This window comes from Sceloporus occidentalis, unplaced genomic scaffold, assembly GCF_023333645.1.
Source record: "Sceloporus occidentalis isolate IW3139 unplaced genomic scaffold, rSceOcc1.0.p SCAF_77, whole genome shotgun sequence".
Lineage (NCBI taxonomy): Eukaryota > Metazoa > Chordata > Lepidosauria > Squamata > Phrynosomatidae > Sceloporus > Sceloporus occidentalis.
In genome coordinates, this window is record NW_028317057.1 from 4,585,570 (window position 1) to 4,729,748 (window position 144,179).

The 144,179-nt window shown below is 37.5% G+C and overlaps 2 protein-coding genes across 2 annotated transcripts; one reads left to right on the plus strand and one right to left on the minus strand.

The window, feature by feature from the left end:
* Positions 1 to 13,797: 13,797 nt before the first annotated feature.
* Positions 13,798 to 79,616, minus strand: LOC149285600 (calcium uptake protein 3, mitochondrial-like). The gene is made up of 14 exons (XM_089495188.1): positions 79,287 to 79,616; positions 55,740 to 55,893; positions 54,786 to 54,817; positions 51,505 to 51,583; positions 42,370 to 42,417; positions 41,238 to 41,320; positions 35,360 to 35,431; positions 30,785 to 30,823; positions 26,532 to 26,627; positions 25,113 to 25,213; positions 24,780 to 24,951; positions 19,729 to 19,837; positions 17,096 to 17,253; positions 13,798 to 13,866 (listed from the first exon to the last, which is right to left on the minus strand). The coding sequence occupies exons 1-14, from the start codon at positions 79,614 to 79,616 to the stop codon at positions 13,798 to 13,800; spliced, it is 1,542 nt and encodes a 513-aa protein (XP_089351314.1).
* An 11,718-nt stretch (positions 79,617 to 91,334) lies between these two features.
* LOC149285601 (fibroblast growth factor 20-like) lies at positions 91,335 to 94,196 on the plus strand. Its single transcript, XM_089495189.1, has 3 exons — positions 91,335 to 91,611; positions 93,504 to 93,607; positions 93,951 to 94,196. Exons 1-3 carry the CDS (start codon positions 91,335 to 91,337, stop codon positions 94,194 to 94,196), a joined length of 627 nt encoding a protein of 208 aa, XP_089351315.1.
* The last annotated feature ends 49,983 nt before the right edge of the window (positions 94,197 to 144,179 follow it).

Below are 144,179 nucleotides of genomic sequence, written 5' to 3' on the forward strand. Positions count from 1 at the left end.
TAGCTCATCGTGAGCTCATGGTGAAAACATTACTTGTGAGGAGGTAAAGAGGAGGTATTCTGAATGGTCACCTGTGCTCAAGCAGGAATTTCAGTTGCAATATACGATTGAGTGAAACACCAGGAATGTTTATCATCATTATGAAGGCTTCATCTATACCATAAGCATTTGCCCTTTCATCCTGGCATTATTATATTATAGTGCGGCAACCTCCCGTGACCCCTCTCAGGAGCTCATAATGTGTAAGTGGTGAGTGATAGGAGTGTTGTGTTGTCCGGTTACACTAACACACAATAGTAATATCAGTTTGATGAAAAATAGTGTTTTTACTGGATATTTTGGAGAATTCAAACTGATGTAAGCAGATGTTATGTTTTATTGTATTAAATGTATTTTCATACATTTACTGATTGCCACGTTGTATCTGTCTCTTTCTGAGGATACTTTGAGTCCTGACTACCAATAAGCCTAGCGGGGCTCTCCCTGTGTAACGGAGTAACGGTGGGCAGACGGGCCAATCTTCTAAAATGTTAGTCTATAGGGACCTGAGAAACATCTGATTTTTATACAGTTTTATGCTATGATATTGTGTTTTACGTTCTTCTTTTGAAGTCACAAAGGAGTTTGATTACTCACAGCATTAAATATAGTATTTCTTCAAATTCTCTGTTATAGTAATATAAGTAATATTAGCCCCTGCTGTAGTCTTACAGTACCGCGTCCTGCTTTTTAATTTAAGGCAGTAATAGTTACTTCTCACGGACTAAAGAATCCCCAAGAATCGAGTATCAACTTGCTCATCATGACCACCTTCCCATTCCTTCCTCTTGTACGCTGCTAGCCATTATGAAGCCCAGCTTTCACTTAAATACCATCTTTGTCGTTATATGGAGGTGGCCATCGGTGGGTTGCCACTTTGAACCCCCCCTGAGATTTTTCTGCATTGCTAGTGTTCCGTTAGATGATGATTTTGTGCCCCACACGTTGGGGATTTCCCCCATTTTTACATCCCATACCTTCCTGTCTCAGAGGTGTCTCAAAACCAAACTTTGTGTCTTCACAACATCCCGTTTGGTTCCTTATGGCTTCTGTTGATGAGCCTTCTTTGGACCGACTTTTTATTTTCTCGCTCTGCACTTGTCTTTGAAGGGTAGGTCATCGTCTTGATCAATAATTAATGTATTAATCAGTCAACTTATGCCGTAAAACTGTGACCAGAATATAATTTACACCGTTTATTTTGGCATTAGGAGCTGGGAACCCAAACAACATACAAAAGCGCTGCTCATAGCTGTACTGGGCTATCCATTTTCCAACCTCTAATGAGCAGCACCAGATGACAGACCCAATGCTCATATCATTTTTACTTGACTGCAGGAGACAAAAGCTAGACAGAGTATTAAAACACATACCGGTATAACCAGACCTGAAATACTAATATGGTGACTTCATAACCGTAATAGTTTACTTTTACTACTATTATTGTTCAGGTAAGCCCACATTGCGATAGAATGGTTAAAAAAAGGCTTCAGCCAGTATTATATATAAAATGTTCCTTCCAGAATACTTTGTTGCACTCACTCTTTTTTTAAAAGGGAAATAACACTTTTCCTCCTCCCCATTCTGCTTGTATAAAAATACATAATGTTCTTAACCACTCTGCCGCGCATGCACAGTGAGCTCAACTTATCACTTTACTTAAGCTCCCGTTGGTGTTGCATTGATTTACTTAGGAGCTCAACTCAAGAACTTGGGAGCTGAACTGACGTATTACTATGGTACACGTGATTTAAAAAGAGTTACATGAATAAATGAGGCATTCCCTCATTCTTTCTACTCGTTATTTTGATCTATAAAAAATAGTCAAATTCAGGTTTTTCATCAGCCTGACATTGTTAAATTGAAATCACGAGCTGATATATTTTTTAGCTCCTTCAGAACAATGCTTTTGAGGGCATCCATATATACCGGTATGTAGTTGGATGTTTTGGGTTGTTGTGTACTGGTGGTAGGCATTTTTTCAAAAACATTCTAAAAATAAAGAAAATTGAGAAATTTGTATTATGTAGGCAAACCTGGTATTCAGCATGGTCAGGCAGGGTCATTGAGCTGTGTATCTAAAAGAAACAACTGTGATGAGTGCCTGCATTAGCTACAATTTAGACTACAGAATTGCACAAAACATACAATTCTACAAAAAGTAAAAAACCCCAAAAAAACAAAGAAAGTGTTGCCCTGTGCTAAAATGTTAAAATGTTAGGGAATAAACACCAAATAGCTAATCCCTCTATGCATTTACAGCACCATAAATATATAAATATTTTAAGTGTCCTGTGCTAAATATTTAAAATGTACAGTGCTGAATATAAAGTGCCCTGTGCTGCAAATACAGAGGTGATTAGCAATTAATTGATATGGATTCCTCAACCTATCCACAAAAACATTTCATTCATAAATCTACCATAAATATAGGTGAAATAATATATGGATGAATAAATATATATATATATATATATATATATATATATATATATATATAATGGTTCATCAATAATCAATGAATAAATAAAAAAGTCCCAAATGTATAAAAGTCATTGAACTGGGCAGATGGAGTAAGAGAAGAATTACATTTCTGTACTGTGTACTGTGTCTTCTCATACATGGGACATCATCGACATGGCTCGCATTTTACAGCCAGGGAACAGAAGACAAGCCTAGATTAGGCTTGGGATCATAATTACTGCACATCTTACTTTATGTAAATTATTTTCTGCACTATATTTTTGCTTAAGGCCCTTAAAAATCAAGAACCACCCCTGTCCACGATACCTAAATCACACTAAGTGAGGGGCCGAAAAGGACTGAACAGAATAGAAATTAACCATTAACTCTTGAATGGGCAATGAGAGCCTCAAATAATTGATATTAGTCCTAGATATGCATATGAATAAACATTCTACTGCATACAACAACGGCATACTGAAGAATATGTTTGCATACAATAAGCAGCCGCTGGAAATTCTCGTGGTATCCATAAACTGGATTTAAATTTTCAATGCATTTTGGAGTCTAGTTTGCATGCAGATTGGCGCATGTATTCTTTAGTTATTAGAGATACGTGGTTGCATTTAGCTCCTCCCCCGGTTGCCTCTACTGAGAACAGGAAGCATTCGTTTGTACAGTTCTTGCACATGCTCAGTGCCGCTCTCATTCTAGTTCATTGGAGCTGCACACAATATGCACAGGTATGCTTTATAAACACTATTTTTGTTACCGTACATAAAATTGGCTGCTTAAAACTGTTAGATTTAAGGGTTTAACTGTGTAGGGTCTAATTTTTTCTATCTTTTTGAGAAAGAAAATGGGCTTGTGGCTTTTTTTATACAGATCTTAAAAGCTGTAGTAAATGGACCAGAAACCATTAAGCCTTTCCATAAATAGGCTTTCCTCTCTTCCGATAACACCATCGCTCTGTAGGAGACGTATTGACTCTCTAGAACCATGTCACCTGTTCTGTTTCCTTAGAGACGGGTTTATGGAGTTTATCCATGGTGTTCCTGGACACATTTAGCTAAACATGACATAAATAACACTTTCAGATTCAGTGTAATCAGATTTTCATACGGTAGTTTACTTAACAGTTCATGGTGCATGAATTCATTCCTGAAGTAGTAACTGTTAGAATAAGCTTCAACAATCATCACTAATGTGGGTTTAAATTGCTGCTTTTATGGATAAACATTGACAATTAAAGTCACATGGTGAGAATTACAATTAAAAGAATTACAGTAAATCCCCCCTTGCATACACGTCAATTGAGGTCCCCTTGATTCAAATGGGAGGAGAGAGAGAGAGAGAGAGAGAGAGAGAGTAAACTCCTACATCTATTTTGTTGAAATGTGTTTAAATCTTGAAGGACTGCACCGGAGTGCTGTAGAGTATCCTGGCACCTTCTACATGATACATGATGAGAAATAATGGAATTATAACAATTATCCTGTTCATATCTTGGTATGAGAGGATGATAAACTATACAGTTGTACAGAGTTATGGATCTTGCATGAAATCTGTCAATAATTCATGTGATAATAAAGAAAATGTTTTTGCTCTCAATCAAGCATCATATGCCGCCATCTAGTGGACAATCATCAATACAGCACCATGTCAGTTTTAATACACCTGGTACATTTCTTGTGTCTGCCTCCTGTTTGTGCCTTGACTGCTGGCCACAGTCCCTGAACAGAAATTCAATAGTGTCTGTCTAATTCTATATGTGATTGAGACAGGAATGAGCAATACTAAAATGAAAATCAGGGACATCTTTAATGTCATTCATTGTGTTATTACAATTTGTATTGCAGATTTAATATTTAATGTTGATAAAACAAAACAACTAGTGCAGAATTTTGTAACAACATTGACCGTGCTAAACACATATTACAGCAATTTAATGTAGTTTAATGCAAGCTAAAACAGACCATGGCAAAGCTAATTGAAAATACACTTTTCCTTTATGCTTAGGTGGGGTTTAGGAGATACGATGTGGGGTCCCTGGTTAATGAAGCCCTGAAATTCAATGATGTGCGCTGCTCACGGTAGGGCCTTATAATGTGGCTAATGTACCAAGGCTTACCCACTGAAATGTGGTGCTTTTTTGGTCCAAGGGGTAAGTACAACCACATCACCCTTCACCTCCCAAGCTACATCAGCCCCCTATTGCCCAGTGACTGTCTATTACAACTTACCTTGTTTGATGCATGGCTTCACTCCTAGTACCCAGGGCCATATTTAGCATGCCCCAGAATGCCATGTTCCGGCTCTCCACCTTTTGATGTTGATTCAAATATTTGATTTGCTTAAAAAAACAAAAGCAAGCTGTGGTACTCACATTCGACTAAAGCACAGCGAAGAACACCATGAAGGCCATGTGCAAATATACAATGATTTGTCACAGTACATGAAATGATTTGTCACAGTAAAAAAGCAGTATGTGCAGCCTGTGGCTAAATCGAAAAATAGGACATATAATGTAATGTAAGGGGTAAGAAACTGTGAAATAAGTCGCTTACTTTGTAAACAAGCTTGGTGTCTTTGAAACCGCTAAATCTGGACGAATCACAGTGTTGTACAAACTACTGATCTCTACTAATTTATATAAAAAAGAAACTGCCTTATAGATAAAAAATAATAAAAAAACACTATATAGACCAGTGGTACATGAATAGCCTTAATCAGAACACTAGGGAGGGAGCATACTATCTCTAGGAGATCCTAGGAGGTAAATCCAGGCAGTGGAGGCTCCTCCATAGGAGCACATGCGCACGTGAACCCCCTAAGCGCAAAAGGAAAAAAGAAATTGCAAAATTCATCAAAAATCCATTTTTATCTAAATTAAATAGAAATAGTAAGTGTATTATAATAAACATATATTTAATATGACGCCTCCTGTCCCCTGATGTAGCCTGCCTGCCTATGCAAGAAAGAGCAGCCTGTTCATAGTTCTTTCTTCTATCGCACTGCTGCAGCACACGTGCCATAGAAGAAAGATCCTATTTGCTGCCAGAACCTTGCTTACATTACAAAGCGCCGGCTGAGCCGCCCATTTGAGCCCCGTTAGCACAGTAAAGGCTGGAGGAGCTCCCAGCCGTCAGCTCCCAGCCAACACACTCCCCGTCCAGCCCGGAGTCTCCCCGCCCTCCGCAAGCGGGGAGGCGGGGCTAATAACACAAGGCGCGAACCCCCATTGGACATTGGAATTACCCACCAGCCGCCACTGAATCCAGGATCTTAGTAGTGAGAAGAAAGCACCAATGATGCATAAAATTATGTGTTTGAAGATCAAATATATGTACGGGAAGATTACAGTTACTATGTGGCAAGATCTGGAGACATCAGTTTCGCGCCATCTCTAAAAAGACTTATTGTCTTTTATGTTTTTCTTCACCAAATAAAAACGGTTTCTTCCTTACAGGTATCTGAAGCATTATATGATTCTGACTAGTTTGGTGAACTTTATTAAAGCAGGTAAACAGGAGCAAAACAGGCTTTTCATGGGAACTATTTGGAGTGAGGAGACTCACTCTAATATAAGCCAATAATTTAACTGATTACTAATAACAGATTGTAATAAATATTTTTTACAATTATTAGATTTAAAATCTAATGCAGTCATGTAACCTTCTATTACCTGAATCACACATGCCAGAGATCAGTGATGAGATGGTCAATGCACTCCAACAATGGCACCAGTTTGGTTTTATTTCCAATACTACAGTGCAGTGCCACGTAATCATTGATAAAGAGAGAGCGATGGCCAAAACCGATTCACTTTATGACTCTTTAATGAGACACGTGCGGGTCTTGACACAATATATGGCTCTATAACTTTCTCCTGCCTGTGTAGGGCTGTGGAACATTTCTTTCTTTTGTTTTTTGTGGATTGTACGGCAGAATGAAGAAAATAACAATACCCAGGCCTTAAATTAAGTGTCATCTTTTCTTATCTTACATCATTTCTTATTACTCTATGCAAACTGTAAATACTGTGTACTGTGGTTATGCCTACTGAAGATGTCCTGCAAGCAAAATAGGGGGCGGTAAAAGGGCAAAGGAACATTAGGGAATTCTGCAGAATTACCCCATGTAATGATGCCATGCGTTCTTTGACAAAGATCACATTTTTACATCTGTTAAATTCATCTACATCCGTAATATATTTCTCACATTTAACATTTAAAGGTTTCTGAACGCAAAACATATCGAGCCTTGCAAATCTCCTGGCGATGAGCATGACACAAGCAGGCCAGCAGGTCTTGTATAATTGATACTGAACAACACAAGATTAAAATACCTTTCTTTGGATTGGCTTTTCTTCACATTTTTCCTGATGTATCTCCACCAGAGAGGAATTTATCAGTTTCTATTGCTGTTACAGCATCTTTGTCCTGTCCATGTCATTTGAGCTACCATACTTTGTGTCAACATACCGAGGTAAAAGAATTGACCTGACAAGTGCAGGCATTCACATTTGCTGCCGTTTGAATGAGCTTGTCAAATGAAAGCATTCTCCCTTCCAAATATGACATGGAATCTCAATGCCAGCGTTACAAGAAACTGATGCCAGATAAGGATCACTTGGCCCACCTAGTCTGCCCATTACTGTTGACAAATGTGATGTTTAGTCGTCATAAAAACATTAACTAAATTGAGAGGTCTGTCTGGCTTAGGCCTAATTAGACATCAAGCTATGTGCTACTATTGCTAAAGCATCACTACATTCCAAAAATAACTTTAAAGGATAAATATTTATGAAGGAAAAATGGATAAACCATACTTTACTTACATATTTACTTATTACGACAGAGCTCTTCCAATTTCTCAAAATATAGTGGCTGAATGAATCTCCAAATCTTGGAAAAGAAATGTTTTTAAAAAAGAAGCCTTTTAATATTTTATTGATAAGACTTACTTAAATACTATACTTGAAACTGTCAGGTCCTTCAAGATGTTTCTATGAGAGAAATGGACTTTTATAGAACCTCCCCTAATAAGATCATCACCAGTACACAAAAATAATGTAGTGAATTAAATGACAATGCAGAGGTTGTCCCTTAGCGCCTTTATTATATGCTTATCAATTGAACCATTAGCACAATCAATAAGAAATTCTACTGAGATAATAGGTATTAAAATGAGACACAATGAATATAAAATAACACTTTTTGCAGATGACATTATATTAACACTTCCACATCCAGATAAATCTATAAAATATGTGTTAGATAAGATAGAGGAATATGGTAAATTCTCTAATTACAAATTAAATGTGAATAAAACTCAGATTATTGCTGTTAATCAAACCGAAGAGCAAGCTGTATTGATGAAATCATACATAAATGTAGACTGGAATATGGATACCCTTGACTATTTAGGCATAAAAATTAAATATAATTTAAAAGAAATGATTAGAGATAATTATATTACATTAATAAAGAAAATGGAAAAAAAAATTAATGAATGGAAAGGACTTGAGATTTCATGGTTGGGGAGGATAAATGCATTTAACGCATATTATCTACCTAAAATACTATACTTCTTAAGAGCAATCCCTTTAAGAGTCCCCTATTCTTTTCTCTCCAAAATTCAAAAGTAAATTTTAAGATATATATGGCAAAATAAGACTCCAAGAATTTCCTTTAAAAACGTAGCTAAAAGTACACATAGAGGAGGCCTATCGGTACCTAATATAAAAGATTTACATGAAACCTGCATGATCACTCATTTATTATTGTTAGACAGACCAGTGAATGATAACACTCCATGGTTTGTCATTGGAAAAAGAGACCATTAATTATTTTCGATTGACAGATATTATTTGGATGCAGTAGCGTACCTAGCAGGGGGGGGGGGCGGTCCGCACCGGGTGCCTCTCATCAGGGGGGTGCCAACTTGCCGGCACCCGGCACCCCTCCAGAGACGGACAGTAATGTCCGCCGCCGGAGGAGAAGGCTCGCAAGGGAGCGGTATTGGAGGTCTTTAACAGACCTCCGATACCGCTCCCTCGCGATCCGCGCGGCAACTGCTGCTGTGCGCCGGGGTCTGTTGTCAGATCCCGGCGCACAACACCGAAGCCGCGCCCACCGCCGTCCGTGCCCTCTGAACCCGGAAGAAGACAGAAGAAGATGAGCGAAGAGGAAGAAAAGGAGCTGACTGCTGTTAGAAGAAAAGAGGAAAGGTAGGAAATCATTCAGTGAGAGTGGATTGGTATGTGTGGAATCTGTGGATTGGTATGTGTGGAATCTGTGGATTGGTAAGTGTGGATTGGTAAGTGTGGATTGGTTAAGTGTGGAATCTGTGGATTGGTATGTGTGGATTGGTAAGTGTGGATTGGTATGTGTGGAATCTGTGGATTGGTAAGTGTGGATTGGTAAATGTGTGAGAGTGATGGGTGTTATGCTGTACCATTTCCAATGTCTTTTTCATTATGCTCTAAAGTACATCATAACTCCCATCACTCTATACTGTTCCACACAGTGGCAGAGCTGGAGAGTTGCACCCCCACCGCAGGACTCCTGAAAGATAAGTGAACTTCAAAGGGGGGAGAGGGTAGATAGTTAGAAGGGGTAGATAGGGAGAAGGGAGTGAGACGGGGGGGTAGGGGGTAAATAGGGAGAAGGGAGTAAGAAGGGGTAGATAGGGCAGAAGGGGTGAGAATAGTTAGATAGGGAGAAAGGAGGGTAGCAAGAATATTGAAATAAAGAGTCAGAATGAGAGAGCGAAAATGAATGGATTAATGTGTGGATGAATTGTGTGAATGAGAGAGAATTAATGAATTTGTGAGAATGCATCAATGAATATGTGTAAATAATTTGTGTGAAAGAATAAATGATTGTGTGAATGAATTGTGTGAATGAAAGTGAATTAGTGAGTGACTGTAAAAGTGTTTGTGTTAATCATAGGTGTATAGTTGATTGTCAAAAAGGCAAAGATGGTATGAGCAGGGTGTTTATGGGACAAAAATGGCACAGGCAGGGTGTTTATGGGACAAAGATGGCACAGCTAGCGTGTTTATGGGACAAAGATGGCGTACACTCAGCTGTTTGGGAACAATGCTGACTCATGCTGGGCTGTTTGGGGGCAAAGATGGCACGTCCTATGTGTGTGTAATTTGGGTGCTGGTCAGGTTCTATGTGGGCAATGTGGACGCTGTTTTTTTTGGAGGGTTATTAAAGAAGGCACTATTATATGTTCAGTAAATGTTATTTAAACGTATTTATTTTACTTATAAGTTATTAATTTATTTTTTCAGATTTCTTTTTGTTTACAGTTGACATACAGTTTACAAATTGGTGCAATAAATATTCTTGCCAACATAATTTTGTAGATGCCTTTACATTTGGGGGGGGTGCCCCGGGATCCGCCCCGGGTGCCAAATACTCTAGGTACGCCCCTGTTTGGATGACCTATGAAATACATAAGTACGCTAAATGCGATGATATAGTGATTAACGACCTAATTATAACTGCAGATAAATGGAAAAAATATGAATATAGATAGAGGCCTCCTCTCTGCAACCCCAGTTGAAGTATTAACAAATTATATAAGAGACTTAGATTTGAATAAATGGAGACATACTAACATAAAATGCTTATCAGACCTATATAATATGGAGACGTTACTACCCTGGCCTTTATTAAAAGAGAAGGGGGATCTACCAAACTCAGAATGATTTAACTACATGAGAATAAAACACTTTTTACGAACAGTGGACGTTATAACTTTCCCAAGATTTGAAGAGTTCCTTAATAAACATTACAAAACAAGATTAATTAATCAAGTAGGTTTATTAAAGGGAAGCTTAGAAATAGATGACCTCTTACCAGACAAAGGAAAATGGGAAAAAGATATTGGCGAAACATACTTCAAAGAAGAATGGATGCAGGCTTATAATGAAATTAAGAAACACTCACTCTTTGGGGATGCATGAACTCTATTATAAAATTATAAAATCTATTATAAAATCTATACCATAGATGGTATAGAGCACCTGTCCAAATCTCCAAATATAATAAAAACATCTCTAAATTGTGTTGGAGGTGTGGAAAGGAGGAAGGCACAATTTATCATATGTGGTGGAAATGCGAGGAAATAAAGAGAATATAAAAAATTCTCTTTACGGTTATTAATGAGATATTTGGATGTAATATTAAACCATCTCCCCAACTATTTATTTTTCACATGGGGCTCTTTAAATACCATAAGCTACAGAGAACTTTGATAGTCCAATTAATATTAGCCTGCAAACTTGTAATTGCAAGAAACTGGAAAAAGATGGCCATAATATCCTGGGACGAGATATATGCTCAAACTCAATTCCAATGTAAAATGGAAGAAGGATATTAATGATATCTGGAAACTGAGACTGAGAGAGATAAGGAATAAATAGATAAAGTACCCCTAATAACCAAGGAGACGCCTAATTTATTATTATTATAGAGAGGATGACTGTATGAGGCTAAGAAATGGTAAATTTTACTATGACTTTATTTAAATTTGAAATTTGGAAGCATATGCAGAATAGGAATGGTATTAATATAAATAAGATACCATTTCTTGGAATGTTTGTTTGTTTGTATTGTATATGTATTTACATGTATTTTATATACGTATTTATGTATGTAAATTTGTCATGTGTTTATTCATATATGTAATTTTTGGACGTTTATAATAAAATTAAAATAAATAAATAAATGACAATGCAGTTTCATTTTTAAAGATTTTATTATTAAGTTAAATCACAATTAATGCTTCCACATGCAATATATTGGAAAAATAAACTCAGCAGTGCGCTGGATGCCTTCCGTACCAAACATAGTAATTCTTTGGTTAACAAGCACTCAAATGAGTAGAAAACACAATATGTTTGGGTGTGAATCTGGAATCTTTCTATTTGTTCTATTTTTTTAGATAAAGATCAGAATATTTGGGTGATTTATTCTGGAATCGACATAAACTTTCTTTCGAGTGAATACCAAGACTTAATGTCAATTTTTAACAGTACTCTTGAAACTGTCATAATGTAATTTCCCGCAAATAGTACATAACTACAGATAAACCCATAAATATTAACAGAAAGGAGTAAAAGTTATTTTTCTTCACTGCTGGAATTTTTTACATTATGCTTGCTGAGGAAACTGCATTAGTGGTCTTCTTGATTGCCCTGGGGAAGAAGAGGCTTCTTTCCATGCAAGATATGTTTAGGGGATCTAGTGTAGATTTCCTCTATTGAGTTGCTCTTTGCAGCTCCAGATCATCAACGGCAAGCAGTGTTCCTCTCCCAGAGAAAAGCTGCCTGTTATTCTCAAGCACAGCCTCCTTAGATCTCCAAATCCCAAGAATAAATTTGCACTGAAGTTGTTTTATAAGCTTTCCAAGTTGGAAGGATACAGATATTTTAGTGTAGTAAGACTATCCAAGTTAAAACTAGAAATATCCCTCACTTAAGACTATGCTATCTGAGAAACAAACTTGAACAAGTAGTAAGTAAGGAAAAAGATATTGTATGAATACTCGCAAACTGAGTAATGAGAAGACACGTGTTATTCTTCTATAGAATCATAGAACACGCAAAACACTAGATGATTTAATTACTACAACGGATTCTGCCGAAAAGCAAGTAGGTATGAATATAGTTAGTGGAATAATATTTATATTATTATTATTATTATTATTATTAGTAGTAGTAGTAGTATTATTCTACTGGGCCACACTGAACTACAAATATGGTCATTGATGGATACTGTATGAAAGATATCATGGAATAATATACCAAAAACCATTAGTAGCATATAAAGCATGTATAAATTACTGTTATTTGTGCAAAGATGTGTCTTCTTCTGGATGTTTCACTAATAGGTGCACTTGCCTATACGTTTTTCCACCAAATAATATGCTGTATTGGTAAACGATCTAGATTATAGAAAATGTTCCTTTTTACATGAAATTGATTTATCCCTCTGAGCAGGTATATAGAAAAGGAGGATTTTTGCTTATAACGCAGAGCTTTTCCAACACGACATTCCAAGAGGGTTCTTTTACCCTGACTGGTATGGACAGGCTATTACGCCATGTACTATGCAGCCTTTAAAACAAAACACACAGGATTTCTTTATTTACACAGAACGAAATCCCTTGGAGGTACAGACAGTCTCCCCAGTAGCTCCAGAACATGATGTGGATAGAGAATGCCTTTCCTTACAAAATCTCATATATATAGGCTAATATACTATGTAAATATACATAATATAAATAATATGTAAAAATATGTTGCATTACAAATTCATGCTGTTCATTAAGTATATGAACTCTAAGAATCAAGATATTAAAAAGTGCATTCAGATAAATAAATAGGGTGACTGTAACACAGTGGTGCTGCTACGTCATCTGTCTGTGCTCATGCCTGCAGTTACTTTTCATACACGTTTATCTCAGCATGTCCCGGCTATGAAAACTCCTGAAGAACTCTTTGACGTGCTTCCTTGTGACCGATTTAACACATCCATAGTAGCCAATCAAGCCGTGCTTCCGGGGTTCCTGTGGGTAACCACAGCGACCGATTAGAAATATATGGATTCAATCCAATGGCAAACAATAGCTTTGATATACATTTATACACCCAATGGGGTGTACATTCACCACATCACTTAACAAAAGGTTAAAGCGAGGGATTTGGTTTGCAGTAAAAACACCCAACGATAAAATAGCTGGTTAAAAAAATATCACATTTTTATTGCATTATTCCAGTTCCCACAGCGATCTGGGTAATCTATAACTAGGGGGCCCCCAACGGAATGATATTAGCGGAATGTACACCTCACCCTCTCAACTGTACAAAACCATCCCCACCAGTAGAACGTCAAGGATAATTCTTTATATATTAAGGCAGTAGTTTCCTTCAACAGCGTAAAAGGGGCAGTTCAGTCTTTGCTCGGCTGCCCAAAATATTTCTGCAGGTTCTTGCATTCATTAGTTATTGGCGTTAGAAAATGAGTCTTATAGTAGAACTCCTCCCCAAGTCACCTCATCTGAAAGCAGGAAGCGGTCATCAGTACACTCCTTGCATGTGTTCAGTAGGACAGCCAATCTATATGTATCAAATTGGGGAAAGTATAGTTTGAAGAACAAGCAGAAATTCTGCTTTCCATTCAGACTGGACACAGCCTTAACCGTAAAATCAGAAAAGTAGAGAGAGTTCCACGCATGCAAGCAAATTCTATAAAACCCGTGAGGATCACATACTTATCTCTTATGGAGCTGCTTCTTCAGGCATGATCTGAAAGTAGTGTATCTCTGCACAGTATTGTAGCCCTGTGGAGCAGAAGATAGAGGTGTACAAAGGCAGAGAATGTGAAGCAGCCAAGGAAAGGTGTCAAGCCACAGAAGTCAAGAAGCCAAGCTATGTGACTATATCTTAACATTTAATTCGCACATGCAATATTCTTAGATGTGTGCTTACTGCAAGCATGGAAACGTAGTCATCAGCAACAAGACAATACTAGCAATAAAAAAACAGTAAAATAAAAACGAGAGACATTTGGTGGTAAGTGTACTTAAAATTGCACAATGCTCTTATTTTTAGGTTTTCATCAGTGGTACGATGTTCCCTATTATGCTGAAATTTTCAGTTGATAACTAAATGTTATCACAGACCCATTGATTTTGAAACTGGATGAAGGTGACATAGCCTCTGACCTTGTAGTAAATACACCATGGGAAATGTCAAGTGGTGCCAGAGTGCGTCTAAATAACTGTGATTCTATCTATTTAAAGAAAAGAACAAAATTAAGCTACGCCAAAATCCTTATTTCTTATTTTCTTTCAGTGTTTAGTGGCATTAAATCATTTTGGCAAGAAATAAGAAATAAGATTTAAGAAGAAATAAGATTTTTTGTGGTGTAATTACATAGTTATAATCTGTACCTGTGTAGATTCTTTGGAAATCATTCAACAACCCCTTTTAAAAATGAGGCTTTCTGGAGCCAAGACTACAGAAGAACGCAGATATCTCACTGGTAAACTCTACTAAAGAGATTATTGTTATTCTGAAGAAAGGCAGTAAAATGTATAACAAATTGTACAGGAGGTGTTATAAAATAAATTATGCACGCTCTTGGATAAACAATAAAGGGATAAAACGTTAATGCGGCTAGTAAAAAACTAAAGTGAAGAATAGAAATGAGTTACAGTTGTAACTGTAGTAGTAGGTAGGTTACACTAATTAGTGTGTGAATGTGGGATTATACATGGATTTTATCTTAAAAACGATAGCGTTTACTAGTATGGATAGTTATGAAACCACATTACAGTAAATTAATATATATATCTATGCGTGTTGATGATATCAGGAGAAGGAGTTAGAATTACGGAAGTGGATCAGAGGACTAAGACAGTGTCTCTTTGTGGTAGCGCTGCAACGAAGTTTGAAGCCTGGACTCTGTAACATCCGAAACGGAGGACAACAAGTTTGCCTTTCTTTTATACATTAAATTACCGTTTTTCTCTACTCACCTCGTCTGCCTACCTTCTTTATCTACAAGATAAAGAAACTCCTAAGGAGATCATCATACTCTATATATGGGTATATTTATTCCCTTTAAATTGTAAGGGTCTGCTTTGCTTAATAGCGTTTTTTTTAGACCTACTTTGATACACCATACTTTTGTCCCTTTTTTTATATACAGTATCTCATAAAAGTGAGTACACCCCTCACATTGTTGTAAATATTTTATTATATCTTTTCATGTGACAACACTGAAGAAATGACACTCTGCTACAATGTAAAGTAGTGAGTGTACAGCCTTTATAACAGTGTAAATTTGCTGTCCCCTTAAAATAACTCAACACAAAAGTGAGTACACCCCTAAGTGGAAATGTCCAAATTGGGCCCAAAGTGTCAATATTTTGTGTGGCCACCAATATTTTCCTGCACTGCCTTAACCCTCTTGGGCATGGAGTTCACGAGAGCTTCACAGGTTGCCACTGGAGTCCTCTTCCACTCCTCCATGACGACATCACGGAGATGGTGGATGTTAGAGACCTTGCGCTCCCCCACCTTCCGTTTGAGGATGCCCCACAGATGCTCAATAGGGTTTAGGTCTGGAGACATGCTTGGCCACTCCATCACCTTTACCCTCAGCTTCTTTAGCAAGGCAGTGGTCGTCTTGGAGGTGTGTTTGGGGTCGTTATCATGTTGGAATACTGCCCTGCGGCCCAGTCTCCGAAGGGAGGGGATCATGCTCTGCTTCAGTATGTCACATTACATGATGGCATTCATGGTACCCTCAATGAACTGTAGCTCCCCAGTGCCGGCAGCACTCATGCAGGCCCAGACCATGACACTCCCACCACCATGCTTGACTGTAGGCAAGACACACTTGTCACGTGAAAAGATAATAAAATATTTGCAAAAATGTGAGATACTGTATGAGCCTTTTGGATACTGTGTGTGGGAACTCTCGATGGAAGGGTAACTTTGTACGTTTTATTTTTGTGTTACACACATCATTTATTCACTTATTATTTAGGTGCGCAGACACTTGTGTGGTTTTGATTGTGTTTAATTTGGAACATTTTGGGGAGTTTGTTCCTGTGTCTTTGCGGCACCACCTCACCAGAAAGTGAAATATTTATATTTAATTAGAATATTGCGCCTCACTTTTTTGTATTTTAATATATATACATTTATATATATATAGGCAGGATAGGTATATACACACATATATTATTTAAAATCATGTATATGATATACTGACATTGTGTAGCAATGAAAATATATAACAGACACCTGTTTAAGTCACAGTTCGAACAGCAGGTGGCAGTTTAACACACCTGGTATTAACATCCCAACCCCTTCTTACATAAGGTACGGTCCCATGTTTCCTAGAACACTTTTTATCATTACATACAAAATGTAATGTTCTAAACAAAGAAATAGGAGAATGCGTAGTAAAACAGTATTCAAATCAAGACAAACTTTTGGAATGTGTCACTTGACCCACCATTACTTATGTCTTGAACTTAAAAAATAACCCTTGCAATAGGAATCTGATCCCTCTCCCCAACTGGCTGCTAATGCTTTATCTATGTGAATCCGTTGAGTCCTAAAATGTCTCTATTATTTGCCTATAGCCTAATAAAAAAAACATTATTAACATAAACCATTTTACATGCTATAGAAAACAATAAATAATAAAACTTTTATTTAGGGTCACAGGTCAATTCAGCAACAACTCTGTTAATAGATAATTATAAAAGCTAATGATAGATGTATTGCATTCCTATTGTAATAATCAAATTTATGGTTTACTTTGTTTCTAATCTTATACCTTTTTGCAAGTTTGTCTTGCTCTAGTAAAGCATGATAAAATGTGATAAAAAGGATGTAATACCCTCCTAACATTTCCAAAGATCTTGAAGGCAACAAAGCATGACTCCTGGGGCTAGTGCCGCAGTTCTACACATTGCTGTACACATTAATTGTAGTTTTGCAGTGTTGACAGTTTCAATGAACAATTATTTTACGGTGTGTGCTTCTTACCCTAAAGCCCCTGTGCAGCCGGTCTTTCATAATGCCAATAAATTCTTTATAGCTTAATTGATCATCTTTGTCAACATCAAAGATCTTGAAGACTGTGTTCACCAAATGTGGAGACAATTTCAGACCTGTAGCTACATACACAGCACGCTTGAACTCATCTGTGGAGAAACAACAGATCAAAAGCGTAAAACCAGTCATTATGGGGCATAATCTGTGCTCAGGTTAAACCCCTTTGGTTTTCCGATGGATTGGTTATGGAGAGCTACTGGATTGTTGAAGACTCAGAGATCCTTTTAAAGTCTAACTTGACTACAATAAGTCAAATACCGCGCACAACATTCACATTTCACAGATCTTCCACGTCGTAAGAAAATTCTGTGTGGGAATTTGTATTACTTTAAAATCATGTTTTCTTTAAAAACAAACCTTAAGTTAACCAAATTCTGGATAATTTGATCATTCTATGAGAAGATGAGCGCATTGAGGTCCTGAAATGCTATGAAACTCTTGTGCAAGGTAATAAAATACAATCTCCTCTAATGTCCGAATCACATATCCAAATCCATCTTAACCATTTTATTTCCTTATCTCCTGCTTCCCATTATGCACGAGTGCGATATTCTTCCCTTTCCTCAGAAAATCTTCCCAACGGAGCACGCTCCTGCTAGCCAAAAAAACCTGACGGGTAGCGTAGCAACTTCTAATAAAAGAGCATTTCTTAACAAATTTCAGCAAAATGATGCATATGAAAGTACTTACCAGGCATCTTTTGTTGGTGGGGCTGCATGGGGCACTGGGATGTCCCTTTACTCAAATAACATGTTTTATGCAAAATAATGTTTTTTATGGTATCACTACTTCTGTTCTACACTTAAACAAAACAACTTTTTTAACTGTAGAAAATACTAAAAAGGACAATTTGGATCTAATGCCATTCAGATTTGATTATTTCCTGGCATACAAGCTGGAGACCCCCAGAGTAGCTTTTCTGGGAAACATTACTAAAACCAAAATCTCCATCACCATTGGTGAGAAGAGCAAATAGACCATTAGTGTCATAAATGACAAAGACTCACAGATATTTGTGATTTCTCCACCGTTTTCCATTAGACAGTATGTTCTCTTAGGGAGTGAGTTTTTTTTTTTTTTTTACAACACATTCCTTGTTGATTCCTGGCGGCTCAATAAATCCAGGAAATGGGAGATATCACTTTTGCTACTTTTTATCTCTCAACTGATGGTGGAGGACCTGCTACCATTCCTAGATTATTTTAGCCCCCACAGCATGTCACTTTATCGTTCATTATCCTTCTGACTTTCTATACGTTTTAGAACTATAATGTGGTTCTCCAGTAAACACATTTTATCATTGAAATTTATATAAAGTGCACCAACTAATCTACATCCATGTATCAACGTTAGAAACATTGTAAAAACACAAATACAGGGATAAATTTGACAGTATATTATTGATTATAATTTTATTTTTGTACAAAAATATTACCAGAAATAGAATCACTTTTACTATAAGATCTGAAAACTTTTGAGATGCCTATATTTGAGTCTGCTCATGAGATGGATGATGGTATGAAGTCTATCACACCTGTGAAAGATCCACATGCAAATACCGTATTTGCTCGATTATAAGACGAGGTTTTTTTCAGAGCAAATGCTCTGAAAAATACCCCTCGTCTTCTAATCGGGGTCGTCTTCTAATCAGACCTCAAATAGAGGTCTGATTATGAGACTAAGATCCAGATCCCCCGCGCCGCTGCAGGGGACCTGGATCCTCCTGTCTCCCGCCCCCCCCCCATATAACACCCCCCCACACACACTTACCGGTGCTTCCTGCTGTATAGACAACGTCCGCTGCAGCCGGAAGGAGGTGTGGCTAGCAGGGGGGTTGTCTGCATCCGTCGCGTATACCTTCCCCGACTGTCAGAGATCAGAGTTCCCCACACTGGTGCCGCACCGGTGCGGGGAACTCTGATCTCTGACAGCCGGGGAAGGTATGCGCGACGGACAAATCCCCGCTGCCAACTCCACCTCCTGGCTGCAGCGAAAGGAGACGTCAACCCGCTGCCGTGTGTGTGTGTTAAATGGGGGCATAGGGCATTTCTGGAATGCCTTATACCCCTATATGCCACTCTGGCACTTAGGGGGTTAAAAGGCATATTATGGGGCAGAGTGGCATATAGGGAGTTATAAGGCATTTCAGGAGGCAGAGTTGCGTTAAGGGGGCATTTAATAGAGCACTCTGCCTCCTGAAATGCCTTATACCTCCCTATATGCCACTCTGCCCCATAATATGCCTTTTAACCTATATCTGGGGGCAGATGTGTGTAACTGGGGGACAGGTTGGAAAATACAAGGAAATAAAAACAAAAAAAATATTTTTCTCAATCATAGCTTTTATTTAAAAAAAAGTTTACATGAATTAACATTTACTGGTAAAACTTTTTTCCTTTAGGGTCGTCTTATATTCAGGCTTTTTCTTTTTTTCCTAAGTTAATATTCAGATTTTGGGGGGTCGTCTTACAATCGAGCAAATACGGTACTTAGAAAACATCTTAATATAACTCTAGGTCAAACCTTATTAAGACATTTCATAACATATTTTTTTTATTACTCACCTTGGCCAATAGACCGACTAGCAAAGTTGTACATTTGCATTGCAATAGCAAAATCTTCTAGATTATTCAGAAACTGGAAGAAACATCGAAATTCATCAAATGAGATTCCCTGGGAAAGAAACCAAAAAACACACTAGTATTAGTTCCTCTATGATGATTTATCAAGATAAGTAGATGAAAGTATCAGTGGGCAAAGAATAAAAGTCATTTAGAAGGTTATAGTATGTAACATGATATTTCCTGTAGTGCTCTGAGCCTCCGCGTTCCTCTGTGCCCCGGCCAGCAGAAAAGGCTTAACGCAGATCTAATATAGTTACAGAGTCTAAGAAACCCCAGCGGCTTATAGCTGCCAACTCCCAGACTTATCTTCAGGGTAGACCTTTCTCTAGAACACCCAGTAATAGCACATTGCAGCCGTTTTCCTTTGATCATGTCATATTTCCTAGTAAAACAGTAATAGTGAGAATGTTGGGACCTGGAGACCAGGACAACTGTAGGGAGGTTAAAGGGACTGCCATTTTTACATGCCTGATTGTTTCAAATAAAAATTGGAGTTTATGCAGCCTGTGTCCTGATGAATGTGAAACATGATTCCATGTGAAACACTCTGCAGGATAACACATCGTTTTTTAGGGGGCACCACAGTATACAGGACGCCTTGATACCAAAGTTGGTCAAAATAGGCAGATTTACTCAGAATACCAGCCAACTAGCCACTTATCCACCAACAATAGTCAACAACCTATCTACATGCTTAATAGGGGATAAAAGTCCAATAACGGTACAGATGTATTATTAGAATTTATGTTTTTTTCCTAATACATCACAACAGATGCCATGCACATGCCCAGCAAGTCCGTTTTACATTACCATGATGGTTATGGGCAAAATATCCAGCCCTGTTCGCCCCAAGAGATGCTCCAGTCACAAGATCCAAAATCCTACTGGAATTTTGTGGAGATTGTGTATTTATCTAATTCACAATTCCGGTTTAGCTTGCCTATGTTATATCTAACAGGACCCCAAAAAATTACATTGTTGCTAAGGAACTGCAGTATTATATTTGTATCTTGAGGTTTCTATGCTTTTCACTATGTTTCTCCTACTGGAAAGAAGTAGAGAAGGGGTTAACCTTTGAAGAATGAGTAGATGTTAAGATGTTAGCCAAGCAGGCATTTTCTTCCTTTACGAGCCAGGAAAAAAAGAAAACTTGAAAGTTTGCTTCAAAATAGTGTTTGCTTACATGAAAGACACACTGGGTAAACATGTAAGCAAACACATACCTTTAACATTTTAACACTATTAAAAGAGGCCGGCTTGACAAAAGATTCTACGATAGCATATAAATCATCCGGTATAAATGATAACATTATATTTCATTGATGTAAGCACAAATATAGTATTCGTTCACACGGTTAATTCTGCATCCAAAGATACATTAAACCACATATTTACGCACAGCTAGATAGGAGCGCTGGAGTCAATAAATATATGTTTACTCTACAGTGATTTGAGATATTTGACATGCAAATAAAATGGGTTTCTAATTTCTCATGCATTGAGCCCTTTTGTGTGTGGGGGTAATGTCTGATTTGGCCCAACAAATCTCCTGCAAGCCAAGTCTGCCAATTCCCTCCATGCATTTGCAAGGGGGTAAAAACATTTTATTAAGCTAAAAAAATCATTACCCAGACTATACTATCAACTGTTCATAGTTACAAGTATTCCTATTTATGTGTAAGCTAAGTTTTACGTAATTATGAGAAATGTTTTATTATACAGTATACTGCACCTCACTTTACCAATAGACTTGTCCTTTCATATTCATTCAGATTCTTACATTTTGTTAATTTGTATGAATGTCCAAAAATGAGGAGGGATCCCCAACCAAAACAAAGCAGAGAACATTTTTGATTGCATTTCATTTTTTTTACTCTCTCTCACCCATTCTCTTATCCACTCTCTCTTATGTTCTCTCACACTCTCTCTCTCAATGTCTCAACTTCTCCAAAAATGGCTTCCATGGCCCCATCTCGTTTTCCACAGCTCCGCTTCTTGTCATAGAAACACAGAAGGTGATGGAAGATAAGAACCATTCGGCCCATCTAGTCTACCAAACCTCTGCCCAGTACATGTCTTGCCTCTTCTTGTTCTTCTATCTTTTGTATTCTTTCTTCAGTCTTCTTTCTTTGTCTGCTTCTCCCTGCTGTCCGCTCGGGTTGTCCAGGTTTCCCTGGAGTTCTTCAGCAAAAGGACAGAGCCTCTACGCACACCTTCTACCTCAATTGGACGACTGAGGGAAAGGCTCTCCCTGTGGTCCGCGTTGTGGCTCTGCCAGAATATTGCAGACAGATTTGCAGAGAAAGAGAAGCGTTTCGTGCCTCTATTTCTCCATGAATCTGACTGCAATATTCTGCCCTTTTGCAAAAATGCTCCAGGAAACCTGGACAACCGGAGCAGACAGCAGGGAGAAGCGGACAAAGAAAGAAGGACAAGACAAAGAGGCCAGACAAGATGTGGAACTGTGGAAAAGAGACAGGCACACAGAAATGGTCATCAGAGAAGGTAGGGAGTAGACTTGGGCGCCGGCAGAAAATTAATGCTTGTGTAACTTCGTCCATCGCCGTCTTTGTATTACACCAAATGGGATTTTCGTTTTCGGAAATCCCATTTGTCTGTCTGGGTTCAAATGGAAAGAAGAAATAAACACATAGAAGAAGCTTTATTAAAATGGCGAGATTCTCTTTTTCTTTATATGCGGACGAATGGAAGGAATGGCAATTTGGGACAAAAAAAACGCATTCATACGAAAACTAATGTGCAAATCTAGTAGGGAGACATTGACAGACTATGAGGGAGAAAGTGTGAGAGTGTAAGATGAAAGTGTGAGAGAATGCAAGAGAACATGACAGAAAGTGAGTGTATGGGGGGAGTGGATGAGGTTGAGTAAAAACAAATTTTGTTTACGAATTGAAAAAGCCCTCTGAATGACATCCAAGCTGAAAGGAAAGGAAACCAAATGAAAAATTTGTCCGGAAATGTTTTTTGTCCATGTGCACAAGTCTGGTAGACAGTTTGTTCTATACATTTCTATACTGTTTGCGCACATCATCATTGTTACCCAAGTCCTGATCTACGTATACAGGAGCTACGTAAGTTTGGGTCTGCCTGTCTTTATTATCCTACATTGGGTTTGTTGGCCATTAGTTTTTGTATCATGTCATTTATGATTGTATACCGCAATATACAAAACATCTCTCCTTTGTGCATCAGTGTTAATAGGCTCATCTCTGCAGCTTCGTGTGTAAAGTGTTGGTCTTCTTAAGCATTTCACATAACAATGAAGTACAAAGGCCACCATGTCTACAGTACTTCTAAATACAAGTGGGCACCTTTCAACCCTCTAGTCATTAACATTTCAAACCACACTTTAGTGCTTACCTGAAAACAGTTAAGTTAAACAATAGGTTTTAGAAACGGGGTGAAAGCTAATAAACAGTATGTTTCACATACTTCCTTAAATTATACAGAAATGCCTGTTTTTACGTGTTGAGAAGCAATACAAAACCATTTGCACACATCTCAATTAAAGGGCATTGAACGTTTGACCAAGAAGGAGGATGAAAGCACCTCAAACAATAGGCCTTGCACTAAGTACACTTTAAGTTTTCTAGTTCCACAAGCAGAACTGTCAACACTGCCAACGTGTAGCCATTTCAAGCAAAGACAAACTGTTTGTGAGTTTTCCTTAGAATGGATTATCCTGATCCCATCGCAAATACAAACAGGAGACTATATCCAAAACATCCCACGCCTCAAGGGCTAATTATAACACCGGACCTATTCGATTGCATCGATGCATCTTGTTGCCAATAGCTCGTTTTAGATTGCCCGGGTACCAGAAAATCAACGCACAAGAAGTGAACACAATGCTTTAAACAATCATTCTTCTTGGATTTGTATTCTTTGGACTCTACATTGTACATAACTCATCAATGAAAGCCACCCAATAATATGTCATTGGATTACATCCTTATAGTACAAGAGGGATATTTTTACTTATAAATATGTCTAAACATTCCTGAAGCTGTGACTCCAGAACTTTTATTGCAGATGCTTAACTTTTTGTGTTGCTATATATATATATATATATATATATATATATATATATATATACATATATACATATATGTCTATGGATACATGCATCCCCTTGAAGCAAATAAGTATCTCTATGGCATCTGAAATTGTCTTGCTTCTAAATGCTACAAAAAGTTGTCCTACTTGCCTACAAAAAGAAAAGGTTTACAATTAGTTTATAGGCAATTATAAATACGTGCTAATCGCTTACTTAATTTATTATATTTTTTTGATGAAATGTACTTTCAAATTTGTAATCAGCCTTCAAAACAAATAATTGCTGCTTCAAATGGAATGCTCTACTGACAGCATTACTAACATTATTAACAACAGCAGGGTCATCCACTCCTTGTGCATGCGTTGAAATAAGTGTGTAAGTCATTCGAAACAGGTTTTGAAGCATTTATTGTGGGCATGATTTGTGTTCAACAAAACATGCTTGTGGTGGGTCATGGATGTACTAATATGTTATGGGTGAAAGGCAAATCGAGTGCATCTTATTTACATATAAACTCAGGATATAAAAGAAAAAGGGTTGGGTTCTTTTTCCAGAGCTGAAATATAATTTTATACTGAGTTACTGGTATTATGTTTAGAAGAGTAAATTAATTAATCTGTTCAATTGTTTAGGAGATGATAGCTTAACCATCTAAGTGCCAGTGGTTGGGATGCATTTTTCTCCAATTTTTGTACTTTGGTATAGTTAGGCATAGGAAAAGGAAAGCCTTATAAACAGTATTGGGAATCTATATTTTTTAAGACCAATCACTACCTTCCGCGACTTTCAACAATAATGTACATTTAAATACATGTAATTAATGCTTATTTTAAATAATTTAATGTACTATCCTGTGTCATGCAAAGGTTTAGATCCCTTCTCCATACACCATTTAAACATCATAACCCTTTACCTTTTCTTCTGGAAGTCGGACGCGCACGTTTTCGAGGTAGCTGGATGTGTTTTCCACATTAGTGTATCGCAAAAGAATGTGAGCAAAGTCTTCCTCGCTTATCGTATTCATGCCTTTCGAGTAGGACAGGAACTCAATTTCAAGGACCTCAGTTTGGAGGTTATCCATAAACCTGATGATAAATAAAAGAGAAAAACAAAACCAGGAAAATTAAAAACTCCTGTTTTTGCACAACTCGAGGTCTGAATAAAAGCTGCAGACCCAAATTCATATCTTAATTTCTTACAAACAAGGACACCAGGGCATTATATTTTAAGTAGGAAATACACTCACCTATAGAAGTCTTCAAAGTTCAATTCAACTTTTCCTTTCTTCCCGAAAAAGTGCACAAGTAGCGTGGTATGTATCATTGTGCTGCTGAGTTCATCAGCGCCCTTTTGAAATAGGTAAAGTTAATAACGTTCTTTTTTTGCAAAAATAATGACATTTTAGGAATATTACTTTTGCCCATAACATTAGAAAGACATTCGTTGCCCTGATTGATACTTTTTGTATATAAATTACATTTTCATGAAATCATTTCTTATGTTAAAAAGACAAAGCTTTGTGTTTATCCGTATTCAGTGGCACGTTGGTCACATCATCTTGGGCTTTGGAAAGTCAAAAAGTAATTCAGCATTATGATGAGAGAGTATCTTGTGTGTATATTTATGCCAAATAATGCTGGATTACTGACAATGGCTATCACTCTATATTAACTGGTGCTTCTGCCATCAGCTTTCTGTACTTTTTTTGCCACGAATATAGTTGACTAAGTTAAGACTATGGTTAGGGCTTTGATGAGAACTAGCAATGGAATTGGTTGGTTGACACAAATGACTTTTAAAGGTGCTGTTCCACCTACTCTGCTGAAGTAAACACTTTTGTAACTAGATACAGTAGTAGAAACATAATTCCTCGTATTACTGAATTCTCAGATTCTCAGGATCTTAAGGACATGCGACATCAGCATTAATAAACTAGTCAACATAGGCCAGAATATGCCATTGGTCATGTGACACAAACGTAGGCACTAATAGGCTGTTGCCATAAAAGCTACAAAAAAACCTTCATAAAGGTTACTGTGTGTTGTTTTTATGCGACTAAACCATCAGAGGAAAAATAAAATGACAGAACTGACTAACATACTAGAGGAAATGAGTGGAGCAGCACCTTTAAGGGTAATTTCAAGTTTGGCAGAAATGGTGGGAAATCCAGGATGGTGGGCAGTATTTGTTTTTTGGAGACGTATTCGATCTGTTGAAGGTGCATGAAAGTTGTAATTTTATATAAAGCTTTGCCTCCTTAAATGAAGATTAAACAAATGGGAAATCTTAAAACATAACACATACATCTATATCCATATCATATGTATCATATGTATATATATATATATGTATATATATGTATATAAAGTGACACACATACAGACACATTATATACACATAATGTTTAAAATTTTTCTACGTATAGTAAATTTTAACAGCTGTGCAGAAAATGAAAGTGAGTAAAAAAACAGGTAATCCATGAAAAACACACAATGATGTAAGAAAATGCAATAGAAAAAAAAGCAAGCAAAACAAAAAGCTACATGCTGGGAAAAAAAATGGAGGGAATTGAAGGTGCTAAATCGCAGTGATGAGATATGTTAACCAGAACGTAATGAGATGTAACATGACGAATGCTTCTTGGACCCCAGAGGTTTTGTTATACCTCGGCAAGGTCCGAAAAGAGAGCTTGGCTCGTGCTACGCCTCAGTGTGTCCCAATAGCTTCTGGAGACATGCTCCTGTGCATCTGTTTTAAGTACCTGCAGGAGTTTTAAAAAGCAAAAATACTTGAAAATACATACAATGAAAACACAACAGTACACGTGGGGTAACGGTCACAAAATACAAGAGAAAAACTGTAACAAGAAAAACTGTTGGCCTGGGGAAAGTATTTTCATTAGGTTTGCTGGTTTGCTGATTTTATAGGTGATTAAATGAATTTATCGGTAAACAGTATAGCTGATGATTTGTTACTTTATGAACTTGACTATTATTGCAATTCTCAGATTTGTATCTGAATATAAAGTATCATTCAATTTGAAATCTTGATTGTAAGCTTGTTTGAGCAGGGCCCTCCTTACCTCTTGTTTTAGTAAGTTTAATTATATAATAATACTACTTATTATTCCTGTTTACCCATTGTACAATATGATGGCGCTATATAAAGCAATAATAATAATGCTGCATTTGTTGACAAGTATATATGATTTATTTCCTTCTCAAAGGAATGAATATTCTTCTTCTCCGGAACAGGGAAATGGGGTACAAAAGATGTTTTAAGTACAATGTCCTATAGCAGCTACAGTGGATACACACAGCCGGAACTGTATCTAGAACTATAATGCTGGAATTTTGTTTTTAAAGTTTTTCTGTTGCACATCAGGTGTCTTATTGGAACTCTAAAAAATTAATACAAGTTTTTATTTGACAAAAGGGGTAGTTATGCCCATTATTATTATTATTTAATATTATCATTATTATTATTATTTTTTATTAGTATTATTATAAGTGTTATTGTTATTATTATATCTGGCTGGCGGTATCTGTAAATTCTGTTGATTCCCATAGTGAGTCACGTATTGACAGCCTTTATCCTGCCTCTCAACTAATTTGTTCTCTTCTGATTATATTATTATCATAAAACGAAGGCTGTTTCTATTGAAAAATAGAAATGGAGGACAATCCCCCCCCCCCCGCTTTCAACATATTTTTATTAAAATCTTTAAAACTGTAGGACTATAAGTTATTTACTTATGCTTGTCATGAAACTTCTCCGGAATGACAGATATTTCAAACCTTTTCTTTTTTATACGGTTATTACCCTAAATATTGGACTGGGAAGATTGTGTCTTTACAGAAACCCATCAGCACATGAGGTTGTGCTATCAACGAATCTAACATGTAAAAATGTAATGATGGATACGTAGTAACATGAAGCACTCTTTTGTTCTATCAGATATTTGTATAGGTATCCTGAACATAGGACCAACTGTGAAAAATGCATCAAAAGTCTGTATTGTTCTGTGTTCCCTACCATGAAAAAAAAAGAAGAGAAACATGCGTGTTATTCAAAAAGATTAGAGCCTTAAAGCTAAAGAATGTTAATATATGTTGACAAATCGGATGCAATTTCATTTAGCAGCATTGGTAAGGACATGGTATCAAATATATATATATATATAAATAACACTACATATACTGTCCTAAAATTAGTGTTATCATGGAAACGTGATCCTGCTTTTGACTTGTAAACCTGATTTATTCCAATATTTTAAAGAAGTATATGCTAATGCAATTAGATGGGGTAAACTCTCATTTCATTTTTGTGCATATTTTTTTGCTAAATAATAATTTTCGAGTTGTATAATATTGTTTTACGCTTATTGTGCCCAATACTACACAGTCACATGTTTCAACATGGACAAATATAATGTAATGCATATCTATCAGGGCTGGCCCTACAATGGAGCCGATTGGGGCAGAGAGGGGCGCCGAGTGGTTTTCGCTTACCTGCTCGGCGTCCCTCTCTCTCCTCTGCGAGCCCTCTAGCTCGGTCTCGGTGCCGGCTTGCAATGCTGAGCGCCGGAAGTGACGTCAATTTCCGGCGCTCAGCATTACAAGCCGGCATCGAGACCGAGCAGGAAGACTCACCACAGGACTGCTGAAAGGTAAGTCCAAAGGGAGGGGAGAGGGTAGATAATGGCGTCTGCAAAGTTTAAAATGCCGCCCCCCCCCCCCGGCGTCAGCAGGGGGGGGGGGGGGCGGCATTTTAAACTTCGCCCCAGGCGGCATTAAGTCTTGGGCCGGCCCTGATATCTATTATTCTGTGGAAAGAAGGAAAGGTTGCAAGGGGTATACATAACTGAAAAAAGATCCATATGCTGCCAGAGATAATTCACATGAAAAGGATGAATAGGGGTCACACACTATAGTAAAAGGGTGCGATATATAGCAAAAGTTGGAAATATATTGGAAATTTACCTATTTGTGATGCACTGTTTGGAACTTACTTTTTTATACAACGAATGAACTTAAGAAAGCTTGGGATGTGCATGAAGCTACCTTAAATAATGAATTAATATAAAGTGATTAAAAGGGAAAACCAGATGGGCCGCTTGATTTATAGATGGTTAAACAGAAAAGCCTACAGATGACATGATTATTTTTTTAGCTGAATACTCCATGTAGTAACTAATGATAACAGATCGCGTAGGGATGGTTCTCCTTGGGAGGGCCACGTATCTGACTTTCTTTTTAAAAAGGAAGGCTTTTCAAGGCTTCTAGTTTTAGTCTGCTGGAGAAACCTTTGTTGCTTTGCTTGCATTAGAATTTTGGGAGACAAAGCAAGAAATCCAAAAACACAACCAAAGCTCTGAAAGGTAATGAAGAATTCTGGAGAGAAAAAAAAATCCAGACTTTAAACCAAGACTTTACACAAGGAATTTATATTTACAAAACTGTACGAGCCTCTTGTATTTTGACGCTCTATTATTCTGGCGTACAACCATTTAATAGAACAGTAGGGTTTGATTTCAGGGAGGCGTACTATGCAGAACTAAAACTGCAGCTTGGATTAAATATGTGACATCAATCAGAAAAAAAACCCCCATGAGCAAGTTTTACGGAAACAAAAGGCATTCATTCGCATTACGGCTTTGGCACCCGGACAACAACATGATCCTGTGGCTACTTACAAGCACTGGGAAAGTCGAAGTGTGTAATGAAACCAGATCACAAAGAGGATTATTGAATGTGAAATATAAAGGATTCCTTATTAACGAAATCGGAACAAGTTTTTCCTTGGTTTGTAGCTAAACTAATGTGACTTTTCACTGCAACGTACTACTGCGTCAGGATATCAGTAACTGCCCACACATGTAAATATATCAAACTGTTTGGATTTATTGTACCTAAGCACACTGCCCTCTGGACATCTACACTATTCATTCTTATGAATTCAACTAGATTGAATATGAATCCCTAAAAAAAGCTTACCAGTTAGGGAAAACGCTTGAATCACTGTTGCACAAATTTGTAAATAGCATAGAGAAACATGGTGAAGCTGGTGTAGTAATTCCCAAATTAGAACGGTATGGAGAACGGTATAAAAAAACCAAGAGATACAATTGGGATAAAACCGTCTTTTTTACAATCAAATACAAAGACAGCAGAGTAAATTTGAATGAAAAAGAAAAATGTTTTTGGAATATATGATGAACTTCCTTGAATTGTGCTTTTAAAAAATAAATAAATTGCAAATACAAAAGACTTCTCTTTACAACTGTGTAATCAGAACATCAATAACGATTCCTGTGGGAAAACGATACGGCAGACGTGCCCTATTATCTCTATGACGTTTTTCAGCGAAGAAGCGCCCCGCTGTTTAAAAATAACAGGTAATTAGCGGCAGTAAAAATATTGACATATGTTCATTATATTCAGCTTTCAAAAACACTTAAAAGTGGACTGTAAAGAACGCTTCAGTGAAAAGAAATGGGGGAAAAGACAACACTAACTTTTGACATCTGTAAAACATGCAGCTGCAAAACAGCCTATAAGAACAAGCTGTTCTTATAACGTTGCATTCCCAGTGCTTTCAACCAAGAGAATGCTTACAACGCGCTCTTAACTGGATATTACTACATTTTATAGAATAAAAGAAGCCATCGAAATCTAGTTTTCCTGACTTTACTGTATTTTTTTTAATTACGTTTAATATGTTAACTAATTTTTTCATATTCTAAGATTCCAACTATTTATTATGTATCGAAAAAAGAGCTATTTTTTATTTTTTTTACTAGTGCTAGAAGCTTTTACAAGTGGTGGCAAGATAAAGGAAAACCCAAGCGTTTTAGTATTTTAAAAATAAGTTGTTTTTTTTACACACGTTACACAAGTGCAGAGGTAAAGTACATACACCGTTAGTTGTTGCAAGGTATCCATAAAGTTGAAGACGCTTACATACACCAAGGCCAAGTGAAGAGTCAAGTTTCAGAGTCATGTCGTGAAACAGCAGGACGAGAAGAAAGAAGACAAACAGAATAGGTTAAGACATGCACATACTTCAGTATTTACACACGAGGAATTGAACACATTGTGAACACTTTACATAGCAAACAAAACATACTGATGCATCGTCTTTTTGCCAATTGCTGTCTACAAGAACAGATGTCTGCCATTCTGTGTCTACCTGGCTTCCTTCAAAGAACCCTTCCGCAATCTACATACTGACAAACACCCGCTATACAGAATTATCTGGGCTTACGTGCCATGAAGAAACTTTCAGGGGGCGGCTTCATGTTTTATTAAGCCAAGGATGACTATGTGGATTTTATTGAGCCACGGATGACCACTCAACATTTTAGGAAATAGACCCTAAGGTGTATAACATAAACGATACAAAAGAATTAACACATAGCTGTGCATACATACACGGATCAGAGTGTCTACAGGGTGTGCAAACGTACAGCAGTGAATGAAGAGTGACCGCATGCTTTTCATCCAAAAGATCGTATTGACTTGTGCAAATTCTTACAAAGCATAGAGAAATATTTGGATCGATTCAATTAATATTTCGAAAATGCCCCACACTCTGATATAAAATGCTGCTTGTATGCAGACATAAATGTTCCAATTATGATATTCAGTAGTATGGAAGGCTGCAACCCCCAATGAGTCTTGGTGAATAATTTCGCCATGAACATAGCAATGATGGTTCCCTTTATTATGATGATCTAGATAAAGTTCACTGCATCTATGCTTACCATGGGTAATGTTTTAACTGCCACGGCTATCAGGGATTAGCTAATTGCTGTAATGCTCTGCTGCCTGGTAACATTAAAGCCTGCTGGGTGGTCCCAAATACAAAGCTTCAATGAACCCCCTTGTCAAACTTGCTTGTGCAGGTCTTTTTTTATGGAGTTCAGTGACACATTTCTATGTCTACATAAGTATTCAATGTATATGCACATTTAAAGACACAGTATCTTTAAGGCATGTTCAGGTTATCTGAAAAAGCCAAAAACTGAGAATCTGTCTATTTTTTTTTTGCAAGTTATGCTCACAGGTGGTGCCCACCATTCTTCCTAAGAAGTATGAAAGTACCATAAGGTTTGACTTTTAACTCCTGTTGTATCTGTATGCCTGAGTGCATTTTTTTGTTACATGCTTGTTAACCTGTTGTACAGCGCTGCAGAATATGTTAGCGCTTAATAAACAAGTGCTAATAATAATACTAAATAATGTATTTTATGTCAATGAGAGTGATTTTAATCGTAACTCTACACATGTAGCAAAACACCATGCATCTTTGAAATGTATAGGATGTTTTTTTTTTTTGCAAAAACTGGATACCTATATACCTGGTTGCAGTTCTTGGTGTTTTTGTCACAATTTGTTTTATGTGTAAAGAAAGCCCAGAGGCCATACAAAAAAAACCCTGTAACCAATCAGTTATTGATTCAATTATAAAAACCTTGCACCCTGTCCAGAGGTGTAGTTAGCGTGAGAGTCAGTATGACATCTTGAGTATTTATGGTGAAGATACTCCACCAACCTGCTATCCTACGCCTAGGCCAGAACATGCCATTGGCAATCCTACAACTCAGTCCAGCAAGCCAATACTGTGCTACAGTCCTCCAGGTAAATGTCATATGACAAAATGGTATTTCTAAAAGTTGAATATGAGCATATGTAACTATTAGCCTGTCCAATCTAATAGCCTATCCACATTTACACCTCCAAACAATCCAAAAGCATATTTTTTGCTTTTTTGTATTTGTAACCATACCGGACAAATGTAACACGGTAGATATCATGTGAAAATTTTAACTTTAAATTCAAGCACTTTCATCAATTAGAAGAGGTTGTTCCACATTCAATTTTAGGATAGCCTAGCTTGAGCATTGGCAGTAGCGTACCTAGCGGGGGGCGGGGGGGGGCGGTCCGCACCGGGTGCCGCTCATCAGGGGGGTGCCAACTTGCCGGCACCCCTCCAGAGACGGACAGCAATGTCGTCAACCCTTGAACCCGGCTTAAAACCACTCAAGGGAGCCGGAGGTCTGTTAAAGACCTCCGATATCGCTCCCTTGCGATCCGCGCGGCAACAGCTGCTGTGCGCCGGGATTTGTTGTCAGATCCCGGCGCACAACACTGAAGCCGCACCCACTGCCGTCCGTGCCCTCTGACCCGGAAGAAGACAGAAGACAGAAGAACTGAAGAAGAGGAGCGAAGAGGAGGAAAAGAAGCTGTAAGGAGAAAAGAGGAAAGGTAGGAAAGCATTCAGTGAGTGAGAGTTGATTGGTATATGTGTGTGGATTGGTATGTGTGTGGATTGGTATGTGTGTGGATTGGTATGTGTGTGGATTGGTATGTATGTGTGGATTGGTATGTGTGGATTGGTGTATGTGTGGATTGGTATATGTGTGGATTGGAATATATGTGGATTGGTATGTGTGGATTAGTATGTCTGGATTGGTATATGTGTGGATTGGTATATGTGTGGATTGGTATATGTGTGGATTGGTATATGTGTGGATTGGTATGCGTGTGGATTGGTATGCGTGTGGGTTGGTATGTGTGTGGATTGGTATATGTGTGGATTGGTATATGTGTGGATTGGTATATGTGTGGATTGGTGTGTGTGGATTGGTGTGTGTGTGTGGATTGGTATATGTGTGGATTGGTATATGTGTGGATTGGTATATGTGTGGATTGGTATATATGTGGATTGGTATGTCTGGATTGGTATATGTGTGGATTGGTATGTGTGTGGGTTGGTATGTGTGTGGGTTGGTATATGTGTGGATTGGTATGTGTGTGGATTGGTATGCGTGTGGGTTGGTATGTGTGTGGATTGGTATGTGTGTAGATTGGTATGTGTGTGGATTGGTATATGTGTGGATTGGTGTGTGTGGATTGGTATATGTGTGGATTGGTATGCGTGTGGATTGGTGTGTGTGTGGATTGGTGTGTGTGTGGATTGGTGTGTGTGGATTGGTATATGTGTGGATTGGTATATGTGTGGATTGGTATGTATGTGTGGATTGGTATGTGTGTGGATTGGTGTGTGTGTGGATTGGTGTGTGTGTGGATTGGTGTGTGTGGATTGGTGTGTGTGTGGATTGGTGTGTGTGTGGATTGGTATATGTGCGGATTGGTAAGTGTGTGAGAGTGATGGGTGTTATGCTGTACCATTTCCAATGTATTTTTCATTATATAATTATGCTCTAGTACATCATAACTCCCATCACTCTATACTGTTCCATACAGTGGCAGAGCTGGGAGACAGAGGCCTTGCACCCCCACCGCAGGACTCCTGAAAGGTAAGTGAACTTCAAAGTGGGAGAGGGTAGATAGTTAGGAGGGGGTAGATAGGGAGAAGGAAGTGAGACGGGGGGATAGGGGGTAGATAGGGAGAAGGGAGTGAGAAGGGGTAGGTAGGACAAAAGGGAGTGAGAAGGGGTAGATAGGGCAATCATACTCCTATCATGCCAAGTCTGCGAGTACATCCTGGAATCTGGGTATGCCTGGGCATGATAGAAATGTGATTGCTGTTAACAATCATATATATATATATATATATATATATATATATATATATTAATATTGTTATTTAATTGTTTTGTCCTATTTTGGTGTTTTACTTACTTTAAAGAAAAGTGTTAGAATTTTTTTTATGGTGTGGGGGGTAAATGCTGCATTTTCGGTTTCAGTCCAGAATTCGTTTCGGTGCATCCCTACTACTAATGAAGTGGTAGGCCTACACCACATCAATGTTTGGCTTAGTATATAGTGATAGGAGTTATGCTGAACTATTGTCAATGTCTGGCTCAATGTATAGTGATAGGGATTACGCTGTACCACCGTCAATGTGTGCCTCAGTATATAGTGATAGGTGTTATGTTGTACCACCGTCATTGTCTGCCTCAGTATATAGTGGTAGGTGTTATGCTGTACAACCATCAATGTCTGCCTCAGTATATAGTGATAAGTGTTATGCTGTACCACCGTCAATGTCTGCCTCAGTATATAATGATAACAGTAAGTGTTATGCTGTACCACCTTCAGTGTCTGCGCCGGTATATAACAGTAGAAGCTATGCAGTTTTAAAGTGGGGGGGGTGCCACATACAGGATCCGCCCCAGGTGCCAAATACTCTAGGTACGCCCCTGAGCATTGGCATCTTAATAAAAATGGTTGAAACTGATTGAATCTGGATTTACCAAAATCATTTAACAACCCTGGTATAGGTGGACACAATAAAGACAACCATATAAACAGATGTCTGAATGATGAACGGACCAATTTGACACCCTCATGGCTTAAACAATAGCTTTACCCTTTTTTTTTCCCAAATGAAGAATGGATGTTTACCCCTACATCACCATATAGTAACTTGTAAGGTTCTGATTGGACAGCCCATAACCATTAGATGACACAACTTGGGGGAATGGACACTTGCAAGAATTAAATGTAAAATAAGATCTGTTACCAGTTGGGCACACTTCTCTTCTTCTCCTTTCCTTTCCTTCTTTTCATTTTTCTTCCTGAAAATCTCTTGTAACTGGAAAACATCAATCAATAATAAACCATAATATTACAAAGACCGTTGCAAATATTTATAAAAAGCATGGATTTTATCATGTTTCTCTTAATAAAACAAAGCATGAGGTTGGTCAACATGGCCATACTTGATTTCTTCTACCATGTTCACCACCGGTATAGCTTGGTTTTCCATAATGGAGCAAAACTGGCTACCAAACTAAAATCAAACGGCTCAGTAACCTCATTCAGCAATTTTGTCCCTCCTTTGCCAAATGCCTACTCAATTGTTCCTTAATAACACTTTCTGAACACCACATAGAACTGTAGCAGTTCTGTTATGGGCTTACCTGGAAACTTTCTGGGTTTATCGTGAAATGCTGCTTCTCTGAGTATCTGAGTGCTCCAGGTAGGGGCACAGTGTTTGAGCATGCATACTGCTTTCCCACTAAAGTCTGTCTGGGGCATACCCTGGGCTAATTCAGAGATATAATTATGTGCCTTTAATGTATTTTAGTAAAGCCATTTGATAAAAGTGAAGAAAATTCCAATTTTCATATGCAAACATTTTTTTTCTGTGGTGAACTTGTGTCTTCTTAACGGATCCAGCTCTTCATTCTATCCAAGTCCATCTGGACGGAACATTCAATCCTGCTTTTACCACCAGTGTGGATTTGAATAATTTTTAATTTTTAGAAGCAATTCAGTGTTCTCAATAGAAAGCTCAATACCAATGGCCAAACTTTGCTGTACAGTAACAACTTCATCCAGTTTGGGTAGGACACATAAAAAAACCAAAAGGAACGCATGAGAAAGCTGGTTTTAGATGGGTGGGATGTTACACCTATCATATTTCAAAAGGTTATTCTACATACTGTCATAAAACAGTGAATTGGACACATTTAACATCAAATCACATTTTCCGGAAAAGGGACTTCATCCAGCTTAAGTGTTGGTTTTACATCCTAAGCAATCTTCTTTAGAAGGGACAGTCAATCTTCAGGATCTAGGGCTCTCCTTTTTTTCCTCCTTTGATATACCTCTTTTCCTGGAGCTCTGAAAATGTTCTGGGTACGAGTGTATTATAATGCTCTACAGCCAGGGTAATACCTTACTCAATTACATCAACTTCTGACATCACAAAGTCTCATCAAAGGTCTTGCAAAAGCCCTGCTCCCTGTCCAGCCCCCTAACCACACGACATAAAACAAAAGGGTCCTTTGGCTGTTTGAAATGTTGGGAGCTGTGGGTTTATCCAATATGGTATGGATTATTCAATGATGGAACCATATAGCTACATGACAACATTCCATGTGACGCCTCGCTTCCTAGCTGTAATCTCCCCTAAACCGGAATTATTTTAGTATTCACTAAGCATACTCTTAATCTTGCTAAATATTTTACACCGATTCAGCAGTTCTTAGCTATCATCTCTCCACACAGAGTCATTTGTCTGCTTAAAAGTCACCAAACACATCTACAGATCCCTTTTCATACTGTCAGCACAATTCAATTAAATGCTTAGGATTTGTTTGTGTAAAGAGGGTTCCTGCACAAAAAAATATTCATCTGATTGAAAATCATGGAAAAAAAAGATACTCTTGTCAACAATATATACACACATAATGCAAGTCTTCGCAAGAAACTACAATGCTTTACAATCAGACAAATGTTTTTTTTAACTACATAGATCACTCCTTGTTATTACTTTTGTTACATTTAAGGATAACCTAAATTTTAGCTAATTTTAGATGTATTTTTTAATAAATTGCTTGTGTATAGAGCTCCAAAAAGTACAAAGGCTACATATACTCACAAATGCAATACATTATAAGGGTATGAGTTCTTCTGTACACTCAATGACCTCTAGGTATTACCACGTGCCATGTGACTACTGGCATGAATTCAGCTTTAACCAAGAAGCTATAAATAAAGGAAATATTTGAGAACAATTCTTTCTGGGCATGGTTAGATCATTGAATGGCTAAAATTATATTTTCCCTCTGATGCGATATGTTGTTATAATAAAGCCATATTGAGTTGAGAAGGAATTGCAGTGGAAATCTCTTTCATGCAAGAATACATTTCAAGTATTTCATTTTGAATAGAAAAAGTATTACTTCATCTACACGTTATGGCAATTTTAGTTTATACATAGTTTTGGTATTGGATAGGTCTTTATGCAGGCTTCTATGCTTTGAAATGCATTGTCAGCTGTGTTATCCGTGTATAATGTACAGATCGTGTGGACTAAAATACAATCACTAGAATAATGAGCATGGAATTGGATGGCTCAGATTCACATACTCATTGGGTACAGCATTATATGTGAAGTTGTTACTGTGTGTCTGGTACTTGTATTTCTTTAAAAGCCACACATATTGAGTATGGGTCCATCTTCCTTCCGCTATAATGTTACAGGAGCACATCTCAAAACTGACATGGTAGCCCATAGTGGAGGAGACCCAGTGGTCCTTCTAACCTGAAATGTCGTTTGGTCCATGAATCTAAATTCATGAATGGCCTAAAGTATCTCTCCACTGCTGATTTCAGGGTCATGCACTGCTGACAACCCAATTATTTTTGGGATGGATAGGCAAGGAAGCAGCTAACAGACATTATTTTCTTTCCTACAACCCATACAAAGATTCATATGTGTCTCCCAGCTTAAACTGTCCCCTGCCTGACACATCAATAGTGATTACGGCTAAAAATCAACATAGTATCACTTAAATGTTCTTACTGAACAGACCTGATTCTGTTGGTTTCTATGGTGCAAAAAACAAAATACTGTCTGCGCTTCTCACCCTAATAAAGTTGGCAACAAATATATAAACATAATATAAATGAGAGGTTTTGGTTATATGAATTGGCCAAAGCATAATTAAGCTCACCCGCCACGTCAAGGCACACTCTCAATAGGGTGAGATCCTACTCTCACCTCCTACATAATGGGCACACAAAGCAGTTTATACGGCTACCAAAACCTTATTAATGTGTTGGGGGAGGTACAATTAAACCTCCTCCCATTTAACCCCTGGACAGCAAGCTGCAACCAGACTGATGAGGAGCCAACAACCTCAAATATGTGCAAACAGGGAAAAGAAAAAATGTCGGTGCGCTAAGCTAGTCTCAGGCTCAAATAATACAAATGTATAATAGGAGGCCTACCAAACAGTGTGAGCATGCTGCAAATACAGTGTGTTGGCTGTACAATGTATACAAAAAACAAAATACTGTCTGCGCTTCTCACCTTAATAAAGTTGGCAACAAATATATAAACACATATATGGTGGTAAGACTATTTTTCAAACTTTTACCAAGGGAAAATTGTAAATACTAGTTTTACTAAATATTTTTCAAAACAATTACACCTATAGAAAAAGAAGACATAAAAGCTAAAGGTAATTGTGATTAATTAACTACGCTAAAAGCTGTGATGGTGATAGTTCCCTTTAAAGTCACTTGGAGCCGGTGTCACATACAGAGGGACAGCGCTGCTCAAAGTATTTAAACATGTTATCAGTGCAGCTTAGTTTCCTAGGAGTTTGCTTATTTACTATTAATTCAAGGATATCAGCCTAGCACTGTTTATCTGCTTAACTAATGGTAACTTTATAATTACTATAGAAACGCTGGAAAACAACCATCCATTATTAAAGTCATATACAGTGGATGTACAGTATTTGCTTACACAGGTTTGTAGACTAACATGGATTTATGCCTTTCTGGTTACTAAAAATTGATCTAGATCACATATTCTCTACACACATGCGTTATATATATATATATATATATATATATATATTATATATAGACATGCACACACGCACTATATACTTATTGGGATAGACAAATGCCTATGCTAACAGTTTATGCTTGGGGATCCAATGTACACAACAATTCTTAATATATATATATATATTAAATCATCTCATTATAACCGTATTGGTTATTGCTAGTATCCAGACATACTATTTTAGGAGTCTCTTGTTTTTGTCATTTTAGTATATAGGTAGGGTTATGTTCACACACATTGATGGAACACAATTCTGTGATGAATACCATTTCAGATGAAGACTTTCAAAGTACTTTACACATTAACTTCTGTTCTTTAACTAATGGAATAACAATTCTCTATTGCTAACTTCAGAATCCTTCTGCTTGCAATATATATTAAAGGATTTATGGCTGATAGAACTATACTGTGCAGCTGTACATTAAACTGATGGTGAGTGACTACATTCTGAAAGTAAAGCGAAGAGGATGTTTCTGGTTGAGTTTTCTTCAGTTTGTAAGCTGCGGATGTGATTAGTGTCTGTATTTAATATTTAAGTATCCGCCTGTACACCAACATGTCTTTGGGGCCCCCTAGGACCTCTATGTTACACCCCTGGTTTTCTGTACAGTTGTTGACCAGTATGAGGGATCTTTACGAAATGAAGCCAGTGAAGCCAGTGATTTTGCTTGATTCGTTGAAATTTCTTCAAACACACGTCTAGAATAAGATCAACTTCTACTTATTCTATCATCTTGTAAGGGTCCTTATCGCCTTTGCCTAAATCGCTCTCTTCCTTAAAACCATCAAGAATGTTTCTTTTTCACATTCCACACAACGTTGTTATCCATCAATCCCAAACAAATGATCCTTTTATTTTTCTTTTGCAGTTCATTACCCAACACAGAACATTTTTGGGATGTCAGCTTCCATCTCTCATGTTTGCTATGAGTCATTTTAGTTTTACCTGCCTATCTTTCCTTGAACTTTTGAAACTTCTTGTATTACAAACAGACATCAATGACAGCACTTGGTCACACTGACATGGTTTAGATGGAGTTAATTTAGTTCCACTCAGACGTGCTCGTCTTATTTTAAACATCCCTCTAATGCACCTGAGCTCTAAAAGAAACAAGTAGAAAGAAGAAGCTAGCTTCAGGCAAAAAATGTATTACACTGCCTTTTGTTCCCCCCCCGTTATGGTATGTACCATCTCTTTGTCCCACTTCTAGTGATGGGCTACAGCGGTGCAGAGGGGCCATTGCTCTCTGGCAGGGGCATAACGTAGGCCATTGTAGTCCCTGAGTATATTGACCAGAAATCTTTACAATATAATGGCCAAACATAGGATATATAGAAACTAATATATCTGTATGTTCTTAATCATGTTACATATATTTCTGCCCATGTACAGCCCATCTACCACTTATACACCACCTACAAGGCCTTTACATTTTTTGTCGACGTGGAGACACATGTAATATGTTAATAAAATAATGGATCAATGCTTCATCAGGGAAATCTACTACAGCAAGTAAAATAGTAGGACAATTAATAGATAAATTCTATTCTAAATAGATATACACTCATTCTGAGTTTGAAATACATTTAGAGCTGCTTTGCCTTTTATAGTTTAAGCGCTGGAAGTTCTGTTTTCACATCTGTACGTTTGAAACTGCCCCAGCTCCTGGCATAAAACGTGAAAGCTGGTTTTAATTCTGAATGTAAAAAAAAATCTGGCATGTGGTTTTTGTTAACAGGGATATGGTAAAAATCATCAAATCTGGCCTATACTGGCCATTTGGCACACTGTTTGGCCCCAGGTACTGCGTTGTGCCCCTATAAAACGGGGCACGTTGCCACACATGGAGTATAAAAGTACGACGCACATATGCAGCCTGCGGCCGTGCATTCATCATTTAACGGCCGCTGGCTTAAAGCTCCATGATGGATAAGTCATCCCCAGCACGGCTTCGAATCAAATAGTTTTCATATCATGACACAAATCCAACAATATGTCTGCCTTCAAGTTAATGAGGGCTACACTTACCACCAAGAATTCCTCCCTGTCCACCATTTGATTCCCATCTGTGTCAAACATGTTGAATGCTATTTTAAATCCTGCATGAGGTTCTGCAAAATATATGGATGACACTTGATTGAAACATACAAGAATAGCCGAGAAATTTATATAAGAACATCACTGGGCTGGTTAAAGATGATTTACCACTTAGACAAAACATTAACTCTAGTATGTTAAGCAAATAAACCTTAGCAGATCTGTCATTTTATTCCTTTCTCTGAAGGTTTAATCATATAAAAAAACAACACAGACATTTAAAATGCTTTTTTAGTTTTTATGGAGGCAACAAGACATGATTGCTTTTGTGCCACATGACGAGTGTACTTGGTAAAAATGATAAATTAGGCAAATTTGACTCCATCATAGAACGGGTCTGGACAGTCAACAGTACTAGGAATGATGCGTCTAATGCTGTATTTAGTTACAAAAGAATTAAATACTGCAGAGCAAGTGGAGACATGGTGACTACGATGTGGGGTCAAATACACAGATACAGAATAGTCACTGATAATAAAATAAATTCCATTGAATTTGTGTGATAAAATATATATTTTTGTGCCATAGTACTGGTGAGCAAAATGCTGAAAAATGCTATTAACCGTTCACCTTCTTTTTCAAGTAACCAACTCAGGGAGGACCTTGCACAATCTTAGTTGGCTGATTTGGTGTCTTGGAGTTGATTTGGACTGGCTTGTGATCATGATTCATTAGTGTCTCTAGTGTCCTCGTAAAGACCTGGCTTGAACATTTTGTCCTGAAATATTCCTGTCCTTACAGTTACAGCCACTGAGTTCTTTACTGCTGACCACTGTACGGCTGTGGTCCGCCTAAGGTGGAGAGGAGTTGACCTTAAGGCATAACATAGATATTTGATGCATCTCCTTGGCACATATATATAAACAGTATGCTTTATTTTATTTATTTTACATTTTGTGGCAATGTTGTGGCCCCTCATTGGTCTTCCTAAAATCATATACTGCTTAGAAATGTAATTGTGCTTAGGATTTTGCAAATACATTCCAAATGCTACTTTTGTTTAATTGTGGTCTGCATGGTGGAGCAATAAATGCAAATACAAGATTTGTACAGAAATACTTACTTGTCAAAATACACAAGAGAAACAGGTACTCTGTGTAGGAAATCAACCCTGAAATATAAAACCATTTTTTAATCGTATGCTTGCTATATCAATTCTTTATTACTCATATGGTTATATATATATATATATATATATATATATATATATATATATATATATATATATATACATATCTCACATTTAGAGGAGCAGCAAAAGAATAGTACTGCTTATTACATGAAAGCAATGACTATACCAGACGGCTTCTGTTAAGAAATTAAGTTTCTTCTTTTTATGGCATAATCATTATCATCACAACATAGTAGCCCATATAGTATTGATTGAAAGAATTTGCCTAACATACAATTTCAGCCACTGGAGGCACTTTGAGCAATTTGCAGGAGAGCGTTGAGAAATTACATTATTATTATTTATTGTTTTATACATTACATCTGTCTGTATATTACCAGCAGATTCCCTAGCACTGTTACAAGAGGGGCCAGTTGTCATGTTAAAGCACACTGATACAGAAGAGAAGAGGGCTCTTGCCTATGAAGGAACAGGAGAATGGGGCAGCAGATGAAGAGCAGTGGGACAGGAAAATTAGTGTGGATGCAGTGTTCAGGATGGATTGAAGTGGTGAAAGTCGCGAGAAGGGGAGACCAGTTAGTAGCTGCAATAACCCAGGCGAGAAATCATTAGTAGTGTGACTTGGTCACCTCTTTGCTCTTCTTTCATGGTCCTGTTTGGGCATGACAGGCCACCACACTGAACGTGAAGAAACCAGATGGACAGATGCACCATTGGGGTGTTATAGCTGACCTCCCATCTACTGTACTGATTTATTATTCCCTCAAGAAGCTTGTAAACCTGCGGGAAGTGCTCTCTCCACCTAATGTATCGGTTTGTCTACTATTGTCATACCCCTTGAATATATGTATTGTAGTAAGCTCTGTGTAAATTTTTGGCGTTTTATAAATAAAAGATAATAATAATAATAATATATACTTCTGCTGGACAGACACCCATGACCAGTTGGCGGGATGCATTGCTTTACCTATACATTTACTCTAACCAAATGTTTATATTTTTTTTTTATTTTTTTTTTTACAAATGAGTACCTCTTATAAGAATTTCTGTCAACAACATATCCCAGTATTAACCTTTTAACTCATAATAATACCTTCCAAGTGTCCCTTTTTTAGAAGGACAGTTCATCTGTCCCTCTTTCCTCGCTTGAAACGCTACTCATACTTTTGACTGCCCATTAATGCATCTGAGAAATATTAGTATATTTCTTAATGTTTTACTTAGTAATATAAACAGCGGCAAATGGATCATGGAGTCACAATAAACGTTTGAGTATGGTCATCTATCTACCAACACCCTCTAAAACAAAAGCACCCCCTGCGACATATCATTATTGTTTAAAATTAGAAAGTACCCCCTGAAACCCTCCACAAGGGATTCAGAAAGAAGACTGAAAAGTTATGCCCTAAAAATGAGTAAGAACACGTTATATTCACCTACATTTACAATTGTAAAACTAGATTGTAAGTTCCTGCAGGAACAGGGCCCTTCATTCCTCTTATATCTGTATGCCAATTGCTGTAGTGTACTTGTCGTTATCTGTAAAATGTTTCATCTTGTACAGCGCTGCTGAATCTGGCGGCGCTTTATAAATAAAGTATAATAATAATAACTATTAAATAACAAATGCCTTTATTCAGCAATTCTGTACAGACTGAAAGAGCAACATCATTCATAGCTTTCGGAGTGAGAAGAAATCTCAACTTATACACAACTCCTTCAACCCAGGTATATGAACCACACTAGATACACTGTTTCTACAAAGGGATTTACACCTTAAAGGGAGGGATTGTTTTGTAGCAAACACAAACATACCTACTAGGCTGTGAACTCTTGTTTTTGAGTATCACCTTGCAGAAACAGGGCATTAACCACATAATTGACCTTCTAAGTACTTAAAAAAAAACAAAACAATAAAAAAAAACCTGTGGGCAAGATATCAGATACAGGAGTGTTTTGATAAAGTGGCTTAAACCAAACTTTACTATATATGCAAAGCTCCCATTTATTTTATTATTTGGTTGTCTTTGTTTGATGCTCCTCTCTTTGTTGGGAAACAAAGACATGTATGGCAAACTGTCAGGTGTCATGTCATCAGAAGTGAAGGGGGCTATCTAAGGGTCCCTGAAAGCATTCCCTTCTTTTGTTTGCACTACTAGATTGTGGTCAAAGAGGGAGATAGTTCTGCTTGACTGCTCTGAGTGTTATGGGAGAAAGATCCTGGAATGGCAGTGGCTCAGCTATCACGTCCTCGCCATAGAAGAAGCCGGGTCACTCAGAGGCAAAAGCGCAACATGGCTACACTTCAAAAAGCTATTTGTGTTTTTGCAACATGCAAATAAATAGATTTGATGTTTCTAAACATTGTGTAATGAGTTTGACAATATATTTAACATGGTCTGCGTGAAGCGATGATAATTAAGTAGCTAAGATGATGGGTACGTTCAGGGCCGGCCTTAGGGGTGTGCGACCTGTGCGACCGCACAGGGCGCCATGGTTGCAGGGGCGCCTGACCGGGACTTAGATTAAAGCATCGTTTTTTTTTTTTTAAACTTTATTTAACATCATTCATGTTAAATAAAGTTTTAAAGAAAAAAACGATGCTTTAATCCAAGTCCTGGTCAGGGGCTCCGAGCGGTTGCTCGTGAAGTTCTCAGCAACCGCTCGGCGCCCCTTACTCTCCGTGACTCCGTCACTGTGCCGGCGCTCAACATGAAATGCCGGCAGAGCGAGAAGACGGATGCCTCCCGCTCTCACCGCAGGACTCCGGCAACAAGGTAAGTGTGGGGGGGGGGTAGTTTGAAGGGGGAAAGGGGGGGGGAGTAGTTTGAAGGGGGGGTGTAGTTTGAAGTGGCGGGGGGGTGTAGTTTGAAGGGACAGAGGGGGGGTGTAGTTTGAAGGGACAGGGGGGGTGTAGTTTGAAGGGGCAGAGGTAGTTTGAAGGGGTAGAGAGGGGGAGTAGTTTGAAGGGGCAGAGGGGGGGGGCGCCAGAGGAGTAGTCCGCACAGGGCGCCACAACGCCTAAGGCCGGCTCTGGGTACGTTCTGCAGGTTAATGAAGGATGGAAATAAATGATTACTGTTATTATGGAAAACATCCGTGCCAGTGTTACCTATCTTAATAATAATTTGAGAGGGACAGTGATGTCCCAAAAGGATAGGTCATGAGGTGCAGACAATGCGTTACACATGACGAATATGTTTCCCAGAAGTATTAGAGGCTAAAATAGTAAGAGAATTTAAAAATCCATGGGGTAGGCATATGGCTGTCCTTTATCTAAAGGAAGATCAAGGACTGATTAATTAATTAACAGAATGTATGGGTCCAACGGTCTACGGTCAAATTTAATGTTTCTATATTTCACTAAAATAACTTGTTTTAACTATGCTAAAAACAAGCAGATGTTGGTTTCAATAAATGCCAGTTTCAATACAAATGAAAAGGCAGCATCTTATTTGCACAGAACTCGATTAATACAATAAAGAAATGATGTCTGGTACATGTAGACGCTTTTAGTTTGCCCAGTCTCCGATAGTGGATAGTCTCAAGTACTATTGAGAAACAAGCTTGGATCTTGTATCAGCAAACAAAAAGACCTGGTAAGGTTACTTAATCGAAACAAACTTAGCCAATACCATAGCAGTTCATGATGAAAGTCGATTTCTGCATGTTAACGATATCTTTACAGTTTGCTAACAGGAGAGAAATGCACAGTAACAATTAACAAAACTGAAACAATGTAAATCCGGTATTGGATTAATGGAAAGGTTAACAGAAACAGAAAGCAATAATATATTATAAAATAATATAAAATACAATAAACTAGCAGCACAAGTTATATGGCAAACTGCATTCTAATGAAACAATTAGCAAATGAAAAGATGAAGAGAGGAAGGCATAAATGACAAATTATTTTCAAGTATATGAATGCCAAAAAATGTAAAAGTAGAATGATGGAGTTTAAAACCCATGGGGTGGGTACATTGCTTAGTATAAAATATTATAAACATATCATAAGACTATGGCTGACGGGTAAAAGACAAAGATTACGTAGGTGACATGCGCTTAAAGCCCCCATTTTTTCGGGGTACCATGCAGTGAATAAGGAGCTGATAAGTGTTACCCCCACCTCCCTCCCAATTACACTTATACTGTTTTAAAAATAATATGGTTTTCATATGTGTTCTTCCTACATTCTCCCTCTTCATGCTGAATATGTAACAGGCGTTTAAGACATTGATTCCATGAAAAGAATGTTCGGAATTAATCAAAGCAAAGTTACATTTTAGTTTAACAGGAAGAAAAAAAGCGTTTACGTTCATTAAACCATAGTTTTATTTGTTGGAACCTGGGTGTACTCCAGATTAATTTGGGAGACAGAGGTATGTGAATTTACTTATTGCCAGCCCACTTCGCTGGGTCAAAAATAAATTCAATAGGAACATCCATGTACAGATGGAAATACTGGGAACTCTTCACAATACTAGTTAGACTGAGCTCACAAAAACCCTGTAAGTTCTAGCTTCTGAGTAACCACATCTTGTCTGCCCAGGTTGCATCCTAGACATAATGGTTATATGGCTAGAATCTTGAGTGAGCTTGGGACAATAAGATACCCTAAGTGAAGGATATTGTTATTGCAAAAAACTTTCTGAAGATCTCTTCACCACCGTGATTTCATAGAGAGCACAAGATCGCATTGTGGCATTAAGAAGCAGAGATAAATATTTCTAGTAAAAGTGCATAAATATGAACCTTCTCTATCTTCCTAATACTGCACTGCAAAATAAAAAGTATAAAGTCAATCATGGACTGGATGTAAAATGTTAACGTTTACCTTCAAAAAAATATTGCCAAAAATGATATTTAACACATATGTCTCCTTTGTCAAACATCATTAGGAACCGGCTCACAGAAGAAACATATAGCCTATGTGGAAATTAAGTTTAGTCAGTATAGTATAACTCAGAGAAAGGGATTTTCTATTGTTAATTATTGTCAGTTTTTTGTAAAAACACTTAGATTCTTACCATACAGCTTCGATCATAGCATTATTCAGGAAACATAGAAAAAGAGGTAGAATCTCAGAATCTTTTGGGACATAAGAAGTCTCTTTGTCAGAGAAGAGACTATTTTTCACATCAAAAATGAAGGTACAAAAGTTACAATTTGACAGCTAGCGTGTATCACAAATGAATAAACATTTTATTAAAACTTTAATGGTCACAGAAGGCGATATTTTTTCATTTTTATAACACTTATATGTACAAAAATAATTTCAAAGGTAAGGGTCCAACATGATGCTGGGTTGTACAGCATTTAACGCTATGCATCTGCTAAATACCTTGAAGAATAAATTGCATCTCCTTGGGACCTATCTCCTATGTCTTCGTGTTACTTGCTTATGGTTTATAGTGTTATGTATCTTTTTTTTCAATTATAGAATACATAATTGCACAAGTTTACTGTTTGCAGGAGCAGAAAAAATGTGGAATTGAGTACGGCCAAGATCAAACGGTGTATTGATTTATAGTTTCTGCACTTTTAGGTATTCCTTTATTTTAACCAATTCTCTCTTTTATTAGATTGTACCCCTTACTTACTTTCAATTCGGACCAAATGGTTTCCTGAAGTACTTTCCTTATAACTGCCCCGGATTGATGTCTCAGTATTTCAAAATGGGCAATTCATTGGGCAAACTTCTAAGGAGGCAAGGCCTCCTTGTTGCCCCAACCTGCAGATGTCCATGACTATTTATATGCCATTGGCCAGCTGTGTTGGTGTTTGAAGTAAATGGATTATGATTCCGTCACTTTAAGAAAGATACATCTGGATGGGACCAATACTTTACACGGCAAAGGTTGCTTTAATGGAAACCATTTTATAAGAATGGCATGAACCCAGTTCTAAAGGGGCATCGGAGGACCATAGAGGTTCCACTGCTGAAGTGACTTTCAAGATGCATTTTGTACTAAAATGTTGTGAAAACAGGCATCAAGCTTGCTCATCCAGAAGTGTGATTAGTATCTTGAAACAAGAACAGAAAGGTCACAGGTAGTCACAGAGCAGTGTTGGTTTTTTTCAGTGGTTTAATGCCATGCAAAGGATAGCTCTGCACTGACAGAGCTTAGGGCCTTCATGAATGCAGTTAGGCTTAAGAATCCAGAGGAAAAATACTTTAGAAAAAAGGTTTTTTTCCATCTCATGAAACACAATGCCGTTCTTTGACTTAAAGCTGTCCGTGATAATCAGAGGAATCGCATACAACTGTCTATCTGTGTCCAAGAGGCTAAGGAGGATGTCAGCGTTTTTTCATACCTTTGTAAAGGTGCTTTGTTTTTGGGGGAGCCTTCTTTGCTATTTTGTGGAGACTTGCTCTGGTTTGAAACTCAACACCAGGATTAACAGTTTTCATCCCGGCGCAGGTATTTGGCCAGAGTACAGAAAAATACCTATTGGCTAAATACGCAGAGCACACGGGCTTTGTATCTTCAAAGATCTGCAGTAAGAGGAATCTGGATACACCAAATAAAGTAAAGCATGTTAATCACCCGCGATGCATGGTAAGCAAATTGTTCTGTTTGAACTCAAGCTTGTAATGGTTTCATGGATGAATTTGTTGGCACGTTTGTTATGGCTTTGCTGGCTGACAGCAAGCCAGTAAATAGGGGCCATTTAACCCTCTATTTTCCAAGATACCATTTAGTCAGAATTTATTTCAAGGAAAATGTAGTTTAAGAAAACTAAAAATAAAATATACATGATTATTTCCCTCTGAGATCAGTAAGCAAACAGTGATGTCCTAATTGGTAGACAGCACAACAAGTGCATGCGCAAAGCTTACTGTGCATGTACACAGACACTGAGCGCTTCCATGCAAGGGGCAGATCCCAAAACAGCAGGTCATTTGATTTCTGTCCATCTCTCTTCATTATGTTGCATTACATTTTTTGTTTGTTCCCTTAACAATCTCAGTTCCGACCACATATGGTCGGCAAAATGGGGCAATGCAGTGGCACGGTAGGGATGCCTTTCCATGTTTACTTTTAGTCTTTCTGTAGTGCAGCCATGTCCCCTACCTGCCTGTTGAAGCGTCCATGCAAGAATTCTATTAAAGGGGAAAGTCCTGCATTTAAAATGGAAAAAACAGCTGATTGTCCAGATCAGTTGTCAGTGTGTGTGTATCTATATGTATGTGTGAAAAACTAAAAGTCAGATCTGATCGCTGCTTTTTGCCCCATGGGGGAGACAGCCCAATATGGCTGCTTACTACCAAGGTAAACCATTGTGCATGACGAGAGCAGTGGTTGTGATCTCACACCTCCTATCCTATGGGTCGTTGGCATGGTGTCCATACAGGGACACCAATTCTGCCACCACCAGTTTTGTGGCCATCACTTTGCCGGATCCCAAGATGACTAAAGGAGCAGCGTCAGGGAGCACTGAAACAGAGGTCTATAGGAAAAGATCTCATGCTCCCTTTACTTTGGACCGGTTAGGAGATCAAAAAAACATCAGCCTGAAAGTAGAAGAGAGCAAAGAGTATAGGAAAGTAAAGTAAGCCTGAGGTCTTTTCCTATAGTCATCTGTTTCAGTTCTCCGTCACACTGTGTGCCGGCTACCGATGATGAGCACCTGAAGCTGCTCCCACCACGAAGGAGAACTGAAAAAGAAGTCTGTAGGATTAGACCTCGAGCTTCCACCACAAGATCACCAAGCTACATTAATTTCCGCACAATCCGAGTCTCTGCTTTATATGTAGGTGTGAGGCTTCCAAACCAGGTTGTCAATGCTAATCTACATTACTGCCCCGTATTGCTCAAGTTAAAAATATTTATTTTCCATGGGACTTCCTCTTAAAGCCCACTATAGTCATGATGGCATGGTACATCATGAAAAAAAGATGCAACTCTTTTTGCATCCTTCAATGTCTGGAGGTTGACCACACCTGTTTAGAAATAAACCCTTAAACGTAAAACGTAGGAAATGAAAAGAGACAGATTCGGAGTGGATTCTCTGTCTTCGGTCGGCTAACAGATCTTCGCACACATTCAGATGAGTAACAAAATCAAAAAGTATTTCTCAGCTCTTTAAGGCAGCTGGATCCTTAAATGCATCATTTGTATCAGACAATACTTTATAATATAATAATATAATACAATATTTTACATCACTGAGGATCATTTCAGCATGCTATTCAACAGTAGTTAGATAAGTATAGATTGAGCTAAATAACTTTTAGATAAATGGGAAAAAAAGAAAATGGATTTATAAATTGAGGGCCATCATATTCTTGGCAGGAAAATACAGATATCAAACAGACATTTTTTTAACAAATTAAGGTGTTTCTAGCACTGCCAAGGAATGACAGATTAGAAGCAAAAGTGCATGTTATCACATCTGCATGGCAAAGTCTGCCAGAAATAAAAGGGAATGCTAAAAGCTATCTGAGATTATTTATGACAAGGATGTCATTTTTAGAGGTAAAATGACACAATACTGTATCCTTTAATAACAGGTATTCTACCAATTCCTCTTATGTAGCTAATTCACTGTTATGAAAACAAAACGGTACTACAAACACGTAGACCGACACCAGGAAACTTCAAAGACCACTCATGCTTTAAGTTGTTATTCCTATAATATGCTTAGTACAGCTGGTCTTACATCAATAGAACATGAATATTGTATGGATAGAGAAAGAATAAAGCAACAAAATTAAGGGGACCGTAACGGTTTGTAATAAGTGCTACAAAACGGAGACTTATGTGGATAACCTAATCATTTGTGGTACCTGTGACAAAACCTGTCCAAAATGTTCTTATACTCTATTACAATCTGCTGGTCTTAATGGAGATGGTATTTATTTACAGAGTGATGCTTAAAGGCACAGAAAGCCTGTCTCCGCTGTTTGGAACACTGGAAACCTGAATGATCGGTGATGCCAAGGTGGGTCGGTCTTATGTGAGACCTTATAGTCCTTTTAAAAGTGTTGCATGAGAGAAGTTCCACTCAAGAACATTAAAGCAAAGAAACAGGACTGCGTCTTTTCATTTAATATAGTACCTTTATCTCCAAGGGTTCGGAAAAATCTTGATGATCCTTTCCACACTGGTGGTGTGTCTGACAGCATCTGTGTCAATTCCTATAAAAATACATTAACATTTAGTAACAAAGAAAAGTTCAATACTGCAATACTGATTTAGAGTTTATATGAGACAGTGCCTGTGATTTATATTTCAAACTTAAAGGATTAAGAAACAGTTGATCCAATAAGTCATACTAAGAGAGGACATGAGGCAATATGTGCATACTTCTCTCCCCATTGTGGTATTAGCCTCTGTAGGCGATCCTTGTCAGTTCAGCTAAATAAGATCTTCATAATGACAGCTTATATAACAAAATGGTCTTATGGCTGTTACAGTTTTGATTCTGGTATAGAAAGAGACTAGTCTTTGAAGTAATCCTGCTAACCCAACCCCCCTGGTCAGAACAGAAGATATGTTCTATAAAGTATCTGAGATGTTATCAAGCATCTCACACAATATCAACACTATATCAAGTATATCTCACATGCAGAAACAGACATGGTGGTCTTGGCAGCCCGCTGCCCAAGTATGCATTCAAAAAAAGAGAAGAAAATGTAACAGTGGTGCTGTGAATAAACCATAAAGACTATCCACAGAACAGCAGTAGAGTTTAAAATTACACCAAGATCTGTAGAAGCGTTTGGAGACATGTGATGTCCATATGCAGCCCTAGGTCTGTATCTAGGTACGCTAAACTAGAGGAGGTGTATATTTACTGACTCATATCGTAACAGAACTATTTTTTACCATTAAGACCCACTCATCATCACTGCTTCTTTAGACAGAGTCCCCTCCATTAAACATGCATTATATCTCTAGCTCACCTCAAACAGTTGAGGCAACTCAAAAAAGACCAAGTTTGGGTTGTATTGTCCATGGAACGCTATAGACAGTTATAAGAATACATTTTGGAAAAACAATAGAAACCACAAATAAACAAAGACAAGAACAGAAGTGGTATAGATATTTTAATGAAAATCCTATTCTATAAGAGAAAATTCAATTATTGATAGAATGAACTGTAGATAATGTAGACATATCTTAAATGGGGCCGTTTATTTGACGAGCTAATGCATTCCACATTGATTTTCGTTATTGGAAAAAAAAAATCAGAAAATCCGAGGTTCATACCTCCTGCATCCTTTTTAACCGTCATTTAATAATTTGGAACTTAATCAGAGCCTAATTTCTAAACCTAGATTCATAAACTGGACATCAATATATCCAAAAAATACAGAAATCTGGTAAAAGAAGTTTAGAAGAGATGTTACTGTAGTTACTTAACCTGCTTCTGTGAAAGCTCCTAGTGCATCCTTAGAGCACCAACATGTAGTATTAGTTTTACATGGTAGAAAAAAATTGTTAATTTAACATGAAATTCAACAGCATACTATTATCTCAAACAGCCCAATATCGGCTAGCCCAGTATTTATACAATATATATACTTTCATACAAAGCAACTTTTTGTTCCCCAAAAAACTGCATGAAACAGCCACATTTTAAGTTCAACTAATAAGCTTTACCAATGCACATTTTGCACAGTGCATGTTTGTTTGTGAGAGATTTTGTAAAGAGACAGTATTACACTATTTTTGTCCTTTTTGTCCTTTCTTGCATATGTCCACCCGTGTCCCCGAGGGGGTCATCCAGTCCGGCTTTACTAAGAGAGTATTCTAAGAGATATTTTGTTTTTTACTGGTTATATTTCTTGGGATTTGAGGAGTCCTTGCAGATATCCACTTTAAGGAGAATATTTTGGTCTATTTTTTTGTATATAATAAGCTTTACACTGAAAAAGACACTCCCGGAGAGGACTGTGTCATTACTTTGAAATGTGTTAACCAGTATAAATATTTAATTAATTATAAATATTAACACTTCTTGTATGATGGAACGATTCAGCAAGCAGCAGCTCATTGCAGTAAAAAACCAGGTCGTCGTCCATGTAATGCAATCTTTGCTAGACTTCCCAGTTTGTACATTCAGTTTATCTCTGTTACATTGCAAGCTACTGTACTGCAGCGGACACAAAGTCAGTACAGATTATCTTATGACCATGTGCCAGAGAATAATATATAATAAATATTAATGCCGTACTATAAGCAGTCTATTCTACTGCTTTTAATAATAATATTTATAAGCATTCTATAAATTCCCTTGTGTTTTTATACATTACGCTCAATTAGAAGTTAAAAAACTTTCGAGGGACTGATGTAACCCCAGTTTTGTCAGTGAAGACTCAGGTATACATGGTATTAGAAGAGTTAATAAGACATCCATGGACATGACAACTCACTCATCTCCTCCTCTGCTCGTATTGTTTATTGTGAAAGCACCTGCCAACTTCAAATACCAGGTGCAATTTGATGAAAGGTGTGGAATCCCCGAGGTTTAACATGAATATGAATGTGTTGGAATTACAAAGATATGCTACACAGTACAGTACATTTCTGAAGCATTAATGGAAAATATGAGAAGCGCAGACCATCCAAGATGCTACCACACTGGAAGCACGTTACAAGTGTTTCCAAGTTTTCAACAGCTTACAACTTTGTTTGCCAAATATGGTAAAATGATCGCAACCATCATAAACTGGTCTGAAATCATGGAAAGTCCCTCACACCACAAAAGCAAGCATATAGCCCCATCACGCGCGGATGAGCGTAGGACATAATCCTGGTAACATAGAACTTCACAAGACAACTTGTACAACGTGGACTTCAAATCTAACTCATGAAATGTATTAAACCTCTTATTTAACTACTTATTGAAGCTGTCAAACTTACACCAGTCCATATTCAAAGGAAGAAGGAATATGACTTGAACAAGTGTTCTCTGAAGACACAGGAAACATTGGGGTTATGTGTAAAAAGTGATTCTGGCACAAAGTTTGAAAAGCGGTCAAACCAATGGAATGACCAAATCAGTAGAAGTGTTCCATTGGTTGCTATATATGGTTTTCACGCATCCCACGGGAGCAGATGGTCTGATGCAGAGAAGTAGATATTCTACATCTTTCCTTGGTTTACTTGGGACTAAATACATGATGATTATCTACTGTAAAAGGATCTATGAATCAGATGGGTAAACACTAACAATTCTGACACAATGAACATCCCTAAGCTGCAAAAAATGATATTGTGAGTGTTCCCAAAACAACCTCTTCTTAGACCATATAACACTATACATACGTTTTTTATAATTATGCTATTTTTGTACTTTAATGGACATACCGATATCACATTAATGGCACTTACTTGTTTTGAAATTGTGCTCCAATTTTTAGCACCTGGCAAAAGAAAAAATGGGTTATATAAAGAATTTGGATCAAATATTTTTGGAGTGCGTAGAATATTCTGTAACTTTTAGCACGTTTGCGAATGACCTCTAAGATATCTAACTGAACAACACTGCAAACCTAAAAACTTACTGAAATTATCTCCTGCTCTGTTATAATACTTATATGAAATAAAAATAGATAACATATGTAAAAGTATTGCTGTGCGCAATAGTGATATTTGTCCTGGACCTAAAACACTAAACACTAAACAGAACATCAGCGTAAAAAGCCATTAGCACATATAGGCCCAGGCAATGTTCATGTACTTGGGCAGCGTAGTAAGCCATTAGCACATATAGGCCCAGGCAGTGTTCATGTACTTGGGCAGAGAGCATTGGGGGCCTGATGACTTGATCCCCCATCACAGCACCGCACATGCACAATACACCCGCAGATGCTGACAGTTTGTAGACAGCAGCCACCAATAAATCAAACAAGCTACATCTTTTTTAGGTGACTTAAGTGCATAGGACAAAATCTGGGTACGACTGTCCTTATAACCATTTTTGGTGGTCAGGATACCTTGTTCCAAATGTCATTGCTTTGCTATGGTTAGATGTGGGCTAACAACTTTATACACAGATTACACTTTACCTAGGGAGCAAAGTTAAGATATTCCTCAATGCCTAGTTTAAGACAACCCCATAACATAACATAATAGCAAAATAAAACTTGTATTCACCGTTATTTGTCAACTCAAACCATAAAGGTAACAAAAAAAACCCAAAATTATGTCGTTAAGTAACATTAGTCTCCTTAATAAAATTATCATATACAAATATATGTATGTATTTTATCACGGCCATTTACATTGTGGTTGCACAAACAGAATATGTTCATTAGATTAACAAGCATTATAACTGTGACTTACTTCTTGGTTCGTCGGTAGTAACAGATTCTAGGAAATCCTTTGGCGTCATATACAATTGACCTTCACACTCTAGTGATGCAAAGATACGAAACCTTTGTTCACGGGAACTTGCATACATGTCTAAATCCTCCATATCTGATCTTCCTGATGTACCCTGTAAAGAAAAGAGACACAATTGTGCTGTCAGTTCCATGTTCTTAACATTTGGCTGTTTTATGTGATTTGCTGGTGGCAGCATTTTTACCAAAACTGAGCTGCATAAGACTTGGCTTGAAGTGGCCATGGAAAGTTTTCTGCTGAAGCCTAGTAGCTTGGTGAAAGAGAGAAAGCCTCTGTTGATAGAGAAAGTGGGATACGACGGACAAGATGGTGACAACAAAGCTAGTAGTGGAATAATCGTTTTTAGAAAGTAACAAAGAGAAAAAGAGATGTCTCTGTAAGGTTTTATTAAAGATCCAAGATGATTATTGCATTTTGATTGAAGAATCATTGCCCAACATAGTAAGTTAATTAAACTTAACAGTTATGTCATATACCTCATGCTTGGCTTGGTCCTAGGGTTAGGGTGAATTAGGAGGCTACCCAGAGTGCAGCGCTCATTGAAAAACCCCTCCAAGCTCTCCCCTATCATAGCAAGCAAGTGCATGTGATGAAGGTGCCTGACCAAGCTATAAAACTCTCTGTAGCCTACAAACTATATCCCACTATAGCACTCTTAATATCAATGGCTTCATCTTCCTTCAACTAACTTCATACAAAGAGACAAGAATGCATGTTGGGTTTTTACAGCTTGAAAGTCCAGTAAGCGTTATGTTGCTTTGACATCTACCAAGACAGACGCAATCTATTCTTCATTTACTGCAAAAATTGTTATCACGCTATGAACTTTTGGTAGCTTCTTGCAAGAGCAGGTCTCTCTAAACTTCTGCATTAAGCAAACACATGCCCTGTCATCCTTGCCTTAGTCCCCTCACAAATGTATCACTTACGTTTGTTTTGCAACCTAATTGATTTTCAAGCTATTCAATGAAAGGTAGCGATTAGGGGATCTTTGAACTACTGTCCGTGCTTTTAAAGCCATGTGCAAAGTAAGACACACAAAAAAATAATTGTAGTAAGAGAGAACCCCCAGACACTTTTAACAAAGAGAACAAGTCTTAAAGATGTTTGCAGTTAGTGTCCAGCCACTGATCACAATCTCTAGTCGCAGTCTCTCGTGGGGATGGTATTCTAACTATGAATGGGCAAAAGGAAATAGCATACTTTTAGAAGAACTGCTCTTTTTGTTAAGTGTAGTCACACTGCTTTAAAAAAAACATGAAATACATGAAGTGTATCTTAAAAAGGGATGGTATTTTTAGGGTGCATTCTACAACTGCTCGGTAAAGTAAGTCTCCAATATAGTACCCACCTTGAGAAGGAACCAATTTATTTTGCACTCTGTACTTTCTATTGGTCTTCATATACACTTATCAAGCATTGCCCCCCCCCTCCTGCCTTCTGCCCTCTGTGAGCTAAAAATGTAATACACTCAATTACAAATACATTCAAAGTTTTATTATAGGCAGGAATATATGAACTGCCTGCATCACATATAATTTACACATAGAAAATGATTTTAACCGCTTAAGGGTTGAAAACAATGCATTTTGTCATTAAGGGGATAAAATATAGTATGTACAGTAAAGTATTTCAGGGTTTTGCTGTTTTATGTTTTTGCAGAAATGTCATCGTATCTGAGCTGGGTCTTAATCTGCGTTAATATGAAGGCCTAGGTAAAATTTTATAATTTATTTACTGCAGAATAATTTAACTGTGACATAAAATAATCGACATTGTGGGATTTGGCAACAGAGAGCTTGACCTGCCTGGGAAAGAAAAGTAGTCCTTTCTATGCCTAAAGGTGTAGGAGAGATCCAGATACTCCAGACTTCTGCTGCTCCAATCTTGGGAGTTACTATAAAATGCATTAGAACAAAAGTGTACAATACCAAGCAAGGGATGTGGCAATTACTCAAGAGCTACTCAGCAGTGGCTAGAAAGTTACAGGTAGCTTGCAAGTTACCTGCTGGCGATCCCTGTACTAGTCACAGGGCCAGATGTAATACTGTATTGGCTCAATTACAATACAAGGTTTGTTTTTTTTTAGAGAAAGAATTATCTGAAAAAAACAATTTCACAAAGTTGAGGTTGTCTTTTATTTAGACCTCAGATCCGCAGTACTGTCACACAGCCGACTAGGCCTAGAGGCTTGTCACTCACTCTCAGGCTCTCTCATGCTCTCTCACACTCTCTCATGCTCTTATTCACATTCTCTCATGCTCTCATTCACTCTCTCTCAATGTCTCCCTACATTCCCCACCAAACACTTCTGTGACCCTGTCTACTTTTCCATAGTTCCGCTTCTTTTCTTGCCTCTTCTTGTGCTTTGGGAGACCTGGTCCACAGAGAAGCAGGTGAAGAAAGAAGACAGAAGAAAGAAGGCAGAGGAACAAGAAGAAACAAAATAAGAAGCAGAGTGTTAGGTTAGTTTTATAATCGAGCAAATGCGGTCTCTAGATCTCCCACTCACTACAGCAGTGGGAGATCCACTCGCTGCTAATAGCCATGAATATGAATAGTCTATGGGAGAAAAAATGACAGCATCTACCAATGTTTCGACCTCAGAAAGGGCAAAAAAAAAATCTAAATTCACTGGCCCAATACACCTCCACCATGTTATTTTTTTACTTAGTTTTAGTGTGTGACTTTTACACATGTATGTCCTCTGTCACACTAAATCATCGCATGAAGTACTCAAGGCAAGGTTTCTGGTACTTGGAAGCAGCTGCACCCTGCGTGACCTTTGTCATTGAGCCACTGGGTGGCAGTCTCATGTTACGAGATTAAAAAACTGCTAAACTCAGCACCCACACTGTCACATACCATCAGCCAATATAAGAAAAGCTTTTTTATCTTCCAAAATGTGTTCTAACAATGGTGGAAAATGTCACTTTCTGCATGGCAGAAACTTTCACCCATAACTTCCATGGTCTGTAATATCCCTGATGCCTCAGATGTAAACCATGTAATGTTTCACGCAAACATAGCTGTCCCATGAGCAGTACCAAGTACCATCAAAGATCATTTAAGAAAGTAGGCTTCCCCCCAGATTTTGGCTACTGTGATATACGGCATTTTATCATAGCAGCCAATGGTGGTCTTAGATTTGTCGGCCAATAATAACCAGAAATATACAAGTTATTTAGCAATTCTACATGTTGCGATCATAGACATCTTGAATATTATTTATGAATAACTTTGAACAGTATTTCTCCTCTAGTTTTTATTTGTTCTCTCCAGGAAATGAGAACAAATTAGCTGGGGACACCATCCTCATTGTTGGTGCTTCCACTACCATAGAGGCATAATGATTTTTACAGACATGTAGATTTATGAAATGCTACACATTAAACTGAAGAATAACAATTGTTGCGTTGGTATGTTCTGTAATCTTATAGCTGAAATAAGTTCAGATATAGGCACCTGTAATAGAATAACCAAGGTAATTAATTGGGCATCATTAAAGACATAATTCATGGAACGGATAAAATGCCATCAGTGATATTTACCAAAATGTGAACATTTTCATTTGATGAAACTCATTTTATTTAGTGTAAGATGCCATATGGATTAAGAGGTTTTTAGTCTTTATCTAAAACATGATGTAAGTATCAGAAACAAAATATAGTGTAACGTACAAATGGTCACAAAAAAAAAACAAAAAAAAAAAGATATTCTCATGATTCTTCAATGAAAAGATGTCCTATTTTAACTGGGAATCTGATGAAATCTAATGACTACCTTTTTACTGCACAGGATTCTGTACACCTTGCTCTGTTGGCTGTTTAAAAAACAATTTGCGATGTTTTAGATACTAGGATCCTAAGCAAACACAAAGACAGAGATCAATCTAGCTGCGGTGAGGCCATCAGTGGTTCTGTTACCTGATTATCCTATAGGTAAGAAGAGAAAAGGTTCACTGCCAAGGCATTGTCTCACATTACGTTAGGTCAGTAATTCAAAAGTTTCACTCAGCGGGCAAAATATTTGGTTTTCCCATACAGACAAGATTAAATGCCAGATAAGGGATTCACTGCCTGACAGGGGATACCGATGCCTACAAGCTGATAATGTCCTAAACAGGTAAACTGAAACAATTATATCAGTTATCTAACCCATACACAATACTCCGTCTTTCATCATCTAAGAGATACCTGCAAATGATCATCACAAGGGTCTAAGGTGGGAAAGGTTGGAGGTCACCCTCTGAAAGTCCCCAACAATGTTTGAAGCTAATTATGCCAAAATTGTTAATACTAAACTAACAATTTTATTATAGTTCAGCATATAAATATATTGTGGTAGGCATAAAAAATATTTCGTGTTTTAACATTTCATTTAATTCACCAATGGTTATTAATTTAGAATATATTTTTAGTTGATTAATAATATAATGAATTCATTATAAATATAAACAAACTGTACAAGTGCCTTAAAGGTGCTGTTCGACTTAAACAATGCATTTTATTCATTGTTATTTTATTCTCCTCTCTGGAGTTTTTATCAGATACAAACAAAAAAAAAGTTTGTTTTTTTATCTTTTTTTTTTAAAGGTTTTACAACCTATCAATGCCTGCTTTTATGTCAATTAAGTGTTCCTTGTATTGAAAATTACAAACAGAGATGAAACAGCAATTTTAATAAAACAGAAGATAGATAGATAGATAGATAGATAGATAGATAGATAGATAGATAGATAGATAGATAGATATATAGATAGATAGATAGATAGATAGATAGATAGATAGATAGATAGATAGATAGATAGATAGATAGATAGCATTTGGAGACATTACAGACATCAAGACAGAAAGAACTGGTGAGTTGCAGAGAGAGCACCTGAGTACATTAATTAAGTAAACGGATGACAAAATACTAATTCTTCTAGATAGCTACTAGATAATAAAGTACTGCGGATGCAGTAGACAGGATGATAATTCTTACATTATTTTTTCCATTGACTGCCTTTTCACCTGTAGCTCTAGAAAAACTGACATACAATTGTCCTGGACTAAATAAGGGTCGGGACAAATATATTCCAACCTTACTTTAAGTTTGACCCTGACTTTTGTTTATGCTCATTGAAAATAATTAACGTACTGGGAATTGAAAGGAAAATCACTATCTGAGGGTCCAAATGGACATGGTATCCATGCCACAGTATTATTTAGATCGCTTGACATTTCAACAATGAATGGTATGTACTTACAACCAAACCTTTTATTAGCCTAAAGGGCTAATCTCGGTATAATGTCAGTAAAATTGGTTCAAAGACATAAGGGCATAATGTGAGTAAGATTGCATAAGTAACATAAGTGGGCATTTTGCTGTTAATTTAGCGGCTACTGAGCTCTCCATTGCAAAAATGCAATGAATTATTGTATTACTTAGTTACTCAAGTCTGTCTTATTCTAGAGATGAACATATAAGATAAATGGAGGACCTCGATGTGTCAGTTCTGTCTCAATAAATGCCAGATAAGCAGGACATGAGTAATAGTCTAGCGAGTAAGAACCCTGTATGCACATACAGAATTTTGTAACCGCAGTTTTGACTATACTTTGGAACAAGCATATACTTGGAACCCTCCACTTAACAACAAAAGGTCAATAACCATTTTCCAGTCTATATTCCGTTTTGTTTTTATCTTTTAAGAGAATTCCACCCATATCTCATCTCCTTCCAAATTTCTCGCTCCTCCTTGATCTCTCACTTTAGCTTTGGCTTTCTTTGGCTTTCTTTCGCATTTCTTCTTAAGGATTACAAATTAGAAGACACACTGTTTTCACTATGGCTTGGCCTTGGAATGCACAACTTTAATTATTCTGTACGGATGTTTAAGTGAATTAGCTATGCTGATTTTATTAACTAAACTGGTTGTTTGTTTAGTCATTCAGATGGAAACCTCCTTCCCTTAGCCTGGTTGTATTCTCCTCCTCTGCTGTAGCCATAGGATCATTGTATTGGGAACGATACATGAAGTGAGACCTGAAACATTTTTTATTACTTCTTCTCACTTAGCTTTAGCACGTTTGGTCTCCAAAAGTGTTAAAGTCCATAAAGAAACAGTAGTTCAGTTTCTGCTTCACAATGCAATTTACCACAGCCAGGGGTATATGTGTTCCCACACCAAAGAGACTCAAAATGTCACAATTGTGTTAAGGTTCTCTTGAAGAGGTCCCACTAAAGCAATCATCAACACAGTGCTTCTGTGGGCTCTAAAGTATTAAATAATATATATATATACATTATATATTTATATATACACACACACAAAATAGTTATATATATATATATATATATATATATATATATATATATATATATATATATATATATATATATATATATATATATATATATATATATATATACACATGACCCTTGTATTAGATCACTGGATATACAAAAATTATACTGGATAATATATACTGGATACTACAAAAATTCCCAACTATTTGGTTCAAATGTTTAAAGCTTCTTAACCATCCGCATGCGAGGGGATTAATGGTTCAGTGCTTGCCCTTGATTAGGGCAGATAAATACAGTTGCTACCTACTGCGTTTGTTTTGTAGGGTTTGTTATTTTCGAATGTTTGCTTTAAAGCAGCTTATCGCCTACAATTAATGGTTTACGTGTCACTGTTCAGCAGCACGGTGTAAATGGTTGGTGTCATACAATCAAGATAACTAATCATATCCACAGATTAAGTGAATTGTCAGGTATATGTTACAAGCAGGATAACAGAATATCACCTTGTATCACTTACTCTCCTGTACACGAAAGCAAAGCATGGCTGCGTTTTCATAGCAGAAGCTGCAAAACCAAAGAGCGTTCACAGCAGCCAGGAATAATCATGCCCTAGCACACCATGTTCTGGAGACTACAACTCCTAGTATCCTCAGGTAGGCTGAGGATAATTAAATATTACAATCCATAATCTACACTAATATTACAAATTTGGGTTTAAAAAAAATAAATTGTGAAATGTTCTTTAAACATAACTGGTGAGACTACTTGTTCTCAAATGTCAAATAATTCTCATAATTGAGCTTTTTTATAAATCATAACAAGATTTAATATATATATATAAATATATATTTATAAATTTTTAAAATATACTAAAATATTATTTATATTATTTATTTCAAACCTTACAACTATATATTTATATACGGTATATATGCAACATAATTGGAATGCAGCCCATAAATGTAATAACTTTACCCAACTTTGTTCACTTGTTGTTGGACTTACCAAATTTAACAACGCTGCCCCAATAAATTCCCACGGGCAGATTCCCGTGTTTTCTTTTTTTTTTTTACTTTAATTGTATTGATCCAAGAAGAACTGAATAGCCTGACAATACAGTATTAAAAAATGAAACAAAAGATACAACCAATGAAAATATCAAGACAAAGAGCACAATGTTTAGCGAAATTTGCAAGACAAGGCATCTGGATATTTACAAGGCACGGGGAAGTAAAGCAGGGTAATTTGAAAGTGCAAGTTAAAAGGTCAAATGAAGATGAGGACAGAAGCATGGACATATATAATTGAATTAGAGGTTTCTTTGAAGACACTAATAAGTAAATTGGCTTTAAACAAGTAGAACGAATAGGTTTGAAAAACAGTGGCGTGAACAAAGGCCCATTAATAGGTAAAAGACATTTGAAAAGGTATCAGGTATCCCCCCAAAAAAACCTAGACTGTACAATAAAGATTTGTACTGCTGTTATTTTTTGTTTTGTTTTTAATATTATATTTTATTGATACACTTCACAAAACCTTTTTAACAATGTTGCTGAAATGTAAGTAAGTAAGATTTTCATTGTAACATCATTGTAAGATGGTAGCAAATAAAGCCTGGATCCAGGACAGTGGAGTAGTACGGTAAAGTCTGAACCTAGACAACTATGCCATACGAGAACATCATAGTAAATAAGGGCAGTGGGTGGCATCTTAATATCAGTTATGATCCAAAAGGTCTAAAATTAAAATTATCCAAATCTATATATTTCACACCTGTCTTGATCTTTAGCCTTGCCTTCTATTCACGATCACTATAAGCCTATGCTATACAAATTTAAATTCACTACATCAACCACTGCTGGTTCTTCTGGAAGGCTGTCCCATGTATCCACTGCCCTCCTAGTGATCTAAGTACATTCTGAGTACTGAAAAGCCAATGTATTTTTGGACTGTGGCACATGTTTCTCGGTGGGGTCACTTTGCAACGAGAGGGCCGAGAGCCAGGCATGGAATACCTACTGACGTTACCTGGCTGGTCAGATTACTGATACCTCTCTGTAATGGGGATGGCTGACGGTGTCACTGCACAACCCATGCATAAACCTTTGCCTCAATAAAATATTTTATTTTTGCCAGGAAGAAGGGAATGAAGGAATTTGTAAAGTAGGAAGGGAAACCTTCAGTGTGTGTGTGTATAGGACACATAATCTATATATACGCATGTATGATGAGTATAAGGCCCTTCTGGAAAGAAGTGATGCCACTGATGTCCCAAGCACAACCAGAAGACAGTTATACTTGAAAGGGGTGAATTATTTTGATGTACAATTTGTAAGAACCTAACAAAAATCAACACTGTGCATATTGTGCAGCTGTGTTATCATCACTGTATACAGTCGTGTGAAAAGGAAAGTGCACCTTCTTTGAATTCTATGGTTTTACATATCAGGACATAATAACAATCATCTGTTCCCTTAGCATTTCTAAAAATATCTAAGGAAAGAATGCTTTTAAAAAAAATAAATAATAATTTATAAAACAATCACCTTTTAAATAAAGCATTCTCTATATATTGTGTTAACAGTACTATAACAATGTATAGTCATTCAATACAATTCTGCTTTAGACTGAACATTTAACGTATAAGGCCAAAAGTCAGTGTAAATCTGCTTGTTGACCATCTCATTCCATAAACAGTAATGCAGACGCTTACCCCTAGGAAGGCTTTACGCTACATGTTAAAATATTGCTCTGGGGATTTGCTGGCTTTCAGCCCCAATAATATTACTTTGGTTGGGCACTGATGTTGGCCGATTAGGTCTGGCTTGCAGCAGGCTTTCCAAATCATCCCAAAGTTGTTTGATGGAGATCCTCTACGCTTATGGGGCTGAGCTGTTGTTCCTACATGTTTCCATAACAAATATTTCTATTCTAAAATTTACAGAGCTGACATCTAGCAGAACAGAAATATCATGAACTGACTGGAAAAGGGGTATTACGATGTCACTGATGTCTAATATGTTTGTCTACGGAAATTGCATGGTTGTGTGCTAGATTTTATACACGCCTCAGCAATGTTGTTGATTCATAATGCAGTAAGCAGAGTTGTATATATGTATACATTTATTTCCAATACCAACCACTCTAAATAATGTTTGCAAACATTTATGGCGTTGATTGTTTTTCCATACCTCCAACCTCATTTTCCTCTTTATCTCTATTGCCTTGTTGCCCCAGGGTAATAATCTGACATATGTCACTATGTAGAAGCACTGAGGCGAGGGCAGTTTCAGTATTGCAATTTGTGACTTTCATTTCAAATCCTTTCTTAGATCAGTACTGGAAGTGCATTAATGTCAGAAGCCAATTTTGAGATTAGCATGTACAATCACTTCCTATTCTGCGGTAAAATACCCATCTAGTATCAGTGTAAAGTTACAGTTTCCACAGTTTAAACACTAGGTGCTTTCTCTGGTTACTGATAAGTTCAGCCATGCGTTAGTGCTGAAATTTGTTTCACCGTTCAATAATGCAAAGTGTAAATTCCCTTTATTAGTGAGGGTTGGTTGCAATTAGTGATCTCTTTTAGTAAAAGGCACAAATAAGAAATGCAGAACTAATAAAGAGTTTTGTTAACCACACAAGTTACTGTCTAAAGAGTGATTATTTGATCCAATTTTAAGAAAACAAAATCTGTTATATCTTGTTTTAAAATAATGATGTTAATGGCAAAGTGAAAGATAACTGCGTGAATAGTATTTGTTAAAATTTTGAGTGTATTCAAGGACACCCAGGGACTTTTAACCCTCATACTTCATGCCCTGACAGTAGTTTAGTAATAAATTCACCAATAATCACTTTGATGCACACAAACTATTCCATTTAATGCACACCGAGCACTGCATTGACTACACTCTGCCCTGGTGGCCACATGAGGAACTGCAAGCTATAATGCTACCTGTTACTCCTAGTTATTATAGTAACTCAATTATGTATTCCCCCAACAATTAAGCCCTCTGTACAGCCAACGCCAAACTATGCTGGATTTCAAGACTGCATGACCTTTTCTACAGAAACTATTATCCGTGGAAAAACGATGCAAAAGTTTTCATGTGTAACAAAAACATTAACCATTTGCATATATCTGATGGATGTGCACACTTTTAGGGGTTCTAAGCAAATCTTTAAAGGAAATAGTCACATACTATTCTGAAGAGACTGTTGGAAACCAATCCAACTCATCTGCCTATCACATGCATTACAGGGATTTATTTTTAACCCAAATATTTCGGCCTTTCCAGATGTCCGGTGATCCTCGCCAGGACAGGGATTCTCCGTGGGAATTTACAGCTGTAATAACAATATGAGGCATTTAGATTATGAGTACGAGCAAATATTCACTTGCTTGTGAAAAGTGAACTTGGGAAAGTAGCCTGTGAACGTTTGTTTGTACGGCCATAATGCTCTGTTTACATGGCTCAATGCCAAGAACAGTTATTTTTAATGTGTATGTAAACTGACTATATCACATATAAAAAAAGGTTGGGCAAATGTAAAAGTCAGACAAAGAAGCAAACATTTCAGAGCAATAGTCATTACCTTGTGATTTCTATTAAATTATACATTTTTTGTGTCATTATTTTTACATATTTTGTGTACATATTGGTCATTGTTGTGAATCGTTACCAAGGTTATCATGGTTCTGTATTAAAAAGTAAATTTTTCATTGTTGTAAATACTGCTGTAAGGGACCATGATCTGAACCCTCTCTGTCTACTAAAAATGCTAAGAAGCTTCTCCTTATACATCAAATGTGTCATTTTTTTCTTTCTTTGCCAGAATCTGTACCTGATTTCTGTCCAATAACTATAAAAGCGATAAAAGGATATACTGCCTATTTGAAATCAATATTACTTAACTGCTAGGTCGTCGCAGCATAACAGACTTAAAAACGCATTCATTTTTATGATGTGCTTTTCTTTTCCAGGTGAAAGACTTTCCATTGGGCTAGACATGAGAGAGTGGGGAGAGGAAAGTAAGTATCTGGTAACAGAAAGTTAAGAGAGGTAGAATATAGAGAAGAGAGTGGAAAAATTAAGAGGGGGTTAAAGGGAGGAGGAACTAAAAATGCAAAAGGGGGAAATTAAGAGGGACAAGTGTTAATAACGACAGTGTGACCTGAAACCAAACCGATGAGAAGAGGAAATAAATAATAAAGAGAGGGGGTTCGAAGGAGAAAACGTAGGTAACAACCTCCCATTCTCAGGTGGCAGCCTGTCATTGGGACAATACAGTGTCTGGAAGTCCAAACTTATACACTGATTATTCCTGGCAACAAGCGGAATTCAACATTTACCATAAGCTCTGAAAGGGCGATCCCCATGTCTGTTTGAATACATCAGTTTAGTCATCCCTTGCGACTTGTCTGCGCTATAGAGTGACACTCACATTACACATGTACGTGCCTGCTGGAAGATGGACAGTGAGAATTTACATACAATAATACATGGAAAAAGGAAAAAAGTAAATACATGCCTGGCACAACACTCTAAATCTAAAACACAATTATTGTTATTCTGTAGCCCTGAAGATCTGTGTATTTTACCGACATGGATCATTGCGCATCAATACTGTGACCCCGGTTATGAAAGCGGAGGGTGTAAGAACCGGTTACAATTTATTTCAGGACTACTGATGACCTACAGACCTCATATTAGTATCCACCTCTGACATTTTGTAAAGGCCACGCACATATTTTATCTATCTGCTGACCCCACTGTGACTGTCTGCATTAATCACTAAATTCTGCCTTGTATGATTGCAACGTATTGCCAGGTAGTGATTTCCATGTGAAACTTATATAATAATATATTTGCATTAAAATTATATTATATTTCACTGTCATATATCAAGGTGGGATGTAGAAACTCACAAGACAATTCATTACTCAGCTATACATCCCACACCTTGCAGGGCAGCACTTCACCTGAAATGTATAAGAGAGCAAAATGTGCATTTACTTTACTTTATATTATATACATTCTGAGGAGGCTTTCTTTAATGACAGCTGAAATGCTACAGGTTGCCTCTTTGGCTCTGGCCATTTGTCACTAGCCTGCGAATTTCCGCAATAACAGGTGACTGAGTAAAACAGCTCCTGTTCAGCTACCGCATGGGATTTGCAAAAGAGCCGTGAGGTTTTCCTAAAGGCTTAGGGCCATAATCACTATGAGAGGAACAAGAGTAATCTGCACAAGAACATAACACTCAGGGCACTTCACACCCCATGCACACATATCTTAGTTCACAGCTGTCTGTCTTCACTCACAACCACTACATAAAATGCAAACAATATATACGTCTTATTCAAGTGACCTCTTACCGAAGCAGATACTTAAATTCCTCTTTCAAAAATGAAAAGGACCATCATGGAAATGCACACAAAGCAATTTATCGCAAACATCAAAGTGCTTCAGGTGCACGCATGATGCTAGTTGGCTAATTCAATTAAGCTACCCATGAATATTCAATCCAATTACCTGAAATGAATGAATGAAATACTTTCAGATTACTTTCAGTACTGTTCCCTACCAAAACCCAGAGAATGTTTTTCTCAGCTCCGGTAATAAAGGATCTGGAAGCTAAGATCCATCATTGTATCTGCTTTACACGTAAAACATTATGACGTACAGCAGACGAGACTCTCGTGAACACTTTAGGATAGGCATTCATCGAATTTCCCTTTTTGATCTGGGTTTTTCATTCCCCTGGATGCTTAAATTATAGTCTATTTTTTTCCCTCAATAAACTTCAAAATTTAGTGACTAACAAACAAAACAATTATCAAGAAATTATTATTCAATTATTATTATGGGTAAAAACAGAAAGTGCACCATTTATTCATTAACTACTGCTGATATTTTATTATGTAAAGTTACATTTTTTTAGTCGAATTTAACTTTTCCTATGAAACAGGTACTATTTTTTTTTTTACACAAGATTAAAAAAAATATACAAAATTATAACATGATTCATTCATACCCTCAATAGTTTGCCTTTGTTTTGGCAACTTTACTAAGCATCAAACATGTATATTTTTTAATATGCCTGATTCCAGCTCTAACTTCTACAAGGTTATCCTAATTATATATAACACATGATTTAAGACTCTTTTAATCTCCATTGTTTAATAATCTGAAATAAATAATGGTAAAAAAAAAAAAAATCACCCTATGCCTTCAGGCATTCCGGATGCATTTGTTTAATAAGGATACGCAGCTGTTAAGTGGTGCCTTAGCAGCATAAATAACATTGAAATATATAAATATACACGTTTATTTATTCGTAAACCTTAGTATACGCAATCTAAGCCCCAATAGCTTAGGCAAAGTAGTCGTTTCGGATACCTAAATCTTATCGCCTGTTTAGCACCACTCAACACAGCATTGGATTAGCTACATAGTCTTAAATTCTTAAATTAAGAATACTTCAAAGCTGCAAATATAATAATGAGTTGATTATTGTGGTTTAATTGCAGACATAATTCACTTATACATAAGTGTTAAGCAGGCGATAACCTTATGATGCGATGCGATATACTAATTATCACTTTCATATATCATTGAGAACTGGCTGATAAAGGGGTTCCAGCTATTTTCCCATATCCCTTTTTCTCCATTGGCAGTAAAGGAGGAGAGGTGCCCTACACAGCTTTCTCTTGTTTCTCTAGGCTGTTCAGGCCCTAATGAAACCGTATACTTGGAACACGGGGCATGGCTGCTGGCACAGTGTGTGTTGTGTATGGAGAGGTCATGAGATTGAGGTTGAAATTGGGCCGACGCAAAAACTGTTTCCAATTTTGCTGATTACAACATTGGAAAGTGTAGAGCTTTCAATCTAAACACGCAAAATGTTGGGGATCCTATGTATAAATATTTGTTCAGGCTTTTTTCCCCATCACTCCCCAAAAAAAGACAAAAAGAGCCATCACATCCAAAGGGATCGTGTTGCATCTGCAATGAAGGCATGTATAAAGGCTAACGGATCCATTTATAGAATGATTTTAGGCATTGTGCATCATATATAAACCAAATTTGACCATAAGTGTCTTGATGGAACTCTGATCTGTTCATTTCCCCACTAGACACCGTGGACAAGACTTCTACTGCAGGGAAGCCATGTGCAGGCGTGATGGATGCCAGGCAAGAAATATCCATGTACTGAGACCACACAAAAGCTTCCTCCAATAATTTTAATCAAATTAGAAAAGCTGTAGCTGAGCAACAAACGGAGAACAACTTTTTTGTTGCTTAACCCATGGGTTGTATATTATATTATCTATATTCATTCTGGGGCAAATATCTAAATATTAATCGGTCACCCATGGAAATTAAAATAAAATTCTTCTTTTTAGAGGCAGCTGACATCATATGTTTCTGTCTCCATATACATATATGTATGTTTTCCTGTTATTTTAAATGTTTACAACTTCTATTACCTCCACGTATCAGTTTCACTCCAAGGGCAGCTTGAGGGACACAGTTTTTTTGGCTCTGACAGGCTTTACTACAAGTGCACTTGATTTTACATGATAAAATAATATTCAATTTAACTTCAACAGATGCACATGCAATATAAATAACAACCCGCTCATTAAGTAGATTGCAACCTTGTAAGAGCAGCTCCTTGGTCTTCTGTATCAGTAGCTCCCAACGTATGTCAAACTGTATATTGTGATTTTTATATTTTTGTTAATTTTCACTGTCCCCCTATTGTAATAGAACTAAAGAATCTGGTGGCTCCCTATAAATAAATGTAATGAAATGTACATTAACTCAACCGCAACAGCTAGCAACTATGCTTAAATATGTCATTCTGGCATCTGTTACATGTTTATTTAAAGTTTTGCCGTGTTCTAAGTCTAATGTATACATTTACAAAAGGAAATCCATTACTCTCTTATAAATCCTACTGCAGAACAGCATTTTACATCCGCTGCCCTACAAAATATGCCCTAAAAAATAGCCAATGCGGTCACCCCACTAATATATATCTATATATATCTATATATATCTATATATAAATATATATTAATATATACTTCCAGGTATCCTTAGAGATTAACATTTGACAGCAAATTGGTCACACAATAGGCAACAAAACAGCATAACCGGTCCTGCCCCCTGAAGCTTGCAATCTAAACCTAAACCACTATGGCAATAAGCAGTAGTAGTAGTGAAAAAACTCTTTAGTTCCCAGGGCACTTTCAAAACAATTAAAGTGTGGGAAAATAATTACGAATTAAAACCACATTGTACGCATTTGTTCCCGAAGTGATATTAAACGATACAAATTTAGTGGCCTGGAACCAGACAATATTGTTCCTGGTGTGTATTACGGCAGTAATTGGCAACAGCTTAATGCAGACTAAAAGCAACTTGATTAGATTTACATGTATAATGAAGACAATGCTACACACCATTGATGTAGATGAGGGCACATTTGCATTGAATAGCACAAAAGAAGTTGTTTGGTAACACCTTACCAAAGGAACACACTACATTGGCTCAGAAAGGAGCTCACTTAGTACCTATTCAATGAAATCTTAATGAACTAGCTAGGTAAACTGGTGCTAAATCAGAAGCTTCGGCACATCTTAGATTAACGTTGCTGTATAATTGATTATATTTGATAAATCAGGTGCAGAACACCTGTACTAAATTGCAGGTGGAATAGGGTCGTCTGAAAGGTGCATTACTTGGCGATATAAAACATATAAACATAAATAAAAAAATATATATATTTATCCATATTAACAGCACTCCAGCTTTAAATGTTCAGCACCCTAGTGCAAATAGCAACAAAATATCATCATTTTCATGTTAATAATTTTTTTTTCTATTATTGATACAAGACACATGAGTGCTTAGAATTACTAATGGATATATATATGTATATATATTATAATAATTGTAGTGAATGTATCCCCTCCTAGTTCATTAAATTCAATGTCTCTGTTTTTAGTTCCTAGAAGGCCCGGGACTGGAGCCAATATAATCTTCAACAGAGACTCTATGCCCATGACAAACACCAGATAACCCATCAGACTACACACATTGCACATTCAATGCATACATTGTTAGCATTCTTCCCTACCTGAGGCATTTTCCAGAATGGGCTAAGATCTTAAGCCCCTTTTAGTTACCCCTGACAACAAAACAAGGAGGCTTCCTTATAAGACAAAGGAAAGGTATATTACTGGCGGTGTTTAAGATATTTCTTGGGAAAGGAAACTTAATCATGAAGGTTAAACATGGGAAAAGCCACAGACCAAGCCAAATATCAGAGAAATTAGAGGTAGGCAAGCTGGCAGGTCGCCTGGCGGAGCTGAGCCAAACCAGATCTATACTTTGGGTTTGGCTGGCTGGATAGCGCCCAAGCTGAGCCAGATCCAACTACTGCAAGAGGAAATTTCACATAAGAAGTATTGGCTCAGCTTTCTCTGAGCTGGGCAAGGCTAGGAGATGGGCGCTATCCAATGCTTCAGGAAGAGTATTTCTTAGACATAACAATAAAATACAGAGGTAACATAGAATCCATAGATCTATAATAGATTACACTGTCCATGCACACCTACAACCACACAATTTGGGGCACCATATGAAAGATCAAATGTATAATACATTGACCGTATAATGCATTGAATGTCTTTATGCTAGACCTCTAGAAGCCCTTGAGCTCAGGGGTTCTAGATCTTAGAACGTGATTAAGCACATTAAGCACTGATGACTGATGATTATTAGGCTGCTCGCTGGCTGGCACTAGAAAAGGGTCCTAATCTAATGTTGTTCCCATACACTGTGGTTTAATCCTAATTAGGCTAAACGTGTTTGCAACAAATATGTTTATGCACCACATTCATATTTTTAAAACATTAGATATAGATTGACATTAAAACATGGCAGAACCAAACTGCCAATGCTATTTGACAATGTGGGTTCTGCATTATAATTTTACTACATTGATGAAATATCCATCCATAGAGTCATCAAGAAATGTTAACAACTGAACATGCAGAAATGCTACTGAAATGTAAACTGATATAATACACCAGAAAAGGAGTTGGGAAGAATATACTATTCCACGGCCTAAGGCTACATATTATGACTGTCATCATGCAAATAGATCACTCAACCACGTAACCCACTGATGCAAATATACCTGTATCACGTTTAAAGACTCATTCTCAATATGTAATCCAAATGCAGACATGACAAGCACAATGATATTTACACAACATCATAGTAATGTTTGAAGTCACCAAATCACAAAGGAATGTAATGTCTAATGATGGGACTTCATTTATATCTCTCAGCTACGTATTCCGGTACCCTGGGCAGAAGTGTTTATCTATACACTTACTAAGGTCAGTACAAAGGAAAACATTCATTAAAAGAATGTTTGTGTCATTTTAAGAAGAATAAAATATTTAATGTAAAATGCCCCCAGCCGTCCTGTGCATTGCGGAGTTGTGCTATGAGAAATGTCCTGCAGAGATGCCCAGTCCTGACCAGTTCTGCTGCTCCTGAAACCTCGTGTCCCATTTGCCAAACTGGGAACCACTTCTGGAACGTAGTCATAACTGGAAAATTCACTGGGATCAAGTGAGTTTATGCAGACACCCAGTACCAAATGGCTTTCCCAGTTTTTCCCAAGGGACAGTGAAGCCATCACTGTTTTTCTGATTTTCAATGAAAACTAAGGACATGATAGACGCAAGGACTTATTGAAATGAGCCAGATAATATTATACATAAACATATCGAATTATTTCAGCAATGTCAATTGTCCCTATCATGCAAGGCAAATCATTCTGAGATTTCCTTAATTTACACGTACGTTGGGAAGGACATGTAATTTAAGCATGCGATTTATGATCAGCCTTACTGTGCTGACAGAATGCCTTGGGTTCTTTGCCAAACCAAGACAAACGATGGGGCGATGGAGACAAGTGTTACTGCTGTCAGCAAAATCTGGGGTTTCCTATCCCTCCAACACATCTACAGTGGTTTGTGGGATTCATTCACGCTCCGGGTTGTTGCAGCTTGTTGACATTTGAGAGTACTCTAGTACATGTTTAAACAAGCCTTAATAGCCACACTACATAAACCTCTATCAGATTAGCAGTGAAAATCCAATTAATCTCACTTGTGTAGGTATTTAAACTCTGCTACTGTATACCGAATCAACTAAGGTGCAAATTAATTGTTTTAATAGGTCATAAAAGCTGTGAAATGGAATCTAAAGGAAAACAAAGAGGCTTAACTTGTATTTAGCCTCCCTCAGATATAACGATGCAATGTATTACTGTTTTAATATTATTCTAAGGACAGGAATCAGAGATCAGAAAGCATTCTGTGGCCGAGATGTGAGTTAGCAGCGATGTAACCTATAATCTAGCCTCATATGACCGGCAGAAGGTTTAACATAAGATATACCAAACATTTATTATGCCCCCTTTTGTGTTTACATTTATGCGTATGCTGTCTATATGCCTCCAAAGCTCTGATCCATCACCATCTGAACACTAAAAAAGTACACAAAGAATTGCCCCCCTCCACTTATATATATATGTCTCTCATACTGCATGGCTCAACAAATCCACTCCACACGCAGGCGCCATATATACTACCACAGTACCGCTATGGGGGTCACATGACAACTTGTCACATGACCTTTCTGAGCTCTCCCATCCTGGCAGCGCACGGGGAAAAAGCCAGCTCTGTAAAGAAGACTTAGTTCTGGACGCAGCTTTGTATAAAACCAGTTTGTGTGTTCAGCACATGAACCATGGCGACCCGGTTTTATCGTCCCCTGTCATAAATCATTTTTCATACTTAGAAGCCAATTATTTTTTTCCTGGGCCCTCTTGGGGACATTTTAATGAATTTTTTTACCAATTTTAAAAATGAAAGTATTTTTTTTTTCATTTTGTCGAAAAAAAGACAACTGAAAGACAACAATACGATTACAATGCAAACATTTTAATACAATGTAAATTTTACTTTGGACTAATAAATTGTCGACAGGAACACTTAAAAAGTGTGTGACTGTAATTTGGGTTTTTAAAGGAACAATACATTTCCATGTTTTAAACAATGCCACAAGGTGTTGCAAAGCGCCTCGAGGTTCAGAAAGCTATTGTTTTCAGTTGCATTTGTTGTAACATTTGTTGTAGCAGATGGCATACAAAAACACTGCTGTAAAGAACAGTTACAAATCCAGGAACGTCTTCTGAACACCCTGTGCCATTTTGTATGGTTTAATCAGGATTCGAACATCTAACTTTAGGAAAGTTGGGATGTACGTGCATTTATACTGAGTAATATTATATAATAGCATTATTACATAGTATATATATATATATATATATATATATATATATATACACACAATAACACAATCAACTTAGGGCTCCACAAAAAGAAGATATCAAAGAAGGTCCATAATATGGTCCGTCAGTCCATGAGAAATCTGTGGTACAGTTTATGGATGCAATTTATTAAATCAATTTGTAGTCGTTGTGGTGTAGAATATGGTGGATAAGGAGGAGGGATATGGTGTGCTGATGGCTGCTACAGTCCAAGTGAGGGCAACACAGACTTGTTGGTGACTGTGAGAAGATCTACCATATCAGAGAGAGACAGAGAAGAATAGACTAGAATACACATACAGGAACCGTGCCTCAAAGCACGCTTTATTTGTTTCTAGCATTGAGATATATATCTATATATATATATATATATATATATATATATATATATATATATATATTGATCACCAATACGGCTCAGCTGCGGTACATTTCACACATCACTGGACTATGACATGTCTGCCTATTCCCAAAATAACATTTAAAGAGATAGAGTTTCATGGCTATTGCTGCAACTGACCTGGTTTGACCCTTTATTACTAGTGCATCCCAATGAGCCCATACGTCACTCATTAGAAATGAATTTGTAAACAGTTATACGGGGTTCCATTCCTTATTAGGCCTTCATTTTACAAATTTCATAAACTTTCATAAGTAACCGTCTCCAGAAATCTTGGCAGGCCTATGAGTATTTCTAAGAACAGTCACACAAAAACTACATACAATTTACTGAAAACAAAAATATAAACAAAAAGTGTACTGAGCCATGAAATAAAATGGTAAAAGAAATATTAACATTTGTAATACACTCAATTGCTGACTATTCCACCCTACCGGAAATATTATCCCGATGGCATGTTATTGGCATAATGAAGACCACCCAAACCCTAACTGGTCCAGGTTAACACTCAGTCCCTTAGCTCTTTTTTTTCCTACTGGAAAGAGGTCAAAATTGGGCACAATATGAATGGAATACTTTTAACCTCTTCATTATACACTGAAAATAAAACAGATGACACGAAACGTTACATCAAGGATCTAACAATTGACAAGGAGTTCCACTGAACTTGCAGAGTTTGGACCCATGCAGAACAATGTGAGATAAGGCATTCAAAACTAAACGCTGCATCTGATTGTTGAAATTGTCCACCAACCCCCAACCCCGTTCCTTCCTGAATCATCGCCTCCTCTGGGTAGACACACAAAGCTCTGTTATCCCGTCTCCTGGCTGTGCTTACTGTCAAGCTGCAGTACAGTGGATCTGTTCACTGCAAAAGTGCAACACGCAAAGGAAAGCCATGTTTACAATAGTCGAAGCAAAGCACCTGCATGGAAATATCACTGTCAGAGGCCCACGGCCAGCATCAAACAACCAAACCTCCATTTACAATGCACAAAAAAGCCATGCATAATGGAAACACCTGCCAATTACAGAGATAAAATAAACACCGACTGGGAATCAAAGGAACAGGAACCTCTTAAATACCATTTTCATCCCTGCTAGTATCAGGGACATGGGTTATCTGATCCAGGACCAAGCCGGTAGCCCAAACTGCGCTTGTGATTGGTTGCACACATAGCCCTTAAGTGTCCTATAGGAGATATAATCTAAAGCAGGTAATTGCCATGCGGTTACAAGCCGGTTGTCCTCACATCCAGCTTGTTCCATTTCCATGCATGCTTATCGTTTTGAAATCCTTACACTATAGCCCAGCATAAGACAAATGTTAAAATCACCGCCCTAATCAATAATTGGAACAATATGTTCCAAGGCAATATTTTTATTTGAGTACCAAGCATTAACTATATGAATTTGGACCACCACTTTGCTGTGCTATAGCTGTATTTCTTTCAGTATACTGAGAGATCATGGTCTATGTTGAAGAAGGGTGATCACATCAGCCATGTTTTCCAGGAGACATATCATTTTTACACATTGCTGACCAGCCCAGATAAAATGCTGCCCTGTGGGACGTAGTTGCATTTTATTTATGTCATGTGACACAAAAGCTTGTACTAATAGGCTGTTGCCATAGAAAGTAAAAGAAAAACGTTTATTAAAGGTTTCTGTGTTGCGTTGATGTGTTCAAAGACAGCCATTAATGTTTACCTTTTTCTCCTTAAATTAAAACATTTGATTGTTGCTATATATCATTTATATATTTATATAGATATATCCTATACAGCCTCTGTCCCTTTGCTTTTAACTAATACTGTGCTGCGTCTTTGGTGGTCTGCAATAACCAAGCAGTTTAAAGACTGTCGGTGTACAGACACCTGTTACGGCTATATATTATCCTTTAAGTTAAAGCAGGTCCTAGAGGAGGGGGCAGTGCTGTTGCATGGGTCCCAAACCACTAATTAATTAAAAAAATACTAATTTCCTCAATAGAAAATATACATTTGCTTTCAATGAAAAGGGGTTATTTCTCACAGTATATATCCGCAACATCTTATATCTTAGGGTATATATCAACATCATCTTATAGCTTACAGTATATATCTGCAACATCTTATATCTTACAGTATATATCCGCAACATCTTATAACCTACAGTATATATCCACATCATCTTATAACCTAAAGTATATATCCGCAACATCTTATAACCTACAGTATATATCCGCAACATCTTATAACCTACAGTATATATCCGCAACATCTTATAACCTACAGTATATATCCGCAACATCTTATAACCTACAGTATATATCCGCAACATCTTATAACCTACAGTATATATCCGCAACATCTTATAACCTACAGTATATATCCGCAACATCTTATAACCTACAGTATATATCCGCAACATCTTATAACCTACAGTATATATCCGCAACAAGCTCTAATGCCAAATTTGGATGTAAGAAGGAAGAGTGCCTTTCTCTCTTTAAGTCCATACTGCAGCCTAGAGGCCGCAGCAATATGAATGATATAAATTGTGAATTTCAGGGGCTATAACCTTAGACCTCCCTTAGACTGCCAGATGTCCTACGCATTAGCTTTGTTGGCCTCTATGTTCAATCCCCTATGGTTGAGGATGTATATTAAGGCACCGCAGCAGTTAGGCTGTCACATTTGGAAATGACACACACAGCGATCAATGCTATGAATTAGTGATCTCTGTATTTCCCAGAGGTCTACTTACAATGCTCCAGGCCACACCTGCACATTTCACACAACCTGCTTATATATATCTATATATATCTATATATCTATATATATATATATATATATATATATATATATATATATATATATATATATATATATATATATATATACATACATACATACATATACACACACATACATATACACACACATACATATACACACACATATATATATATATATATATACACACACACACACATTATATATATACACACACACATATATATATATATACACACACATTATATATATATAGATACATACATACATATACACACACATACATATACACACACACATATATATATATATACACACACATTATATATATATATATATATATATATATATATATATATAAACACACACACATATATCATCCCCCCACTTGCACCATATAGATCGGGCAGCTGTTTGGGTCCCCCGCTGCCCATTGGCCCCCAGACATGCATATAATCACATGTTGGACAGGGACCCTGTAACAATTCCCCGATATGGCTCCATATCCAGTGTTGATGGGGTACAGATGCCCTGTGTATGCAGCACTATATGTACAGTGTGTGCATATGGGATGATTGCAGTTACCGTCTCGTTGGCAGCACTGACAGGCAGCAGGATGCTCGGTCCCCGCCGGCCCGGAGACCCCCGATCGAGCCGCTGTTCACCCATGTTTCGGGGGGCCGTGTCTCCGTGTCGTCGCTCTCCCCAGTGCTGAAAGCTGCTGCTGTCACGATAGGTGACATAACAAGCCAGTGCCAGCCCTGCCCCGGCAGCCCCGGAGACCAGGAGCACAAACGAAGGCCTAGCGTTCGCCGAGGAGCCGGGCTTCTGGACGGACACTGCCCGGGGCTGGGCACCAGACCAGGGTTGCTGAGGGGTACGGAGCGCCCGGACGAGCCTGCGGAGAGCAGCCATGAGGGAAGAGATGGAGTGACAGGGAGAGACAGGAGGAGGGGAGAGGCAGCAGGCAATGATCGCGAGAGGAAAACAAGCGGCCCATCTCCAGCCTCCGCTCTAATACACAGCAGCGCCCGGGCAACAGGGGCAAAGCGCGGCTGGCACAGGGCACTGCACTCACAGCACTGCGCACACTCACAGCACTGCGCACACTCACAGCACCGCACTCACCCACTCACATCACTACACCTACTCACAGCGCTAGACCCACTAACAGTACTCACTGCACCCACTCACAGCACTCTTCTTTCTTAGGGTCTGGATATTCCAACCCTCTGACTTAAACTTAACATTATAAAGGGCAAAACTGAGTGAGCTTTCCCTACAAGAAGGTTTCAGGTGGCCCTGCATAATGTATAGGTTAATAGTGAATGTATAGTTACTGTAGCTTTTTTTACTTGCAAATAAATCCCATAAACAGCCGCAGAAAGGACAATATCAAGGTGCTGCGGGTAATGGCATCCTTAGCCTCTGTCCTAGCAAACCCTGAAAACTGTCACCGAGAGAGATGTTGCAGTTGAGGTTTCCGATTTTAGGAGCTATTGCTGAAAACACATATTGTAAACGTGGACCTTTCTGTGTGAAACTTACTTTTCATAAAAACATTTTTGCTGCTTCTGTAATTTCACAATTTGTGTATTGTGTACAAACATCTCTAGAAGCCATGAGAAAGCAGATGACTGCTGTGTAGATTTAAAGGAAACAATAAAAAGAAGAACAGATGCAAGAATTTCTGATACATTGGCTTGTTTAAAAATAAAATACATTTTGGGCATTTTGTTTTAATAAATAGCAATAAAGAAGAAGTGCATGACTTGCTGCAAAGGAATGAGGGACACTGGCAGGGCTCCCATCAGAGGGATACCCCATGTATGGGTCTGGGGGGGGGGGTTGGGGTTCAGATGGCCCCTTTCCAGAGATTGGGACCTGGGTCTTCCTTTCTGGGGACCATTTCCAGACCATGGGATGGTAGCCCAATGGCAAGCAGGGTAAGGGGCAGTCGGACAGGGCACAGGGGTCATAGATCTTTACTGGGCCCCACGATTTGTGATGGCAGCCTTTGGTGCTGGTCAAGCCTGTGTAACACTGCTCACATACACTACTTGCCTGAGACACGCTCAAAACAGCAACGCTGCTACGCTACACCGAAGAGTGGTAGTAATGTCTCTTTTTTCAGTTGAAAAGCAACAAGCTCTGTCCTTCACTTACATCAGGACTTTGAGCTGTCTAGAACGCTATTGTGTCGATGGCACAGAAGACATTACTTGTCTCAGCTGTAAACTTCAGAAGTAGGGCATGTGATTCTCTTTTTTGCAGCTGGGGACGAATGAAGTATAAAAAGTCACTGAAAGCGAGAAGGAGGGTGGGTCAGAGAAGTCCCACAAGTCAATAACCAGTCTTGATTATTTTTATATATTTTTTCAGGTCTAGTCAAGGTATCTGAGAGTGTAGTGTAGCATAATAAAAAACTGTGTCGTTACATGTTATGATGATTTCCCCATTTTTTGCTACATTTTCCAAACCAAATAAAAAACAATAGGTTGTTTTCTCAAAACTCTATATATGTAATTTTACATACATGTGCACATGATACTGTGGTATCAGAAAGCCATATCAGGCTGGCCCTTCCATGCACTCGCCTCTGCCTACCTTTAATAAAAATCCAGGGACAGATTGCCCCAGCAGCTAACCAGCAACCCCACTACACCATGGTGGGTCCAATATGCCCATATGGCGCATATGTAGTTGGCATTTAGAGAGTGAATGACTATTTACAAAGGCAACCGCAAGTGCTTTGTAAAGTGCATGCAATCATAGATTCATCTACCTTGGGTTGAGTATTGCACGGAGGTGCAGGAAGTGTAATTTAAGGTCACTAAGTATTGGAATGTAGACAATAGTCTCTAAAAACAATCTGCCAAAAGAACCTCATAAATAGGTTGTTTGCAGCTCCCCTTCAAAGAGAGCATCGCAGCAGTAAAGATAACACTAGGTGTATACAATGACACATCAAGCTTGCCAATATCAGTAAATGTTTTTTCCAGCCGTTCTCAATGGCAACCTATAACTAAGTATCTATCTATCTATCTATCTATCTATCTATCTATCTATCTATCGTTAGGAAAGCTTAAATTGTGTGCATATATTAAATGGTGACATTTTCAGGGATCGGAATCAGTGATCATCTACAAGAGAGGTCTTATGGAAAGCAACACCACTGGTTTCTTGGCATGCAATGATCCTATATTGTACATTCTCCTATAGCATGAAATCTATATGTGCCACTGGCACACTAGTTTACTGAACATGCTAAGCTTCCGTTTTATGGAAAGTGACAAAACCAAGCCACTCAGTGACACTGGTAGACTCCAGGAGTGCAGTTTTCACTTTAAAAAGACTAAAGCTTTTTTTTTATGCCAAAACATAAAAAATGCCCACTTTGGAAACAATTATAGCTCTAGTTAATAAGTGAGTTGAAACATCACCAAATGGGCTCCAAACAAATGCTTTATCATCAACCAGTCTCAGTCACATGGATAAAGAACATATAACGATCCTATGTCAAAAGATTATAAACTTGGGTTTACACACCCAATATTCCAAAAGAATAGAAATAACATATCACTAAACCTTATAGAAGAGGGTGACCAAGAAGCCATCCCTATATTCAACTTAAAAGGAATTGTAGCAGTAGCATGGTCCACCCATGCCTTAAGGTATCTGCTTTTTCTGATAACTGTTTCTAAATGTACAATGTCCTTGTAAGTATTTAATCACATAATCTTCTTTTGCAAGTTGTACCTAATTGAGCCAATTATAGATGGCATTTCCTAAAACATGTCTTCTCAATTTAACCTTTTAAGGAGTAAGTGACTCCGGAAAATGGATCCAAGGATTTGGTGGGATACTGTGCATCCGTAGTAGAAGACACATTAATATATTAATAAACTTTTAGTTAGTAAATGGAGAGATTGGACACCCATCATGGTATGAAGAATCTGAATTAATTGTTTAATTGTTTAAATATATAGATATATTCAAACTACCGTTCAAAGGTTTGGGGTCGCTTAGAAATTGTTTTTGGAACAAAATAAAATGTTGTCCATTAAAATAATGAGGAAAGGATCATAACTACAGTGTAAACATTGAGAGATTGTTAATGTTGTAAATGACTATTGTAGCTGGAAACAGTTGATTTCTAATAGAATATCTTCATAGGGCTACAGAGGCCTTTTATCACTCCCATCACTCCTGTGTTCCAATGGCACATTGTGTTCGCTAGTCCAAGTTTAAATTTAAAAGGCTATTTGATCGTTAGAAAATCCTTTTGCAATTATGGCAGAAATTTCCATATTTTCCATAAAAACAGCTAAGTGACCGAAACTTACATTTGAAGGGTAAATATTTTATCTTTCCAATTAGATACAGTAGGATGCAGCTGTACAATGGGCTATGTTTTACTCTAAATACTCCTCAAATATACGCCAATAATCAGTGAGTTTTTTTTTATGATTTCTTGATTTTGTTCTATATATATATATATAGAGAGAGAGAGAGAGATCACGATCATAATGACCAGATATCGATGAATTTGGAGTAATGTTTTGATTAATTAAGTAATGTTTGATTTCATCCACGTTCAAAGTCTTTGGCAACGTATAATCAAATTGGACCTGTTCTGACTACATTTCTTGTTCTTTTCTAGGGATAAAGCTAATTACCACACATACTGTATACTTCTACAGGTGCAGAATAACTGGAGGGTAATAACTTTCCTTAACTGCAACTTAGATCATTAAATAAGATCTCACCGGTTGCGTTCTGATGTCCCCTGATTCATACTTACAACCAAAATTCTGGTTTCAAATAGATTCAGGGTTGTCTTGACATTAGGGTCTCCATACTTGCCAGGGCTTGCCCACCCAATGCTGCAGATAGTGTTAACGTGTGCTATTATGACAGTCTTTGCATACATTTACAAAGCAACGCTACATAAATTTACAAAAACCTTACTGGTATTTTTTACTGTGAAAAGCATTACTTATGGAAATGTCTTGTTAAATAATTTCATATGTACTGAGAATATGTGGAAGTCCCTCAACAGTAACTCCGGTAACTTATCCAGTTAACCATTTATTATGAAGGATCAATTTTTGTTAGTTTTCCTATAAAAATATCTGGACTTTCATTACACCCTACATTTTTTAAGGTTTTTTCAAGCATGCAGAAGTATACAAAAATGTTAAGGCCAGAGTAAAATGCATACATGTAATCACATGCCAAAGGGGATCTTATGATCAAAAAGGTCCACGTTGTACCAAGCAAGTCTTCCACAGAGGGAATACTTATCTTGCATAGATAAAATGTTACACAGTTACACTTCTTAGCTTTCTTCCCTTATACAAAGTAACAAGTCATGAAGTAAGAAGGTCAAGTTGTGGTCTAGGAAAGGAGTTGGTGCGTTCATCAAGTCCATCGTTTTAGACCCAACAAAAAGTAATCAAGAACAACTAGTTCATGTGGCGGCAATAGGAGTGGAAAGGCATTTTGTTCTGTTTGTATCTTTTGATGTCATAAGTTCAGTCAATGTTCAGACATAGCTGTTAGATTTCCCTTTCTGAAATACTCAACAGTAAGCATGTCAGTGTACAAGTATGAGTGGAGAACACTTTCATTATATTAACATTTTGTACCAAGGTATGACCATCCACTTACTCTGCTGAATTTAGCTCGTTTTATAACTAAATGGACCATTATAAACATTATTCCTAGAACTATCCCATTTTTCCCCAAAAGATACTTTATTTGTGCAAATTATGCATAATTCATTGTTTTTGCTGGGAACATATAATCATTATGTGAAAAAAAGCAGGCACTTATAGGTTGTCATAAAAAATGCACCATTAGATTTTCCTAAGTGGAACAGCATTGTAATTACTAAAACAAGGTATATGGTAATTTGTAATAATCTCTATATCTTAAAATAAACATAAACAGTTATTTCTTAAAGACGTAGAACAGTGCGTTATTGAGAAATAATATTAGAAGAGGCTAATCCCCTCTGCATTTTAGCCTGCTTGAAAGGTTTCCATGGCCGGACCTGGCACGTAGGCAAGTAAACTGGTGTACATGTAAGCCAACTCGCATGTACATATGTGGCAACTCAACCTTTCCAACCTAGTAGGACAACAGGAGGCAGAGAGTAGCTGCGTACCAGTGGATTTAATACCCAACTGGCACAAAAACCATTTTGCGTATTCCTACTAAGAAATGATTATAATGGCCATTAGCCATAGATGGCATTTGTAACAGCTTGTGCCCCGGGAGCCCCTAAAATGTGCCTCCCCTGTACCATAGGGCCTGTTACACCACCAGCAAGGGCTCATAATATATCTGGATTTAAAATATGCAGACACAATATTAGTCTTATCAGTTGCATCATTACCCCGTCTTAACTGGTACTTTATAGAATGTTATTAAGTGTCAGGATAATAATATATGCGTTCATGAACTTGAAATCTACTTCTTTTAGTAGATTTAGTATTACAAAATCTCAATGAAAACTGTTATTTCTGAATACCACCAGTAGCCTATTTCTATGTACATTATGTTAAGAACTAACATGGTTGACTATTTAGGTTAATATATGTTTTTTAATGAAGATTTTTCAATTCAAAATACCGTCACACTTTCTTTTTCATATGTACCTCAATATTTACTGATTTGTTGTGTTAGGTGTCCGCAAGGTGTTACTTTAAGGGCTTTGTTAGCATTCATCCTCCCCTAGTTCTCTACAACTTCACACATATACGTCCAGACATTTTCCAAGTCAGTATGGTTATTGGAAAACAAAACAGGCTAGCGAAGTCCTCGTCTTAGGGAGATAAGCCAAGTTCTCGAGTTCGTAGACAAAAAAAACAATTTACATGTTCCAGACAGCACAAAAACACAACACAAGCCTAATGCTAAGCCACTTGCAAAATATAGCAACACAACATTGCACCCATTGACCAATGCATATAATAAACTTTAAACCTACACCCTTACATGCACATAAATAACAAAAGAACATGCCTAAAAATAAGCAACAAAATTACACTAAAATATACACATTACTGGGAATGTGCTGGAATTTTGGAATACAACGCCTATCAACTTCATACAACCTAAAGTGGAACTAGCCCTGCTAATACATTATTTCTTTAAAAATTGTTTAACTTATTTTTGATAAGCCATTTTGGGCTATTATCACGTAACCTGGAAATTATTTAGAAATCATAATTGCCATTGGCTTAAATATATTTTTTTTTTTAAATAGTTCATAGCTTGCACGAACAGATGACTTTCTCCTTCTGTGTCTTAATATGTGTTAATGTTTTTGTCAATTTTAATTTTCTAAACATTTTTACTGTCCACTACTGTAACAACGCTACTGAATCTGCTGGTGCTATATTAATAAAGGTAACAATGTACGATTTTCCAGTTTCAAAATAAATGAGAAATGGAAACAGGTCATTTGGAAAAAAAAAATGTGGACATATTTTAGAATAAATGAATGCACTTCTCAACTTCAAATGATAAGCATTTACAGTGAAATTGCCCGAAGTCTCCAACTTTAGATCGCGACCTTTTGATCTCCGGACACCTCTGAAGATATTTGAGGTATGACAGCTTTGCCCAACTCTAATCCCCGAGTATTGTTGCGACCTTTATAGGATTCTCACCTCTTTACTTTGATTACCGGTGCTTATTGTATTTATGCTAATTAATTACGCTTTTATTATCTTCCCACTTCTGTATAAACTTCTACTTTTACAAAGTCTAGCTTCGTAAAATAGGTTAATCGATAACTTAGAAATATCCAACATTTAAAAAAATATATATCTACGTATGTAATGTTACTAAATTCAGGGTACACTAAGGAAATACTATTATTAAAGCTAATTCTGTTTTACGCCATTGCCTCTTGAAACCATTTTTGGGGGTAATTCATCATGATGCTGCTATGGCAATAAAGTATGTCATACAAGCATTGCTGTTAAGTTACATCCACTAGTATGAATTTTAGAAGTTTTTGGAGGCTGAGAACTAATGCTCTTAAAAAGTAGGCCAAAATTAGGTGTTAGGTGCTCCTGGGAATTGTCCATCTCTAATTATTTAAATAATTATTATTAGGCTCAAGTGTGAGTATGGCGTTGACTATGAGACAATGCCCAAAGCATGTCACATAATCTGATATTGCCTTTTCTCTAAGGTGTCAATTTTACAATGATTATGGTGATGGGGATTAATACATCTCTTCATTATTATCATGTGATGGTTTATAAGTATTAAACAAAAGGATTAAAATAAAGAACAGATCAATAAGGGGCACTCCATGGCAATATGATACAAAGAAAGACCCGGCTGCATAGCCAGCAGATGCCAACAATGAAAACAAGGGATTATGCACATGGTATGGAAATATAGACCACCAAAATCTTAATTTTCCGATAATTACTATTTTTGCACAATATAAAAGTGTACAATAGAGGATACCTGCAGTCATTTAGTTGCTGGCAGTCATTGGATGAATGTTTATAAAGTGACTCAAATAATTACTATTGTTTTTTTAAGTATAGAAAGGTACCCATTACATCTATAATAATTTCTCATAAATAACAAACTCATAGATAATAAAAATCATTATGAAGTAATGTCACTTATAATTACACGTAAACTAACTAGACTGCTTTCTTCTACAAAAACAGACATATTTTGCTTAATTAATCTGTATATAATAGAAAAATGCACGCCATCACTATAAAAAACAATTGTAGCATATGATACTAGATATTTTAAGCTGGTAATGATGTATTTACTAAGGATGAAGCACTCTTAAGATATATTACCCCAGGCGAAATGGGATATCACTGATACACAGGGAGCTCCAATCCAATAAATATATCATCAGTTTGGTCAGTATTACACCTGTAATAGAGAACTTGAAGAATGTGGTTATAATGGAGCCTTTTGATGTCGCAGTGGCAGACCATGATACAAACTTGCTGTCTTATTTTAGAGAGAAAAAATAAAGAGCAATCAATTACTATCACATATACACTACGTGGACAAAAGTATTGGGACACCTGACCGTTACACCAACAGGGACTTTTATGACTTTCCATTCTAAATACATAGACATTAATATGTAGTTGGTTCCCCCTCCCCTTGCAGAAAAATTGGAAGCATAGCATTGTCAAAAAAATACTGAAGGGCACATACCAAGACATTTTGGACAATGCTATGCTTCCAACTTTGTGGGAACAGTTTGGGGAAGGCCCATTTCTATTGCAGCATGACTGTGCCTCTGTGCACAAAGCAAGATCCATGTAGACCTGGGTACATGAGCTTGGTGTGGAAGAACTTGACTGGCTGCACAGAATCTTGACCTCAACCCCATCGAACACCTTTGGGATGAACTGGAATGGCGATTGCAAGCCAGGCCTTCTCCTTCAGTGCCTGACCTCACAAATGCTCTACTGGATGAATGGGTAAAAATTCCCACAGAAACGCTCCAAACTCTTGTGGAAAGCCTTCTCGAAAGAGTGGAAGCTTTTATAGCTGCAAAGGGGGACAAACTACATATTAATTTCTATGTGTTTAGAATGCAATGCCATAAAAGTCCCTGTTGGTGTGATGGTCAGGTGTCCCGATACTGTTGTCTATATAATGTATGTTAAATTATATTTCTTGGACAATTTTTCTTTCTTAAAGAACATTACCAAACTATATATATTTCACATATATGTATCACATATCCAATGTTGATTATATCACCATGAACTCATTTTTGGAAACCTAATTTTTCAACATTGAATCACATTTGCACCATCATGTATCAGAATAAAATAAAATGAATCAATCATCATGTCACAGACTCATATAGAAAAGAAAAAGAAAGGTTAGCTGGTGGCTTATAGCTAAAACATGGTAGTTCATCAAGACTCATATCTAGTTTAGTCCATGTAACAGAAGTAGAACACTGCTTAATAAAATATGTAAAATACAACATGCACTTTAATGCATGAAAAGGGAAAAAATATTAAATGGAAGTGAATTAAATAAAGCAATACAGTTTAGTTCCTGTAAATTGGTCATCTAGGCCTTCACAATACATAATGCCTTGAAATGTAATTTTGCCCCTTTTTGTTTATACTCTATTCTCTTTCTCTGTCAGCCCCTGATCAGTCATTGTGAAGATCATCCAGTACCAGGTTTGCTACACTTTACTGGTGTTACAATGGTCATGACAAGACCATATCATGGAGTCTTTAAGGGTACATTACTTTGGAAATGCTCAATATTCCATTGATATATGTATGTTTTTTGACTATTTCTCAAGACAATAGTCACGAAAAAGACATTATAACATGAACCCAGACATACAGGTGAGTGGGCTGGCCACAGCCATTCAGATCCCTTTGCTAGAGAAGCAGACAGTATCACTGATTTATTTTTATGTGGAGCAATATCAATAAAACTTCCAGGGGTGAGTTATAAACAACTAGAAACCTGCCCTTTCAATTCATTTGGGATACAGAAGTACTTGCTAAATAATTACATCTAGGGCCAAGTAACTTTGATCTCACTTTCTTTGAATTAACAGTGCAATTTAGTAGATTTTGTTCAAAGCACAAACTCATTGGCTGATGCTTTGCACTGATGTGATAGTGTTTAAACAGATGTGCTTTGAAATCACTATTATGGTGGATTTCAGATCCCACCACATGACAGAATCCTGTCATTTGAAGGATAAATAATGTAACATATACCTGCTACAACTATCTCAGTGACAACCTGGATATTTTGGGAGCTGGTTTATCTTTTTTTACAGCTTTATAGCTTCAGGGTTAGTAATAGCACGTTCACTAAATTGCTGCTTTAAAGAAGGCATTTTATAGTTCAGGTGCACAGAGAATTTAGATTGTCAGGACTGAAAGGTGTAGCATTACCTGCTTTAAAACATTTGTCAATGAATTACACTAAACACTTCACAGAAAATTGAAAGCCCAATCTATTTGATCTCTGTGATTTAGCCTTAAATCACACAATTTACTGTCAATATGAACTTTGAATCTAGGCATTGTTTTTTATGTAGGTACTTTGTAGAATTAATCAAAGATAAAAAGAAATAGAGAAAGATGGATATTGCCAAGGAATGTAATTTATTTGCATTTTTTAAATTTTCTTCCATTTCATTTCTCAATTTAAGGAACATTAGTAGTAGACTGAAGTACATATAAAATAATTAAAAAGCCAGAAAGTTAACCAGTGAAGGCATTTTAGATACAGAATATAGAATGGGAAAAAATTATGCATAATATGCTGAACATAGATACACTGGGGGATAAAAAATGAAAATAAAAATGTGTAAAATGATATATGTATAACTAGGCAGAACAAACAAAAAAACATATGTATAACGAGCATTTTGGCAGAAAGTGCTAAAAATTTGCAATCGCTATAGCAACCCGTTATAGACCATTGCAGAATGGTAATATATTAAAAAATAAAATTTAAAGTAATAATAATAAAAATAATTATAATTTCCTGTTGATTGCTTCTTACCACTAGACTTTTTACTAAACCCCCATTATAGTAATTTCACTCTGGCTCTCAGAGTCGGATATTTAAAACACTGCTCCACACAACACTGTATTTCTAAAATTCTATACCTTTTTTAACATGAAAAATAATAATAATAATAAAAAAGAATAATAATAAATAAATAATAATAATAATATTATTAGCCACCCAGTAGCCACCCCCTGTGGTGCAATATTTTTTATAGGGGGACCATCATTTTAAATAACTGACTGGGGATGCCAGTCCCAGTAGCCACCCCCTGTGGTGCAATATTTTTTATAGGGGGGCCATCATTTTAAATAACTGACTGGGGATGCCAGTAACAATGCTAAAAAAAAGAAAAGAAGAAAAGACCAAAAAACGATCCAGCACCTTGTTTTATTGGGGCTTTAAAAAAGGAGAGCAATCTCAGATCTTTGTGTTTTTTTTGTATGTGTTTGTCAGGGAAGGTCTTAGATGGTAGACCCACCCCTTTACCTCTTACCTTTACTTGCACCTGTCTGCGCAATGCAATCCAAGCACCTCCTGCATCCTAACAAGACAGGCTCCCTCCTGCTGCTGGCTCCCTTCAGGATCTGATCCCAGGATCACAGCAGGAGATCGCTGCTCTACTTGGCTTCTGCAGGCGACCATCCTCGGCAGCATCTTTATAATAAGCGGCCATCAAGTTCCAAACATGTCCTTTGGATTCCACCTAGAGTCTGCGGAGAGTTTTGGATTATGGAGATCATGTTTGTGATTTACATTGCATCTGAATGGACCAGCGCTGAAAGGGAGACACTTTACACTTCTCCAACAAAGACCCGTGAGGTGTGAAGGGAGAGTGCTTTGAGACCCTCCGTCTGAACGTGCCTCATTACCATATGTCAATTTGCGCAATATACATTCTGCCCTCTACATATAACCTCTCCCTGGACGACCCCTCACTCACTCACTCTGGGACACCTGGAGAACACAATTTAATGCTCCCAGCACCTGAATAGTCTAAGTAACTTGATCGCTGCCCTCCCGGGATCCTTCTGAGGACTTGGTCATTACCTTTACATCATGGCTCCAGTGGCCGAAATGGGTAGCTTCCTGGCCGGCGTGGACACCTTGGCTCAGGTGGGCACTCAGTACCTGCTGCCTCCTGCCAGAGACACCCCCCTGCTGTACAACGACCCACTGGGGCAGTCTGAGCGCTTGTCCCGCAGCGCCCCCTCGGATCTGGCCCATCTCCAGGGCATTCTCCGCCGCAGACAGCTCTACTGCAGGACCGGGTTTCACCTGCAGATCCTCCCCGACGGTAACGTGCAGGGCACCCGGCAGGACCACAGCCGCTTCGGTGAGTAGCCTTCCGGATGCACTCCATTCATAACTACACCATACAATGCATACCAGATTTACTACATAGCGACTGGTCCAAAGTCACCTGTCCACAAGTAGCACTGGTAATATAGTATAACATAAATATAACAACGATATATATATTTTATATATATATATATATATTAATAGTTGAATGTTGAACAGTACAAACATTGATATGCAAAAAAAGGTGACATTAATCTACCTGTCATTGCTGATCATATTTTTAGCAACTTGTAGGGATTAAGATCCTTTGATTTGTATAAAGGGATTAAATTTACGTGCACACAACACCCGAGGTTATTTAAATATGGCTAACTTGTAAACTATCATGTCTGATATGTATGTAAATGAGTAATTAGAGTTAGAATGCCTGAATGATTCCACCTATTTAACTTCATGCACACTTCCAAATCCAAGCCAGGCTACTGTTTTGTCATTGGGGTTTAATATACAACTAGCCCCAAACACTGGCAGACAGTGTCCCCAGACATACACATAGAGACAGACCCAAAATAAATTTACCTGCAGGAAAAAAATGCGTAAAGCTACAGTCCTCCCCAAAAATAATAACATTTAATAAATGAAATCATTTAAAATATATTAAATGATGCGTATATTTGCATTTGTATAAATATGTTTTCTGACACATAGGTTATTTAGTTAAATCTAGATCATTGCTTTTTTTATTTGATTTTTTTCCAAATGCACTGACATATCCTCCAGTTTATATCCCAGAATCCATTGATCTGAGTTATTAATCATGTGATAACATTTCGATGAACAATTCTATAGTTCAGGGTTACAATTCAGCTGCTGTGTGACTACAACTCACATTGTCCCCAGCCATACTGAACCTGGGAACTGGATACTGTGATTTCTGGTGAAGCTGGAAGGTTAAGCATTGCTTACCTGAGCTTTAGTTTTTCCCCAAACACTGCAGAAACAGAAAATGATGGAAATACTTACCTGACAGGAAGAATGAATAATAATCTTGTTTTTTTTTTTAGTGCTGATTTATCTGAACAAACCAACTATTGTAGTCTGTATTCTCCCTTCTTTTTTATCCTTAGTTGCTGAAGAAGGTGATTAAATAGTGGTATATTTCCTTTCCCATAGCCAGATCTATGAACACAAAATAGATGTGTAGCCTGATGGGCATGCGTGACCTCATAATCCTCTATAACAACAAAAGATTAATTCATTTTGCATCATACTTATGAAGTGGACACAAGATTTGCCACATGTAAATGTTGTCCAAAAAGCGTTAGAATTTTATTCAGAATTAAATCCATCAATAGGTGCCCGAAGTGAGAAAAAAAAAATCCCCAAATAGGTAAACATGAGATCAAACATATTCTTTCATATGCTCCTCTTTTATCCTACCCCTATTCTACTGAGACTCTCGTGTGATGTGGTCTCTCTGTGGACTGGCTCACCTGCTTATTGTCATATATATTTTTTTAAACCCTGGCTTTTCAAAAGGTATCACAATGAAGCCTAAATACCTGTATAACAATCAAGTGTTCCCTATCCAAACTGCTTAAAAGTTGAAGAAAATATAAAAATAAAATTAAAATAATTATCTATTGAACTCAAGTTAATTTCACAAGGATTTTTAGAAACACATTGAAACTGTGTGATATGTTCATGACTGCTGCTGTGGTCAATTAAACTAAAGAAATGGAAAACCATTGCTAATTAAAATTGATATTATTTAAAAAAATAACACTTCTACCCATAATGACCTTTTGTCTACAATGTATCAAATAAGTAAATATGCATTCCCATGTTAAATAGGTATGGTTACTTGTTTGTGAGTTTCCTTTTAACTGTATTAATATAGATCTTCCCTTATTTTTTGCACAGGCATCCTTGAGTTCATCAGTGTTGCAATTGGTCTTGTCAGCATTAGAGGAGTAGACAGTGGTTTATACCTTGGCATGAATGACAAAGGAGAACTTTTTGGATCGGTGAGTAATAATCAGATAAGATGCTGGTATTTTACTGCTTAAGTCCTTCTGTTCTTGAACCCATTAGGGCTCAACAATAGGTTAAGGAACCCAATCAGTTTTCATTAGTGTTTAAGAGTCCTTATTTCCCCCATTGTACAGCTTGTACAAATCTAAGCCTGACCTCTGCTGGTGCAGTGATCCAGTGATCTCTTTAAACATTGTCCTATTTTTGTTTTACTAATATGTCTTTATTAATAGGACAAATATGGCTTTAGAGTGCATTTTCCATAGTTCTTTTTTAATTTAAATATTAATATTTTTTTACTGTGTGACCTAACAACATATATGTTTTGATTTATAGGAAAAATTGACCTCAGAGTGCATTTTCCGTGAACATTTTGAAGAAAATTGGTATAATACTTATTCATCAAATTTATATAAGCATGGAGACTCTGGAAGAAGATACTTTGTAGCTCTTAATAAAGATGGAACGCCTAGAGACGGTGCCCGTGCAAAGAGACACCAGAAGTTCACCCACTTTCTACCCAGGCCAGTGGATCCTGAAAAAGTACCCGAACTTTACAGAGATGTCATGGGGAATAGCTGAACATATATAGTGGATTCTTTGGGATCTATTAAAAATCAAGTCTATCCGAGCAAGGAAAGCAGAAACAAGGAAGAATATTGCCAGAACTTTGGCCACAGACTTCCAGAAGGACTGTGATGGACAACCTTATCTTGGTTCTAGTGAAATCCTAGAAGGCTCTGGATGTGAATACTCTGGCTGGAGGATCAGAGGGTATGCTTCCCAAATCCAAGCACTGATCACCGTGGAATGGCCTGTACAAGGAACTGTAACTTTTTGATGTAGAGGATGAAAAAGAGGACACCATGAGACTTTAAATGTCACCTAAAAAGTCAGAACTGAAAATGCAATTCAGTATATGTTTATATTTCTATGTTTTATATAAATTTATTTTTTATGTATATATACAAATACATTTCTCAAGATGGAATTTGATACCTGTGATCTTAACATGCATATGTATTTATTTTTTATACTTATTTATTTGAGAGATCTATTTTTTACTGGCATGATGGAAAAATCATGTAGAAAATATATTTTTGGGCTTGAAGAAGAAATTATGCTGTATTATCTTAAACAACACATGTGAAAAAAAATATCCCTATATGATGTAATACTGTCACTCCAAAATACAGAGAAGATGACTGCAGCACCTAGATTTCTCCCCCCATTAGGAATAGCTAAGGATGTGTTCTCAGAATATTGTCAGCAAGGGGCGCTGTTTAAATTACTTTAATGTATATGAATGCCTTAACAATTTTAAATGTTATAAGTGCCCATTTTAAAGGGAATTAATAAATTAAAATTAATTAAAAATGAATTGGTTGGTGAATTTTGTTTGCAATTACATTTGCTACTTGACTGGGCTTTGTCATTACAGTCAATGTTAAATAACATTATTTTATATCTTTTAGAAGATAAGGTTGCAACTTGGCAGCACACTTGGTACATTGTCCTGACATTTGGTTTGGCCAGGATATGAATTAAAGAAACACAACCTGTAACAAATACAAAAATGATAACAAAGCCTGGGAAATGCAGTGTTTCCTAGCAATGAAATACATATTTGTAATAGAATTGTGTACATTGTGCTACACAGTTAATGTAATAATTAGGAAATAAATTAAAAACGAATGTAATATATTTGGGATGTTTAGTCCTTGAGTGGGTTTGTTAAGGGGAGGAAAGTTTATTTTAAAGGGGGAGAAACGTTAGAACAAGAGGTCATAGTCTAAAACCAAAGGGTCAGAGTTTTACTTTAATGAGACGGTAATAGACAAATGGAACAGCTTCTCATCAGAAGTGGTAAAGACTAATACAATAAGGGAATTTATAAACATGCATGGGAAGGGCATAAAGACATGGTCAAGTACTAATTAAGGTGTGAGTCTTACATCAGAAAAAATGGGCAGAATAAATGGGCTGAAAGTGAATGGTTCTTATCTGCCACCAAATGCTATATTTCTATCATTCTATTAGTATCACAATAGATTCCCATTTATATATTGATATATAATGATACTTTACTGGCGTATGAATATTTAATAGTATACATTTAAGTAGCCATCTATGAATTTTGCTTATTTTAGTAAAAAATATATTTACATGATACTTATATTGGAGCCTGTCACAGACCATGCATTCTGTTGTATAAGAAGCCCAGCAATGCTTATAAATACACATATTATGGAAACTCATGTATCAGAGTTGTAACACAGGATCCTGCAGCCCCTAAAGTGGCCACCCTAACCTGCTGTTAATGATGTCTGTATTATTCAACTACTGATCATATACATGGTTCCTATTTTGAGCCAGGTTGTGTTGATCTCCTCTATAATATAAGTGCACATATACTCCATGACCAAAAATATGTGAACACCTTACCATCAAACCTATATGAACTTGTCGGAAATCCTATTCCAAAACCATGGGCATTCATATATGATTGAAACCCCCCACCCACCATCCTCTTGTGGCTATAATAACCTTCACGCTTCTAAGAATTTGGAATGTTTCTGTGGGAATTTGTGCCCATTAAACTGAAGGAGCATTTGTGGGGTCAGGCAGTTATATTGGACGAGAAGGCCTGGCTCGCAATCGGGCTCTGTGCAGGCTACTTGAGTTCCTCCTCACAAAACTTGTCAAAACATTTTTTTATGGACCTTGATTTGTGCACAGGGTGACGGTCGTGCTGGAACAGGAATAGGCCTTCTACAAACTGGTGCCAAAAAGTTGGAAGCATACAATTGTCTAAGATGTCTTTGCATGCTATAGCATTAACAATACTTTTCCATGGAATTAGGAGGCCTAGCCCAAACACTGGAAAACAGCCCCAGAGCATTATCCTCTTGAATGAAACTTTACAGTACTATATATATATATATATATATATATATATATATATATACTATATATACTATATATTCTGATAAGTGGCGTTCTCCTGGCATCCGCCAAACCCAGACTCAATAAACCGTGATTGATCAAAGAACACGTTTCCACTACTCCAGTGAAGTTGCGTTGGGCTCTACACGACTCCAGCCAATGCTTGGCATTGAGCATAGTGATCTTCGCGTGCAGCTGCGAGGCCATTGAAACGAATTCCATGAAGCTCCTTACTCACTGCGTTTGTTACTGCGAGAAACAGTTTGGATCTCTGTTGTGAGTGATGCTACAGAGGACAGATGATATTTATGCATTATGGGCTTCAGCACTCAGTGTCCCCACTCTTTGAGGGTGCATTATTTAGGTGACAGCAACACAAAACTACAGAATGATTTCACAGGAGCGCTTTTTCCTTCTTCCTCTGTTATCTTCTGAAGGGTAGTCTCGGGTCAGTGAACGGGGGTGTGGCTTCTTACATTTAAGATAGAGCTCATCAATAATATATGTGCTCTTCCTCTTTCTTTGTACCTCAAAACCCAGTAAGGTATACAGACATGGGAATAGCTTGCCTGAAAAAGGAAAACAATCTCACAATAAAGCACTGAAATTCTTACCATGACTACACCAGTAATCAGCCTGGGAAATTAGTGTCTTAAAGTCTGTTAATAATCCTATTCCGGTATATGACATAAATTTGTCACCTCTTGCTTCAAGTGGTGGCACCAACACCAAACTCTTATTGCATGCAAATTGTTAATTGCATGTTAATTACAGAAACTGCAATAGCTCAAGGCAGATTTTGCTGAACGAAATGAAACATTCTTTGTCTCTGAATTTACTGTACCTTGTGTGGGGAAACCACAACTATTTTCTCCTGTGGATAAAAGGCCAAATTAGCCATTTAGTTATATATAGTTAATAATATATAGGTCAATAACAACTTATTGGACATTATGTATCAATTGTAGCCTTTGAATGTTGCTTCTTCTACAATTAAAACAGGAAAACACTTTGAAATTGATGTTTTTGTTTTTAAATATTATTTGAAGGTCCCACACATTGACAGGACAGTTCACACGAACACGCAGTGGCTTGTGTAGGGCCAAACCCTCTGAGCTCCTGTCTTCCCAGAAGCTTCCAAGGTTGATTCAAGCCAAGCATGTCAGTGATTCATTTTTATAAATTACTACATCACTGAGACATGGTGACAGTCAGCTGTCCCACTTTACTAACTGATTATTGATGGGTTCTTTATTATGTTCGCAGCTTGTGAAATGTCTGTGATATCAGAAACATAAAGACTTCAAAAGGAATTGCTTTACTTCCATTAAATTTATACCATTTGAGAACTTCATAAAATTAAAAGTTAAAATGGAAAAAAAATCTTGAAAGAATTCTAGGAGAATGGGGATAGAGGTTTGAGCATGTAATTACTTTTTAGTGTTTTAAACTTCACATAATGTGACTTTAAGTGTTCTAGGTCTTTAAGGTTGAATTCCATCTGTCCAATAAAGTTATGGATAGCAGCAAAATGAGCCCCTTTGATCTACTGGCAGATAAATACATCTTCCCCAGAGCCTGTTGTGACTAAATATCTTAACAATTAGATCAGAGGTGGGCATTTTGCTGCCTTCAGTAGTTTTTGGACTGCAACTCCAAATAACCTCAGTAGGTAGAATTTATCTGTGGTGAACTAAATGAACAAAATGGGTATTCTCTTCCTTTCTATGTTTTGTGTATTTGCTAGATGCAGAATGCTTTTCATACAGTAGGGGGCAGACCTATATTTTAAAACAATGAGTTAAGGGTCATATATAAGCACTAGTTGGATCAAAGCAATTAGGAGCATAACACTGGGCACCTTCTTGATGCAAAAGTGGGCCATTTGAAACTAACGTTAATCTACTGTTAATGACATACCGTATGTACTCGATTATAAGACGACCCCCCAAAATCTGAATATTAATTTAGGGGGAAAAAAATGAATATAAGACGACCCTATAGGAAAAAAGATTTTCTAGTAAATATTAATTAAGGTAAACTATTTTTTAATATTTAATAAAAGCTATGATTGAGAAAAATATTTTTTTGTTTTTATTTCCTTTTATTTGCCAACTTGCCCCCCCATTATGCACACCTGCCCCGAGGCTTGCCACTCTGCCCCCAGAAATGCTGTATACACCCTATATGCCATTTAACCCCCTATATGCCACTCTGCCTCCAGAAATGACTTATACCCCTATATATTGCTGTATTTGCTGTTAAAAAATTCAATCATGATTCTGACCCCAAAGTGGCTGTCCTTTACAAAATAACCCTTTGGGGTTCAAAACAATAGCTGGTATATTTTTTTCAGCAACAATAAAGATTAATTGTATTTTTTTAAAAAAAAAAAATAAAAAAAAATCTTAGTATTTTGTAGGCTTTTGTAAATAAGGTGGCTTGCTAATATATCCTTTATACATGTTGTTCAAACAAACATAATAAATAAATAATCATTCGGACTGAATACATAATAGAAAACTTTACTGTTTTAATGATTCTTTACTTCATAGTCTTTAAAACGTTAAAGCCACCTAAGCACATTTAAAAAGGAACTGTCATCAGGATAAAGTGCAGAGGGATTACTACTAATTTATTTAATAAGATGCAGAGGGTCAGTCCTGTGAGAAAAACTAGGTATCCTTCCAAGGAAGTATCAAGAAAACTTCATCACTTTAAGCAAGAGGCCATAACATAGACATATCTTACACTGCACAGCGCACACCATCATCTTGCTTTAGACACATTTTAGTACCACCATTAACACAGGAGTAAACAGCAGTTTAATCCATTCAGTCCCACAGGAGATATATCACTGTGTAACCCCTTAATCCCTCTATAGAGTAGCATAACCCATTCACCCTCACAGAAATATTACAACACAATAAATTAGGTCCCACACTGGACTGTGCACGGTGGACTGAGGTCATTATTTGCTAAATGTATTTAGCTAGCAAAATAAAAATATACTATTTTTATACATTTGCCAATATGCGCATGAGTAAGATGTGCACAAGGTATGTCACTTTTTCATTGCTTACCCAGCTCTATACGGGATCCCTCAGGGGAGTACCCAGAGTATTTGGCCCCCGGGGCGGATCCTGTATGTGGTACACACACTCAAAAAAATAATGTTGGCAAGAATATTTATTTCACAAATTTTTAACTGTATCCCAACTGGAAAAAAATTTAAATCTGGAAAAATAAATTATTATTTAAATTATTAATTTAAATAAATAACATTTACTGAACAGATATGGTACCAGTGGCGACTCTAGAAACAATATATAGGGGGGGCACACAAGATACCACAGTCAAATTGGGGGGGCATTAATAATTTCCAAAAGTAATGTGCTATGGAATTATACTTTTGTTATTGGGCTAAAATAATACTTGATCATTCAACATGGGAAGCCTGAAGCCACAATTGAGTGCGACTAATCCTTGAAATAAATATTATAACACAATAAATAACTTTTCCACTAAATGATTTCAGGGCCTTGAACGTTTTGTCCCCTGAAGTCACTACAACTTCAGGAGGGCATTTAAAATTAAATAATTCCTACTGTAAGTTAAGTGCCAGGAAACAGATGACCAAACACACACACCAACACAGGCTCTGTCACACCGACACCCACACCAGGACAGGCTCTGCCACACCGACAACCAAACACACACACCAGGACAGGCTCTGCCACACTGACAACTGAACACACACACCAGGACAGGCTCTGCCACAGACACACACACCAGGACAGGCTCTGTCACACCGACACCCAGACACACACACCAGGACAGGCTCTGTGACACAGACACACACACCAGGACAGGCTCTGCCACACCGACAACCAAACGCACACACCAGGACAGGCTCTGCCACACAGACACACACACACAACAGGACAGGCTCTGTCACACCGACACCCAGACACACACACCAGGACAGGCTCTGCCACACCAACAACCAAACACACACACACACACCAGGACAGGCTCTGCCACACAGACACCCACACACATCAGGACAGGCTCTGCCACACCCACATCCAAAAACAAACCAGGACAGGCTCTGCCACACCAACACCTATACACGCACACCGAGGACAGGCTCTGCAACACTGATAACCAAAAACACACAAACAGCAGGACACAATCTACGTCACAGACGTCTACATCAGGATGGATTTTTCACACTGCATTGTCGTTTAGTGTTAGTGTTTTTGCCCCTTGTGTATTGATGCCCCTGCTGCCCATATATATTAACATTAGCCCCAGTTGCCGATAGCAGGTATAGATCAACACATTAACACACAAACCCAGCTTTGCATGTATAGATCAACTGAAATTCACTTGTGATCTCAAATAAACAGAATCAGACATACAAATCCTGTATTTGCAGGTATACAATAGTATATGAAACGTAGCATTGCAGGTATAGATCAAATAAATACATGGAAACAGCATTGCAGGTATTAATCAACTGAATAAGACATATTAACCCTGTATTTGCAGGTATACATAAATAATGTATGGAAACATAGCATAGCAGATATGGATCTACAGAATAACACACAACCCCAGCTTTGCAGGTATAGATCAATTGGAATTCACAAAAAAAACACGTCATTAAAAGGTATATTTAAAACCCCCTAAATTACACGCATAGATCACAGGTTGCATACCCCAAAGCCAGCCCTGGCATCCACACTGCAATCACACTCCTATCATACCCAGGCAACGAGTAAATTCTGGTACCTAGGCATGATGGGACTGTGCTTGCTGTTAGCAATCACACTCCTATCATGCCAAGTCAGCCAGTACATGCTGGTACAGGGTGGCTGTAAGTGATGTGTAGACCCCATACTGCTGGCAGCATCAATACACAAGGGGGGCAGCTAGCTAGGTTTCAGCATGTACTGGCTGACTTGACATGATGGGAGTGTGATTGCTAACAGCAATCACGGTCCCATCATGCCTAGGTTCCAGCATTTACTGGTCGGATGTGTAAGTGCTGGAACCTAGGCATGATGGGACTTTGATTGCTGTTAGCAATCACACTCCTATCATGCCAAGTCAGCCAGTACATGCTCGAGGTGCGGCCCGCATAAGATCGGTTGCACTGGCTGGCGATCTTACGCGGGCCGCACCTCGAGGTCTCGCGGGCCGCATGTTGGACGCCCCTGCCTTATTACTTTCTAACCCCCTCTCCCTCCCTTATCACTTTCTAACCCCTCTCCCTACTCACTAGGACGGGATTTAAAGTCGCATTGCGACTTTTTTCCAAATTCGGCAGGGGGGCAACGGGGGGGGCAAGGATTAACCTAGGGGGGGCAATTATCCCTATTACTGTACACTAAGCCAGACATTGACGTGGTAGGCCTCTGCCCCTAAAACAGCCTGCCTGTGCCACCGCTGCCCCTTTAGCAGCCTAACTGTGCCACCGCTGCCTATTTCGCAGCCTGCCTGTACCACCACTCCCCCTGAAGCAGCCTGCCTGTGCCACATCTGCCACCCCAGCCTGCCTGTGCCACCCCTAATTAGCCTACTTGTGCCATTTCTGCCCCAAAACACTAACTTACTACTAACTTACTAACTTCATTCAATCACCTTCTAACTAACATGATGTCCATGCTGCCCAAAGCCTACCTAACATGGGCCTGCAGCTTACTGCTATGGCTCCCACACACTGTGTGAGGAAACTCTATTCCCGCCCACGTTCCTGCTCCCCTGTACAGAAAAAGAGTTTCTTCATACAGAGTGCGGGCACCACAGCAGAGTATAACTCCTGATGCATGATATGGTTGTCGTTAATCAGCTGCAGCACTGGGAGGGCTTTCCTGCTACTGATTGGCTGCTTCAAGAGGCCAGTCAGTGGCACAAGCTTCAACTCTGGAACAGCAGCTTCTCCATAAGGTGTTTTTTTTTCAACATTTTAAAGAATTCATTTTAAACTACCCATAATGTAATTTAATATGCATTGTTTGGTAAGTTGGTCTGGGACAATAAACTCTACCTTTAATAAATCTCAATAAATAAAACATACACTTGTCTGCCTGAATCTTGCCAGCCCTTCCCTGCCAATTATTTGATTTTATGTTGGTGATAATTAAGAACATCCCCCTCATTTTAATACATGAATCAATGTACATATCTCTGGTGCTCTGAAGTTAACATGAAAGCTATCAAAACCTATATATTTATTTCTAATGGTATTTGAGCATAATAGTATAGTTTAGTTTAAGCGTACGCGCCCTTCTTATTAAGCCTCAGTACCATTTTTTTCCTTCTTTTTTGTTTGTTTTATTTTACAAGAGCTACTTAATGTGTTCAAACCTGTCACTGTGTTGATTCCCAAAACAATGTGTGATATGCTCGAGGCATTGTTGTTTTTTTCCTCCTTACAGAAAGCTGTGTGTGTAAATACCACTGATTTAAGTAAGAAACATTCTAAACCAAGCAACAGAAAAGTCTTAACATTATATCATTGATGTGGGTTTTGTGGGAATTGACTGTGGTGTTAAGTACTGAAAGCCAATTAATCCTACCAATTGTCCAAGGAATCAGATGTTAGAAACAGATGAAAAATATTTGAGAATTTCAGGTAAAACAGATTTATATCAGTGACTTGCAAGCACAATGGTGACTTCCATGTTTAGACAGTAGGGGATTTCCTAAATTTTAAATAAGGGGAAAAATTGAGCCTTTCGTTTTGAAGATCTGTGCTTTGTCTTGTGTTAAAAGGGGAATTTCTTGTGTGAAAATTCTGGATGAAAGTATTATGTACAATTATTTACTGATCCAGTTTAATAAGTGAAAAATTTGTCCCACTGTCTTTTCTACAGTCTGCTCTTATTAAATTAAAACTTCCAGAATTGGTCAGAACTATCTTCTCTTTACTGTGTTCCCCAGCCACACCATACATGAATGGAAGGTGGAAGTCTATGCAGCTACCAGCTCAGACATCATCCATGCTCTGGGTCCTGCCTGCTGCTGGTCACTGGGGTATGACATCATATGTCCAACAGCTGATGGTGTGCAGGACTAGTACCACAACAGGTCTGTTCTAGCAATTACATTTCTGTGTTAAAGATGTCTCTGATGGTAGCTGTACAGGTAAAGAGGACAGCTGTCTTCTAGGCTTTTCTTCCCTAAAGATTAAAGGCCACTACCAGAAGCACTTTATTTGCAATCACAGTAATATGGGATGAGGTGTATTTAGTGTGTGCATGCAACAATCCCACAATAAATAATTGTGGAATTTCTTTCATTGACTTTCTATAGAACAAACACCAAAAAATAGTTACCTGCGCCAAACACCTATGCTTATTTAGACAAATGGAGGTTTTTAGTTTCACTCCAATGGCCATTAAAATGGAAGCTCGCCTGCCACGTCACGGCAAACCTCTTAGGCGAGTCCTACACTAAACAATTCACCTCCCTGCTGTGAGCTAAAAGTAAAAATCTCTAATGAGACAAAGAGGGGGATTCTCTAAACCCCTACACATTTATTAGCCCTTAATAGGGACCACATGGGGTGGCGGCAGCAATAGCAACCTGGCTGTGAGATACAAAATTGAAACACAAACACACAGAAGAAAGCCCTGTGCTCAAACTCCCATCACTCTTGGGCGGCAGCAACAGCTATAGTATTCATCAGCCCAAAATACATAGAACAAACACCAAAAAATAGTTACCTGCGCACTATCCCACACACCTGTGCTTATTTAGACAAATGGAGGTTTTTAGTTTCACACCAATGGCCATTAAAATGGAAGCTCGCCTGCCACGTCACGGCAAACCTCTTTCTATGACTTTCTATGCAGCTGATTTCAGTGAATATAGGTAGGTCTCTAGCTAATTCTCCCTAGATCACTATAAAAGAGCTTATTTTTCAACTTGTAGAAAGCATGTAATACGTAACCAGTGTGCAAGTTTATTTTCAGTGTTTACACATGAGACTTGTACATTTGGTTCCAGGTATATTGTGACCGTTACTTACTTATCCCAGGGTGAAATATAAGATATATATATATATTTCAAATACCTTTGAAATAGGAATGTGCATTAAAAGTGGGAATTTCCCAGTGCTCTGCTCTTCACATCTTCACAAAAGGCCAATCCATGCTATTGAATGGCCTGTGCTCTGCCTCATTTCCTGTAGCTAACTTTGGGTGGTGGATTCAAGATTGTCTTATGCTCATACTTTAATAAGGAATGTTCACCCCTTTGATTTCTCAGGAACCGTAACACCAAATATACACTGTGGGCAAGAAAATATCATCAAACTTTTATTAGTCTGCACAGATTGTTAACGTATTGTGTGTATGTATTAAATTTTATTCTGTGTTTATGTATTTATTCCTATTTTTGCAATAGAACACAATTTCCAACAGCGTTTTACAAGAGTATTGAAACAAATGGTAAAATCACATGACTAAATATACTAATACAGAACATGCGGAAGCCATGTCTGTGAAAGCTTAATGTTTTTCATTGGACAGGAAAAGAAAACTCTCAGCAAAAATTACATCTGTCAGAGTTTGTTATCTATTGAAAATAGGATGAAGACATCAGCCATTGTTTCAAGTACACACATAATTATCACATGTTGCTGATCAGTACATGTAAAACGGTACCCTGCAGTATTTGGGATCAAGGATGGATTAAGGTGCCCCGGGCCCTGCAGCAATTATACAGGAAGGACCCCTTCTGTGGATTTCCTGCCTTTAACAACACGTTATCACCCTTTTTTTTGTCTTTCTGGCTCTTTTTCTCTTCTGTTCTATTCTTTCTTTTGGCCATCTTTGTTTTGCATCTCATATTTTTCTATCTTCTTTTCATTTTTCCCCTTTATCTTGTTTGTCTGCCTTTTTCATTTTTAAGCCTCTTTCTAACTCCCCCCCCCACAAGCATATACACACATATGCGCACATATACACACACACACACACATATAAACACATGCACACATTGACGCACACATACATACACTGTACTATATGTTGTAGGATGTTGTTGTTAAATCTGGATTTAGCTCTACCTAACATTTTTGTTCTTGTAAAAAGATCCCATATAGCAGGGGTGTCCAAGTTTTTTCTGCAGTGGGCCACTTCATCAGAATTGTATCCGTGCGAGGGCCGCACTCATTTTTCACTGTGAGAAAATATAGCCTTTAATAAAATATGCAGATTAAAATAAAGTAAACGACACAAAACCTGGTTGGCTGGGCATGATAGGAGTGTGATTGCTGTCAACAATCATATATAAATTAATGGTTATTGTATTTTTTTGTCCAATTTTAGTGCGTTAACCACACTTGTTAAAAATAACACCACAATTGGACCAAAAAAAAAATCAACAATATGACTTGGCATGATAGGAGTGTGATTGCTAACAGCAAACACACTCTTTTTATACCAGGCAACCAGTAAATGCTAGAACCTAGGCATGATGGGACTGTGACTGCTGTTAGCAGATTGCTGTTAGCAATCACATTCCTACCATCCCAAGTCAGCCAGTACATGGTGGCTGTAAGTGCAGACACCATACTGCTGGCAGCATCAATACACAAGGGGGGCAGCTAGCCAGGTTTCAGCATGTACTGGCTGACCTCGCATGATAGGAGTGTGATTGCTAACAGCAAACACACTCTTTTTATACCCAGGCAACCAGTAAATGCTAGAACCTAGGCATAATGGGACTGTGACTGCTGTTAGCAGATTGCTGTTAGCTGTTAGCAATCACACTCCTATCATCCCAAGTCAGCCAGGACATGCTGGTACAGGGTGGCTGTAAGTGATGTGCAGACCCCATACTGCTGGCAGCATCAATACACAAGGGGGCAGCTAGCCAGGTTTCAGCATGTACTGGCTGACTTGGCATGATAGGAGTGTGATTGCTAACAGCAATCACAGTCCCATCATGCCTAGATTCCAGCACTTACACATCCATGCTATCACACACACACACACACAAATTCATTCACGGATTAATTCCCTCAATCAGGCATACTCATTCAAACACCCACCCCCTTACCTGCACTACAGCTCTTGATGCCGCTCACAGACTTCAGCAGGGGGCGTGGCCTCCCGCTTCCTCTGTGCAGGACAATAAGACCTCCCACAAGTAAGCAGCAAGGCTCTTGTGATCCTGGCTGCCGATCTCACGTGGGCCGCACCTCAAGGTCCCGCGGGCCGCATGTTGGACGCCCCTGCCATATAGCTTATTTTCTTGTTTTTAGCCAAGTAAATCCAATAGGGGGCTAAATAACAACTAAGACTTGGCTCGTCAATACACAGGTGCATTAACAAAGACTATGACTACAAAACACATAACATATATACAACAAACCCACTAAGCTTGCCAAGTGGTACCAGGGCCAAACACCAGCTACAGAAGGGACATACCCAGATGCCCCTACCCTAACCTGAGGTTCCAAGCACCAACCAGCAAGGAACCTCTCACCAGTTGTTACCACCACTGACCTTACCACTGCATTAACCTCCTGGATACCTGGCAAGCTGCCACCCCCAAGGCCATCCTGCAACTTTGTGGACTCACATTTCAACAAGATTTACTTCAAGCAGTATCATCTTAGGCCTTAGGAAGCCCTAAGCCAAGATTTCTCATTGCAAGACCACCATCATCAGACATCCAGACATATGTATGAGACTGAATTTCCCCCCAAATTTTACATTTTTAATGAATTAGTCCCACAGAGTAAGGAACGTTATAGAGTAGCAGTAGCATTAAGGTAATAGGCAGACACTAGCAGATAGACACATCCAGCAACATGGCATGGGATTGAATTTCCCTAAAAATTGGACCATTTTTCTAAATTGATCCCTCAGAGTAAGGAAAGTAATAGAGCACTCGTGCCTCACTCAGTTTGACTATTAAGTGCTGGATAACCTAATTTGGACAAAGTGACTTTTAAGAAGTCATTTGCTCCACCAGGTGCAGGGACAGCTGTGTTCTCTGAAGGTTATTATTATTATCTTTTATTTATATAGCGCCAACAATTTACGTAGCGCTTCTTACAATACATATATTTAAAGGGTATGACAAAACTAGAATTGACAGACTAAGACAAACCTATACATTCGGTGGAGAGAGCCCTGCTTGCAAGTTTACAATCTTGAAGGAATGGAATGAGGACAAACATAAGGAACAGAGAAAGGCTAGAGGTAGTGTGGGGTTGTATTAGAGATGGAGTTCTAGCAACTAAGATGGTGCGGCTTCTCTGAAGAAGTGGGTTTTGAGATGTTTCTTGAATGTTGGGAGGGAGGGTGAATGCTGAAGGTTCAGTGGGACCTGGTTCCAGAGATATTGGGCAGCACGAGTGAAATCTTGTAGAGAGGAAAAGCAAGAGGTGATAAGTGAGGAGGAGAGCCCATGCAAATATAATAAAGATTGAGTAGGGGAGTATTTGTTTATGAGGGCAAGTTGAGAATGTTGCCCATCACACAGAAATGCTTGGATGCTGGTGGGTGAGCACGAAAGCAGCTGCTGGGCCACTTATTACATTGTTGTCACGTGGAAACCATAATGGCAATGTCATCATTGGCATCACAAGGGTTCCTGTGCCAACCAAGATCCCATGGAGTCACACAAGACTCCAAATGGGATCTCTAGACATTGTGCACTACTCTCTAACAGAAAACAGTGTAATACAAGTGTTCCTGGATCATATGTGCAGGGGGATATTTTAAGAGAAGGGACTATAAAAAAGGGGGAAGGAGAGATGAAAGAAGGAGGCAGGATAACGAAATAGAGGGGGAAGTGAAAAAGGGAAAATACATGAAAAAGATGTACAAAGGAAAAAAAGGAAGAAAAAAAGAGGAGAATGTAAAGGAAAAAGGAAGGAAGAAACAGTGATAGAGAGAAAAGAGTCAAAAAGAACAGAGGGAGGAAAAAAGCCAGATAAGAAAGAAAGAGGGAGAAAAAGTAGTAGATCTAGTGAAAAAAGCAGTGGAGGTGGAGAAGGAGAGAGAGAGAGACAAAAGAGGGATACAGGGAAAAAAGAATGTGGGAATGAAAGAGAAGTGTTTTGTTTCCTCCAGGAGACAAGGACATTTGTCATGTTTTGGTAGCATCTTTTTAGTAACTTTAGTATTTTTGGGTCAGTGTTTGCCAGAAAATATATAAGATTTTCCTGATTAAACAAAAATGTATTACACTAGCAAATAACAGCAAAAGCGGGCAGACTGTATTCTCAAAAATCCTCACCTAACCCAGAGACTTTTGTACTAAAGTATTCTTTGTCTTAGTTTTTTTGTTAGATTTTTAACTTTAACCTCTGTAGTAAATAATGAGCCAGAGAAGGAACTGGTAATTTCTTGCATCTGACAGACCAATCATAGCTGTGACACTGCTTAACTACCATTGCTCATTTTCTACAGCCAATGGTTACCAGGCTGTCCAATACTGGACCATCATTTAGCATTGCTTAGGGTTATTTTCTCTGCCTACCGACATGTCCCATGTGCAGTAAGTTTTGACACATGTTAATGAACATGTAGAGATTTCTACCTCTCATTTGGAAAAAGACAAGGATGTTCAACTTCATCTTTTCTCCAGGTTGTCCATAAAACAAACTGAGATGTCAGCCTTTCGTGATCCTTCTAAAACCAGCCATGATAATACAGCCATAATAAGTATTTAATCATTATCTCACTTTTGTAATTGTGTTTATACACACCTCTATAATCCAATCAAGTATGCACTTGAACAGAGCACAGTTTAATGGTCTATTTGGTGCAGCAAGTGTAAGATTACAAAGGTTGAAGAGTACCATCTAACCAGATAGCTGTCAGCTCACACCCATTTGACCTTTAACTTTTAAGGAATTCTTTGTGGAGACAGTTAAAAGTATGATTTAAGTTTGAATACTTTAGATTTGTGCTATTCAAAAGAACTAAAAGGGCTCTTCCATACTCAGGGATTTATAAGAGCCAGACGTGACAGACTTAAACTGATCAAAGAATGACAGGATAGTAATTTAGAAATTAGAGAAGCTTAGGTAGAAAGCCATTGCAGATTTAACAGATCAACTCCACCTAAAGTACCTGCCACTTGTCACATGGGCACATAGTGGCTCTTCTTCAGGGTTGAGAAAATTATTAACCTTTACACTTTACCTCATCTGCAAGTGATTTCTTTAAGAACTCTGTTAACACCAAAGGCAGCTTTCAAGGTGGTCTTTAAAACAAAGTTACATTTGCTATGACTCTGCACCATAAAGATCTCTTAAGCAAACAGGGATTATCACAGAGGCAATGACTCAGTATTACATGTCCTGTAGGATTGTGATCATTTTAGTAATGGAGAGAAATAATATGGAATGATTGTTTCAACAATAAAAGACAGAGAAAGACTAAATTTAGTTGACATCCAAAAGACATAACCTAATAAAGTCAAAATTAAAAACACACCTTTGGATCTAAATTTATGAAGCATTTGAATATATACTTATTTCATGGGAGCCTCTTTAATTAATGAGATCACTTAAATTAATGTAAAAAGATTAAGTTAAAGATGTTTCTTTATTATTTTCAGTCATCAGTATTGGACATAGAAAAATGATAATGTCTTACAATTTGCATAGAGAGAACCTCTAAAACTGAATACACAGTGCCCCTAAAAGAGGTAGGTCAATGTACACCAAGTGTAACAGATTAACAAAACACACTGGATTTCTAAGTAAGAATTTTGTAGCAGACTAATTGCAGGACTAACCAAAAGCCTATAACATAGTGGTTTAGTTTAGTTAGTGTGTGTATATGTATATATAACAATCTCACACACACACACACACACACACACACACACACACACACACAAAGGCTGTTTTCAGCCTGTATTTGTGGGAGGGGTATTTATACTCTCTACTTCAGGACAATTCCTTAGCGCTTTTCCAGGTAAGTCTTTCTGCTCCCCTTAGTCTCTATTTTCTATATTCTCTCTTTGCTATCCCTTTTCCTTTCCTACCTACTAAGGGGAGCGTTTTCAGCATCTAGGTACACTGGGCATTCGCTCTTGTTTTACCCCTACACCACCGTTTAAAAGTTTGGGGTCACTTAGTTGGAAAATAGTTTTCTAATGATCAATTAGTCTTTTAAACTTTAACTTGGATTAGCGAACACAAGCTGCCATGGTAATACAGGAGTGATGGTTGCTGATAAAGGACCTCGGTACATAAAAATTTCCAGGTAAAATAGTCATTTGAAACATTATCTACACTGTATTTTTGATCCATTTCATGTTATGTCAACTGACTATAGACAAGGACTTTTTTTAAGTTTCTAAATTTCTAAATATATTTACTTTGTTTCCCAGTGCTGCATTCCCAAGTAAATTGGTATGAATTTTAAGCATACCTGAGTAAAGATAATGATCACTGCAAAAAAATGTTACATGCTGAGAAAACAGATTCCTTTAAAATATTTAAGTGGCTGAAAAGGCTTCCAGCTGAATGGCAGTGGCCTTTATGACCACGAACCGCATGGGACGCCTAATTCTTATGCATTACTGAGATTGTAGTGTGGTCAGGTAAATAAAATGCTAGGGTAAAAGATGAAATGTCTTTTTTTAAGGGATTGCACAATGGAATGAAGACCTCTACAAAAGGGATAGAGAATGTGACAATGCTCTGTAATAAACCAACTTGTTCTGGATGTATAATATCTGGCTAAGAAGATTTAACCCTGTGCACCAGTAAATTGGTGGAAAGCTTCAGGTCTAACAGGGAGATTAGGCAGTAACTCGGGCAAAGCTCAAAGTCCTGCCCCTCTTTGGGTATGAGGATGGTATGTGCAGAAAGCATGTGGTTAACGTGTCTCACTGATCATTTCCTGAGTACAAGCTTAGGACTGGTAATAGAAATCGAAAAGAAACTTGTACAATGCTATTGACAGATCTACAAGACTTTTGGTTTCTCCAGAACAACATGTATATTTTGTACCGTGCACAACTATTTTCACATTATATGAGCACCCTTGAACCATAATAATAGTAGTAATAAAATACAAAGTCCAGCCAAGAATTTCTATTTTAAATGTGAAAAACATCATAGCCAAAATATTTAGGAGCCAGAGACCACCTCTGTAGTTAATCAAGGCCCAAACTGGCCATCAGTAAACCTTGGAAAATGCCCACTGGGCCAGTGTCTGGTGAGACCTGTCACATACATTTATTGATGCTCATTCAGCACATATTGTCCTTTGATATGTGGCTGCTGTTTGGACACATACAAGCACATGCTTCAAAAGCATACATGTTCTTCATTTTAAAGGGGCTATTTTAATCCCCAGTCTGACCCTGGGTTTATCTATTTTCTGGATTCACTGAAATTCTTGACACTAGATTTTTTTCAAATGAATGTCAGTATTGGAAACTCAACAGAGCCCTGACTCAGAAAGAACATATTGTAGAGTCTTTTACACAAGGCCAGCGATTGTGGAAAACAGAGCAATATTTGCTTACCTTCAGCCAAAATATAAAACATTAAAACTAGTAAGCCTTCATTATATTAAATTTGAAAATGTTTAAAGTTGAAAGATAACTTTTATGGAGTAAAATAACCTGATAACAAATACAAGGAAAGGGCTGTTGGTCAGCGTAGATCATCAAGCATATCTATCATTGTATTTTAGCACGTCAGCTTTTTGTGAGCCCTTTGAATTCTCACTAAAGGGTATATCGTTTTAAATTGTTTGCAAGACAGAGGGTGAGCAAATTTATTTTAAAGCATGTGTTTTTTTTATAGGGTAGCAAGGAACAATGTCAACCAATCCTCTTTATTAGTACCATGGACAGGGAATGAGCTATTATACAGCTTTCTTATAGGAAAATCCCATGAAAAGTAGTGAGATATGAAGTAATGTAGAGTAGCTCAGAGACAGACAAAGTGTCTTTACAAGGACACTGCTTTATATGACAGGTGTTGTAGAAGTAACTGATGGTGTCGGGTATAGGCTGAAATGTCTGACAAAAAGCCTACACTCAATCTGTTTTATTAATTGTTATAGTAAGATTTTCTGATCACCAACAAATCTAACTTTTGTACTATAATATTGGACTGGCATCCATCTCCTTGCCCTGTAGAACTGAAATAGTCTGCTACAATTATTAAGTCCAAATCATTCTAAAATAAAAACTCTCTCATTTTATCACACTCACTAAGTTTGAACAATTATTGCTACTCTTCACTATGTTTAATATTTTTTTTTTAACTTTTTTATAATCTATCTGCCATGTGTTTGAGAATAACATTGTATTTGTTGCCAGAAACATAATTTGATAAAGTTGTGTTTATACCTGGGAACTCTTGTGGAAAAGACTCTGTGTCACCATACTCTATCTCAGGGGCATGGGAGCGGCGTTTTGACATGCCTTGTCCTTTACAATTGTAAGCTATCTTGGCCTCATAAAAACACACTTCTGAAGAGAGGGGCCTCTGGTAGCCTGACCAGGGAAGTTCCTAGGTATGGGTATGACATAATTTATTTTAGTTATTTATTATTATTATTATAAAAATTTGGTGCCCTCTAGTCTAGCTTAATTGCATTTGTTAGCCAAGGTGTGAAACATCTGCCTCCTGTATGCAATCACCTTATCTGACCACTTGTGAGGAAGCCCTATAAGTTCCTAGGCCTCACTTGGAAACAAGCTTGCTTGGAAATGTAGCTGCTGTGGCCTTTTCCCCAGTGGACTCTTCATAAGTGGATATTTAAGAGTTACACTGGAGTTAAACAGGAGGGAAACTACATACAAGGTACCACTGCGGAAAGCAGGATTTGACCCGCACCGCACCCCTCCTGTGGAATTCCCTTCCCCGTTCCGTTGCCTCATACCTAACTTTCAAAACCTCTCTGTTCAGGGAAGCGTACAGCATTCCTTCCCAGTACTCTCAACCATCATCATAATCAAGCCATCTGAATAATCAACAACTTCAACACGTCATCGGAACCCGATCAACTCATCCCCATCCATCTCACTTCCCCCTCAATCACAGACTAGATTGTAAGCTCACAAGAGCAGGGCCCTCTTCTCCTTTGCACCAGTTTGTTATTGTATGTCTTTTTGGATGTGAAATTGTTCTACTGACTGTAACAGCGCTGCGGAATCTTTCGGCGCTTTATAAATAAATGTAATGTAAAATATGGAAGTCTTGTGAAATGAAACAACAATTTAGTGTTATTTCTTGTCTGAGGAATGTAGAAATTAAATTAAATGGTAGGATGTGACTTTATGTACAACAGACTCTAAATATTTTACCAAGGTGTTAGTAAGAAGACCTCAGGAATCATAACCATGCATATTTTACTGTTGTTACTAGAGTTCTATAAATGTGGGCTAAAAAGATATAGTTACTTTGGGTTAAATTAGTGGTAAATGTTGGGAAAGAAATAGCATTTTTCCATAGTAAGAATGCCATTTTAAATAAATAATGAACAAAGCACCACTAGTTTAGTTTTTAGATAGGAAGTGAGCATCTGGCATGGTGCCATCTAGTTAATCTTTCAATGAATGTTCTAATCACCAAAGATTATTATTTGAGGCTTAAGAAGCTTAGATAACTTTTCCCCTCACATGGCTGATACAAAAGAAGGTTAAGGTTAACAATGAGTTTAGTAAAGCTAAGACATTGTTCTTCCGGATATCCTGTTTCTTCAAGGAAAAGAAATAAGTATATTTTCTTTGAAATCTTTTGAAATCTTTTAATTCCTTCCACAATATAGGTTAATTTTAGACATTTAGTCTTATGAATGTATTTGACCAGAACCCCCCCTCTTTAAAAAAACTAATGCTAAAAATTAAAATGAGTAATTATTAGCTGACCGATGATCGTTTAATGCTAAACAAAATCTCCTATCTGATAATTTGCTATTGTAGCATGAGCAATGTATACGTTATTATGATATCAATAACTAAAACATCACTGCATATAAAGTTTGAATATATTTGTCTAAAAATAAAAATTTTGCTTCGGTAGAGTTGACTTCAATGACAAAACTACCATCATTTATTTTCTGTCCTGAGGTCCATTCACTTCTCCTCATGCGATCCAGTCAGGATTAGCCAAAAGGGCAGGAATAACTGGAGAAAATAAAAAGAAAATTGGAAATTATGAAAAACTATTTATGAATAAGAAAAGTTGTCTTGGTGAGACGTGAATATAGCTTAGTCCTTGAAAAAAGTGCTTGTGTCAAAAAGAAAAGATAGGAGCGGCTATGTAAGAAAATATCAAAATTTTGACCTCTATGCACTCTCTCTGTTTTTATCATTCAAATGTAATATCTTCTCTCTTCTCTGATTTTTCCTTATTCTGCCAATTTCCTTCAGTAACATTTGTCTTTTGAGCTAAAATTAATTGTTCATAAGCAAAAAAACCAATTTTCAAACATTTTCAAACTATTTTTAAAATAAAAAATTAGCACCACACTGGAAGGGTGAAACTACAATGGAAAGTCAGTATCTGAGAAATGTAGGAAATCATAACTTTATTTGGAACCTGATCACGTACTAAAGACTCAAGTGTTTTTATCTAGAAGAGAACCAGGGCTGAGTTCTCAGTAATCAAAATAGTTGTCATCACTCACAAATGAGGCTTATTACCAAGCAGCAAATACAGAACCTTCATTGAGTTTTCTGCACACATGACAATTTTCAAGATTCATCTCACTTGCAGAATTAATAAATTGACAGATTAAAGATGAATATGTTTCTATTGATTAAAGTTTAGAGCAAAGCATCTGAGAGGGGAAATAATCCATCTGTCAAGAACAAGAGGTATTTTTAATAAAGGTGTGGGAAAACAGGTGGCTTAGTAACAGTGTTCTCCTATAAACCAGAGGATATTGCAAATATTTGAACAGTATGGGAACAGTATGCACCAAAATTCTATATTTAAGTGGTAAAACTCAGAAAACACAGGGTATATAAAATCTGTTTTAAAAATAATTTTTGAACTAATTTAAAATATAATCTGGATTAATATGTTTACTCTAAATTTGCGTATATCATTCAAGCACGCCTTGGCCATCAGATTATGTTATTATTAAATATGTGAAAAGTTTTTACCTGCAAGTTAAGTAACTATATTGTGAGGACTAGGGAATACTTCTGGAGTCCAAACACAGTGAGATGCACACTTGTACAATCCCACTAAGTCCCACTAAGGTGCAGATGGAGAAATCCAATACAATGTCAAGAACAATCCAGGGTCAGGGTTATCACAAGTTCAGTAACTAACAATAGATAATGAGGTACGGTCATAATACCCGGTGACCAAGGTCCAGTAAAAATTTTTCTCTTTAAGAATCTGGATCCTTACACAATCTTGTAATGTGATCATTGTTAATACGTGGAAAACCATAATATTAAGTAAATGGAATGCTTGCCTGGTATAGGAGCAACCCACTGCTCCTATGTGTAAAAGTATAATCCGACAAAGCTGCTGTTGAGCTTCTACGCACACACTAGTAAGCAGGGTCATATATGTCGTTTTATTGTTGTATCATCAATGTTAATTGTCTTTGTTTTAAAATCAATACCTGTACTCACGAAATAATACACTTGATAATCTGATAATGCCTGCCTACTTGAGCGGCAGATTGTGGCTGTATCATTCATTGAGTCATTGATTATCACAAATGTGTGATACAACCTCACACTTCTCTGATGTGATGTCAGAACCTTTCACTAGCTGGCTAGTAGCAGATATGAAATTGCGACTAACTTTCAGGTCATATGGAATAAAAGAAAACTATTAATTTAAGATTACTTCCTGTTCTGATTTCTTAAAGTAAAATGTGAATGTGAATATCAAGTGAAAATTAGCAGTTTCCAATAGGATTGTTCACCTACTTTCTTCTGCTTCGTTTAAACAGGTGCTTCTGTTATCCAGTATACAATGCATCTATTGTGTCTACAGTGCGTGTTGATCACAGAGAGGACCTCCATGTGGACATGGTAGATTACATGGAACATAATATTGCAGGAAGAACTAGAAATCTAGCTAGATTGTTTGGAAATTGGCTTATAAATTTCTCGATTTGTCTACTCCTAACCAGCAAACATTTTTATATAACAATATTTTATAGAACGTAAGTATCTACTGGTACTTTTATTTATACTGTTCCAAATTCGCTGTCCGTAACAGAAATGTTCTGCAGAGTAAGCGAACAGAGTTTGAAAATATAATACGTAATGCTTCCTCATTGATTATTCAGAACAGTATGTTGAATTCATTGAGACAAGAAGGCTTATCTGCTCTTGTCATCAAGCGCCAATTTGTTAGTTTGGTCAAAAGAAACATGGGAAACTACATCAATAATAATAATAGGCATTTGCAAATTCACGTATCATTTGTTTTGAATGCCTGAAAGTATATAGTTACATTTGGCACATTAAAACATTCTTTTCCACTTTGAAATGTGAGAAAGATGTTGTAAGGATTAGATGTCCTCAGTTTTATGCTTCCAAATGCAATTCAAGGTTATTTTCTTATTTAACATCTCTTATGTTAAATGTTAGAATAAGTAGGTCCTTCTGTGCCTAAAATTATAAATATAACTTAATAATATGTCATATATGCTGGGAGGAAATGTTTGTGCCTTATAAATAAATTCTATGGGTTGGTAATTATGAGCTTGCTGGAGAACAAGGAGTCCCATTATTACATTGAATCAATTTACAGTGATTCGCACTTATTTCATGGGTTGATCTCAAATGACATCACTTCATACTTAAACTATATCTCATTTCAGTATTATATGCAGAGGGGTCGCAGTAGTAGGCATCAAGTACAAAAACAAGAATAACTGCAAGCCATACCTGCAGGATCCATGTTGGTCCAATGGTTCAGGTTCCAAGGCAGATCCAGATGGCAAGCAGGCATGGCAAACCAAAGTAAAGAACAGGGATACAGACAAAAATAAAACAAAAACAGAAAAGAAACATACAGATTAGCTCTAGGACCTAACGCTCAAGCAAAACATGTTAAGATTTAGTCAGTCTTATGAATTTAGGATGGAGCCTTGTCATCCCTTGACCCTACTTCACATTAGGCAAGTCCTAACACTAGAGAACAGAACACCCAAGCTAAAAATGGGAAAATAGAACCAATGTGCTAACATGTAACAAATAATAACCAACCAGAGGTACAGAATGGGGCAGAATTAATAAAAGAAACTAAGAAACATAAGATAAGGCACAGGCATATAGGGAACAAGATGTATATCAGTGCCGCAGCACACAAAACATAGTGCGTGAGCGTATGTTATTATGGACATGGGTTTCACAAAACTTAAGATACTTTATGCTAAATCATGCTTCCCAACATCTGAAATGGCCAAAGAGGGAGAAATTTGTTTTAGGTGTGCAGACAGAAGTGTGTAAGATTGTTAATGATTTAGTCACCTGTTGATTGCTACTTAAGTAATTAAGTAAGGCATTTGGAGGGAACCAATTTAATTTATAAACATTGCTGCTGTTTATTGTCGAAACTATTGTATTTTAGTGCTGTAGAAGCATGGGTATCAGAGTGATTTGGGTACAAAAGTGGGTCTAGCCCTCCTAAAGAATGACACTAGGAAGGTATGTTGTACTGTTCAGTGTATTACGTTCACTTGATTATAATTTGTGTATATTTTCTTTAAGAAATATGGTTGACAAGCATGTGTGTCTTGAAAGTTAAGGTAAGTGTTAATTCCACCTGTAAACTGAAATTTAGAAACTTGATTGTCATCTAGACCATAGATGAAGCTGACCAAAAGTTTAACTTGAGTCAAGTTGAAAAAGGCTCCAGTTGACAAAACCAGCTTTGTCACATGGGATGACCAACAGAAGACTTGAAAGATCCTGCTCAACAGCAGAGCAGACCCAACTATATAGCAATCCCACCTTTCAAAAGACTGGTTGCTGTTTGACTTGGCTTTGTTTAAGGCTTTTCTTCCTTATTGTGACTTCCCCAATTCCCTCTGTTCTTGCTCTGCCTTCAAGTTTCTCACCTTTTTTGGGTAAATCAAAATGTCTTTATTTTTTATATTTCAGAAAAGGGTACAAAAAAGAAAACAGTTGGGGGAAGGGGAGGGAAAAAGAGGATAGTACAATAAATCAAGGAGGTAGTGCTATACAACAAAGTAGTCAAGAGATAAGGTAACTTATACGATGCTTGCATGTGTGAACAGACATGAACATAGAGGAGCGGCGTGGCGTGCTAAGCGGGACATCTCAAACAGCACGTATCAGAAAAGCCCAGATGTGAATGATGAGCCAGTATGAGGAGGAGGAAGGAATACCGGGAAGGAGGGGAGAGGGGGTGGAAAAAAAAGAAGGGGGGTAGAGAGAGAAAGAAAGAGCGTAAGAGCCCAGCTAAACCGCCGGCCAATAGTAAGGGGTACTAGCAGGGGAAATACCTAAAGGGTTTAGTCTAACAGAGGACGGGTAAGAGGGCCAGACATAAACTCCAGCCAGTAGAACATGTCTCACTGTAAATCAGCCATGAAAAATGCTATGTTAAATTTAAATCAGGATACTCATGAACATGATGTCAAAGATTAACATATCTCTAATCTTACGAATACAATAATAAGTTTTCTCTCTCTTTTCTCTCAATTTAATTTATTCATTTTCACAACTAATTGAACCCAAGTAGGATGATCCAAAAATCACAGGAACGTAACTGTGGTTTCTACTTATGAACACGACATCAAAGATAAACATGTCTCTAATCTCATTATGAGAATCCTGTGATGTATATAAGGGTTTTCCATCACCTTTACCCACCATAATTTATGTTATGGTATATATGGTATGGTATATATATATATATATATATATATATATATATATATATATATATACATACATTTGTATGTATGTGTGCATGTGTGGTTTTTTTTATATTTGTGTAAAAAGGTTCATTTTGGCATTTTTATCAAGTTGAGGCTTTATTCATACAATATGTTATGATTATCCACTGTGTTTAGTCAAGAGTACACTAACTTTTATTTCTAGAATTTTGTCATGCGATAGGGTTCTGTCTCTTCTCTTGTGAGAAACCCTAGCTTTTAACATTTATAAATTAAACGTGACTTTCCATTAGGCTTTCACCTTCAATGAATAGGTGGGAACTGTAACTCTTTGAGCGCCATTTAAATGTTCAATGAATACCTTTGCACACAAAGAGTAAGTCATTCATGTAAGTTCACCATATGCCTACATATCATTACCATGCTTCACTTCAGAATCTTTTTATTATCCACCACATAAACATTTTCCAGCTTAATACATTTCAATTTATTTATTTTAACTATTAATAATAATAATAATATTTACATAGGTCACTGTATCTCAAAAAGTATATGTTAAGCAATTGAGCTCCTTTCCAATGTCCATTACAAGAGCCAATAGCAGTTGAAAAACCACATTCAGTAACAATCCAACAAACTCAGCTCACAATAACTCCTATGTTGCTTTTCTGGAGATCCAGTTGCATTTCACATTAACTGGCCTTCACATCTACAACTGCTTTGAGAATGGCTGAAAACATATGTTACATGGCTCTACTAATCTTACTCTTTCAACCTTCTCTTCCAGATGGAGAAAAGTTCAAATGTATCTTTGTATTATACTATGTAATAACAACATACACTGAGTGTGGGAATCATACTATCCTGCTTTATGTAGTGAAATCCTTAAGTCCTGTTCTGTTAATATTCTTTTATTATCAATATTCTGTAAGGGTTTTATAAGTTGTTGTAAAAGGAAAATAAAAATAAAGAGAGAGAAAGGCAGACAATCCTTTCCATTAAAATAAAAGTTAGTGTACGCTTGATTTAACACAGTGGACAATCATAGCATATTGCATGAATAAAGCCTCAACTCAACTTAATAAAAATACCAAAATGAACCTTCTTACACAAGTACACAAATAAACACACATACATATTTGTAAATATATATATATATATATATATATATATATATATATATATATATATATATATCTCAGGCATGTGTAAATTGACCAATAAAACAAGTTGGACACATTTTACAGTTAGCTTTTCGCCCATTCATTTTTAGGTCCCACTGCTCTCATTCACTCTCATTTACTCTCACTCACTCGCTCACACTTGTTCGCCTCCAATCGGGGAGAGGATGTCAACGAAAACATTGCGATTTGGGTGGAGGTTTCACTGTGTTTTTGTATTATAGCATATTATTTAAGTAAAATATAATTTATCATTTGTTTCAGATGTAGCATTGAATTACTTTCAAAAGTCATGCCTTAGAAATATATAAGTTGTGCTCAAATGCTGGCTTATATTCTCTGTATTGAAGCCAGAACTAAAGCTTCGTTATTTGCAGTTACAATTACATGAATGAGATAAATGCTAGGTTCTTTATAAGGATCATTCTGCTTGCCAAGCCATGAAAACCAAGAGTCGTTTTATCTATAAATGTTAATGACATTGCCAGCCATACAAATGTATATTTTAAAAGGTTTAATGGGGCATTAGCCAACAGGGCTGATTAACTTGCATTTGAACAATTTGCGTAGCATGGTGCCAGTGCCATCTGTTCTATAACACTCTCTGTAAAATATATCATTTACCAGATGTAAGCCAATCTTACAATGACCATCTTTCAGGTGAAAGAGAAAGGGACTTTGTATAGTGTTTAATTTTATTCGGTCAGCTTCTCCATTCAAATGATAATATGTTGACAGGCTATATAGTGAGATTTTGAAGAAACAATGTTAAACAACGTTTAAACAACCAAATTAAAACATGAAGCCATGAGGAAGCAGGAAAAAGGTATTTATGTAAATCCCTGGTCTGAGACAAATAGATAATACAACTTTTCTGTCCATTACATTTTTTCTAGAATTTCAGGTTCCCATAATAATTAGACATATATAGATATATGCCCATAATAATTGACATACATATGCTAGGAATATGCAAGAATTCATGTATTTTCACAATAATTTATGTATCTGAGCTGCACTCTGCCTTGTTTTGGATAATATAACTTTAGTAAAAAAAATTCCACCAGATGATTGTTTTGACTGGAATTTTTATGGGAGGTGAATCGTAGATTTTTGCCACTTTTTCAGCCATCCCTGACATGAGTGTCACCATTTTATACTAAGGCAGAGAAAACATTTCCTGCTTAATTTCAACTTGGTTTCACTTTTTTTGTACCTGCAAGAAATCTGTTGACCTGGAAAACGTAGTTCTCACAGTAATTTTCACTGGAGATGGGAAATTATATTTTGCATATATCACTTTTGGAGGGATTATTAGTGGTCATTGTTATGAAACTAAGAGCACACAAAGTTATAACATGAACCTGGATGAACATGCACTTTATTAGGTATATCGCATTATGGTGTATACCTTCTTACTAGGATCTATTGATGATGGCCAACCTTTGTCAAACATGACTATGCAAATGTAAACTAAATATTTGCTGGTCAACATGCACTAGCTGTCTGGTAATCTGAATACTTTTGCAGAAGCTATGCATAGTGTTTACTAGGAAACAACAGAACAGATTTCCAGAAAGAAATGAGAGCACCATCATCATTTTTGCTATAAGATAGCATCATCACCATTTTTATTGAAGACACTAAAGTACTTAGCATTGCTCATCCTCACTTGAGTGCCTATAATGGTGATATCAAAAAATAGTTACACATCATGTTCAACCTCTCCAAGACATCACTAATTACATTGATCCAGATGAAGGAAAAACGTTAAGTACATACCATTATTTCACAGAAAAGGGGGAGTGATTGTAAATGTAAGTCACAGTCCCTTGATCAGTCAAGGAGAAGGATTAGGTGGCAATAGCAACATAGTTATATGAGGGAAAACTGCCTAATATTTCTCTGATGGCTTTCCTTATGGCAGGGATCTGCCAGACACAAGTGACCTAAACCTCTTTTTAGGTGTTCTTTTTTTTAACATTCCAACCAACAAGCCATGGGTCTCAGGACCTGGGGAACAGCCATCTCAGATTCCAAAGTACTTTTATATTGCCAAAGGGTTTTGAGTATCCCATTGCCATGTTACCAAATGCAGTGAGATGAAGGAGCAAAGAGCATAGACAGCCCTCTGCCAGTTAACTTATATCCCCCCCAATTACGGACAGAGTGAGAAAAGAAGTGGAAGGGCCATGATCCCCTACAGTAGATATTTAAACCCCCACCCCTGGTGGGTCTCATCACCCCTATAGTTAACAGGATGTCCTGAAGATGCAGGCCTATTTTGTAAAATTATATTTTGGGATGGGAAACACTATTTTTACCTTACCAGCAACTTAAGGGCCAATTTGTTTCTCTCCATTTCTAAACCCAACACAACTTGACTGTGAAGCATTGGAGTAGAGTTGAAATGATTTAAGTGTGCAGTAGATTTGCTAGTTGGCCTACATGGGATATTTAATGTGAACTGTGAGAACATTGGCCTACATGATGAATTAGCTGGCACTTCCCTCCCAGATGTGAAGAAAAAGAGTCCCTCCTACCCCTTTAATCTCTAAAACAAATTAGGAATGTAGAGAGCTTTCTCTTGTAACAGAACAATGATTACTGCAGGTAACAGGACCTCACATTAATCAGTGAATTTCAAAGCAAAGGCCAGAGTCTGTATCCTTTGTCCGCCTTATTGGTAGGTAGTTTTTACAGACTCTTTCAAAGTGACTGCATTCTTTCTTTTTGCATTTAATTCTCTTGGAAAATGTTTCTCTTTTTAGGCAGCCCTTCTGGATTGATTAAAACCTTCCAGAAAGTCACCATCGAAATCTGAACTTATAATGATGTTCTTTTATATTTTCTTACAATGAACAATGCTCTCCTCAGCATTAATGGCAACACCACATAGAGAAAAGCAGCATCGTGAAGAAGTAAAGGGAGAGGGAGGGCCAAAGCAGAAGAAAAAAATAGCCCTAATCTGGGACATGCTGTATCATGTCATCAAAAAAAATCTAGTTTCCTACAGCCAAATTTTTACCATATCTTCCTAAAGAAACATTCAAGACTCTTGTTGCAAACTTATAGACCATATAAAATAAAATTGCATATTAATAAAATTTGATTAAGTTTTTTTAGTTTATTTTACTAATTTAATTTACACAACTAATGGAATCCAAGTAGCATGATCCGAAATTACAAAAACGTAACTGTGATTTCCTAACATAAATCAGATATAAAAGTATATAAAAGAAGAAAAATATATATTTTCAGAATAAGAAAAGTTTTTGGCAAAACTAAAAATCACAGCTATGTCTTCCTTTTTTGCTTTTCTAGTCATTTAAAAGCAAAGAAAATCATTTAAATATTTTTTTTTCATGAACAAGGAAAAAGATCACAGATGATACTAAAGATGGGCAGGCCATCACATGCAGAGTTACACGACGAGAGTAGACTACTGAGCAGTGAAGAAACTGTACAAAGTAGGGGGCAGGTAAATTATTTCCTGTGGGTGGGTATGATGCACCCTGTGTACCTGGCACAGCTTCCCCTGCATAAGAAATTATTCTTATTCTTATTTCTGCTCAATCCTGCTAGGGTTTCAAAATATTGCCAATTACTGTATGTAAAAAGAATGGCGGGTGCAAGAGGATATTCTTGCCCAGGATGCCACTTGCCCTAGGAATGGCCCTGAACAAGGGTACAAGTGTTGTTTCCGACATGGCAGATTAAAACACAATATTTACACAATAATGTGGTCACTACAAAATAAATCAGTAATACTAATATGTCTCTTTTGTTTAAGGAATCTCCTGTATTAGAGACCAAAATATGTCTGTCTTTTCAACCGTCAAGATGAACTGTTGCAGAGATGTCTTGTGGTGAACTACCAATACTGTATGGATCATATTTTGGGGGATAGCCCTACACTCAAGATTGCAATAGCAAGCGTAAGGGTAAAAATATATGATGATATACTTTCATAATACCTTGATAGATGGAAAAAAACAGGCAGATAACTAAAAAGAGGAGATATAAAAAGAAAAAGGAGGAGAGATAAAAGAGAAAATATAGGGGCAGGGAGAAAAGGGAGAGAAAGAGGAGAGGCAAGAAAAAGGAGGAGAGAAAGAGGAGGGGATATATACAGAAAGGGGAGAGATAGGAAAAAAGGTGAGGTTAAGAGAAAGAGGTAAAGAGAAAGAGGAGGAGTGATAAAGAGAAAGGGAAGAAAATTCAGGGAAAGAGAAACAGAAGAGAAAAAGAGAATGTGACAGAGAAAGGTGGGATGATAAAGGGAAGAAATAGAAATGGGAGATAAAAAGAAAGAGGAAGAGAGATAACAAGAAGGGGATAAAACAAAAAATTAGAGATAAAGAAAAAGGAGAGGGATAAAGGGAAATGGGATAGGGAGAAAATGTAGAGATAAATGGAAAGAACAGGAGAGCTAAAGAGCAAAGGGAGAGCTGAGATAAAGAGAAATGGAGACCAATGTGGGTGCAATTGGTGTGGGGTAAGTCCTGTGGATGCAATCTGGGCAAATTCTGTGGGTGCAACCTGGGTGCTGGGGCAAGACCTTATATAAAGTCATGTGAAAAATACAGTAATCACTTTTTGAATTCTATGGTTTTTACATATCATGACATAATAACAATCATCTGTTCCTTAACAGGTCTAAACATTAGCTAAATACAACCTCAACTTAATTTAACAAAAATAAAGTAAAAATTTAGAAGCCATGTGTAAAAAACTAAGTACACCTTATGATTCAATAGCTTGTGGAACTACCTTTAGCAGCAATAACTTGAAGTTTTCTCTCTTTTTTTGTTTAGTTTTTTTTTCCATTTTCTGTATGACTTTATCAGTCTCTCACATCGTTGCGGAGGAATATTGGCCCACTCTGCTTTACAATGTTGCTTCAGTTCATTGAGGTTTGCAGGCATTTGCTTATGCACAGCTTGATTCTTTTCTTTTTCAGCCATTCTTTTGTATATTTGGTGTGCTTGGGATCATGGACCCCATTTTGGTCAAGTTTTCCCTGTCGGACAGATGGCCTCACATTTGACTCTAGAATACTTTGGTATACAGAGGAGTTCATAGTCAACTCAATGAACTTCAAAATTTAACATGTTGAGGCCTGTAGAGTCTGAAATTTAACTTTTGGGGTAAAATTTGCTGAGATGTCCACTCCCAGTGTGGGCAGTGACCACTCCCAAAGCGGATTCCACTGATATCAAATCTGCTGTGGGCTTTAACCCTGGATGTTTTGGAGAACTAGCAATGTCCCTGAATGAATACCTTCTAATATTTGCCACATCCTTTTCAAAACACTGGAATTATTAACTTTTAGGGTATTTTTGTCACAACTAGTTTAGTGATGATTTATTTATGAATATCTATTAATGTTTTTTTATTTTTCTTTAGTTTTCAATTAATTATTCATACAAAATATTGTACTACACACACACATACACACATATATATATATATATATATATATATATATATATATATATATATATTATCAAATGAAAGCCCTATCTGCCCTTTAACCCCTTTAGTCCCAGGTATACTAATATGTAAAAACCTAAAAAATACTTTAGATGCCACTGTTTAGCAATGATCAAATTTATGTTCAGCAACATCCCCTGATTGCAGACATTTCTTACATACATATTTTTTTGTTCTAGAGGGCTACATTCATCCTTTACATAGTAATGGCTTTGGGGTATTGAACAGGGGCAGAGGTTATATTTTGTTATATGTTAAAATAGGGCAATGGGATGTAAGTTTTGTTTAGTGTGGTAGCTGAAAAGCATACTCCTGATGATACTCTGATCTGTTTGTGAGGAATGATTTAGACCACATTAGAAATGTACCTCCCAAACATAGATCTTGCAAGTGCTCAGCTAGAATCTGATGATCAATGGTGTCAAATGCAGCTGATAGATCTAGAAGAATTAGTATTGAGCAATCACCCTTGTTTCCTGCCATCAGAAGATCATTTAGAAAGTGAACAGGTTAACAAATTTCAATCTGTTTAGTTTAGAAAAACGGCGCCTCAGAGGCGATATGATAGCCAATACAAACCATTGTGTGGAAATCTGTTCATAAACAGGACTATGCATAGGACACGTGGTCATGCGTTCAGATTGGAAGAAAAGAGATTTAGTCTAAGGCAGAGGAAAGGGTTTTTTACAATAAGGACAATAAGGATGTGGAATTCTCTGCATGCAGAGGTAGTTTTATCTGTTTTATCTGTTTAAACAGCAACTGGATGGATACTTGGAAAAACATAATATTCGGGAGATATCATTTTTCATTATGGGGAAAGAGCTTATTGATCCAAAGAGAAATCTGACTGCCATTTTGGGGTCAAGAAGGAATTTTTTCCCTGGTTGGTGCAAAATTGGAAAGAGCCAAACTGGGGTTTTTTGCCTTCTTTTGGATCAACAGCAACAAATTAACAGATGGACACGTCTATTTTCAGCCTATATAACTATGCAACTATGTAACTATATGTGGCACAACAGTGTCCATACTGCATGATGGCTACTTGTGATTTCATAAAAAGCTTTTTTGTAGCCCAATGGGTGTGACCAGTAGACATTTTACCAACTTCCAGCTAAAGCCTTGCTTATTTAACAGAACATATGAATCTTTCATTAAAGAGGAAATACCTGCATTTACTGTTAACTTTAGAGGACTCCTTTGTGTGGAAAAGAATGCTGCATTTTACTTAGAAATTTAGCTGCACTAGACTCATCATAAGCGTATAGATAATTTGACATGGGTTAAAGAAAATGAAGTTTCTCAGAGTCATCATGGAGGTATGTATGTCCCTTATGAGTCATCCTTAATTTATTCAGATAAGAGAAATTGATTTGCCTTTTTGGATAATTGGGGACAGATTCTTTGTCTCACTTTTGCATCATCACAACTGAAATAACAAGATTTTGTCAACTTGAAAAGCTTGACCTTGAACATACTTATTTAAACACACATTGACATACCTAATTAAACACTCTGAACCACCCCCTCACCCTCAGGGATTGTTCTTCTGTACCCTCGTTGTCCTTATCCACTGTATATGTGTGTTGTGAAATGACATCATATACCTGCAGTAGTATACAAGTTTGTCAACCAAGTAGCAGGTTTGGAAACCATCTTTGTAAGGTAGAAATTAGTTCTGCTTGATATGTAGATTTATTGGATGTTAAGAATGCTTTATTCACAGGGTACTCAGTAGAGGCTGATATGTGTGTATGTGACTGTGTGTGTAATGACTGGTACTAAACTACTTCTCCTATGCCATCTTTGTCCCCAAACAGCTTGTCTGTGCCATATTTTCCCCCAAACAGCTTGTCTGTGCCTTCTGTGGCCGTAAACATTACTTGTTACAAAACAATGGGAACTTGAATCTTTTCAATGCAACACATTTTGAATTCACTGCTATTAATGGTCAAATATGAACATTATTAGACTCCTTGCTACAACTTGACACCTTTATATTTCAATATTATTAACTATTACATTACCTGTGGGAATACAATCCAGTATTTGAGGAATATTAGACTTGTATATGCCCCAAATAGCTTGTCTGTGCCCAAACAGCTTGTCTCTGCCATCTTTGTCTCCAAACAGCTTGTCAGTGCCGTGAAACAGCTTTTTAGTGCTCCCAAACAGCCTGTCTGTGCCATCTTTGTCCACAAACAGCTAGTCATTGCCCCCAAACAACCCACAGCCTGTCTGTGCCATCTTTACCCCAATCAACCACCGTGTAGAAGAGACAATACTGGTGATGTGGAGGGGGTCATCTGGGAAGAGGGGAACCTGTTCTGTAGGGTGCCCCACAATTTCTGATGGCGGACTTGATTATAAACACAGGAGAAGGCCAATTAAACAAGAGATCATATATTTCCCTAACTGACTCTGCTCTATGCAGGCACACTGTCACTGTTTCATCTCAGACCACTTAAAATACATTGTTTTGTACACAGTACAGTTATATTCTATATAACCATATTTGTGATATATTTTCTTAATTCATTTCCACTTATAACAACTATTTTTTAAAAACATATTTTATGCAAATATATGCCCCATTTTCTATTTGAAATTTAAAACTTTTAGACAAGCAATTAAATAATATACTGATATAGAGTAAACGTATTTTGTTATGGTTTATTCCTTCCATACCCAACTAATAGGCTGTTTTCATTTTGTGGAGGAGGGGGGACTTTTGCTAGTTAAGGAAGAATGTATCCATTTCTACAACATATTTGTGACTAAGTAACCTGTGGTAAGCAATAATACAAAAAAATACAAAAATGGTAAAATTATGCCATTAAATATGAGTGTGGGATAGGAGGATAAAAATTTGCATTGACAATTGAAACATCTGTGTAGGGGAACATGGCTGGTTGTAAGTTATGAGGAAGTATTCACAAATGCCAGCAAATACATATAAGTGTAGACACATCCACCTTTCCCAGGGGCTTGTGGAGTGTATTTAATAACCACTTGGGTGGTATGCAGGAATGGGAATGATTAATTCATATACAATGTACGCATTTAAAAGTACTAATATAGGGTGTAATTAACTATTTGTCCTCTAGATGGCAACAGCAGCATTTGTTAAGTGTTATCCATTCATACCAAAAATAGATTTAAGCGAATAGCTAAAGTTCAGTCTTGCTGGCATGATCCATGCTTAAGGCAGTAGTTAGATTATGGTTATTTTATAAGCTTTGACAAAGCAGTATTCACAAGAGAAAGACAGACATCTGTGAAACAAGGAGCTAAATATTTTTTGTGCATCTTTGTACAAGAATGGGTGCATCCAAAATGCAATCCTCATTAAAAAGTCAGCTTGTTTTAAAATGCTAAGTAAATATAACATGAATCTCAAATCTCAATAATGTATTTATATTCAGTAAGGGCTTTTTATGTTAAGATATTAGGAATGTTTAAGTGGTTACATTATGCAGCCCTTGGTGATACATAGTTTATCTACAGAAATATCAAGAAATGCATTCTGTTCATGGGTGAAATACTCACTTGTGCTATAATCTAAATGGTAATTTACAACTTTATTATTCAATTAATGTTTAATTGCTGACCAACTCATGTCTGAGTGGTGAAATTATAAAACGTCTTGTGAATCATAAAACTGAAATATTTAATTATTAACAGCATATCCAAGCATTAAGAAAGCTGAATTATTTGTAAGGTAATTATGTATCAATTAAATGTAGCATTTGTACCGTTATATTTGGTTCATTTATAATCTTTCATCTTGTCCTTTGTAACTTGTAAGATGAATTTTTGTGTCCTCATGCTATCCTGATGTACCCCTGATCAAAACTGTTGGCCATGAAGTCTGGTGATAAGTCAAATAGTGTTCCCTTTGGGTTCGTTGGTAAATACTGTGGTATTTTCTGCCTTTTTTTGTAGATGCTACATCAACCTTTCAGGAAGAGGAGTGGGAGCACCTTTGGCAGAAACTTACACCAGTAATTTAAAAACATAGTGTACTGCCACCTATAGAGACTTATGGGCTAGTCGGCCACAATATAATTAATATGCATTCAATGTTCTTATCAGTCTAGCAGTAAGCATTTTAAAGTTTCTCAACCTTTTCTGGCAATAAAGTCCTACAAAAAAAGACACAGGCCGCAAAAGCTTGTAGTCTATTTTGCATTAGCAGTTGTAGTAAAGGTTTCATTGATATTGCTAATGATTAGTTTATGGGTAAATAATGTTTTGCACTCCCCCATTAAGGAGGGTAATTGCACAAAGACATCCCCTCTTTCAGTGAAGGGCTGGCAGCCTAAGGCCTGGGGGGCAAGTCTAGTCAAGTGGCTCATTGCGCCACCAAAGCGGCTGCTAGCGACATTGATAGCAGTCACTCCACTGAAAACTGAAACTGAAAATTCAGCATTCATTTGGCCAAAACCGAAAAAAAACCCGTTTAAAATACTTTATTAAAAGTAACACACCAAAATTAGACCAAAAAAAAATCAATAACAATATTAATATATATATATACATATATATATATATATACATATAATTAACAGCAATCACAATCCTATCATGCCCAGGTTCTAGCATGTACTGGCTGACTAAGCATGATAGGCGTGTGATTGCTGTTTGCAACCATATATATCTATTAATACTGTTATTGAATTATTGGACGAAAAAATTGATAACAGCAATCACACTCCTATCATGCCTAGACAGCCTCCCTATGCCATGCTATCCCCCCACACTTCCATGCAATCTGAAACCCTCATTCACAAACATTCATCATAAACTACAGCATAACACCCATCACTCTCACACACTTACTAATATTTTCCTACCTTTCCTCTGGCACTGTCACTTTTCCTCCTCCCAGCCCAGCCCGCCCCTGCCCTCTTTCCTTAAAACACCGTTTGCACCCCCTCTCTCAGAATGTTGCTGTTATATAACCTAACGGGCAGCCATGGTTATCTTCAGCAGCTAGTCATGGTGTATTCCAGACAAGCCCCGAGTAAGGTAGATCAATGGAAAATGTACCAGTATCCAGGTATAACAGTCCGACCCTGTTTTGAGGGAGTGGAGTTGAACATTTGACCCTTGTATTGCAAACTAAAGCAGGTTAATTATTCCCACTCCACATCAAGCCCCATAATCATACATTAATGTGAGACCAACAATAAGGCTTACTACCTTACCAACTTGCTGACATGTATTTACCACATTGCTTCCTTCATAATGCCATATGCCTCTCCAACCCAGGCCACAGGTCAATGCCGTTAAGGTAGAACCCGTCCCCCATAACCCAAGCACCTAATGCATCTGTCCACAATCACAACTCTCCCACGCTTTTAAGTCCTATTTGTGCTCTGTAGAAAATGCTATGGTGCCCTTACACCTGCTGTAGCCAATGAAAACCTTCTGCAAAATATCTGCCCCATTGTATCTAAATAGTGAACAATACATTAATTAACATAATCAACAATCCTAATTACTAGACTTGTGCATTCGTCTTCGGGCGAACATGAAAACGAACACGAAGAGTGTGTTTTCGTGTTCGTTCCGAAGACACGAAGAAGAGAAGACAGCGGCGGTAAAACGTAGATGAACACGAAGACACACAACACGAATAATCTCTGTGATCGTCTTCATCTTCGCCTACTAATCTCCCTGGTCCCTTCCCTATCCCTTATCTTCACGGCATCGCCGGGAGTTGACGGAAGCGGAAATCTGTAGGTTTGCCGTCAGGGGTTACAGGGCAGTGCAAGTGAGCCTATGGGTCGCCTACAGGGACCTCCTCTGGAAGACCCTGCAAGTGACCAATAGGCTCACTCGCACGGCCTTTTTAACTCCTGACAGCGAATTTACAGATTTCCGCTCCCGTTAACCCCTGCAATGCTGCGTTAGATAATGGGAGCTGAAATCCGTAGGTTAAAGGGCCGTGCAAGCGACCAATAGGCTCACTCGCACGGCCCCTTAACTCCTTAAGGTGCAACCTGACCACTGGTCTCCCTGCTGCAACAGTAAAAAGTCCGTACGAATGACCAATAAAGTCTCTTGTACGGACATTTAACTGATAGAACAGGGAGACCAGCGCTCTCTCCCGGCCAAGTTACGGCACTAGGAGTTTAAAAGTCTGTACAAGCGACCAATAGAGTCCACATTTTTTTTGCCGAAGAGGAGCATGAAGACGAACACTAAGATCTCCCTGTGGTCCAAGTCTACTAATTGCCTATTCCAGAAACATGCTACAGTTTTGAAATTAGTCACATGAAATTGCACAGTCCATTGGCCAACAGCGATCCATATAAAACAAATCTTCACAATGACAGCCCAGTAGCCTAAAACGATCTGGATGAACAGTTAACAAATAAAAAACTGCCTCTATATGGGCCTTTGCCATCAACACCTCAGGTCCTGCCTCCTTAACCAAATTGCTTTGTCAACATACTTTACAACTCCATGCCATCATTTACAGACAATATTTCCTTCTTTGGCACTACACCTAACAAGGAAACCATCAAATCAGGCATTGCTAAATCACTAGCAGGACCTGCCAACTTACCCAACTACAACCTTTTTAAGAATTTTAGCTGCCACCACTTGGGGGTGCTCTAATGCAGACTTTAAATTCTTAGCAAAAAAACTCTAGCTTCTGAAAACTGAATTAGAAAACCAAAACTAAAACCATCTTCAAGCAACTCTGCTGTCACTTAATGCCTTTATGTTCACTGGAGACTAGCCCTTGATTATCAGTCCCTGACTTATGTTGCTTGGCCGACGTCAGCGAGACCACCCACCAACGTGAGCGGGACCGCCCACCGATGTCAGTGTGCAGTCCTGGCCGCGTCCCACAAGGGAAGGCTCCGGGTAGCCACAGCCCAAAGTTCCCAGGTATGCCAATATACCCCTTTCGTGTTAATCCCCGCAGTGAAAGAGTCAATGTTGGCTAGAAAAGACTGGGCACCTAATTGAGTTGGGGCTATCACTATTAGACGGGCGCACCGCCTTACTTTGCCTGAAATGTTCAGAATGACGTTACCAACTGATACCTCCATTCACCCTGTGCGTGTTCAACTGTTCAGGAGATTGAACTATACCCGCTCTCCTGAACAGTTGCCTGACTCGTAGTAACACCTACATTGCCAATCATATTATCACATGCTTGAACAACCACATTGCTTCTAAGAGAGAAGAGAAAATTGGGGAAAAAAGAGGACATCCTCTGAGACTCACCAGTCATGGGCATAAAAAGTTATTCTGGATGCTGCACTACCCCAAATATAAGCTACCTTTTAAAGCAATTGAGTCTTCTGATTCATCCAGCCGCCCTCTCACTGTCCCTGAAGAGCCCCAATATGAAGTCTTGACTTGTTCCCTGAACCATCTGGTGCTGCATGTGGTGATTGTTATCTTGCTCCTGTTGTCATTCTTCTCTTCAGATTTGGTGCCAAGGTAGAGGGACACTCTGTGCTGGAGAGACAGAGTTTGTCTGGCCAATCCCCATTGTGTTGCTCACCACAAGCGTCACTGACACACATTGCATCACCGAAGCAGACCCATCCTCTCTCCCTCTGGTGAGATCACTCTCAATGAACGATGCTGCCAGCTGGGAGCCAGATTAGCATCTGGGCTAAAATGAGCTGGAGAGTGGCTAGCTTCCTGTCTGTCTTTCGCTGGAGCAGCTACCAGCATACAGACATTCTGAAAACATTATTATGACAATATCAGATTAAGTGGGAAATGTGTGCACACACATACACCCCAGACACAGTACCACACCACATACAAAGAGAGAGGACATCACAAAAGTACTGACATTTTGCCCTAACGTGAACTTCCAGCAAAATTGTGACGCTTTCGGTGATGTTCTCTCCCCCGATTGGAGGATTGCTTCTCCAATTGCTCCGTAAGAGTGAATGAAAATGTGTGAGTGAAAAGGGCCTGCAAACTTCAGACAAAAACTCTTGGTTTCTTTTTTCTGTCTTTGTATGAATCGCCAAATTTGCCAAAATTTTGTAAATTTGCAATTCGCACGAATCCAAATGCACAGGTCTAGTATTTACTAATCAAACATATATAAGGATGGAGGGGGGGAGTTGGAATGAATGGTAAAAGTTGCTGTTGTTTTTTAATATTTATTTTCTGTCATAATAAAATTACATTTTCAAGTTGAATGGCAACTTTGGTTTGTGTATGTATCATTGAACAAGTATCATAAACTTATTTTTTATAGTGTGATTAAAAATGCCCATTATGCCTACCAAATGTTACATGTTGCTCTATTATTGTAGTAATATAGCCCATTATTCACATAGTATTAAGAGATGGAATGTCTCTTTTATTGAAATACACCTTAACAATAATTTTGTTAAGTTTGCTTACTTTAACCATACATAACCGTATTTAAAACACATATAGAGAGAACAGTTCAAGTAACTGAAAAAGAGTTTTCTTCAAATCAATATGTGACCGTCATAACAATTGCTGCTTCTGCTTCCTTTCTGATCTCTGTGTTTAAGATGCTATGTTCGTACACAACACCTTTTTCTGGTATGTCATGTCTGACAGTTTTGTTGATACAACTCTACAATCATAATCTCTTTTTAGGTTCACATTCTACCTCTCTGATAACACCTTAATTGTCTCCTTTTCCAGTAACGTTTCCTTTTGGCTTCTCCTCTCAGCTGTTGTATGCCAAAGCTCAGTTCTGGAACCTCTTCTGTTCTCATTTTATACTTGCTCCATTGGAAAGCTAATTTTGTCCTTTGGCTTACAATACCCAACGATACACAGATCTACTTTTCCATCCCTGGCCTTCGTCCTTCCCTCATTGATCATGTCTCAAACTGTCTGCACTAAACCTCAATAAAGCTAAACATCCTATATTCTCTCCTTCTAACACTAGCATTCCTTGATGCAACAGGTCTACCACTGACTACATTTAACCCTTACATTCAGTCTGTTTCCAGACTAAAAGCTCTTGGGCATGCACTCATTATCTCTTGTTTTCAGCCACTGAAACTTAGTTGGTCTACCTTATACCAGTCCCCATCCCTTACAAATTGACAGTTCCACTGCCAGACCAATCTTCCCTATTATTTTACTAACACCTCATCACTTTGTCTATACTTCACTGGCTGCTTGTATGTTTCAGGATTCAATGTAAAATACTGCCTTGCCTACAAAGTTCTTCATAGCAGTCCCCTTGTTTACACCTCCAGTGTTATAAGAAAAAATGTATGACCAGCGAGGTAATAGGCGATACATAAATGTAACATTGTCAGCAATTTTGATGTATAATTTTACGATTTATTTGTTCATTTTTTTAATCTTGTAGATTTCTTTCATTTGTTGTCTCCTTTACTCAACATATCTTTCTAGATATATTGAATCAAGTAAAGATGTCCCTAAACTAATTAACATTTCAAGACTGAACAAATAGTAGGGATTATTGAATTACAAGTTGATTAGCATCTTTATTGGAAGCTAAAATAAGAATTCAGTTAGTTCAGGAACAATAACAATAGGTTAGCAGATCGATTGAATGATAAATCCATTGGGCATGTGAACAGAAAATGAGAAGAGGGTTCACTTGGTTAAATGGAATGTAACACAAGAAAAGCAGGTTTTTATCTGCCTTTCATCATGCTGTAGTTTAGTGCTTTAGTAAATGTCAAGTTTATGTGTTTTTTAAGTGTTTTTACTCTATTTCCTTGCCTGTACGAAGCTAACTTGCCTCTGTGAAAATCCTCCTATGTTTCCTTCCCTCAAGAAACGTATTGCTTTATGGGTTGATACAAGATGACTTTACCTGCTCAGAAGTAGAAAGGTAGAATCCACCTGTTAGAATGTTAACTAAATATTGCAGTCCCTATAACACCTGCTTGATGGCCAGATGCTCACAATCACCAACACTAAGGACAGTGTCCGTCAGGAACACAGGAATACAGCTCAAGATATACCTTCTGCAGCATAGCAAAACAAAGAAAACAAAAAGAAATACCGTATAATGTAACACCATAAATAAGTATTTATGACAAAGTATAATACCCCTCACATGTAAAAGAGGAAAGAACATGCTCAACAGTCCCCAGACAAATCCTTTAGAATTAGTCCGGTTTTAAACCCATCAAAATTTGACACAATGGTAGTGTTTTTTTCATTTATTTATAAAATGAACTATGGTTAATGGTTAGTACATATATATATATACATTTAATATAGATAACACATTTTAAACAGACAACAAAACATACATCAGCAAACATAAAAGTACTTACCACCCCCCACTCAAAATTATCAAGTTTTCCTTTTATTTTCTTAAAGAAACTAATCTGGTTAGTAAATATATCAATGTATTGTGTTTCAAATGACCTTGTACGTTGAGTAAAGGTCTTTTAATTTTTAATAGTAATGTATCGGTTTGTCTTAGTCTGTCAATTCTTGTCTTGTCATATCCCTTGAATTTATGTATTGTATTAAGCGCTGCGTAAACTGTTGGCGCTATATAAATAAAAGATAATAATAATAATAATAATAATAATAATAAGTGTCTTTTTGCAGAACACAAAAGTGAAAAAAAGCAGTAACAAAATGTACCAGCCGGTCAGAACACTGTACATAAACTGCACGACTCATGTTTTAGCTCTATGAATTTGAAAGCTTTTGGGTTAAGACATTATGCGCACACTCCTCTCTGAAGAATAAGTACATTAGATTTTGTATTATTTCCTTAATAAGTGGATCTTCTGCCACACATATATAGATTTTTTTAATTTTACTTGTATTTTTTTGTTTACTTGGCTCTAATTTCCTTTGTACTATTTTATTATTAATATTTAATATAGAAATGTCCTTTTATCTCTCTAAAACCAATATAATAAATTATTGAAGAGAAAGCAAGTTTTGTACATGTAATGCCAATAAAACAAGGGTATTGGTCTCATACTGTTATATACGATGCACCAATATACATTGTAAAACAAATATTTTGTTACAGAGCTATTTGTTACGTGGTAGGTATAATTTATTGTACTGGAATAAATTGGCCATTACTTAGCTATGTATATTGAAGTTATGAATTCATTCTGAGAGAAAAAAAGAAAGATAGTCATGACGGTAATCTTAATTAGCCAAGCAGCCTTGGGAAAGTGGGAAAGTTTAGATATTAAAGTTCTAAAAGGTCTCCGAGTCTGTGTTTTTGCACATAGCAAAGAAAAGTCCTCAGTGAGATTTTAATGGAGCAATTTACCTCTAATCAAAAAATAAGCATTGAGTATGCTATTTGCATTCTAATAGAAAAAAACACCAGAAGCTTGCTGTGGCGCTCTCCGTAATTGATTGGTGGCCACAGTGAAATAGAAAACTCCCAGCTACCTTATATCATGCAAGAAAGCTGATTAGTTTTCCAGCTGCATCCCGTCTACCCAACAGCCCCAACACTTTTCCTATATTTTACATATAAAATATGCATAGCTATATACAGTGCTGTGAAGACTGATTTCTTCTAGTTTTGCTTTTTTTGTCACATTTAATTGTTTCATATCAATTAATGTTAATATGACAAAGACAACTCGAGTAAATACAAAATACAGCTTTATAATGATATTTTCATCTATTGGAGGTAAAAGAGTTATTTAAAACCAATATCACCCATGTGAAAAAGTAATTGACCCCCTAAACCTAATAACTGGTTGTGCCACCCTTGGTGTCAACAACTGCAATCAAACCTTTGTCATAGCATTATTGAGCATTTTACGTCATAACCCAGCTGCACTTAAACTTCAGGTCACAAGCTGATGGCCGGACATTCTCCTTCAGGATTTTCTGACGGGGAGCAGAATTCATGGTTCTATCAATTATGGCAAGTAACCTAGGACTTGAAGTAGCAAAGCAGCTCCATATCATCACACTACCACCACCATAGTGTTTGACTGTTGTGGAATGCTGTGTTAGCTTTATGTCAAATGTAATGGGGTCCATGTCTACCAAAAAGTTCCACTTTTGACTTATCATTACACAGAAATATCCTCAAAATCTAGAGGGCAATCAATATGTTTTTTGGCAACTGTGAGATGAGCCTTTGAGTTATTTTTTGTTAGCAGTGGGTTTTCACCTTGCAACACTCACATTGCACAGTCTCTTATTATCAATGAAATGTAATTAATCTGTCGATTTAGTAACTAAAGGGCAAATACTTTTTCCGCATAGTGCCAGGTAGGGTTGGATAGCTTTTTTCCTTCTGTACATGAAGTCATCATTTGAAATCCACATTCTGTGTTTAGTTGGGTTAACTTTGTCTAATATTAAAAATAGAAATGGGGGGAAATATTGGGGGTATTTTGAGCTTACACATAACCTACACAAACATCATAAACAACTGTCAAGAACCCTGTTTCCTATTTCTGTAATATGGAGAGTAAATCAAGTTTTATAGTTAAATGGACAAAAACGTCCTTCATTAGAGTATACAAATTACACAGATAAATTCAATATTATAAATAAAATATTTTAAATAACATAGATAATAATAGTATAACAAGTCTGTAGATCAGTCTCTAGAGAGAGAGAGAGAGAGAGAGAGATTAATTTGTATGGTCAGCTATTAAAATATGAAAATAAATCATATTTTGTTGGTTACATTTACATTGAAAATCTATAACTACTGCACTTTTACCAGAACTGATCAATGATTCTATCATATCTTTGAAGATATTAATTTACAAAATGGCAGATAATTTTGACAAGTTTTTTTGATTTTCTGCTTAAAATATACAGAGGAAATGCAAACATTGTGGCAGTTAAAATAAAAAGACAGACTGTGTGCTGCTGAATATGAGGGTTACCGTTCTCCATATAACAAATTGCCTCTGTCTAAGCTCATGGGAACCAGCCAGTAGAACACTTGATAAAGGATTCTACAATGATGTCTGTATAATGAAGTGTAATAGAAAAGAGTGTTATCACTAGACTTGGCGCATAAATCTGCTACAACCTGATGTTCAAATTCCTAACACGTTTCTAGCAATCCTGTACACGGTCTACTTATACAGATTAAAATATGGCATGTACAGTAATTCCTTCTGTAAATTCTTATATTGAAATATAAGGTGACACAGAAATAGAATTTCCGTACAGAACAATTTACAAATATAATGTATGTTATTGTATGTACATGGCACTTATTTTAAACGGACAACAGTATAATCTATTTATACAACATCTATAAAGGGCCTACAACACCATACACTCCCACTGTAGCCAAGCATGGTACACCAGTACTGGAGGTACGTGCCAGGTGCCAGGAAGTGAGTTGTAGTCGTCATGATGACCTGGTCTCCAATGTGAAATGCATCTATAACATGTTTTTCTGGAAAAAAAGTTTGCTGCCACTTAGGTTGGTCCCCCCCACTCTCTAGTTGAATTTAGAATAAACTGTGTAAGGCATATTGAGCCTATTCTACCCTTTTTTAATCAACTGTATTTACTTGGTCTGAAAGCCGAGCCATTTTGTCTTGGTTTAGTAATACTGTTTCAGTTAAGACTCACCACACGTGTGGTACCTTGAGGAGGAAGGTGATCTTATAATTTTTTATTTTTTTTAGATAATATGGCACTAAAGCCTCACCTTTATTCAATGTATATATTTGCAAATTTGGATTTGATTGCTGGTATTTTGTTCTTATTTTGGCTAATTTGGCTTATTAAATATTGCTAAATTTAATGTAATTGTTGCTGCCCAATAAATAGGCATTGAGTACAGATACAATTGGGTTTATTCCTTCAGTCAAATTACAGATTATCTTGACTGACCAGATTCAACTTTGGTTGCATGCTCTTGGAAGCTAACACTTGCGAAGCAACTTTTACTCATATACAAAATTGCTTGCAAATGCATGCAACTTAAAATTTTGTTAGTTGCAGGCTAGGACATGACAGCTATATTCCACAAAATTAGAATTTAATTCAGTATTCACAGTTCACAATCAAAAATATGATGCAAGCAGTGCAATAATCTTAAAGTAAGCTGGAACTATACATTTGAAGTATGGCTAGTTATCATATTGATGCTCCAGGCTTAAAAATTTTAAAATAGTTGTAAAGTAGTATGAATAACTATAACCAGCAAAACAGTTATAATTTGTGAAAAATGATAGGTTGACTGAAGGATGTTTAAGTATTAAAAAGTTATGTGAACTGCTGTGTCCATTACTCATGACAAACCTGACAGCCAAGAGTTGACCATCAGCTTTCAGGGATGCTCTTGGGTAGAGTCAGTAAAATATTGCATGCTTTCTATTGTATTGGATAAAAATCTGAGAAAAATACAGATAAAATATTTAAAGGGCTCTTGGCAATTAGGCTGTGGTTGCTTGGCAATTTAGTTGCTTGCAAATCTAGACAATGTTCGTCTTGCATATTGTCCTATCGGTGTTATATAAACAAACTACTGAATGACCCATTAATAAAAACAGTTGTTTAAAATATGGCCAAAGATAATTTTCACAAACGTTTTCAGAAGACTATACCACCAAGCAAAAGAAATGTACTGCTGAGCCACTAATACAATTCAAGTCGAGACTGCTGTTGGAACAGTATGTTCCTGATAAGGAGGGTACACTTGGGGTGAAATTTTATAAAGGTTATACATAGCCACACATACTAGCTAGTCACTATAGGCATTAGTAGAAATACTGCATTGGACCCCCCTCTTACAATTGTTATATAAAGGATACCACCTTTTCTTGGACAATTATTATAACAACCCTGATCTTTTTGACACCCACACTTGAGAACAAGCAATAAACCGTAAAGGCTCCCAGCAGAGGCTGGTATTGTGGTATTGAGGGTGCTGAGTAAGAATAGAGTCTCTGGATATTTGCTTGTTCTAAGCCCTGCATGTGGCTAGTAGACTCTTGAGCCTTTGGTTGCAGACGGCTGTCTTCTGCAGCCTAAAACTTCCTCTTTGGTGCATCTTTTGTCAAGTTTGTAGGCAAAGGCTCTGTGCCAAGAATATCTTGGTAAATGCTGACATAAGGGATAAGGCCAGAATACACAAGAATGTTCAGACAAGAGTGTTGCATGACTGAATGGGCGGCTAGACTGGCGGCTCTTGAACTGCAGCACAACAAATGGTTGGCTGGATCTGTAAGAGATTAAAGATGGATGCATGTGTCATGACTGGAGGACGTACACCAAATGTCATTTTAACAATTGAGTTTATTTATTTATTTCTTAACAATGTCAATAAAAGTCAGATATGGATTAAGTCGTCCACGGTGCAATCCAACTTGCATCTCCGCACAGTGACACTAACACAATTAAAGTGTCAAGGGTTAAGTACCATTAACCCTTCGTAGACTTTACACCAATGTGTTGGGCGCTTAACGAACGCCCCTTTTAACAATTAACCAACCACCATCAAACTGAAACAGTAACCAGTGAAACCGTCAATGATAACACCATATGCAATTTGACACTTTGAAAAGGTGATGCACATCTTCTAACAGTAGGCTGTTATTTTCTAAAATAAGCAAGCATTTTATGTGGGAAGTGTTTTTTCTTTTTAATCAGGACAAGTAATTTAATATATTTTGTGGCAATTTCCTTCAGCTGTTCTTGGTAAATATGTATTGCTGTATGAATAACTGGGAAAATGAGTTTTTTCCATTTACCGTATTGGCTCAGATATAGGCCGCACCCGAATATAGGCCGCACCCTAAAAGTTAGGTGCTTTTTCAAAGAATATGCTGCCACCCTGCCCCGCGAGATATGCTGCCACTCTGCCCTCCCCAGATATGCTGCCACTCTGCCCCCCCGAGATATGCTGCCACTCTATCCCCCATGAGATATGCACTCTGCCCCCGAGATGTGCCCCCCCGAGATATGCTGCCACTCTATCCCCCCCTGAGATATGCTGCCACTCTGCGCCCAAGAGGCCCCCAGACTTACCGGTGCAGACTCCCCGGGGTTTTGCAGGGCCGCGTATTTAACTTCCGATGCTGGCACTTCCCCCGTGGGAAGTGCCGGCAAGGAAGATTGTTAGCGTACATCGCGCAGACGTTCACCGGCTGCGGCGATGCAAGCGTTAACAACCTCTCGCTGCTGGCACGTCTGCACGATGTGCTTTAACAATCTCCCTTGCCGGGACTCCCCCCGTGCTTACGCACATCGCCGCTGCCGGTGAACGTCTGTGCGATGCGCTTAGACAACCTCCCATGCCGGCACTACCCCATTGAAAGTGCTGGCAGGGAAGGCTGTCAGAGCGTATCAGAGAGTAGGATACGGGTCCCCTGCACCGCTGTGGGGGATCTGTATCCTAAGCCTGCTGCCTCCCCGGCGCCCGGAACTGCATGTCCCGGGCGTCGGGCGTTAGACCCCGAATATAGGCCGAACCCCCACTTTAAGTCATTAAAAAGTGCGGCCTATATTCGAGCCAATACGGTATTTACCAATTTTACTCAAATTAAATTATGGGGTATGATAGAAATTTGGCATCAAAGGTGACCTTACTTGCACTTCAAATCAATATATAACTTGTCTCAATATGTTAAATGTCAAAAATGCATATAACCTTAGTCATCTAGGGGTAGGGCCATAACTGGCATTAGCCAAGAGGCAATTATGACAGACAAAGCAGGTGAGGGATACACTAGAACCACTAGAGCCACCCAGCCGCAATGCCGTTGCACCTCCCTCCCCCATTCAAGGCTGCTTTCCAGGCATTAAAGCGAGTTGCAATGTGACCCGCTCTGCCGTGACTGATGCTTTTGATGTTCCCTAGCTATAGCTCATGTCATTTTTGAGATTTTTTTCTGCACCATCAGGTCTGCAAACATTACTATTTTGCCTATATATATATATATATATACCCATTCCTATATTTTCATTAGCAGAGTAAGTGTCTATTGCTTAGCTAAATTTCTAAGTCTCTTGAGTAACATCCTGCATTCTTCAGAAGACGAATGCAAATTCATGTCTAAATGGTGCAGTTTTAATTTGGTCCTGGAAGACCCCAGCATATGTTCAATAATAATTTTGGTTATAAGTACTGGGATTCCCACTTATGAATATTTCCAATACTCTATACAGTAATTAGCAAGAATTCTTGTTGTTAATATTTTAATTACACAATTACCGCAGTAAGTTATGAACATAGTTAATCTTTTGTCTTCTATTTCAACATTTGCTGAGCATACTTATTCTTGCTTAACCCCTTTGTGATGAATGACGTACCAGATAAATCATAAGACAAGTTCCCTAGAGGACCATTGATGTACCTGGTATGCAATGTTTCCATGTTGTTCGTGTCATGATTTATAATGAGTAATCTGCGTACTTGGGGGCTTTCCGGGTTTGACCCGGAGTCTCCGGATAAATATCTTCTTTCTTGTGTCTCTGGGTCAATTTTCACCTTCCAGAGATGAAGGAGCAGCATTTGGACCCAATCTTTGCCAAGATTCCCTCCTACTCTCAGCCTACTTAAGACTGATATAGTCCTGCATCTATGCATAGTTAGCCCTGCCCCATGCATGTCCAGCCTCACCTCCATTTATGGCCACTCCCCCAGAAGAGGGAGATTTCCAGATTCAGTATGTCACAAGAGCACCTGTCCATCTATAGTCTTCTTGTGTTGATTTTTTTTCATTGCAGAAAATTAGCTTCTGTTTGCAGCTATATTTCTGTGAATGTATTCACTTCAAATAAAATACTCCAGTATTTGTCCCGATCCATTGTGGGCCTGTCCAAAATTCATCAAAAAGGGCCAATCCAATTTACATATATACAGCGAGCAGGCAGCCATAAGGAAGAGCTACAGGCAAAGTAAGGGTGAGGTGTGATGGTGAGATGTGTGTGTAAATGTGCATTAGTGTGTATGTGCCTGTGTGTATGTTATGCAAGGGGCCACTAGGCTACTCAGCTGAACCTGCCCCCTAGGCAATCAGGTTTCAGCCTCCCCCTGGTCCCAATCCAACAAAAAGGTTTGTACTATCAAATCATATCTTAATACTATGATAGATCTAAAATATCTAAAAGAACTGTCATTTACAAGTAAAAATATTAAAGTT

Excerpts from the sequence above, each read along its gene's own strand:
- LOC149285601 (XM_089495189.1), top strand. The coding sequence starts at position 91,335 with ATGGCTCCAGTGGCCGAAATGGGTAGCTTCCTGGCCGGCGTGGACACC. Across the intron at positions 91,612-93,503 it reads GCAGGACCACAGCCGCTTCG|GCATCCTTGAGTTCATCAGT; the intron begins GTGAGTAGCCTT and ends TTTTTTGCACAG. Across the intron at positions 93,608-93,950 it reads AAGGAGAACTTTTTGGATCG|GAAAAATTGACCTCAGAGTG; the intron begins GTGAGTAATAAT and ends TTTGATTTATAG.
- LOC149285600 (XM_089495188.1), bottom strand. The coding sequence starts at position 79,616 with ATGGCTGCTCTCCGCAGGCTCGTCCGGGCGCTCCGTACCCCTCAGCAA. Across the intron at positions 54,818-55,739 it reads TACTACCGACGAACCAAGAA|GTGCTAAAAATTGGAGCACA; the intron begins GTAAGTCACAGT and ends TTCTTTTGCCAG. Across the intron at positions 51,584-54,785 it reads GGAGCACAATTTCAAAACAA|GAATTGACACAGATGCTGTC; the intron begins GTAAGTGCCATT and ends GTATTTTTATAG.